Raw genomic sequence first — 144179 nt, forward strand, 5'->3', positions numbered from 1 at the left:
TTCCCCCTTTAATCCCGGCCATCTCAGGTTTTTCTGGGCTGCCAGAGGAGCCTTCCAGTGGTGTTTAAGGAGGCTTTGGCAGTCCAGAGTGAACAGAACATTTTCCTTTCTCTGGGCGCTTGGAGAGGGAATAAACCACTTCACTGTAGTGACTCCCTCGCGCTGCCTCCCATACACCCAAGGTTTTGGATTTTTTTTTATTCACCACACCTCACTTTCTTCCTTCGGCAGTGACTGTCCTCCTCCTCCTCTTCCTACCCCTACTCCCACCCAAATTTCGAGCTTTTATTTCTTTCCTAATGGGTTTGCACGCATTATTTGCTTTTACATTGATTCCTATGGGAAAAATTGCTTCTACTTACAAACTTTTCTACCTAAGAACCTGGTCACAGAACGAATTAAGTTCTTAAGTAGAGGTACCACTGTACTTTCTCTTCACATCACACTGGCTCCAAAATTACAGATTAATTCCAGGACTATCACTAGAGCAAACCTAATGAAATCGGTGGCAAGAGTTTATTTACAGGTACCAAACTCAGAGCATGTCTCTGAGCACTGGGTGGGTGAACTCTGCACTTTCCACCATATTCCCACACAGATATTGGGTTTGGATGGAAAATAAGAACTAGCCATTGAACTTAACATTTTCAACTAAACGTCATATCTTACAATTCAAAAGAGATATATTTTCACAAGCAGGTAATAGGACAGTGTAAAGTATGAAGAACTCTATCTAAATTCGTGCTAAATTCATTGCTATTATATTTTCTGTAATAGAAGAGCCAATCTCTCCTTATTGTAATCTCTCTGCCTTTTTTCATACAAGACTCCACCAAAATGATTTGCAACAGATGCCCTGTCATTGCTCTGCTATTCCACAGGATGTCCTCATTTACTCACTCCAGAAATGGTAGAAAGGCTTCACAGTGTTAAAGTACAGTACTGTTTTTAACCATTCTTTTTATAAAGTAATATTATGCGTGTCTCCATAGACATCAGTACCATTGTTTGCAGTGGACTGTCTTCTAAATTAAGAGAATTCAAGATTCTCTTAACTCACCACGAGCATGAAATAGATTTAAACTAAATCGCAACAACACAAGAGCATACAACAAATTCAAACTTAATATTAATCGCTCCAAGCTTGACTGTAAAAAATATGACTTTAGCAATCGAGTTGTCGAAGCGTGCAACTCATTACCGGACTCAGTAGTGTCAACCCCTAACCCCCAACATTTCTCCCTTAGACTATCCACGATTGACCTCTCCAGGTTCCTAAGAGGTCAGTAAGGGGCGTACATAAGTGCACTAGCCTTTCATCCCCTGTCCAATTGCCTCTCCTTATCTCATATATCATATCTTTTCTTCCTTTCATATATCTTCTCCTCTATTTTTATATCTTTTCTTTATGTATAATACTTCATGTCTATTCTCTTCAATATGTATTGCGTATTGGACAAAATAAATAAATAAAAATAAAATAAAATAAATAAATGACAACTGCTCCAAACTAGATTGCAAAAATATGACTTCGGCAATAGAGTAATCAGTGCCTGGAATGCATTACCTGACTCTGTGGTTTCTACTCCTAACCCCAAAACCTTTAACCTTAGACTATCTACAATTGACCTCTCCCACTTTCTAAGAGGTCTGTAAGGGGCATGCGTAAGTGCACTATTGTGCCTACCATCCCTGTCCTACTGTTCTATTGTCTTCTATCATTACTTTTTATCATTACTTCTCTAATGTTTTATTTTTACAAATTACCATCCTATAATTGTTTGACAAATATATAAATTAAAATAAATAAAATAAATAAATAAAAGCCATAACTTCTTTTGTTTGTTTTAATTTTTTTTTAATAATATGTTTATTGAATATATACATTAAAAAGGGGTACAGAAAAGTAAAGGGAATATATATAATGTACATTCTAGCAATTATAATTTACTTATATAGTACGCATAAGTGGGTAAAGAGAGAAGGGAGGGGGTTTGGGAAAAAGGGGAAGAGATACGAGGGGAAGTGGGATAGGAAATTGGAGCAAAAAAGAGTAGTAAGAAGAGTGTAGAGGGCCAGCGTTAGAGCTGGGGCTTCAATGTTTAGCATCCTGTGGTTTGAACATATAGGTGATGTAGATTTCTCTAAAGTTTTGTCCATATGCGTTTGACGTAGTTGCTAGTGCCAACACGTATCAGTGATTTAAGGGTTTGTTCATTCGGTTTCTTTGTAGTTCAAAATTTGTGTTGATCAATGTTTACAGTTTGTCGTTTCAATTTGATATTATGATTTGTGTCGTAGATTGCTGGTTTTTCACATTGTTTTTGTTGGATATTTTTCTTGATTAATAATTTTTAAGTAATTTCTTTTTTTTAACCAATGGTACCATTTGTCCCAGGCCTTGTAGAAATCTGTCTCATCCTTATTTTGCAGTTCCATTGTTAACCTGGACATTTCTGCACATTCCATTATTCAAAAGAGATAAAATGGTTGGATTTTTTTCCTGTTTCCAGTATTGTGCATATAGAATCCTCGCAGCTATAATAATGTGAATTATAATACAGTATATCTGTTTTCTTTATTAATATTTTGTCTTATGATTCCTAATAAAAATAGTTCGGGTTTTACTTGGATGGTCTGGGAGGTGATCTGTTCTAGTATAGTTTTAATTTTATACCAATATTTTTGGGTGGTTTCACATGTCCACCAGATGTGGTAATATGTGCCTGTTTTAATATGTGTTTGTTTTAATTCATTTATTTCTTATTTACCACCTATCTCATCATGGTGACTTACAATGATAAAAAAGAAGAAATGAAAAGACTGTAAGCAGAACAGGAGTAAAGTAATTAGAACAATAACATAAGCAATGAAAAAGAACACCACGAGAATATATCACTATGGTATAATAACATTCTTGTTGCACATATTTAAAACATTCTTTAGCAATATATAATCAAGTCACAAAATATCTTTTGTTCTCAAAAGGAATAGTTAAGGAGTCCCAAATGCTACCTAATTAACAAGAGCACATATGTGGATTTTTCTAAAGAAAGAAGCATTCGTAGGAGGGAGAAAAATAAAATATGTGGAGCTATTTTTTCCTTATCAAGACAATATACATTATTGTACAAGTTGGCTAAAGCTAATTGGATTGCAGTTCAATGAAGTTGGTCCCATGAGATTTGTCCATTGGGGGTATTTAGGTTTAATCAGCACAATCTTGCAGTAATTAAATTAATGCTTCAACTCACTTCTTCCATCTTAATGGTAAAAGACTTCAGGCATCTTAAGTAAATGTGACCAAATGGAAGTGAGGAAACATCATATACTGGGACATTAATTGCCTTTTTCTTCATGGGTCTGAAAACTGAAGATGAATGCTAATGTATCAGTGCCCCTGGATAGGGATGGAAGATCATCAAAAGCTGAGAAAGATGGCATCAAGATCATCAAAAGCTGAGAAAGATGGCATCAAGATACAAGGCTTGCCCCATTGGAATATGTATTGGTGCACATACAAAAGAGACAACTCTGGCATCATGACACTCAATTAACCATTTTTGCTGATTTTACTCCCCTTACAACACTCCGGAGTTTCTGAGTTACAAAAACCTGTGCAGGTAGTCCTCGATTTATGACTGTACTTGAGCCAGGAATTATGATCATAAGTCATTGTGGTCACTAGGGGTTTCTAGAAGTTCAAATTCCCACATCTTCAAGCTGCTGAAGTTAGGAAGCATTAGTATAAACAGACAGAAACTTTTATTTCAGACACCAGCCATTCAGTGTATACGTTTATTAGTAAATAAATACCCATAATGGTCTAAATACTTTTAGCAGATATCAGGCCTGCTTTGCCATTGTTCTTCTTATTTAAAAAAATCACATTACCATGGAAACTGTTGAAGATGTGTGTAGTTTATTAATATTAATATGGTATCAGCATACCACTTTATTTGATTGCCAAATCCAAAGTTAGAACAGACCATCTGTCAAGGCAAAATTGTTGTAGCTTTATTGGATGGTGTATTTCTGCCATGGAAATATAATCTTTGGTAGAAAGGTGCCAGTAGTTGATAAACACAGTGCCTCTGCTGTGGATATTACACAGAACTGAAGAAAAGACTCATATATTAAATTTTGCATAGCTAATATAATTATTTTGAAAGCTCTGTGAAGAGGGATGTCAAAATCCTGTTTATGTATCAAGGGTAGTTTTTTTATTATTCAGCTCACAAACACTATTAACTCCTTCAATATCAATTGTACTGACTCCGCAATCAAAGAAGTTCTTATATAGAAGGAAGGAAGGAAGGAAAGAAGGAAGGAAGGAAGGAAGGAAGGAAGGAGGGAGGGAGGAAGGAGGAGGGAGGGAGGAACAAAGGAAAGAAGGAAAGAAGGAAGGAGGAGGGAGGGAGAGGGGAGGGGGGAGGAGGGGGGAGGGAGGGAGGGAGGAAGGGAGGAAGCAAGGAAGGAAGCAAGGAAGGAAGCAAGGAAGGAAGGAACTCAGTGCATACTTGTCTTAAAACTGTTTGCATCAAGATGCTCGGGTCAGGAAATTTAGATAGATCATTTTTTTTTTCAATTTAAGTGATAGAATATTGTATTATTAGTTGTGCAATAAAATATAAAATTAAAAAAGAAAGACTGCTGTAATGTCCAAGGAAAAGGAAAACAACAGATGGCTGTAAAAAGTTTGCTCTTCTATGGAAGATGGGGGTAGTAGATTCTCCTGTTTGAGGTATCCTCAGATTTCTTAAACGGATGAAGACAACTGGCCAGTGCAGCAGGGCAAAGCAATGAACAAACTGGGCAGTTCCTACCCATTTTTGGCTCTTTACAATTGAATCTACAGCTTCAAATGGTGAATATTTTTCACAGGCCATGTGTTCAGGTCCAATTTAGGGAAGGATTAAAAGTGGCAGCCATTAAATAAACTGTAAGCTGTCTCTCTGATGAAATCCAATTCTCTTCCATTACATTTTTTCAAATTCTGACAATTCATTGCATGGTATATCAATTTTGTTGTTATTTCCTTTTTTCTGATGTTGGAAAAAATATCAAAGTCCAGTTCTAAGCTGGGAGAAAGGCCCTGGAGACCAAATAGAGGCTGGAAGCTTGATTGGAAAAAGGGTCCATTTACTGATGAACACGACCGCATGTTTGTATTCTGTTGCAGCTGACCACTTGGAGTTTATACCTTCTCTTGGGCTTTACACTTGAGCTTCCTGTTGCTGTGCAGGAACATGTATTCTATTGGCTGTTGTTAAACTCCCATAGAGCCATGTACAAATCCTAGCAGTTTGATTGAGGTTTGCTGGGTAATTGTGCAACTGAGATGATGTAATGAAGGGGCTTGTGTTCTGAAAGAGTATTGGGCAATTCCTATTATGGCTGAGAGCTAATCCTATATTTGTTTGAGGGTATTTGCTTATGAATAGATCTAGTTCTCTCTTCATCTCTTAAGTGCTTACCTCTGCTGAGGGCTATTAAGAAAAGTGGGGGCTGCTTTCCAAGAACATGCTTTTTCCTTTCCCATCTAGTGAAATATAATATTTTGCCTTTCTAATATTTCTCAAAATATTTCTTCTAGTGAAATAGTGGGTGCAAACCTTCTACATTGACATATACAATGAAGTAGGGAAGAAGGAGAGAGAAACAAGCAGGTTCCTTGAAATGACTTTACCCAAGGAGTTACTGTTTAACAATAGAGAAAAGAGTGATAATATAAAAGTTTAAAATCTGAATAAGCAGTACTTAAGACAGCAAATAGGATGGTATGTTATAGGAGGTTATAGACAAAATGGGCTTCTGCTGCCCACAATCAGGTTCTAAATATTTTGCCTTTACAAAATGCAATTTTGTACATTTGAATCCTGGAATGTGATCCATTTTGTATTTGCTACTTGCAAACGGTGTTATTGCAAAAAATTATTATAATTATATACTTTATTCATTAAACATGAAACTCAGTCAACTGAACTTTCAAAAATGCATCACAAATACCACTGACTGGTGCTAATGGTTGATACAGGTTGCTGCCAGCATTCTAGGTGTCAACCAAATTCCTTCTTAAGATGTTTGATGTTCCGATTAGCATAGTTTTGCAGTACAGCTGATGTAATTGCAAGACGCTGCAATTTTTTGATGTATTTAATAAAATCCTTGGACATGGTACCAAGTGCCCCGATGACAACGAGTATCACTGTTACATGTTTTATCCATAATCGATGGCCAGATTGCAATATTTAATTGTTGTTGTCGTCGTCATTGTTGTCATTGTCATTATTTTAATTAGTTAACTGTATATTTTATATGTGGCCAATACAATTTCTCTTCACTCAATGAAGCCCAAGCAAGCCAAAAGGTTGCCAATCTATGGTGTAATGGTTAGGGAGGGAGGCTACAAACCAAGAGACTGTGAGTTCCAGTGCTGTCTCAGGCACAAAGCCAGCTGAGTGGCTTTGTCAATCTGTCTCAGCCTGGGAAGCAGACAAGAGAAACCACTTCTGAAATCTTGCCAACAAAACTGCAGGAACTTATCACCATAAGTCAAATGTGACTTGAATACACACACACACACACAAAAGCCATAAAATATGTGGTGTTCTTAAAATAGGATAAAGGCATTTCTGAATTTATTTATTTTATTTTTTATTTATTTATTTTGTCCAATACATAATACACATTGAAGAGAATAAATATGTAATAATATAAATAAAGAAAAGAATAGAAGAAAAGATAAAAAAGTATAGGTGAACATATTTGAAAGGAAGAAAAGATAAATGAGATAAGGAGAGACAATTGGACAGGGGACGGAAGGCACACTGGTGCACTTATGCACGCCCCTTACTGACCTCTAAGGAACCTGGAGAGGTCAATCGTGGATAGTCTAAGGGGAAAATGTTGGGGGTTAGGGGTTGACACTACTGAGTCAGGTAATGAGTTCCACCCTTCGACAACTCGGTTGCTGAAGTCATATTTTTTACAGTCAAGTTTGGAGCAGTTAATATTAAGTTTGAATCTGTTGCGTGCTCTTGTGTTGTTGCGATTGAAGCTGAAGTAGTAATTGACAGGTAGAACGTTGCAGCATGTGATCTTGTGGGCAATACTTAGATCATGTTTTAGGCAACGTAGTTCTAAGCTTTCTAGACCTAGGATTGATAGTCTGCTTTCGTAGGGTATTCTGTTTCGAGTGGAGGAGTGAAGGGCTCTTCTGGTGAAGTATCTTTGGACATGTCCGAGATGTGGTATGGGTTCCAGACAGATGAACTGTATTCAAGGATGGAGTACGATTTCTGATTACTGAGCCTATGTTGTTTGTTGTAAACACTGCAGAAGCAGTTAGCAATTCTCTTAATAATATGAGCTTTGGATGTCTCAAAAGCAGTTGCCTAATTGCTTTTTACTCTGACAGGCAAAAGGTAACAGTCAAAATAGCAGAAATTGTGACAATCCATTTAACATAGTTTTTGACTCAAGCATTTGTCATACGTATGAAGAGACAAGAACAAGAAGTTTGTGTGACAAGGCCAATGCTTTCACTTGAACTGTGAGAAATAAAGAATTTGTCTGTTGGATTACAGCTGAAAATGTCAGAACGGAGATGTAAATTAATGCGTTGTTTTCCTGACTTTATCATGTCATTCATTTCATTTCACCCTTTCCATGAACCCCATTACTGCTTCAAAGTGTGTGTGTCATTTGAATATCCATCTTTATTCTTGTTTGTTGTTATTTGAGAAGTCATGTCCGACCCATCGTGACCCCCTGGACAATGTTCCTCCAAGCCTTTCTGGCCTCTACCATTCCCCAGAGTCCATTTATTCTCACGGCAACTGCTTCAGTGACTCCATCCAGCCATGTCATTCTCTGTTGCCCACTTCTTCCTTTGCCCTCAATCATTTCCAGCATTAGGCTCTTCTCCATCTTTATTCTACAATTCACTTACTGATGATCAGGGCTAAAATGGGGAAGAGATGGGGCCTATACTTAAAACAATACCCTAAAGTCTTGCACCCATGTATAAATTTCTGCATACTATATTTCTATGATGCTTGTATAAAGGTATGGAAATATCAGATAGGAGGCTGTGAACCAGTTGATTTGATCATTATGATAAACCTACCTACAGTTACAGACTTTGGTAGCCTAGGATTTTCATGTTATGGCCCTCTCCCAGATTACTTGCAAAGATTGCTAACAACCACATGGATTCACAAAAAACTGAAAGTATCATTTGCATTCAACTTTCATCAATTGCAGCCACATATACAGTAAGTACAGATAAACAATTCAATCTGCTGTTCCATCATTTAGAAGAGGGATCTACAAACTTGGCAACTTTTAAGACTTGTGCACTTTAACTCACAGAATTCCTCAGGCAGCCATGCTGGGAGTTGAAGTCCACAAGTCTTAAAATTGCCAAGTTTATAGTAAAAATGGCAATAGCTCTTAGACATAGTATTTCACAGTGCCTTTGCAGCCACCCTCAAAGCAGTTTACAGAGTCAGCATATTTCCCACAATAATCTGTGTCCTCATTTTACCCACCTCAGAAGAATGGAAGGCTGAGTCAACCTTGAGCCTGGTGAGATTCGAACTGGCAAATTGCAGACAGGCAGCACATAGCAGAAATAGCCTGCAGTACTGCATTCTAACCACTGCGCCACCACGGCTGTTTGCTCTAGTAGCAAAGATACAGGAGTAAGTAGCAGGGCAGGGCAAAGAAAGTGTAATGACACACAGCCCCTAATAATTTCATAGACCATAAGAAACAATTGAGTCTTTGGTAACTCAGAAGAAGGATGCCAATATCTCTCTCCATTTACCCCACAACTATATAGTTTTTGCAGTTGTGTTAGGCATACCCAAACTTCTGAATGAACTCAAAAGAGAAATGTTTTATCCACTGCATCCTGGCTTTTTAGCTTGATATCTACTGTATATTTAAGGCATCTATCTAAGCCATCCCAAAGGCATGGAAGACTCTTACACTCAATGAGTTAGCTTGAGCAGTATCGGGGTATCAAACGAAGTCTATCTTCAATTTAATTTTAAGCAAGGAGAATTTGGTCCCCACTTTTAGCAAGGCAAAAAAAAAGCCCTAAGACATGAAGCCTCCCTGCAGATTTCAAAGATCAATTTCAAAGAGCAGAAAGTGGGAAAACAGTTTGCAGTTCAGAGAATAGAGACACATCCTGACAAGCTTATGCCCAGAAGGGCAATGTACTTGCTGTTCTTCTGCTTTCACACACTTGGGTAATAAGCATGCCAGCATCAAGGTGAGGTGAGAGAAGCCATGCCATCTGCCTTCTCTTCCAAGGTTTCACATTTCTCCCTAGCTCTCTCTCCATTGATCAAAGATTAATAGTGGTTTTGTTCCTACTCTAGAGAAGCTGTTAAGTGAGCAATTTCCTTCCTCGTCCAGAAAATTAAGGCTCTGCGTTCCCTATCTGGAGCCAGTGGCAACAGCCAATGAAAGATTCATAATAGACTGTAAAAGCCAGGAGTGCAAAACCACTGTAATCAGTTAGCTTAGCTCGACTGGTAATATTCCACATTCTGTAAAATGATAGTTAAGTATTCACACTCTGTGCCAGTAATATTCCTGAACAAGCATCCAATTAATTGCTCCAGAGATGAACAGACCTGGTATCTACAAGCTATGAGGAACATAATTCAAATAAATACTTGCTTTTTATATATATATATATATGTAGTTGTAAAAAACTAAGAATTGGCTGGGAAAACCTAAAATTCTCAAGAGAGATCTCCATTTTGAATTGATCATCACTCTTTCCTTGCTCACTGGAAAGATAAAAGAGAGGGAAGAAGATTGCTGGAAGCCATGATAAAATCTAATAAGATTTGATGGAGTAAAACTCTTACTGGGATTGTTATCTGAGAATTACCTTTTTCCCCCCTAATGACTGTTCTGATCTCTGGTAAGGCTACTGTTAATTGGAATAAAGGATTGCTAAATGCATAGATTTGTAAAACAACACATCATCTTTATTTTTCTTTCCTCTGCTCCACACTGGATCATCCCAGCACGCAGCGCTCTCTTATCTTAAAACTTCGGTAGGCAAAGCAACATTGAAATCATTAAAGCATTCCACAAGTCATTCTAAGATTTATGGCTAGTCAGAGTTAGCCCAGAGTAATAATAACTGCAATTAAAAGCACACAAGGCAAAGCTTACTTTCGGAGCCGTTTGAAGAAACCTCACTATTTCTTAATAGCAGATTGACAACTCAACCCTTCTCTTCCACTGACACCTGGACATGACGAATTAATTACTTAATTAATTAACCCGTTCCTCTCCTTAATATTTCTTTCCTGACACTTGCTCTCATCGCCTCTGCAAGCGTCTGAAATTAGGATTTACCCATCTAGCATCTGTTTCTCCTTCACTTGAATCTGAACTCATAGAAACGTCCTGTGGTTGGTCTCCTACTTCTTCTGCCTGTAAATCAGGCCCTACCACTCATTCATAAACACTTTCCAAATCAGAATCTGAAAAATCCCCAAACTGAACAGGAGTATACACAACAATGACTATCACAAGTAATTGGTAAGAAAAAAAAATATGACCCATAGGAATCTGCTCACCCTTTGGATGGCAGAAAAGAGGCATCCCATTTGTCTCTGACTTCAGCTTGAGTCTATTAGCTGAGCAACAGAAGCAGCTGCACACATTCACTTTCACATTGTTTACACACTTTTGAAGACCTACATGGCTAGGTGCTGAGATGTTGCTCTATCTGATGGTATTCTCCAGCTCAATACATACATGCTGAGCATACTTCCTAGTGGCTTCCGTTATCATAAAGTGAGAAATCCTAGAGAAGTTGCACCTACACTTTGAAATATGCTTTACACAAACAACCAAACACACACTCCTAAATTTAGTCATTCATTGCACTTCTGTCTTTCTGCAATCTGTTAAAAATTGAGCCTTTGAGGGACAACTTGACCTTGATTGTTGTAGATTTCTGCTCACGAAGTGGTTTGTGTTATGTTGTTTATGGGGAGAAATCCAACAAATAAATAAATAAGAGTTCAAGGCTTTTTTCCCTTGTATTCCTAGAACTGGCTCTCTTCTTTCAGTTTTAGGAACCCCATTAATCCTTCCCTGCAAGAAATCACAAGATGGATCAGAGCCTAATGGGAGAGACTGTCTTGTAAAAATCCAGTTCCAAAGTCAATGTGACAATCAATGCTTTGAAGTATAGTTGGAAACAAACCAGGAATCAGTGCAATGACCATATATAGCAGTGGTGTATCATTTTCCAATATAAATTTCATATGCTTTCTTGAACAAGAAGAAAGAAATAACAGCAAAAAGGCAGTTTCACTTTTTACTACCAGGAGTTGTCTGTCTTCATCACTCCTGAGAAATTTCCTAAAGGTAAGTAACATGCCTGAGGTTTGCAAATATAATGTAGTTGAAAAAAAAATGTTCATCACATTGAGTTCAGTGCTTATTGGGTGTCATTCACCAGTGTTGTTATTGAATTTCTTTTCCATCTTAGATTTATCCAAATTTGTCTCTTCCCAATAACCAATAACTCCAATGAGAGAGTTTTTTACTAGGGTATGTGAAATGATGATATCCATCACTTGTACCAGGATACAGATTTAATGGGTCAAATCATCTTCTTCTAGAATCTAGATGAATTTCTTCTGCTGACCTTTTCAGACTTGTAACAAGAGGAGGACTGAGGAATAGTCCCTGATCTCACCAGACTTTTACCATCCACCTTCCTTTCATCCATAAATGAGAGTGATGATAGCTGAATGATGTTTCTCAAAGACCCTCTCAACTGGGTTGTAATCATTTTATCTCATCACTTGAAAAGACTGTGATCACAAACCTGTTTTACTTCATTAGCGTTAACCTTAAATCAGTAATGGGCAGCCAAAATTTTTACTGCCGCACTGTGTGTGTGGCTTATTTTGTGGGTGTGGCTTAATGGTCATGTGACTGGGTAGGAGTGTCTTGCCGACCATGTGATCAGGTGGGAGTGGCTTGAATGATCATCATCATTCAAGTGAACTGTTAAGTCCCTGATTTACAATCTTACCAGTGCTGCTCTCTGGGCTGACAATTTGCTTTGTGTTCCCCAAGCTCTCCTTCCTGAGTTGCTAGGTGAACAGGTGCTGCCAGAAGCATAAATGTTGCCAGCACCGCTTCCACCCACGCCTTCTGCTTGCACCTCAGGCAGGAGGTGGCCACGTGAGGCTGGAGAGGAGCCAGGCAGGAGCGAGGGAAGCTCATCTGAGGCTAGGAATGAGGAAAGAGGAAAAAAGCAAGGAGCGCAGATGCAGGAGCAGCAGCAGGGAAAAAATGGAGAGCCGAGCTGAGACCAGTAATCCAGGAATTGACAGCCGCCGATCAGCTGGAGCTGCGCGCGCATCTTCATTTCCACCAGTGGAACTGCATTCCACCCTGTCCTGCCTGCTGCCCACCCCTGCCTTAAATTTTATATTTGAAGTTTTGTGTATTCTTTGAAACTAGGCCAGTTAGTTAACTTATGGTAAGTAACAGAAATTACCACCTTGTTTGTAAGAAGATACATTCCTTTTTTTATGACCAGAACACTCAACACAATTTGAGTTTTGCTCTATAGGGAATCCAGAATGCCCAAGTCATGTTCAACTTTGTTCCAACAGTCAACTTTAAATGATTGGAGAGAACATTCAAGAGGGTTGTTTGTTCTGAGCTCAAAACAAAAATATTTTCCCATTTTCATGTAGACTCCTAAATAGCTACTTCATTTTTGGAACTTTCTTAACATTTTCTGAAGCAAATCAGTGTGTGTAATTTTTGCGTATATCCTTGGACCTGCTCCAAATATGCATCATACTCTTTCACTCTTGCATAAAATTATTTCTGAGCTCATGAGGTTTACTGAGTAGTGTGCAAGGAAATCTCTTGGAAATATAATTGCTGTGCTACATCAAACTTCAGTCTGCACTTTCTCTCTCATTAATTTCCACATCATTTTTGTCTTGCTATTCACATCATCATCTAATGTGATTCTCCTAACATGACAAACTCTGTTCTAGTCCAGCTAAGGCTTTCAGACTTTAAATGGAAGAAGATTGAAGCAAATCATTTTTGCTTAATTGCAATTATTATTGCAATTAAGAATCTCTTGGGATATTTCTCATGTTTTCTTCTTCTCTCAATGTTCAATGTGCTTAGCTGGAAAAATGAAGCTTATCTTGTAGAGAAAGGACTAGAATCAGAACTGGTTCACATATTATTTTCTGATGGGTTTTTTTTTTTTGTACATGTAGCTTACATATAAAATATACATTTAATATGTCAGCCCTACTATTAGACAGCAAGACAGCTGTATCAGGCTGCCTATTTGAGCTGTCCTGAAAGAAGAGTGAAATATGAGTTACATGATTTATTATAGTTATATTTTAGAGAGAGGAAATGGTGTCATATCTGCATTAAGGCCAAATTATGTGGCATGCTTTAGCTACTATGTTTTACTTTGGATGTTTTATTTCATTTATTTTATTTATTTTATTTATTGGATTTGTATGCCGCCCCTCTCCGCAGACTCCTGTGTACGTAGGATCTTGGGTCACAGAATTCATGGAAACATAGAAACATAGAAGTCTGACAGCAGAAAAAGACCTCATGGTCCATCTAGTCTGCCCTTATGCTATTTCCTGTATTTTATCTTACAATGGATATATGTTTATCCCAGGAATGTCTAAATTCAGTTACTGTGGATTTACCAACCACGTCTGCTGGAAGTTTGTTCCAAGGATCTACTACTCTTTCAGTGAAATAATATTTTCTCATGTTGCTTTTGATCTTTCTCCCAACTAACTTCAGATTGGAAGTTACCTAATGGAACATGGAAAGCAAAATGTTGAAGTTTCCAAGTACCTCTCCATCTATTAGGTTTATGTCAACCAGAAGCAAATGATTTTACCATTAAGAACTCCAACATTTCACAGTTTAAATCAGGAAAATATTTTTGTGCACTCTACTTGAAACACTCCCATCATTATCTGGTAAGACTCTGCTCTTATCAACTGCCACAATATCCTCTTCCGTCAAATAATGAAATCTATTTTCTTTATTATGCAAGATAATAACATACCGTAATATTATATTATTAATTTGGGAGGGGTGTATATTTTGCTGCTCTGTTATAAAAGCATTATAAAATTAGTTCCTCTTTTTTCCTCGGGTGCTTAAAAATAATATTATATAAATTATATACTTCATAATTCATGGGCGAAGAGTTGGACGCTTGGGAAATGTTCGACTTGTGATATTGTAATACAAAATCCAGCATATACACTATCTCATTTGCTATATATTATTGTTTTTTGTTAATAAAATAATAATAACGAATTGAAGGGACCTTGGAGGTCTTCTAGTCCAACCTTCTGCTTAGGCAGGAAACAATGCACTACTTCAGACAGATGGCTATCCAATACCTTCTTTAAAACTTCCAATATTGGAACATTCACAACTTCTGGAGGCAAGCTGTTCCACTGATTAATTGTTCTAACTGTCAGAAAATGTCTCCTTAGTTCTAAGTTGCTTCTCTCCTTGTTTAGTTTCCACCCATTACTTTTTGTTCTATCCTCGGGTGCTTTGGAGAATAGATAGACTCCCTCTTCTTTTTGGCAACCTTGAAATTGTTAAATTGTCAGGCTTCTCAATTAATTTTAACTGGAAAACACTAAATGCCAATTATTATTATTGCTGCTGCTGCTGCTCCTTCTCTTCTTCTTCTCCTTCTTCCTTCTCATCATCTTCTTCTCCTCCTTCCTTTGAATGTATTTATTTAATCCATTTTAACCTGCTTTCCATTAAAATCTGAAGCTGAACTAAATTTGTGCTAATTACAGCTTCTTATAAGAGGGTGACCTGTGCCAAATTGAAGACAAAACATTTTTTCCCCTTTGAGAACTGCCAATATAATTTTTATTTCTTGCCAGAATTGGAAATAGTTTTCAAGCATTGCTGCGTCTTCCGAGGAGACAAATTCTGCCAAGTTTCAGATGATTAAGTTCAAAGGTTTTATGTTGCTATTCCACAACAATCAAACCAAATATTGGTGTTCTCGTGAAATGAGAAATGCTGCCCTATTAGTTCTCTGCCACAAGGGAAAGGACAAAAACATAGTTCTGTTTTATAATAAAATGTGTTTTATTTCATAAATGTTATGCTTAGTTGCATAATTTAACACTCTTCAATTTCAATTCACCACAGCAGGGGTGTCAAACTCAATTTCATTGAGGGCCGCATCAGGATTGTGCTTGACCTTCAGTGGGGGAACCTGGCCAGGGGTGTGGCCACCATGATATCACTCATGTTGGGGGCACAAGTACTCTGCCAGCAAAAACAGGCTCCTCATCCCCGTTTTCAACTACAACAGCCTCCTGGAGCTCTCTGCCAGTGAAAACGGAGCTCGAGGAGGGGGGGCTCCATTTTCATTGGCAGAAGGATGCAGGAAGCTGTCACAGCTGAAAACAAAGCCTGGGGTGACTGCACACAGTCCTCCTGAGCTCCATTTTTTCTGGCAGAGGCACCACTGGCTGATCCTTCGCTGTTTGCAAGGCAGTCCTATGGGCCAAATCCAGTAGCGGGTTCCTACCGGTACAGATGAGGATGCTGCACTGGTAGTAAAACTGGAGCTGTGTGTGCAGCTTCGAGTCTCTGGTGTGGGTGCATGCATGTCCCAGTGAGATTTTGCATGCACAGGAAGCAAAATCTTGCAAGGGGATGTGTGTGTGTGAGAGAGAGATTTCAATGGGTTTTTTTGCTACTGCGCATGTATGGAAGCAAAAAAATCACCAAAATCTCTCACATACATGCGTCCCCTTGCAATATTTTTCTTCCTGCACATGCGCAGAAGGAAAATCTCCCTGGGACATGCACGCACATTCCAGAGAACCAAAGCTGCAAGCGCAGTGCACCAATAGTGGCAGTAATGGCAACCTATGCCCAGGCATGGGCAGCAGCCAGAACACCCAGAACCGTCATTCCATTGTGGAAGGCGGAGTGCATAGGCCCGCTCCGATTGCAACTGGGCATGCACATGCGTGCATGAGCAACCGGAGTGATTCCTGTAAAAAAATTACCATTTTTTTGCTTCTACGCTTGCATGGAAGCAAAGAAACCAGCAATTTTTGCTGCCAGAAAGACGTCTGTGCATGAGATTTCGGCTGCTGCACATGTACAGCAGCCGGAATCTCACTCCGGCACCTAGAGCAGCAGCTGCCAACAACAGCCTGCCCATTCTGGCTGCTGCCCATCTCAGTGGGAGCGGTGGAGGGGGGAAGCCGGCATGAGAGAAACATGAGCAGGGGTGGGCTTCTAGCTGAAATAGTAAATTGGGCTCATGACTGCTTGAGGGGCCAGTGCGATTTTGCTTCTGCATCTGTGGAGGTAGCAAATCACGCACCTGCGGCTCCATGCGCAATTTTGCTACCTCCGCAAGTTGAGAAGCAAAAACATGCTGGCCCTGCGCGCACTCATGAGCCACTGCGGTGAGCCTAGAAGCCCACTGCTGTGGGGCGGCGAGGGGGTGGCGCAGCGGCAGAGTGGGCATTGGGGACAAGCCTCTGCATGGGGTGAACAGCGGCAAATGGGCAGTGGAGGGCCAAACAGTGGTGGGCAACAGCGAGCGGGCACTTACCTTTTTGCCCATTTCTGGATTCTTTTCACTTCTGCGCGTGTGGAGAAGTGAAAAAAACTCAGAAATCTCACGTGCTTGTGGGGGGGCGGGGGGGCGCGCTCTTGGCCTGTTTTGGTAGGGCCAGGATTGGTGGCCCTCCCCTACCTACGCCTGGCCAGATCTAAGCACCCCATGAGCCAGAGTTGGCTCTCAGGCCTTGAGTTTGACACCCCTGCATTAGAGGTCACTTTTTGATCAATGGAATGAAAAGGTATCAGTGTTTCAGCCTTTGGACTAATGAACTAGTGACATGCTGAGTTAAGACCCTGATCTAAAAATGCAAAGGTAGTCAGACATGAGATCAAGTTCTCTAAAGTATAATGTCATAAAAGCCAAGCAGCAATATTTTTAAAAAAAAATTCTTGTGCCACACTCCATCAAGTATAGGAGAAGAAGGGGCAGAGTCAAGAGAGGACTAAGCCTAGAATAGTTAGGTTCCCACAAGTGTTCCAAGTTCAGCCCCCTTGAATTCAGTTGACTCTTATTTAATGGCCAGCCAATTTAGTACTTTTACTTGACTACATTCTTGTGTACAGGCTTAAGCAATACATCTTCTTAACTGGGACTTAACATATAGTCCTGATTCTCTGCACATGACATCAAAGGGTTTTTAATTCTGTATTTCACTTAGAGGTTTTTAGTTCTGTATTTCACTTAGATTGACTATAACAACCACAGAAAGCCTAGAAATTTTATTTGGAAGCATTCATAAGCTCTGACATTACTGTGTTTAATAAGCCACAGTCAGCTCATACTAATCTGTCCATTATCATACCATTATTTTAAAACACAATATATTAACCCAAACCCAACATACCATGTAATCGATTTAGCATGATGGCTTCCCATCTAATAGATAGGATAAGATTAGGCCTTAAGTCAAGGTCAGTTCTTTCATACATTATACTAAGATGATTTCTTGCCAACAGTGTAATTGCTATCTCCATTCTTCAATGTTTTTTCAACTTCCCAGTCTAGTCTATATTTCAGAGATCTAATGTTCTCACATTTTTTTAATAAATGGGTTGCTTCCACTTGTTTATAAGTTTATGAGGAGTAGCTACAGAATAGCTACTGATAATTAGCCTCACAGTTAGACCATTAGCATTATTCTCACATGATGGGGAATGAGGTGAATATTATTGACATATCTAAGGCCATTTCATAAGATCATGGTTAGGATATCATTTAAGTTAGGTACTTAAAGGAACATTAAATGGATAATCCCAGTGCCTTAAACCAAATAAAATTTTATGATAACCCCATTGCTTCTTCCTCATTAGTACGTAGCTTCATAGTAAGAAACTGGGGGGAAAATCTCTCTTTTGTTTCCTGGAAAGGAGAAAAGTACCCAGATTTCAGTTTCAACAGTTCCCAGTCTTTTATAATACTGGTAGTCATCAACTTACAACAGTTCACTTAGTGGCCATTTGAAGTTACAACAGGACTGAAAAAAGTGACTTACTGACAATTTTTCACACTTATGACTGTTGCGCAATCCCTGTGGTCAAGTGTTTTACATTTGGGGGGGCAGAACCAGATTAGTTTAACAACCATGTTACTAATCTAACAACTGAAGTGATTCGCTTAACCAATGTGGCAAACAAAACAAAACAAAAAAGTTGTAAAATGGGGCAACGCCCACTGAATAATTTTCTCACTTAGCATCATAAATTTGGGGTGCCATTGTGTGGCCTTCTGATGAGAGCTACCTGTACAAAAGAAATTCAGGATGCTAGATTCCTGGCCAGAAATAAACCCTGGATTTGAACAAACCCCCGCCAACTTCACTGGAACATAAACTGGAAATATTTGGCCATAGGCTTCCCTGTTACTCTTTGGCCTTCATTTGCATCCTTCCTGATCATTAAGACAGGATGGCCAGGTGATCACCCACTTGGCGGGACCCAGAGGAAGAGCCTTCTCTGTGGCAGCCCCGACCCTCTAGAACCAACTCCCCCCTGAGATTAGGATTGCCCCCACCCTCCTTGCCTTTCATAAGCTGCTTAAAACCCACCTCTGCCGCCAGGCATGGGGGAACTAAGATACACTTTCCCCCTAGGCCTTCACAATTTTATGTATGATATGTTTGTTGTATGATTGGTTTTTATATAATGGGTTTTTAACTGTTTTTTAGTATTGGATTTTGTTGTACTGTTTTACTGCTGTTGTTAACCGCCCGAGTCTGCGGAGAGGGGCGGCATACAAATCCAATAAATAAATAAATAAATAAATAAATAAATAAATAAGTAAGTAAGTAAGTAAGTAAGTAAGTAAGTAAGTAAGTAAGTAAGTAAGTAGGTAGGTGGGTTGGGTGGGTAGGTAGGTAGGTATGTAGGTAGGTAAGTAGGTAAGTAAGTAAGTAAGTAAAAAATAAATAAATAAATAAATAAATAAAAATAATCTTACAAATGCAAAAGGTTGTGCATTGCCTCAGAAGAAAAACAGACCTCCCTCACTTTACAAAGCCCGCTTTGACAAAGGCCTTCAAGCCAGCCCACCTACCAACCACCAAAGAGAGGGCTCTCCTTTGAACAAAAGAACCCAAATCGCCTCCAAAGCGGCAAAGCTCGTGAAATCCCTCTTAACATCGGGCAGGACTGAACCATTTTTCTTCTTGTGGGTCCCTCTTGTGGGATGGAGGGAAGGGAGGGAAGGAAGGAAGGACCCTTTCGTTCTCATATCATTCACTAAGGACAAAAGCACCATCGCCCCCTTTTTTACAATAAGCCTCCTCGGTTAAGAAAACCAATATATCCCCCCCTCCCTTACCCCGTTCTTGGGGCGGGGGGGGGGGGGGAAGAGAGAGGCGGTGTTATGGATAAACAGCCTTGAGCTACTATTTGCAAGAGCCCTTCTCGTAGCTCGGCTGAGGATGCTGCGGCTTTAAGAGAAGCGAGCAAGGCTGATTGGACCTAAAGGAGAGGAGGAGGAGGAGGAGGGAGGGAGGGGGAGAGAAGGGGGAGGAGTGAGCGTCGCCCGCGGGGGAAGAGAAAATGGGCATCTTTTCTGGGCTCCTCCGCAGGGATGGATGCGATTTAGAAGGAAGAGGCGCCCGCTGGAGCTAGGCTTTGGTCAAAGCGAGGGTGAGTAACCCGCGCGGTGACAATGAGAGAACTTCGCTGGCGTCCGTCCTGCTGATGTGTAAACTGCCCTTTTCTGCTTCGTTCCCCTTGCACTTTCTTTCTTTCTTTCTCTTCCACCCCGCACCCCAACTCTGTTATGGTCTTCTATGGTTGAGAAATCTTAAGAAAACCTACCTTTCGCAACTCTTCCGCAACTTCTTTCGCTAATAGTCTTAGCTCGGGCTTGTGAGTTGATCCTCTCTCTCTCTCTCTCTCTCTCTCTCTCTCTCTCTCTCTCTCTCTCTCTCTCTCTCTCTCTCTCTCTCTCTCTCTCTCTCTCTCTCCCCCTCCCTCCCTCCCTCTCTCTCTCTCTCCTCAACCCCCTTTTCTTCACGTGAACTAATCATTACTCTCTTACTCTCCCGTAAACGCGATGCCTTGGGCGATTATTCTCAAAGCAATCCATTGCAACCCAAACGGTGCTGGGCAATGCTGATCTTTCGAGCTGCACATTTTCGAGAAAAGGCTTTTATTATTATTATTTTTTTTTTTAAAGACACCGATGCAATACCGCCTCGGAGGACAAAGCCTCGGAGGGGAGCGCGCCGGCTGTAAAAGATGCCAATATGTATATTAAATCGATCGTGGTTCGTGTAGCTAGTTTGGAAAGTTGGGGGAAGGAAGGAGGTTGAGAACCTGAATCTGCTCAGGTGTGAAGCGAGAAGAATAGACTTTGGGGGACAAATAATAACAACGCCTAAAAAGTGGCAAACTGATGACATAAAATGGACAAATCCTTGCAAATTTATTCAAATGGAGGGATTGGGATTTATGCAGGCGATTTGTTGTGAGGGTTAGGGATAGAAGATCAAGCCATTCGATTCCTTACTGTAAACTTAAGAGGGAAAGTGAATGCTGATAACAAACAATTGAAAAAAACTAGATATATTTAGCTACTTCTATGGTTAATGATATATAAAGAAGCACAACTAATCCTCTGAAGATCCTCTGACATAGCCCTAATCCTTAGCGGATTATGCCACTTTATCTGTCATTCCTAAAGGTACCGGCATGGATTCTTGTGCATTGGTGGTGGACCAGTTGTGAACCTAACGGGAACCTTTTAAGAAATGAAAGCAAATCTTCTCGTCTGGTCTGGGGATGAACTTTGCTTCCCCAGGAGGTTGCATGCAACTTGGCTCTTGAACGTGATCATGTGATACCTTTGCCACATAGCTAGCTTGCAACACTGGTGTGTGTGTGTGTGTGTGTTTGCTTGCTTGCTTTACATGCGACAACTTTCCAGCACCAAGACAAACTTTCATGTCACAAGGGAGACAAATCCGTGTGCTTTCGTCACCTTTTGGAAGTGTTGATCCAGAGCTTAGAAGTTGTCATCAGACTGTTAACTGTATTTTTAGCTTGTTTTTGATCCTGCAGTACAGTACAGTGTGAAGGGTGCTGCAACTGGAAAGTGTGGTTAAAAGAAAAAGAAAAAAGAAAAAAACCATGTAATTGCCATACACCATGTAATGAATTATGCAGGGATTGACACCCTCCAAATTCTCAGCAGATGTGTTCAGCTTGCAAACTGTCACTGAATCCTTGTTGACATAATACTAAAAGAACGCTGGAAATGTTGTTTTCTTTCTTCCTTGGCTCTTAGTGTGCAAAATATTGGGAACTGGGGGAAAAAGGAGATTAATTCTGTGCTTCTTTTAGGAAGAGATAAGATTTGGTGTATTTTTCACGCGTCTCTATTAAATCATGCTGAATACATCTCTATATGAATCTCTGAGTTGGAAGAAGGAAAGTTATTGATGCTACTGTGGTGTGTATTGTGTTGCACACTTCCAAAATGTAAAATATTGAATGTTATTCCAAGAGACAGAAAATAACAGTGGATATTGTAATTTTACAGTTGCATATTGTAAAATGGCTTGATTCATTCTACTGTAGTTTCTGCAAACCCAGGCATTGTGATCAAGAAACCAGGTTTGCGTCTTACTGTGTTTCAGACTAGCAAGCTGGTTTTATTAATAACAATAATTTAAATACACATTGTTTAATAAAATGTGCAAAACCAGTCCTTGTGGGGCTCCAAGAATATAAATTACTGCTTTTATAACAATAACAGATTACTGGTAAGCATGTATTAAAGAATTCAAAAGGAGGGGGTCCAAAATGAAATTGTGGATTCCCAAGACCTCTCTAAATAGATTTAGAGAATGACTTCTGAAATATCATAGTTACAGTAAGACTGCATATAAGCCCTTTTCTATGCAATTATTCTATAATTGATTTAATGATTCCAAAATTTATTTATTATAATAATTCTATACTTATTCATTCCTATTCATTATTTATATGTAAATGGATAGAATTTTGGTTATGTTCTATGATAGTTTTTAAACAGGGTGGATTAGCCCCAAAGGGGTAATTTGAGCATATCTTAGCTAATGGACTAATGTTTAATTGCTTGTCTGTGAGTTGAGGATCCAGTTTGGGACTGCTATGCTTGAACACTTTTTTTGGGCTGGGGGGGGTGATATTAGGTATTTGAGACTGAGGACAGGAATAATGGAGTCAAACAGTTTAAGAACCATTGTTCTAAATTAAACTTTGACTTTCCTTAACTGCACATTCAACTCCTAGTTCCTGTTCTATGCATTACTTTGTTGAGATGCAAGCCTTTGTCAGAGGAATTCATGTTTCATTCAGACATGATTGGTTGCTGATCAGTTTTCAGTCACAATTCAAAGTGTAGGTTATGACCTATAAAGCCCTCCATGGCATCGGGCCAGAATATCTCTGGGACCGTCTTCTGCCGCACGAATCCCAGCGACCAGTTAGGTCCCACAGAGTTGGCCTTCTCCGGGTCCCGTTGACTAAACAATGTCGTCTGGCGGGACCCAGGGGAAGAGCCTTCTCTGTGGTGGCCCCGACCCTCTGGAACCAGCTCCCCCCTGAGATTAGGATTGCCTCCACCCTCCTTGCCTTTCGTAGGCTCCTTAATAAGATCCACCTCTGTCATCAGGCATGGGAGAATTGAGACATCTTCCCCAGGCCTATATAATTTATGTATGGTATGTTGTGTGTATGTTTTTTAAATTATGGGTTTTTAGCTCTTTGAAATATTAGATTTGTATTTTACATTGTTCTTTGTTATTGCTGTGAGCCGCCCCGAGTCTACGGAGAGGGGCGGCATACAAATTTAATAAATAAATAATAAATAAATAAATAAATGATTATTGCCATCTTTGGGGCCATCTGACCCAGAAAGAGTCTTCCCCCTATTCCAGAGAAGCCAAGAAGGTGGAGTGAGAATCTCTCCTCTAGGAGAGTTTAAGGGAGAATTTTGAATCAAAATTCAAAGTTCAGAAAGCATGTTCTTTTCAAGGGATGTTGGGGCTGCGAGTGCAATTTAGCAGCCAATCCATGAAAAAGTATTTACAACTATGTGGTTGGTGTTAACTTTGTTGATTTTTAATGTTTAACAGTTTATTGTTATGGTATGTGATTTTTACCCTATTGTAAACACTCTAGATTCTAGAGTCATTCACTGGAGGTAGCATATATGTTCTGGTATGTATAAATAACATTTATGCCTAAATCCAATCCAGCGTGAAAACCAGTATGTTTTAGGTAGCAATTGAGGTGGGAGGCTTGGATCAGGGTCACTCAGATTCAAGCCTCTACTCAACCACAGAGTCCACTGGATAATTTGGGCAGTTATTTCCTCCAACCTTCAGTTTCAAACATCATTAGTACTCCAATCATAAATAGCCAAAATAGTCAAGGCATGTCCAAATCTGAATTCCCTCCCATTCAAAAATGAGGGACTTGTTGTTTGAGCTCCCGTTGAATTCTGTTACTGTATAATCTCTGTTTTAATTATGGTCTGCTACATATCATTAGCTGGTTTCACTCATAATGCTTAAGGTGTAAACTATGGTTTTCCAAATTACAGTGTCTCGGATCCCGCTAAACCAAACCCAAAGAGACCTACAGTAGAACTTACCAAGATATGTCATTATCAAGTGTGCAATATACTAGAAATTATTTAGAAGTACATTTCAATTCCATACCAGTATTATGGGTATTTCCTTAAAGAAGGAACATTTTGTCTTTTTCCTTTCTTTTCTTTTCTTTCTTCTTGGCTGTAGGAGACAGGTGTTGTTTTTTTACCCTATCTCCTTCCTTGGTTCTTATCCCCAAAAATAGAAGCCAGGTAGCATAAGCGATTCACCCTCTTTCCAAACAGAGATCCCTATCTCTATTTTAACTATAATCATTCCCAAAGTCTAAAATGATAAATCAATCTCAGTGATCATAGTTTCAGTGATTATTAGTATAGTACTTGAGCTTTGGGTTTCTGAAGAAGTCTTCTGTGGCTCTTGAAATCTTTTTATTTTTTAAGTGAGTCATATTTTTAGGAAGTCTCACCCATCTGTGTCTTAGTAAAATAGAGCTTTAATTTGGCATAATGGGACTCTGCATTAATGTCCCAAATAAACAAGCTATGTCCTAGACAGTACAAACAACAACTATAAGGTCCTGACCCCGAAATTGTACTTGTCTGTACTGCCTTGAAATCAACAAGATTTTTGCAGGGTGTAAAGGACCAACATATGCATAATTGGGACCTCAGTTGAATGCTATTTAGAGAAACTGGCAAAAGGATTAAATTAGATATTGAGTTAAAATGTTAAGATGTTTATGTTTTATTATAAATAGAAATAAGGGACTAGATTTTATAATATTGTTATTTGTAGATGAAATATATCTCATGTGTGGTTAATTTTAATTAACTTAGCAAAGAAGAGGATAAAAAGTACATATTGAAAGTATAATTAGTGCTTTTTTTTCTTTCTCTGAATGTTTAACGTATTTAAGAAATATTATTATTATTTTAAGCATCGATTCTTTGTTTTTTATTGCTCCTGTTGTTTTATTGTATGTTGAAAGAAAAATAAAGAAAAATTTTATACACAGGAAAAAAATAGAGAAACTGGCCAGAGGGGAGAATGAAAATGTGTGTGTATCAGCTTTGCTTTGCTCACTATCTTGATGCTCACTTTCAAAATCAAATTGAAAAGCAATCCTCTGTGTCAATTAAATTGTGCCTTTCACAACTGTGTCTCTTGCCTGAGGTCAGTGGGGTCAAATATTCACAATACTGGTGAGTAGGCACAGTTTGCATTAAGTGTAGGCGGGGGGGGGAAGACAACCCTATTGAACAATGGGGTTGTAAACTTTACACTGGACACATAACTAATTTATAATGTAACTAGAGGCCAAGACTCTGGAGAATAAAATCTGGAATGCAAATCAGGTTTGGAAGAGGCATACAGTACTTTATTTTGCAGTTCTTGGTTGCATATTGCCTTGTCACCCCAGTACTAATTTGGGGGTAGGCCATCTATGCTTTGCTCTGGCTATTTTGATACATTGTCTTAAATCAAGGAATGGATGTGTCACGACAATTATAATGCACACATGTCAAATGATGCTGCAGTGGAGAAATGAGCTGGACTGTTGGTGCACTTTTCTGTGATTAAAAATATTTGTCCCAAATCATGGGTTAACATTTCAGCAGTACAGTGATACCTCGTCTTACAAACGCCTCGTCATACAAACTTTTCGAGATACAAACCCGGGGTTTAGGATTTTTTTGCCTCTTCTTACAAACTATTTTCACCTTACAAACCCGCCGCCGCCACTGGGATGCCCTGCCTCTGGACTTCTGTTGCCAGCGAAGCACCTGTTTTTGTGCTGCTGGAATTCCCCTGAGGCTTCCATCCATGGGAAACCCCACCTCCAGACTTCCGTGTTTTTGTGATGCTGCAGTGCAAAAACGGGTGCTTCGCTGGCAACGGAAGTCCGGAGGTGGGGTTTCCCAGTGAGGGGAGCCTCAGTGAAATCGCAGCATCACAAAAACACAGAGGACTTCAGTGTTTTTGCAATGCTGCGATTTCACTGATGCTCCCTTCGCTGGGAAACCCCACCTCCGGACTTCCGTTGCCAATGAAGCGCTCGTTTTTGCGATGCTGGGATTCCCCTGCTGGGATTCCCTTGCAGCATCGCAAAAACACAGAAATCTGGAGGTGGGGTTTCCCATGGAGGGGAGCTTCAGGGGAATCCCAGCAGCCCAAAAACGGGCGCTTCGGCTGGCAAAAGGGGTGAATTTTGGGTTTGCACACATTAATCATTTTTTCCATTGATTCCTATGGGAAACATTGTTTCGTCTTACAAACTTTTCACCTTAAGAACCTCATCCCGGAACCAATTAAGTTTGTAAGACAAGGTTTCACTGTATAAGACTTTCTTCAATAAACAGATTTAGGATCACCTGCATGTAGCCCTCTTGCATCAAAGTTATGTATGCATATTGATGCTGCAAACCTCTCCCTTTTACACATAACATTGCAACAAATGTAGAACATACGTGGGTTTTGCATTGCGTTCTGTCCATCAACTAGCCCCCATCTCCTGTGCATGCAACTCAATCTCTTTTCCTGAGAAATCAGCACTGGAAATTTGGATTCCTCCCCGGGGGGGGGGGGAATGAGCAATATAAATAGGATAAGAGGATTCCAAAGCTATGTGAATAATGCTGAAACCATGGAATTCTTCTACTTAATCATATTTCTTTATACAATGATCTATGGAGAAAGACTACTTCATCAAAGCTGATCCTCCTCACCCCCTCAAATATCTGGCAACTAAATAGTTTGCCAACTGTTCTTAAACCTTAATCTCTCCAATATGAGTAGGAGATTATGAAATTCCAAGATCTGAAGGCTTTCCAAACAGTAAATTCTTTACATGTTTCCTTGTTTCTCAGCCTTCTGAACATTGGCTCTTTTATTTATGTGTATTAATTCTAAGAAAATAGATGAAGCTGTTACTTTTCCATGTATAAAGAAGAGATTACTTAGGGATGGTTTGAGTAAAGGATGGGTCAAAGACCAACCCAGACAAGAATATTCAGACAGGAATGCCTGATAAAGCTTAAAGTCCCATGTGCACATGTTTGAAGACTGAATGTTGACATGCACACCTGTGTGACCTGCATGTTAATCAGCTCCTTTGGATGCAGGTATTAAGTTTGATAAATCCAACAGGCAGAGTCTACAGAGTGGGCATTCAGTATGCAACTCTCACAATACCAAGTTGGTATTCTCATAACATCTCATATGACTGGCTGCCAACCTGGCTAGGACAGCTGGCAACTGAGGTGTCCGCAATATTGGAAGTATCGCACATTGTGCATTTCTTCCTAGAAATCCATGTCTCATATTTGAGAATCCACTCTGATTCCATAATCAACACTTTGCATTTTCCAACTGGTCATGATTTTATTCTGTATATTTTGTTAATACTTAAAACAGGAATCACATACAGAAATTGTCAGTGATGGGCAGCAGTTGGTGTGCCCACTTGCGCAGCTCTGGTAGGAAATTCTGGGATGCCTGTGCAACTCGTGCCTCCGACACACCCCTGTGTGAGATTTGGCATCTGAGCATGTGCAGAAAGCAAAATCTCATGCAAGGATGTGTCCGAGAGTGAGATTTCAGTGATTTTTGCCAATATTTTTGCTTATGCTCATGCGCGGAAGCAAAAATATCGGCAAAAATCACCAAAATCTCACTCTCACGTGCATCCTCGCATGAAATTTTGCTTGCTGCACATGCGCAGGAGCCAAATTTCATACCGACAGGCATGCATGTGACCAATGGGCGCCCCGGTAAGAGGGCGCTCCAGTAGGAGGTAAGAAGAGCAGCCCTTCACTGAAAACAGTAACCTACTAGATCAACAGTGGCTCTAATTCAGGAGCGGGCTACAATTCCTGGCCCTTCCAGAATGGGCTGGGAATGTGCCCCTGCTTTCCACCCCTTGCGTGCGTGCACACACAGACATGCAAGCACAATTTCCGGGGTTTCTTTGCTTCTTTGCATGCGCAGAAGCGAAAAAACCCGGAAATGGGCAAACAAGTAAGTGCCCACTCGCTGTTTCCCGCCACCATTTTCCCCCTCCCACCACCCGCTTGCCACCATTCGCCTCGCTCACCTCTCACTCTTGGGGTGAACGGCGGCAGCACAGGCGGTGGGGAGAGCTGATGCAAGAGGTGAGCAAGGGGCAAAAGGCGGGGGAAGGCAGTGCTCGTGGTGGGGCAGGGCAGGCATAGGTCCAGGGAAACGCCAGTGGTGCATGGACGCATGTCCACACCCGGCATCACCACCGGTGCTACCCTACGTGCTACATGGCTGCCACTGGAACCGCGTTCCCCACCGTTGAGGCTGGCACCCACCATTCCTCTAATTATTCTCTACACATTATGAAGGAGGGTGAGGGAGGGAGGCAGGGAGAGAGAGAGAGAGAATTATGACATTTAAGATTCTTCCCAACAAATAGATATTGCATAAAGTTCTTTTTTTAAATTTGTAACAGGATTAGAAATTCAGAACTGCCTCTTTTCTCCCAATCTGCTCATGCACACCAAAAGACGTTGCCTTCTGACAGTCTCAACCTAACAATGTTAACAATGCAAGGGTGGGGCTGCCAGAAAGGCACAACATAGACATTAGAAAATCAAAGCTGATGAGTTCCGTCTGCCCAAGCAGTTGGATGCCTGCCCCGTCACATGTAGACTTGCACTTTTATTTGGCAGTGAACCTTACTGATGTAAGTGGATAGCATGATATCATGAATAATCATCTCAACTGGCACTGGGCCTTGTGGATTTCCCTGCAGAAGATATGGCAAGAAGAGGTTGGAGGGGGTGCTGTGGGACACAAATTGTTGTCAGTTTCTTTAGACCTTTCTAACATTCTCTGGGATATAAGCCACAAGTGTGGGTACTCGGATCACCCAATCTGTTTTTGAGGCTCAATCCAGAACTAGGAAAATAGACTGATTTGACATCGATTATTCTTGGGCAGTATGATCCCAGATTTATTTTGAGGCTTAGAATTTTTTTTAAAAAAGAATGAAATTTCTCACATTTCAGCAATCTTTATCTTTGTTTTATTTTCCATCAGAACAGGAAGAGATTTACTGTTAAACTAGAGCAGGGGTGTTAAACTCAAGGCCCGGGGGCTGAATCCAGCCTGTGGGGGACTTAGATCTGGCCTGTGGGACTGCCCTAGAAACAGCAAAGGACCAGCCCATGGTGCCTCTGGCAGAGAAAATGGAGGGCCGCGGGTGGCCTTCCTGAGCTCCATTTTTGCTGGCAGAGGATTGCAAGAGGTGACCACAGCTGAAAACTGAGCTCGGGAGCCCATTTTCACTGGCCGAGTACTCAGGCCACCACAAGCACCCCAACACAAGTGACATTGAGCTAGCCCTGCCCACCCTGGCCACCATCACCCTGCCCCCTGAGGTCAAACACAACCCTAATGTGGCGAAATTGGGTGTGACACCCCTGAACTAGTGCATTTATTGGGGACGCTGCAATAAAAGTCACTTTCTATATTCTGGCATAAATTTAATGGGTGAGCTGCCACAAAACCACCATCATCAAATCCAGTAAAACTTCCAACTACATTTGAAAATCTCCAATGATAATCAGTCCACTCTCCTTGGCCAACTATGTCTTGTCCAATGATGGGTTCCTATAGGTAAGGCCAAGTACGCAGAACTGGTAGAAAAATTTTGGTCAGGTACACAGAACCGGTGAAAAATTTTGATTTTTTTCCCCTTTTTTGTATTGTATATTGTATTGTACTTATTAGATTTGTATGCCGCCCTTCTCCGAAGACTCGGGGCAGCTGACAACAATAAAAAAGACAATGTGAACAAATCTAATATTAAAAATAATCTAAAAAACCCCAATTTAAAGAACCAATCATACATACAAGCATACCATGTATAAATTCTATAAGCCTAGGGGGAAGGGAAAATTTCAATTCCCCCATGCCTGACGACAGAGGTGGGTTTTAAGGAGCTTGCGAAAGGCAAGGAGGGTGGAGGCAATCCTAATCTCAGGGGGCAGCTGGTTCCAGAGGGTCGGGGCCACCACAGAGAAGGCTCTTCCCCTGGGTCCCGCCAGACGACATTGTTTAGTCGACGGGACCCGGAGAAGGCCAACTCTGTGGGACCTAACTGGTCGCTGGGATTCGTGCGGCAGAAGGCGGTCCCGGAGATATTCTTTTTTCCCTTCTGGGCTCTGGGTATGTATTTCCTATCACAGTAAATGAGGCTGAATGTGTATAATTTTACAAGAGCTGTGCATGCGTGTGTGTATATATGCTTTATATAGTAGATAATGTACATTTTTGTGTGCCTGTGTGTAATATGTATGTACACATATGACATATATACATAGAATTAAATAGTATATTTTGGATGTTCAGTAATAGTAAATAGGGAAATTGTATCTCTTTGAGGCAAGAAGAGGCCAGGCACCCTAACCCAAACCTTTAACATGAGTGATGTCAAGTTGGGCACCTTTAAGTCAGTTACATAACCTTTAAGCCACCCCTGGTCACATGATCATCAAGCTACTCCCACCTGGTCACATGGCTGGCAAGCCACACCCACAAAATAATCCAGACCCTTAGCGTGGTAGTAAAAAAATTTGCAGCCCTTCACTTGTCTTGTCTTTCTTTTAGTTGGGATATTTTTGTTCCACTATTCAATCTTAATTTCTCTTAATTTCCCATCTCCCCCCTTTTTATTTCAACCCATGGGTCTTCATTCCACTTTTGCTTCTGCAAAAAACAGATTTTTCTACTCAGTTGTATAGATTATTTATAAATATATCAAATAGCATTGGGCCAATGATGAAGCTCTTGGGAGCCCTCCAGCTTAGAACACAACCTTTTACTAGCATTCTTTGGAATATTTGAGCTACAGAACCCCCCAACACCAGTGGCTTGCCAGCCATGTGACCAGGTGGGAGTGGCTTGATGATCATGTGACCAGGGGTTGCTAAAAGGTCATGTCTTGCAGTATTTTTATGAGGTGCTTGGTCAAATACCATGCTAAGATTAAGATATGCTACATCCAATAGCATTCCCTTGCTCTACCAAATTAGTTACTTTGATGTATTAGGGCCATGTTTGCTTTCCTCCAGTCTTCTAGCCCATCATCCATTCTTCAGGAGTTTTAGGCAATTACAGTCAGCAGATCGGAGATCACTTCTGCCAGCTCTTAAGACTTGTAGTAGTGGTGAATATCTATAGCTCGAATGTAGGATGAAGATGAAGGTTCATTCTCCGAGCTTGTGGGTTGGTTTCCGAATGTTTCATTACCAGGCTAGATAACATCTTCAACAGAATTTAAGGGTGTCAGTGTTATTCTGTTTTTAAGGGCTCCAAGTATGGGTGTGTCAAGTATAGTTCTTGTGATGGATCTTGTGATGGACCTGAAGCCCTTATTTTTATTTATTTATTTTATTTTATCAAGTACATATTGGTAATTTACATAGATATAATGTTTATATACATGAGATGGGTACTGATAAGAGGGAACATTAGGACAGGGATGGTAGGCACGATGGTGCACTTTTATGCACGCCCCTTAATAAACAGAAGAACACTGATGCTGACATCTTGTAAACTCCACCAAAGATGTTATGTAACTAACCCACAAGCTCAGAGAATGAACCTTCATCCTCTTCTTAACACTTGGCTATGAGGACCTGTATTTATTTAAGATAGCAAGGTGGGTTCTTTTTCAAGTCTAAGCTATCAGACATATTAGGAGGGGCCTTCTTCTGAGAGAAGAGAGACATAGGTCCTAAGCAATTCCATTTTCTCCCTATTTCCCATTATTATTTCCCTAAGCAACAGATCAATGGCATCTTTGATTTTTGTTTTGAACATAACTTATTATTATTATTATTTATTAGATTTGTATGCCTCTCTCAACCCCTTCCCAATTCCTTGATCATCTTAATTTCATTCTGGTCTATTATATTATCCCTGTGTGGTCCACCTTTCATCTGCATTCTTTTTTAAAAAAATGCCTTCCTGAAGTCCAGGATACAGTCAGATTTCTCTTTAAGCATCATCTTCCTCTAGTTACCTTGTCCATCTACCAGTTCCAGAATAGCTGATCACTTTGATCTTTCACATTACCTTCTGAAAAATGAAATTGTAAAAACGAAAGATGAGTAATCTGTTAAGACTACTGGCTGAGGTAGTTTTCCAGGAGATATTGGGGTCAGTTGATGTCTTCACTTTGCTGCTATTATCTGCTGCTTGAGCACTTGGTGATTTGATTTAGAAAGGCATTGTCTGCATCTTCTTACTGAGCGAGTGGCTTACGGTAAACTCCCACAATAATACCACTTTTGTTTCTAGCCTCTTTTAATCTTACTCTAATGCTTCCAACATAACTGTGGTATTTAGAGAAATTGTTTCAGAGGCGCATAGATTCTTTACATGCAAAGCCACATTAGATCCCTTAAGTGTTATAACCTTCATTCTCAACGCATCAGATTTATGCGGTACAAAGACCTTTGGCCTCCTCCTGTTTATTATCCATGTTCTGGGCACAAATGGACCCTAAGGATGTCACACTTGATCTCCATGCTACATACACAGGACTTTTCCATGTTCCCTTTCCTGCCTTAAAGGTTCCTTGACTGTCCTACCATGTTTCTAATGGCCAAGGTTTTTCTATTTGAGTCTAGGTCTCTTTTCATCTCTTCTTTCTGGGTTAGGTTAAAGCTCCCTTGATTAGATTTCTTTTTAAAAAAAAACACTGCCAAACCTATTTTTCTAGCAGTGTTGTTTATGCCTGGTTAAGCAGGAATGGAGAACAGTCAGTCCATTTGATGTGCCTGATAATCTTTTCATTACAGCCTGGATACATGCATTAGGGAGAGAGCACACATCTAGCTTATCTGTTCTTTCTGTCAATGAGCTGCTCACCATTGCCTTTCTTATTTTGCATCTCAGAGGAGAACAGTTTTTGTTGGTCCTTGCAGAATTTGAGAGTCTTCTCCATTGCTTTGGAAAGGTTGAGTTGATGGTTATTTTTCTGGATGGTCTGAGTCAATGAAGGGCTGCAAAAAAAATGTGGGTGTGGCTTATTTTGTGGGTGTGGCTTGCCAGCCATGTGACCAGGTGGGAGTGGCTTGACAATCATATGCCCAGGGGGTGGCTTAAAGGTCACGTGACTGACTTAAAGGTGGCCAACTTGACGTCACTCATGTCAAGGGTTTGGGTTAGGGTTTGGGTGCCTGGCCTCTCTTCGCCTCAAAGAGATACAATTTCCCTATTTACTATTACTGAACATCCAAAATATACTATTTAATTCTATGTATATATGTCATATGTGTATATACACACAGTCACACAAAAATATTATTATTATTATTATTATTATTATTATTATTATTATTATTATTAATTAGGTTTGTATCCGAATATACATTATCTATTATACTACTACTGTATATACAGTGGTACCTCTTCTTAAGAACTTAATTCATTCCATGACCAGGTTCTTAAGTAGAAATGTTTATAAGTAGAAGCAATTTTTCTCCTAGGAATCAAAGTAAAAGCAAAGAATGCATGAAAACCCATTAGGAAAGAAATAAAAGCTTGGAATTTGAGTGGGAGGAGGAGGAGGAAGAACAGTCGCTGCCAAAGGAAGAAAGTGAGGTGAGGGGAATCAAAAAAATCCAAAACTTTAAGGTTTAAAAAATAGGGACTCTGAGGCAGCGAGGAGGAGCATGCAACTCCCATACACTCGGTGTGAGGTCCCCTTTTGCCTTTCCGCACCCAGACACTCCTAGAGGCAACCTCGTGCCCGGTGTATGGGAGGCAGCATGAGGGAGTCACCACATCAAACTTATTTATTCCCTCTCCAAGCACCCAGAGAAAGGAAAACGCTCTGTTCGTTCTGGGCTGCCCAGAGTGAAGGGAGCATTTCTTTTCTCTGGGTGCTGGCAGAGGTTTAGTCCCTCTCCAAGCACCCAGAGAAAGGAAAATGCTTTGTTTGCTCTGGACTGTCAAGCCTCCTTAAGCGCCACCGAAAGGCTCCTCTGGCAGCCCAGAAAAGCCCGAGATGGCCAAGATTAAAGGAGAAATGGCAGGAAACTGTCTGGGCCTTCAGGCCACTCTCAAATTTCCTGGGAAATTTTTCTGGGCTCAGGTTCTTAAGTAGAAAATGGTTCTTAAGAAGAGGCAAAAACATCTTAAACACCTGGTTCTTATCTAGAAAAGTTCTTAAGTAGAGGCGTTTTTGGTAAAGATACCACTGTACTACTGTATGTGTATGTACAGACACACACACGCACGCACAGCTCTTCTAAAATTATACACATTCAACCTCATTTACTGTGATAGGAAAACATACCCAGAACCCAGAAGGGGGGGAAAGAAAAAAAATCATTTTTTTTCCTACTGGTTCTGCGTACTTGACCAAATTTTTTCTACCGGTTCTGCATACCTGACCGTACCCATAGGAGCCCATCACTGGCCTGAGCTTGCTTTGCTCGTTAGTTTTCCAAAACCTCATATCAGTGGTTCAATTCAGCAAGACTTCATCTTGATTTGTATGCTTTCTTGCCACTTATCTCTCACTTCTCCCTTCCAGGTGTTTTTCTTACAGAACCGCCACCTCTATTCCTATATAGCTTCTTACATCCTACCCTTGATTTATGTTAGCCTTAATTGTGTGTCCGCTGTGCTTCACTTTCACGTCTTCACTTTCTGCAGATGTGTCCTCAAAAAAGATTGGCTGACTCTCACTCCTGTCCCCCTTTCCTCCCACAAAGCCACATTCTTAATGCTTTGAGGGTAATTAGTATACTTAGATACATGCTTAATCTTTCTTTCCCCTCAAAGGTGCTGTCAGAAAATGACTTGCGAGTTGAGGGATATAGTTCCATCTGTTCCCTGATCATCAGATCGGTCAGGTGCAACATAACTGTCTCCTCTTCAGACCGTGCATTTTAGACCATTTGCTCAGCAAGTAAGAAAATGAATGCATGCTTTTGAGGGGTGGGGGGTGGAAACGGGTACAATCATTTCAACAAACCTTTCTCCAAATTCTGCAGTTTATCTCCACAATTCACCAACTCCCTCTCAAAGCTCTCCTGTCCCTATTTGCTTTCCTACTCACATATTCCCAGCTTGCCTGCCCTATTCTAAAATCAAAATGTTTTGATTCAAGTAGAGTAAGGGTGTCAAACTCAAGGCCTGGGCTGAGGGTTGCTTAGATTTTTTTTTTTATTCATTTGTCCAAAACACAGATACATAGGAAGAAAAATAGACATGTGATAATATGAAAGAGGGTGAAAGTGAACTTAGAGGAGAGGATATATGAAAGGAAGAGAATATATAAGATAGGTGAAAGAAAGGAAAGACAATTGGACAGGGGACGAAAGGCACACCAGTGCACTTATGTATGCCCCTTACTGGCCTCTTAGGAACCTGGAGAGGTCAATCGTGGAGAGTCTAAGGGAGAAATGTTGGGGGTTAGGGGTTGACACAATTGAGTCCGGTAATGAGTTCCACGCTTCGATAACTCGATTGTTGAAATCATATTTTTTACAGTCAAGTTTGGCGCTGTTCGTAGTAAGTTTGAATCTGTTGCATGCTCTTGTGCTATTGCGGTTGAAGCTGAAGTAGTCATTGACTGGTAGGACATTGCAGCATATGATCTTGTGGGCAATACTCAAATCGTGTTTTAGGCGCCGTAGTTCTAGGCTTTCAGTAAGGCTTCCCAGGGCTTCCCAGTGAAGGACTGGCCCATGGTGCCTCTGCAAAAAAAACAGAGCATGTGTTCCTCTCAACCCCATTTTTAATCCACATTAGTGATTTGCCCCATGCATATTAGCTAGTATTCTATAATAATGATTAATACGACATATTACTATGTATAATCCACATTGGTGATTTGCCCCATGCATATAAGCCAGTATCCTATTGTTAGATCCTTACTGGATGAAGGACTGCAATCAATGGTTAAGAACGATTCTTTATTGAACAAGAGGTAACGGGTTACAGAACAGAAACAAGACCAACATGGCCGTGCCTGGCAGCTATATATATGCCGGGCTGCCAGGCTGAGCCAACCAATCACCTTGCAGTATTTTCCCGCCCAAGGAATGTGGGGCGTGTACAAGGCCTAACTGTCCTCTGGACACAACACCTATAATAATGGTTACTAAGACATTCCGGTTCAACCAGCACACCTACCTATCTGCCTCATGTGAGCCGCCCCGAGTCTTCGGAGAGGGGCGGCATACAAATCTAATAAGCTATAAACTATAAACTATTTTTGCTGTGCGAGGGTTGCAGGACTGAAAATTGAGTTCAGAAGCCCATTTTCTCTGGCAGAGTGCTCAGGCCACCACAGGAACCCCCAGCATGAGTGACCTTGAGCTGGCCAGACCTAGCCCAGCCCCCTGAGGTCAAACACAACCCTGATGCGGCCCTCAATGAAATTGAGTTTGACACCCCTGAGATAAAAGTATCGAATAACGTAGGACACAAAGTCCACAAACATGAGGCCAAGTTCATGCTACCAAACTGAATTTAGTGGAGTCACCTCCCTGGAAAAGCACCTTAAAAGGTACCATGGCATGTACACAAACATAGAGATTTAGCACAGGGAGCCCTTGACTTACAACAGTTCATTTAGTGATTGTTCAAAGTTACAAAGACACTGAAAAAAGGTTATTCATGGCTTATTTTCTTTTCTTTTTTAAAAATCTTTGTTACGTTTTTACATACAAAAGTAGAAAGGAAAGAAAAAAAATTAAACAATCAGAACCTACAAAAAAAGAAACAAAAAACCCAAGAAAAACAGACAAATGAACATATAAACTTAAACAACATATAAAACATATTCAGTTGCAACAGCCCCATGGTCACATGATAAAAATTTGAATGCTTGGCAACTGGCATGTATTTATGATGGTTGCAATGTCCAGGGATCACCTGATCCCCTTTTGCAGCCTTCTCACAAGCAAAGTCAACGCGGAAGCCAGATTCACTTAACAACTGTGTCACTGACTTGACAACTGCACTGATTCACTTAGCAGCTGTGGCAAGAAAGGTCCTAAAATGGGGCAAAATTCACTTCAAAAATGTCTCACTTAGCAAAAGAAACATTGGGCACAAAGGTGGTTGTAATTCGAGGACTGCCTGTACTTAAAGCTACTTGAAAAAAGTGTAACTTTCTTTTTTAATGCAAATGCTCATGAATAGTTCTTATGTGAGATGCAACTACTAGCAAACCTTGAATGTAGAAGGGCACTTATAGCTCCCTTCTTCACCAATTGGTGCAATCCATTGCATTTTGTACTTTATTTTGACAAATTTATTTGAACTTGGTGGAGGGAGTGATGGTAATGGAGGTGGGAGAGTCTGAAGTGTTTTTCCAGTCTTCCCTATAACAACAAATGAGCAAGCCCAGCAGGAAAACAAATGTGATGATGAATTCGGGTTCCAAGGCTGAAGGAGGAGTATATTATTAGCAAGAGCAATAACTTAAAAGGTTAAGGAAACACCCCTCAAAGTATTGCTTCAAAGATCAAAGAGGCTAGACTCAGCATGGTGGTGGCTAAAGTGAGGGATTGTGTTTCAGTTTGAAATAGAAGTGGTGTCAACTCATGAGACGGGAGAAAAGCAGATGGCATATCTGGGCCATGGCTTTGCTGCTGAGCTTCTTTCAGTGAGTGGCTCTACTTTCAAGGTTTGAGGCTCGTGGGAGATGGATGTGGATAGGCACAGCCCTCTTCTCTAGAGCAGGGGTCTCCAACCTTGGCAACTTTAAGACTTGTGGACTGGGAGCTGAAGACCGCAAGTCTTAAAGTTGCCAAGGTTGGAGATAGATAGATAGATAGATAGATAGATAGATAGATAGATAGATAGATAGATAGATAGATAGATAGATAGATGATAGGTAGGTAGGTAGGTAGGTAGGTAGGTAGATAGATAGATAGATAGATAGATAGATAGATAGATAGATAGATAGATAGATAGATAGATAGATAGATGCTTGTGTGACATTCTCTTGAGAGTAGGAAGAGATGGGAGGTCAATAAGCTGGAGGTTTTTTTAAAAAGGACAAAGCACCCCTCCCTTTGTATTCTGTAGCAAATTGCCCACCTCAGCCACAGTTCATGAAGTATGCATATACAGTGTAATTTCTGTTACATTTGTAATATTGGATGAATTCTGGAGCTGGGGAAGAAAGGAATTATGTGAAAAATGGAAATGATCTCTTCTGATCCATAAAATAGGTGGACCTGATCATTCTCCTGAACATTTAAAACATTCAAGCATTATTTAAAAATAATGCTGTTTTGCAGGCATAGATGAAAAGCTAAACCATTAGGAGGAGGTGAAGTACCCAAATTTCACCAAACTTAATCCAGGAAATTTCAGATCACGTGGACCTTTGATGGCAACAACCACATGCTTCAGCTGTTTCTGCAACGTTCCCTCGAAAGCAGTTTGCAGCTCTCAAGAGTACTTATTTATTTATAGCAATTTATATGACTGTGCAATTCACAGGTGAGGATGCCAGATCCAATAGAGCCTGAGATCCCTTCAGGTTCCTGGACAATAGGGTATTATTGAAGCCAAAACCACCCTGAGTCTTATGGGATTGGGCAGCATAGCAGTCGAATAAATTAAAGCCATATACCATCTTGCTCGCCACACAAAACACTAGCCCTGGACATCTGATTATGTTGGATCATTCTGATTGGGGCATGGCTTTGTCAATCCCTACATCCGCTACTTTTCCCACGCACACCCACTCCCACTCCCAAAACAATCTCTGCAGTGAGCATTTGTTGCTTTTGGTTTGGTTAAACAACATACACCTGACTGGGAGAAATTGTCCCAAACCAATATTGCTCTATCTTATTGTACAAAATGCCATGTTCAGTGTAAATCTTGGTAACATATTATAGGAATTTCTCAAATAACATTCCAACTGCAAAGGGGCACAACTACATTTTTTGCTTAGAGAGAAGACTGGTTTATACAGCACTTTTAATCATCTGAAATATTTAGATTTCCCCCCCTTATGTTTTGACATCGCTCTGTGTATGAGGGCAGTGATAAATGGCTATTAATCTGAATACTTCATTATTAATTATGACAAAAAAACAGATTATAAATGTTGGAGAAAACCAGGAAAATGAAAGAGGAGAATTATAATTGAGAGTCCAGTTGTCTAATTATTCATTTTGTGCTTTTTAAAGCTAGATGAAAATGTTGGCCAAACATGAAATTGGTTTATTTTTGTTTTGGCAAACAAAGTATGTTGATTCTGCCTGCACTTAATGATTTACAAGCAAAACCAACAGGAAAGTTATCCCTTGCAGTATAAGCATAACCCTAACTTGGAACAGTGAGATATTTTATTTTATTTAAGTTAACATCTGATGGTGGTATTTTAGATTTCACATGAACTACTTTCCTTGTTAGGAGCTGAAGCCAGTTTGTTGACGTCTTTAGTATGTGGTGGGCTGAGTTAGCTCTTATATGGAGTTAGCTATTATATGGAAATAGTCAAAATCTTACAAAGCCTTTATATCCCACACAATGAGTGGGTTTAATTATTCACCAAGGTGATAGCCTTGATAGAGTTTTTGTCTGATTATCTTCTCTTTTTTCTCAAGTCAGGGAAGAAATTAAATCACCATGGATGAATAAGTGTATTGTGGATTTAAATTTTCATGAATTGTTGTGAGACATCATTAGATGAGCATTGTCTCCTTTTCTACTGAGTCTCAAAAGCTTCCTTCTGTAATGACCCTTCCCCTATGTGATTACTTTTGGATTGTTCAGAATTACTTCCTGGCAGAGTAATGTGTGTTTGTGGAATATAGTTAGGGAATAAAAAAGTCTGAATTGGAAAAAATAATGTTGGTCTTTCCTCTGATGAATCAGATCCACATAATAAGTTAGTCACTTATGCCCAGGTTACCTTAACGGCTTGACTACTGCAATATCCTCTAAATGGGACTGACCTTGAAAACCACCAGAAGGTTCAGCTGGACCAGAATGCAGTGGTACAGGAAATGATAGGTATGCCTATATAAACACTTCTGTTTTGCCAGTTTGCTTCCATGTACAATTCAAAGTGTAGCTTTCATCTACAAAACTATATTGTATAGATTAGAACCTGGTTCTAATGGGTGAACAGTGCGGTCAGGCGGGAGGGAAAGCAAGTACAATGCTTGGCTGCATAGCTAGAGGTATAACAAGCAGGAAGAGGGAGATTGTGATCCTGCTTTATAGAATGCTGGTGAGACCACTTTTGGAATACTGTGTTCAGTTCTGGAGATCTCACCTACAAAAAGATATTGACAAAATTGAACGGGTCAAAAGACAGGCTACAAAAAATGGTGGAAGGTCTTAAGCATCAAACTTATCAGGAAAGAGTTAATGAACTCAATCTGTATAGTCTGGAGGACAGAAGGTGGGGGGACATGATTGAAACATTTAAACATGTAAAAGGGTTGAATAAGGTTCAGGAGGGAAGTGTTTTTAATAGGAAAGTGAACAAGGGGGCACAATCTGAGGTTAGTTGGGGGAAAGATCAGAAGCAACGTGAGAAAGTATTATTTTATTGAAAGAGTAGTAGATGCTTGGAACAAACTTCCAGCAGACGTGGTTGGTAAATCCACAGTAACTGAATTTAAACATGCCTGGGATAAAAATATATCCACCCTAAGATAAAATACAGGAAATGGTATAGGGGCAGACTAGATGGACCATGAGGTCTTTTTCTGCCGTCAATCTTCTATGTTTCTATGGTTCCTTGTGAGACCTCCAGTCTCCTATAATAGCTGTTTGGCTGATTTGATCCGGCAGGATTTGTACAATCTGGTTCCTTCAGTTTTGATGATGCCATTTATCAGAGCCCTGGAAGCATGTCTTTTGAATAGCAGCACCTGTCCTCTGGAATGAGATGCCCTGCAAGAGCCCAATGACCTGCTAATGTTTTAGCCCAATTACTTGAACCTACTGTCCTTCATCCAGATCTTTGCAATGGAGAACAAAGCCTTGTTTGGATTATGTGGTTTGTTCCATTTCATTCTTGTCCATTTTTATTTGTTAAACTTGCCTTTGGACTCTTCTTTTTGCCCACTACTCTATTTTATTTCTGTTTTTAACATTTTTACTTTACTTCTTATATCCAGGTTCATTGGGAATCAGAGGGCATATATTATTTAATCAACAATGTTAATAATCCACCACAATTTCTAGCTGGCTTTTTGATTACGAAATCTGGCCTGTTGCCCTATCAATATGATTGAAGATAGTGAATGAGGGTGGAGAATACTGTCAAGTTATAAATTGATATAATTATTTATAATTAAACAATATTTAATTATTTTATATTAATATAAATCATCTTGGATAATTTACATTACAAATGTTTGAGTTAAATTCCAAATAGCACATTTTTCTTCATTTGCTCTTTTCCCTTACTTGCCTGGTCTTTGCTAAAACAGAACAGATGTGAAGATTTAATTTGCATTAGATGAAGATGACAGCTAAATACCTTTTTTATTTTAGAAATTGGTAGCATTCTTTTTTCTCGTTATTTTTGAGGAAAGTAATGGGCCTGGAGGTGATTGAATTAAGATTGCTGCCCTAATGTGAACAATATGTGGCAAAGTGATATCCATTTAGATTATCTCTTTGGGAGAAAAATAATGCTTTTAAGATGCAATATTTTATTAATGAACTTGTCTTGAATTTCTAGAAAAAACTCAATGTGTAAAAAGGAGAGATGGAGAGGCAGATAAGGTGAAGCATATTGATTGAAGAAAAAAAGAAAATAAGACCTAAAGGCAAGGTGGTGCTAAATGTAATGCTTGGATTCCATTGACTTCTCTTCAATTGCTGATAATCTAGAGTCAGAAAAAGAAAGCAATTTCCATTAAGGTTGAGACTTAATTCTACTGGTTCCCACTATGATCCCAAAGAAAAACTCTTCTCCCAGGGCCCTAATTCATATTAACAAGACTTTAAAATGATAAACTTCAAGAGACGGATTTAGTATGCCACGGATGTTGCTGCTAAAAAAATTTTCACTGATTAAAATTTACTTTATGATCAGGCAACATGTTTAGGATTATAATTGCGATAAAATTAAACATACTTTGTAACTAGCAGCATCTACTCCTTGAGGCAGCATTATTGGCAATTTTAAGATGTATGGATTTCAACTCTGCCTTGCTCTGTTGGCTTGCCTGTTGCTCCATTCTACAAGTATTTGTTTTATCTTCAAAACACTCCCAGGAATTAAATTATGCTAACAGAATAAGCATGATGGTTCAAAATTCATAGCTGCAGAAGAGTTTGTACGGGTTTACCTTTTGCAGACACTGAGACAGGTAGACCACAATGGCAAATAGTCCTACTTTGTTCCACCAGATCTTCTTTCTTGTCACTACAGTAACAATCTCCTTGATTGTCTATTCCTTGATTTTTCATTCCTCTTTTTCTTCTTTCTTATTGATTGTCATGTCCTTTGAAGGACCAGAAAGCCCCTTGCTTTCTATGGAAATACCAGAGACCATTAATTGGGTTGGAGTTGCCTTTTAGGGCACAGTCCTACCCATAGCATTTTCAAGAGGACATGCAACTACCCCTTTAAGTAGCTCTTTTTAATCATGAGAATGATTGTCTTCATTCAAACACCAATTCCCCTGTACTTGAGCACCCCATACATTTTGAAAAAAGCTAAAGGTGAAGATTTATCCTGTTCAATTATGTCTGACTCTGGGACATATTTCCGTTTCTTAGCCAAGGGAGCCAGCATTGGCCAGACACTTCCATAGTCATGTGGTCAGCATGAGAATATGCCGAGTTGCACACAATGTTTCTCTACTAGCATTTGCATGCTTTCAAGCTGGTAGGTGGGCAGGAGGTCAGGTGGGTAACAGGAGCTCATCCCATTTATTGATTGATTGATTGATTTTGTCCAATACACAATAATACACAATGAAGGTAATAGAGGACACCTTTGCGGAAATAGAGAGAAAGAATAGAAGAGAGAATATAGGATAAAATAAATCGATGAAAAAATAGAAGGAAGATATAGGGATAGAAGAGAAGATATATGGGATATATGAGAGACAATAGGACAGGGGTCGGAAGGCACACTAGTGCACTTATGCATGTCACCATCTCTAATATAGGTTGCCAGCTTTCCAACTGACAAGCTCAAGGTCTTTAAACACTAAGCCATCACACCCCCTTCCCATAAATAAAAGCAACTTCATTACAACGAGGAGCAGAAAAATAGCTGTGTGCCAATTACAATTAGTATATACACCTCTCACTTTCTGGTTAAATTAGTTCCATAGGAAGAATGATAGTTCTTCATTCTGGAATTAGCAAGCATTTATTCTCAAGAGTGGCTGCATTGATACCCCCAATTTTAACTGTTCACCATTTATATCTTTACAATGGTTTAAGTTCTTTGCCTGCTTCGGGTACTCAGCAGCTGTAGAATTATTTTCTTCCATGCAGCTCTTAAGATAATTAAACCCTTACTTCTACACCAAATTTCATTCCTGAAAGTCTGAAAAGTTGGTTCTGAAAATTCTTTCCTAATAGTTGAGGTGTAATTCAATACAACACTGTCATATCTATTTTTTTTCCTTCATGGAACTAGCGGGGTTTGCTGTAAATTTTGCACAGATGGCCGTATGTGGGAGGACATGCATTTCCAAATATGTTCATGTTCATGCTGGTTTTCATTTAAAAAAAAAAAAAAGAACTAGCAAAAATGTTTAATTCTTCTTAAAAAATAGATCTTGGAAAAAGAACCCACAGCTGTTTCTCTTTTTCTCCCATATTACAATTAAAGGCCTGCATCTCTTTTTTTTCTCTTTGTTCAGCAATTATATGTAATATATACGCTGCAACTCCTCCTACAGTTTTGCATGAGATCTGATTCCTAGATTGACTCAAAATGATAATCTGGACAATTCAGTTTCCAACAAACCAGTCCTTCTTTCAGATATCTAAGTAGTTCACAAATGTCACGTTTTAGTGAGAGAAAAATCTGTGACTACCAACCCAGAGTCACTGGGAGTTAGGCTGCATATAAATTTAAATGTTAAATAAATTGTTATTATCTTCCATCTACTTCTCTGTATAATTTGCCAAAACAAAGAATTTAAAGGGGTATTCTCTACTGTGTGAATAACCATTAGAAAAAGCACGAATCCCAGCGACCAGTTAGGTCCCACAGAGTTGGCCTTCTCCGGGTCCCGTCGACAAAACAATGTCGATTGGCGGGACCCAAGGGAAAAGCGTTCTCTGTGGCGGCCCCGGCCCTCTGGAACCAGCTTCCCCCAAAGATCAGAATTGCCCCCACCCTCCTCACCTTTCGTAAGCTCCTTAAAACCCACCTCTGTCGTCAGGCATGGGGGAACTGAGATATCCTTTCCCCCTAGGCCTATACAATTTATACATGGTATGTTTGTGTGTGTGTGCTTGTTTGGTTTTTAATAAGTTTTTTTTAGTTATTTTAAATATTAGATTTGTTATATGCTGTTTTTATTGTTGTTGTTAGCCGCCCCGAGTCTACAGAGAGGGGCGGCATACAAATCTAATAAATAAATGAATGAATGAATGAATGAATGAATAAATAAATAAATAATCAAGTTTCCTTCTTCCCTACAAAACAATTTGTATTTCCCCATGGCTACTGAGTTTTTCAGAACTATGGTGGTCAAACCCATGAAAGTAAACAACTGGATATTGGTATATGGCAGTGGTGAAATCCAATATTTTTTACTACTGGTTCTGTGGACGTGGCTTGGTAGGCATAGCAGGGAAAGGATACTGCAAAATCTCCATTCCCACCCCACTCTGGGGCCAGCCAGAGGTGGTATTTGCTAGTTCTGCAAACTGCTCAAAATTTCTGCTACCGGTTCTCCAGAACCTGTCAGAACCTGCTGGATTTCACCCCTGGTATATGGGTAGGAGCTGTATTTTCTTCATTGTGGAACGAATGTGGAATGGAATCACTTTAGTGTAAAGAAATTATATGGAGAACGAGCTGAGAGGGACTTGAAACAAGACTGTATAATTTCACTTTAGTCTTAGAAGCAGGGGGCCTTCAAGATTTCATGAAACAGCTTCAGGGTGTGTGTGTGCTTTGTTTCAGTTTTCATTAATGTGACACACTACCTTCACAGCTTTACACAGCTCTGGTGTGCATGGTGAGTTTTATCTCCAAAAGCAAAGGATCAGTATATATTGCCTAGATTTCATTCTTCCTGTTTCTTCTTTGAGAAACCCAGAGGAAAGTATGAATTTCTTTGTGAGAAAGGGTAGGTTCCTTGTTGCACAGCATGTTCCTTGGTATTGCAGAGCTCTGTATTAAGAGATTCCAGGGTGTTTTGCTTCTGTTGAGATCAGTTGATTAGTTTTGCTGTGGCTTAATCAGTGAAAAAAATAATTAGCTTGCCGTGTGTCTTCAGCTAAAGAGCCCCATGGTGCAGACAGTCAACAATGTGGAGTGTTCTGTGGAAAGTTTCTTTCTCCCTAACTGCAGGTGTTCTTCTCCAGTGACCATCTAGACTCCATCTAGGTGATTTCCAACTGGGTATACAGTATCTCAACTCCCAGGCAGAGGTTGCCCTCAATGTGAATCTAGTCCTTTGTTGATTCCTCTTCTGGTAAGAGATATGAGTCCAGGAAACAAGTGGGTTGCTCCCAGTTTGAACCAGTTCTATAGAATTGGTAGTGGGAATCCCCCCCCCCCCCATTTGCCAAACTGGGAGCAATCGCTGGCTGGCCACCCCCCCCCCCCAAAGCAGTCTCTTGTTCTTTGCTTCTGCACATGCACAGAAGTCATGTTTTTGGCACTGCACATGTGCACATGCCATTGGAAACACCTACACACCCATGCAGCACAGCCATGCAGTATGCAATGTGCATGCAGCCACGCAGCATGGGAGGAAGCAAACCAATGGCAAGGTAAGTTAGAAAAACCCCCCCCCTGTTCCAGGAGTACCCCAAAATTATACACCAAGTCTGCCTGGGGCAATGTCACTTCACCTAGGACCAGAGGTAGAGGAACCTTGACACTGGAAAGCCCAAATTCTATTCAGCCACGCAAGCCACTCAGGCTTGCTTGGGTTGAGTCAAAGCCCATTGCACCCTATCAAGGCTCCTTCAGCCTCCAGGCACTCCGACAGGACATCCATGGCATCAGTCAGGTGGCTGAGAGTAGAGACATAAAGATGAGTATCACCAACATATTGAGGATGTCACTTGAAATCATTGGATTACCTAATCCAGCGGCTTTATGTAGGTGTTAAATAGGAAAGGAGAGAGAATTGAATCCTGGGCACCTTATAACGTAGGTGATTAATGAAATAAAGATGTGTTAAGAGAGAACAGCAAATACAGTGATACCTCATCTTACAAATGCTTCATCATACAAACTTTTCGAGATACAAACCCGGGGTTTAAGATTTTTTTGCCTCTTCTTACAAACTATTTTCACCTTAAAAACCTTCCGACGCCGCTGGGATGCCCCGCCTCTGGACTTCCATTGCCAGCGAAGCACCTGTTTTTGCACTGCTGGGATTCCCCTGAGGCTCCCCTCCATGGGAAACCCCACCTCCAGACTTCCGTTGCCAGCGAAGCACTCGTTTTTGCGATGCTGGGATTTCCCTGCGGGGATTCCCCTGCAGCCTCGCAAAAACACAGAAGTCCAGAGGTGGGGTTTCTCATGGAGGGGAGCCTCAGGGGAATCCCAGCAGCACAAAAATGGGCGCTTTGGCTGGCAAAAGGGTTGAATTTTGGGCTTGCACGCATTAATCATTTTTCCATTGATTCCTATGGGAAACATTGTTTTGTCTTACAATCTTTTCACCTTAAAAACCTCGTCCTGGAACCAATTAAGTTTGTAAGACAAGGTATCACTGTATTATGATTATTATGTTTAATATTATTTTAATATTACATAATTAATGTAATGAGTACTGCTGTAAATTTTTATTATTATTTCACAAAAATATTGGTACCCAGATAACACACTGTTTAATGGAAGATAAAATTACTACATTAATTTTTTTTAAAAGTAGAGCTTGTGGGCCAGATATTCACTCTATCAATACTGACTGGAACCAACCTCAAAAAAGGAGAACTAGAACAAAACAGTTCTATCCACTACCAACTTGGTAGTGGTCCATAAAGATATCATGATCAATACTATTAAAGGTCACTGAGAGGTGATAAAAAGCATGGATTATACATCCCCCAACCTGCTGCTACCAGAGGTCATTCAAAAGTGTAATCAGTGCCATCCCAGTTCCATAATCCACCCTTGAATCCTGATTAAAAGAAGTCCAGATAATCGATCTACTTCACCCGGGGTCCTTTGAAGCTGCCACAGGACCATTTTCTTCCTTCAAAAATGGAAGCTTGGAGAGTGGATTAAAATTGTCCAAACTAGTTGGGTCAAGCAATAACTCTTTGAGGAAAGGGCCTATTTAAGAAACAGCAAAACTACCTCATTCCTCAAGGAAGAATTAACTAAAACCCAGAAGACCCAATCAAGGCTCCTCTCCTGTGTAACCTTTAATCAGTCAGCAGGGACTGAGATCTAATGCAAAACTGGCCAAGCTAGCAGCTGTAACGACCTTGGTTCACCTCCTCAGGTTTGATAAAACTCAACCCTCTGTAACCTCCATTAATCCTGCTCCAAGACTACAGTTGAAGGCAGAGCAAATATGAGTGACTTTATTTACTGATGTGCAGTATATTCCTCAGAGTATCCCCATAGGTAAATCTCAATATTACTCCTTTCAAGGACAGACCAAGTCACCCAAAGCAAGGCTGCTGGGCAACTATTATGGATGCAATCAGGGTGAAGAAATTGTTGTTTTGTTGCCCTTACTACCACAACGCAGGCTCTAAGAGAGACTCTAGCTCACCTTCGATCACCTTCACTCCCTGTTTTTTGCCAGTGGTACTCTTGGCACCTATCATAGTATGTATTTCAGAGATCTTTAACTTCACTGACTGTGCTATGACAACATATTGGCTTTCTGACTATGAGTCATATTGGTACAATCTGCCCTCCATTCCATAGGAAATGTTTCAGAAATGTCACTTTTTTCATAGTAAAGACAGTTTTCTATTCTTAAGCGATGCTTATTATTTCTATACTTTTTTTTTCAAGATAAAAATGCATGGTACATGTTCTGTCTGGGTCCCCCCAGACGCCAACACCAACCAAAAAGAGTAGCCAGACACACTGGTAAAAAGCAAAGGCAGTTTATATACTGGAAAGCAAACATAGGTAACAAAAACTGTTCTTACAGACAGGAACACGATGAAGCTTCACAGAGGTTTCACAAAGGCCAGGCAATAAAACAGGCTTCTTGCTGGCAAAAACAACACTGGAGATAATAAAACCCACGCCTCCCCCAAGTCTTTCAGCCTTCTAGGCCACAAGCCAAGATCAGAGACGCCAAGAATCGAAGCAAGGTCACAGGACTCCCAGTTGATAACTCTCCACAAGACTGTAAGGGCGGGCCTGCCTTTTCAACCCTGCTGAGGAGAACCACACCCAAACCCAGCTGTTGCCAATTCAGGGATGGAAATACCTTTCTAATTGGCCCCTTCGTTGAGCTGCACGTCTCTGCCTCATGTCTATTATAGCCTGTGCGTCTTCATCCAATGAATCCAGGCTACTAGCTGGGGAGAGGCCCCCCCCACGGGGGTCTCAGGCTGCTCTCCCTCCTCCTCTTCCTGACGTTCCTCTCCCCCGTCTGCCTGGTCCTCCCACTCCTGTTCACTGTCCTCCTCCTCTGGGAATGGATCCGGCAGAGCTCCAGCCAGTCCCTGAGGAGCCTCAGGCTGAATCACAACAGTACATATACATAATTAGCAATTACATAGAGATCTACACTCACCATAAAATAAACATGAAGTAGAAATAAAAGAGCAAAATAATGTTTTTCATTATCACCAGCCCAGAATTAGTCCTTTGTGGAAGAAGGTTAACTGAGGCATTTGAACTATAAATATCTCACTATCTTGTTTGCTGAAATATAAATTAAAGCCACAAGAATACTGAAGCAGTGTAGACTAACCTATTTTGCACCCAATTTACTCAGAGAGCTTTTATTTTCCCTCAGTCAAGTTCCACATTGAGGAGGGTGAGAAGCCAAACACGGCTGCCAATCTTTGGAAGCTGTAAAGCAAAGATGTGATTTGTTTACTCTTTCTTTTTGCTCCAATTTACAAAGCTGTTTCTAATTAAGCATTTGGGGTTAGAATGCCAAAATTATAGCACTGTTTCTGTCCATTGCTGATCTCCTACTAATGTGCCTGTCAGGCCATTCTGACCTGTTTTTAAGAGAATCAATACCGCAATCGAAATGGAGATTAATTTCAGTTATGGGGCAGGGAGCTTACAGATCCTAAAATAGCGCATAGGATAGTGACTCCAATCAGTCTTCTCCAATTATCTCATTTCTCAATGGAAAACTTATAATGAAGTTCCAGTTGTGGGAATTGTTTGTCATTTCAACTATTGGTAAGTTGTGTTTAATTACTATTCTTCATTTAGATTTGTGAGCTGGAAGTTTATTATCTCTGTGACAAAGTTTCACAGAATTAATATTGCCGCATCAATGTTATTGCTGTCTGTTCTGTTAATGTGGAAGACAATTGTTAGGACAGCGCATTGTACCGTACTGGTACAAACCCACCATTGGGCTTATATTGGCACAAATAAAAACATGCTAGGGCTTATTTTGGGGGTAGGTCTAGTTTTCAGGGAAACAAGGTAGGTACCAGTTTGGCAGGAAGATAACATTGTTCTATGTGCTTATGTGTATAGACATGCTGGTCATATGACAATGGAAATACAGTGTCTTTGGACAATGCTGGCTACTTTGGCTAAGAAACAGAGATGAGCACTGCCTTCTAGAGTTGGGCATGACTGAGCAGGGGAAAACTTTACCTTTACCTGATTTGGTTCAGCCTGAGGCAGATCAAAGGCCAGCTGTGTCTCTGCTGGCTCCATGCCCGGAGGAGGCTGACAGCGAAGAGGAGGGGGCTGAGCAGTCAGACGGGGGAGGGTCCAGTCAGGAATGTGATGAGGAAAAACAGCATGGGAGCCCTGGGGAGGGGCTCTCCCCTGCCAGTAGCTTGGAGTCATTAGGTGACGAGGCACAAGCTGTCATTGACATGCGACAGAGATGGTTAGATCAAAGGAAGGAGCAATTAAGGAAATATTATCAGCATTGAATAAGGACCAACAGGGCTTGGGTGTGGTCCTCATTAGCAGGGAAGGGTTTATAAGGCAGGCAAGCTATTGAAGCCATGTGGAGTGTTATCAGTTTGGAGTTCCTGTAACCTGCATTGTTTCTCGGCGTCTCTGTTCCTGGCTTGTGGCCCAGCAGTCTTGAAGAACCATGGGAGGTGTAGGTCTGTTATCTACAGCCTTGTCTTGGCAGCAAGAATCCTATATTGATGCATGGACAATTACCTTCGTGTATATATTTGGAGTTCCAGTGTTTTCCTGCTTTGTAAGGACATTTTCTGTTAGCTTCATTTTCCTTGAACATTATAAAACTGTATTTGAATTTTACGGTGTGTCTGGCTTATCTTTTTGGGTTGGTTATAGCTTCCAGAGTGACCCAGACAGAACATTACCTGTATTTGTAAAACTGAAAAAATGCAAAGATCCTACTTGTTTGGAGAGTCAGTACAGACTCAAAAGTCAGTACAGAGTAATAATAATAATAATAATAATAATAATAATAATAATAATAATAATAATAATAATTTATTAGATTTGTATGCCGCTTCTCTCCGAAGACTCGGGGCGGCTCACAACAAGCGATAAAACAATATTGTACAGGCACAAATCTAATATTAAGAAAAAACTAAAAACCCTATCAATTAAAAAAAAAAAAAACCAAACAGCACATACATACCAAACATAAATTATAATAAGCCTGGGGGAAAGGTGTCTCAAATCCCCCATGCCTGGTGGTATAGATGGGTCTTAAGTAGTTTACGGAAGACAAGGAGGGTGGGAGCAGTTCTAATCTCCGGGGGGAGTACGGACTTTCCAGCGAGTATCTTGGAAAGGTGCTGTAGACCGGAGGGAACATCCATAGACTTTTGTTGAGGATGGAGGCTTTCAGTCACTGAAAAGAAATGAAGTTCTGTCTTGTATTTAGCCTCCATTACTGAGAATTGGTGTGGCTTGTTTTATGGCTTTATCCCAATATTTCACACATGATGTTCATTCCAATAAAGGGGACTTTCACGGCTTTTGATTGAAGAGAAAGGGATATTAAACATTACGTTAATATGTATTAGCACAGGGGTGTCAAACTCAAGTCAAAGTTGCAGCATCACGTGACATATCGGGACTTTCCCCCCCTTCACTAAACTGGCTGTGGGTGTGTCCAATGCATGACGCTTCCGGCCCATGGACCGTAAGTTTGACAGCAGTGTTCCCTCTAATTTTTTTTCGGGGTGAGCGGAAAAGTATAGTGTCTGAGCGGCAGTCCCTTTGGGACTGGGTGGCATATAAGTATAAATAAATAAATAAATAAATAAATAAATAAATAAAGTAAGTAAGTAAGTAAGTAAGTAAGTAAGTAAGTAAGTAAGTAAGTAAGTAAGTAAGTGTGGGCGTGCGCTATCACACATGAGCGAGTTCTTGCATCCATAATTCTATCCTTTCTATGTCTCCCTCCCTCTTTCCTCCCTCCCTCTTTCCTTTCTATCTTTCCCTCCCTCTTTCCTTTCTATCTCTCCCTCTCTCCCTTTCCTCCCTCCCTCTTTTCTTTCTATCTCTCCCTCCCTCTTTCCTTTCTATCTTTCTCTCCCCCTGCCTTTCTCCAAGCCCTTCCTTTGCCCTCTCCCTATCCTACTACCCCCTCTCCCTCCTTTCTATGTCTCCCTCCCTCTTTCCTTTCTATGTCTCCCTCCCTCTTTCCTCCCTCCCTCTTTCCTTTGTATCTCTCCCTCCCTCTTTCCTTAGTATCTCTCCCTCCCTCTTTCCTTTCTATCTCTCCCTCCCTCTTTCCTTTCTATCTTTCTCTCCCCCTGCCTTTCTCCAAGCCCTTCCTTTTCCCTCTCCCTATCTAACTACCCCCCTCTTCTACCTTTCTATCTCTCCCTCCCCCTTTCTCTCTCCCTTCCTTCATCTTTCCCTCTCTCTCTCCATCCCTCTTCCTTTCTCTCTTCCTTCCTTCCTCTCTTTTTTGTTCTTTCTCTCTCCCTCCTTCCCTCCCTCTATGTCTTTCCCTCTCCCTCCTTCCCCCCTCTCTTTCTCTCTCTCTTGCTTTCTTTTTCTCTCATTCTCTCTCCCCTCCTTTTTCTCTCTCTCTCTTTCTCTCTCGTTCACCACGCCGGCAACAGCAAGAAAAAGAAAGAGAGAGAGCCTGAGAGAGAGTGAGGGCGCCGTTGTCTTCGCCTCTGCCCGCCGGCTCTGCAGCTAAGAGGCAGCAGCAGCCCCCTCACCCTCCCAGGCGTCCCCAGCGCCCGGCCACGCGCTGCCTCCCATTAGCCCAGCCGACTTTTCCCTGCTGCCAGAGCCATTTTCTCTTCATGGTGCAAAGCCACACAGTCCCGGACTCCAGGATCGCTCGCTTCTCTGGCCAGTAAGCCGGCTGCACGGAAAATCATCGGGCTTTTTCAATGCTTGGCACTTTCCTCGGCAGATGGCTTTGCTCACCAGAGAAGCGAGTGATCCGTGAGTCCAGGACTGTGTGGCTTTGCGCCATGAAGAGAAAACGGCTCCGGCAGCAGGGAAAAGTCGGCCGTTTTCTCTTCATGGCGCAAAGCCACACAGTCCCAGACTCCCAGATTGCTCGCCCCAAGGCAGGAGGCGGCGGCGGCGGAGAGGGGGCGGATCGCGCCCCAAGGCAGAAGGCGGCGGCAGAGGAGAGAGGGTAGATCGCGCCCCAAGTCAGGAGGCGGCGGCAGAGGAGAGGGGGCAGATCGCGCCCCAAGGCAGGAGGCGGCGGAGGAGGAGAGGGGGCAGATCAGGCGGGCAATGGGGCAGGGCAGAGGAGCCAGGGGCGCGTTTGGCCGGAGGCACCGTGGGGAGGTAGGGGCGGCCGCAGCTCCCTTTACTCCTACTGCCGCACCTCCCCGCCCCCCCCCCCCCCCGCGGGCTGGCAGGGGGATGGGGAGCGCGCACCCGTGGAAAAGGGCACGCGTGGGGGTATTTGGGGGTGCGCGCCTGCTCATGGGCGCAGCTTACGGGGAACGGTGTTTGACAGCCTATATTAGAAAAAAGAAACCCTCCCCAGGTTGCAAATATCTCAATTATATTGAAATTGACATTTATTGCAATGAGAAATATCAGTGCAAATATGTTGAAAATGTAGTACATCTCTGTGCATCCACTAAAAAGGCATATTTAGGTTCTACATAAAGTTATGAGAATAATTTCTTTTATTTTTCAGTGTTGTTGGTACACTGGAAATATGCACTGTGGCTTTTCTGTTTATTTCAAAGAAGTTGGCACCATGTTTTTCAATGGATCATTCACAGCTTTTGTCCTTGGATACTTTATCTAATGTTTCTCCTCCTCCTCCTCCTTCTTCCTAGAAATCCATATATGGATTAAGGTTGACATATTATAATTTACCTTCAAAGATCAATTACCCCTAGCATGATTTCAGAGATATTATGGCTCATTTCTGGGAATCCCTTCCTTGTTTGCACTGTTGTCTGTGTAAATTTTACAAAGGCACCAAAAACAGAGGTCCATCTTGAGATTAGAGTATGTGAGACAGGGAGAATGTTTATTTTACTCCCAGGATATAGTGGCATTGAACTATAAGCAAATGAATGCATATATACTGTAGGCTGTGTATTGAATTTTGTCAATGAACGCTTGAAGCACAGCAGTTTAATCCAAAAATGTAAACTCAAGTGTGCTTCAATGGGATTTGGCTGGGATACACCAAGCAATCCTTTCTTGACATTCCCCCAAGATTTATTTAATTTCATGCATTTTGTTTAAGTATGTCGTTTCAAAATCAAGGCAGGCTTATTTGCAGCAGAGAGCGTTTTCTACCCACAAACTTAGATTAGATTATTAGAGTTGGGAGAGACCATGTAGGTCATCTAGTCCAACCCCCTGCTCAAGCAGGAGTCCGTGCACCATTTCAGACAAAAGGCAGTGCAATCTCCTCTTGAAAGTCTCAAGTGCTGGAGCTCCCATGTCTCTGCAGGCAAGCCGTTCCACTGGTTGATCGCTCTCACTGTCAGAACGTTTCTCCTTTTTTCCAGGTTGAATCTCTCCTTGGTCAGTTTCCATCCATTATTCATTGTCTGGCCTTCTGGTGCTTTGGAAAATAGCCTGATCCCCTCCTCTCTGTGGCAGCCCCTCAAGTATTGAAACACTGTTATCATATCTCCCCTGGTCCTTCTCTTCGCCAGACTGGCCGTGCTCATTTTCTGCAACCACCTTTCATATGTTATAGTTTCCAGTCCACTAATCATCCTGTTTGCTCTCTTCTGCACTTTCTCCAGAGTTTCAATGTCTTTTTGTAGTGTGGTGACCAAACCTGGATGGGGTACTAAAGGTGTGGTCTAACTAAGGCTTTATAGAGTGGTATTAGTACCTCCCTAGTCCTAGATTGTGTTGTGGTTCAGCCTGGGACCCCTCCGGGAATGGCTGATTTGCTGTCGGTGTCCGGCTCAGAGGCTGAGGACCAGGAGGGGCAGACTGATGAAGAAGCTGAATCCCAGGCTGAAGATGAAGGACAGCCAGAGTTCCACCAGGGGGAGCTCTCCCCAGCAAGCAGCCTGGATTCCCTGGGGGAAGATGCTAGTGACTTCATAGATATGCGACAGAGGAGAGCTAACGAGAGAAGAACGCAATTGGCTAGATATTTCCAGCATTAGAGGTCACAGCTGGGTTTGGGTGTGGTGCTTGGGAAAGGATAAAAGGCGGCCCCACCCTTCCTGGCTTGTGGAGTTTTATCTTGGAGATTCGTGAGACCTGTCTGTGAACTTTGGTGGCTACAATCCTGGTTTGTGCCTTGGACTCTTGAAACCTTGGGGGGGGGGGGTGCCAGCAAGAAGCTTTTGGAATTGACTGGACATCAGGACCCTGTTGTAAAGTATTGTAACCTGTCTGCTGTGAAGACAGGTTTTCCTTTGTGCTTATTTTTTCCTGCTATAAATTACTTTTGGATTTTACCAGAGTGTCTGGCTGTTTGTTCAGTGGGTGTGGAGGTCTGGGAAAACCCAGACAGAACAAGATTGTATCCCTCTGTTAATGCAATTTAGGATTGCATGGGCTTTTTTTGGCTGATGCTGTGCTCTGCTGGCTCATGTTTAGCTGGTTGATCACTTGGACTGCAAGATTCCTCTCACAGTGGTGTTATTGAGTTTGGTTTCACCCAGTTTACACATATATACTGCTCAAAAAAATAAAGGGAACACTTAACACAATATAACTCCAAGTAAATTAAACTTCTGTGAAATCAAACTGTCCACTTAGGAAGCAACAATGATTGACAATCAATTTCACATGCTGTTCTGCACATTCAACTTTGTACAGAACAAAGTATTCAATGAGAATGTTTCACTCATTCAGACCTAGGATGTGTTATTTGAGTGTTCCCTTTATTTTTTTGAGCAGTGTATATATTTGTTTTTCTTACCTAGGTATAGGACTTTACTTTTCTCAGCATTGAATTTCATTCTGTTAGATAGAAACATAGAAACATAGAAGTCTGACGGCAGAAAAAGACCTCATGGTCCATCTAGTCTTCCCTTATACTATTTTCTGTATTTTATCTTAGGATGGATATATGTTTATCCCAGGCATGTTTAAATTCAGTTACTGTGGATTTACCAACCACGTCTGCTGGAAGTTTGTTCCAAGGATCTACTACTCTTTCAGTAAAATAATATTTTCTCATGTTGCTTTTGATCTTTCCCCCAACTAACTTCAGATTGTGTCCCCTTGTTCTTGTGTTCACTTTCCTATTAAAAATACTTCCCTCCTGGACCTTAACCCTTTAACATATTTAAATGTTTCGATCATGTCCCCTCTTTTCCTTCTGTCCTCCAGAGGTTCACTTGTCAAGAATATGAGCAATCCTGCTTGGATTGGTGGTCAAGCTAAATTATGAAATAGGTAATACTGTCTACATCCTTTATAGGCAAAGAAATCTCCAGCGGCAAAGCTTTGCTGCCTTCTGGAAACTTAGAAAGCTTGGTTGATATGGGAATTTCTTGGAGGGGGGATGTTAATAAGTAGGATGAAATAAATGATACAGCACTGCACACTATTAGAGCTACTAATCTTGAATAAAAAATTGTATCTAAATCTAAAAAGGAATGAAAATGTTCAACCTTTAATGAAATAATTAGACAATATAAATATAAATCATCCTATAAATTTTTTTAACACTCTAGTATTAATCATGGAGAACCAAAAGTAATCATTACAAACCAAACAGCAAAAGAATTGCTAATGTAAGCTTGAGGACAATTGTTAACTCACATTCATCATCTTAATATGGATTTTTAAAAAAATTTATAGTCAATTTGAATTTTTGTTAACAAATTTAGAAAACATGGTCTTTAGAACTTCAGAGCAAGATTTCCCATCCACCCACCCTTCTAAGAAATAAGATTTTAAAGTCCTTGAATCTAGGATATTATTTTTATTTGGATACTTCCACACAATGCCTATCCCTTATTTGTACAACAGTTTCAAGACACTTCTGGCATTTCATCCGGCTGAACAGAAGGAAAAATTTCAAGAGAACTTTTGTTTGTTTGTGGGTATCCTGCCTTTATTATTTTTACAAATAACCCAAGGCGGCAAACTTATCCCGCACACTTTCCTCCTATTTTACCCACAACGCCCCTGCAAGTTGAGTTGGGCTGTGAATGAAAATGACTGGCCAAAAGTCAACTAGCTGGGTAAGGTTATGACTAAAACCAGGGGTGGGTTCCACTTACCTTCGCCACCAGTTCTCATCACGATGTTTTGCGCCCGTATGTTCGCTCTGCTCATACGTGCAAATTCACTTCCATGCATGCTCAAAAGATGGATTCAGCTTGAAACACAACTAAGGAGATGCTCAGCTGTGTTTCAGGTGAAGAAATAAATGTCAGTATTAACCCGCGCGTGTGTGGGTGGGCTTTTTTCACAGTAGAGGATGAGGAGAAGCCATCCAAGCACCAAAAAAAATCACCAAAAATTAGGGAAAAAATGGTGACGTGCATGGACCTGCACAGACAGAACCAGATCCGTGATGCCATCTTCATGTCACCAGATGGTCACTAACTGTTCAGGCAATCTGGTCCAAACTGGGAGGAACCCACCCCTGACTAGTACTCATGGTGTCCCACTTTCTAGAGTGGTGCCTTACCCACTGGACCAAATGCAGGGGTGGTCTACTGCCCAGACAGAGGGGGATGCAGTGGGATAGCAAAAATGGAGCACCCAATTTGCACCAAAAGATGTTGAAAGAAAATGCAGGGTGTCCTCTTTGGGCAGCCTCTGCATTCTTCCCGAAAGTGTTTAGAAACCCCAAAGCCGGTGATTCTGCTACAAACAAAAGTGTTTAGGAAAAGTATAAGGAGATAAGATCTGGAATTAATTCTATGTGATCTGGGTTTCTGCCTCCCCCCTCCTTTCCGAATGGATATAGTATTCTCTAGAAAAGAGGTCTTCATAGCTGGCTGGAGAATTCTGGGAATTGAAATTCACAAGTCTTATAGTTGTCAAGTTTGGGGACCCCTACTCTAGAAAATAAAATGAATAATGCTTGAAACCTAATGCAAGCCACTCCTACCCAGTCACATGATCATCAAGCCACACCCACAAAATAAGCCACGCCCACAGTGTGGTAGTAAAAAAATTGGTAGCCCTTCACTGCCCAAATGATACATAAATCACTCAAGGCAGCAAACATATATAATACAGTTCTTCCTCCTGCTATTTTCCCTGTGACATCAAACCTGTGATATGAGAGAGAAGGACTGGTCCAAGGACTTAGGTATAAATCTGTCGATTTACACATATGGCATTTCAATTTGTAAGGCCAAGGTCATCTCTGTCTAAAGACTATGCTGTCAACTTGGATTCCACAACAGACCTGATCTTTATCTCTTTCTTATCCAAAATAAACATGAAAGGAGAGTTGTAACACCAATCAAAGGAAATAAAGAATTTCCCCTTTGATTTGCCATGCCTTGAATCATTTGATCTGTGGTGATCTGATTAATAATCTGAAGGTTTTATTAATTATGGTATCAGAGGGTTGTGATTTCTAGGAGGGACTTGCCCATTTCCAGGGATTGTGTTAATCGGGAGGGACACATTTTGAGAATTCCAAATCATTTCCTCTTCAATAGGATGAGAGTCATTTTTCTATTATATCTACATGGGAAGGCATCTGAATTTATGGAATATCTGATTCCTTTTTGCTGAATAGTTAATTCAGATTCATTATTTCTCTGTTACTGTACAATAAGGAAAGCATTCCTCTCTTAAGAGGTAAAAAAATTAAAGCAATGCTCATAGATTAAAAAAAATGCTGAAAGAAATCATCCGGGAATACTGTACTATCTTCTATTTAAAAACAGGATTCTCAACTAATGGTGAGCAATTTGTATACAACTTATTGCAGCTGGAAAAATGGAAACCTAAGTATATTTTTGATGAAATTTAAAGGGGCTTAATTAGAGATCCAATATTGTGTAATAACTAGGGAGCACGTGCACCATTATTTTAATAGGTGGGTGACTGTATTGGCCATTTGAGTGGCATATTTGCACTTTTAATTAGAAGTAAATTCAAATTTAAATTCATTAAACATTACAAATTAATGCAACATTTGGAGACTGGAAGAAGTACCAATAAAGGAGAATGTTTGTAGTTCAGGGTTGATTAGCACTGATGATGTTACCTAATTTGGGTAATGAAACATCTGCAAGAAGACAACTAAGTTAAGAAAGCACCAAGGACCTCACAGTGGAAGAAATACCATATTCATTCTGTGACACCTTCAAGATTAACTAAATTTATTGGGACAGAGGCTTTTTATCAGCAGCAAATTTCTTCGCCAGATGCAACATTTGGCTAAATTTTGGAAAGTATCTGGAGGCTGCACCATAGACTTTGAAGGCTGCAGATTTTATAGTCTTGAGCCACACCATTCAACAGGCATTAGAGAGGCATCAGGTGGAATTAAGTAAGTCATTGTTTTATCAGTGTAACAGGCCTCACAGATAATTTATAAGAATAGAATAGGAAGTCCTTAAGTGAAATAAATGTGATAGAGTGGCAGAAACAGCACAGGTAACATAAATTTGTTCAACATTGTTGCACCAAGCTAAAGAAACCCAACAGTGGAAAGAGAGCTGTGTTTCTCCCAGTTGGCTGCATGTGATGATGTGCAATGAATCTTTTGTGCTAATCACTTCCTTTCCAACATGCATCTCAGAGAAAGGCATTAAACCTGTTGCCTTACACTGCATCATTACGTTTAAGTATCAGTGGAATTGAAGTATAAAGACAGTGTTTAAGGATTACTGCAGAAATAGTCCTCCCCAGTAGTGGGTTTCACTTACGTTCCCTACCAGTTTGGAACTGTGAATGTGCATGCGGACATGTGCACTTCGCTCTCGCGCAGCATTTCTGCACATGTTCAGATCATCTGTGATGACGTCCAAGCAGAAGGGTGGAGCCTCCCGCCATCGCCGCTACCAGTTCGCCTGAACCGGGGCAAATCGGTAGCAGCCCACCACTGGTCCTTACACTACAACAGTTAATTTAGTGACCATTCAGAGTTACAACAGCCACTGAAAAAGTGACTTAAGACTGTGACTTACAACCATTTCAGCATCCCTGGGGGTCCCGTGATCAAAATTCAGACACTCGGCATAATGGGGTCATATTGGTGATGGTTGCAGTGCCCTGGGATCATGGGGTCGCTTTTTGTGAAAATCCATGGGAAAGCCAGATTCACTTAACAACCATGGTGCTAACTTTAACAGCTGCAGTGATTCACTTCACAACTGTGGGAAGAAAGGGGTAAATTCACTTAACCAATGTCTCTTTTAACAATAGAAATGTTCAGCTCAGTTGTGGTTGTAAGTCGAGGCTCACCCAGTAATGGGCAGCCAAAAATTTTACTGCCACACTGTGGGTGTGGCTTATTTTGTGGGTATGGCTTAATGGTCATGTGACTGGGTAGGAGTGGCTTGCTGGCCATGTGACCAGGTGACAGTGGCTTGAACAATCATCATCGTTCAAGTGAACTGTTAAGTCCTCGACTTACAACCTTACCAGTGTCACTCGCTGGGGTGACAATTGGCTTCGTGTTTCCTGTGCTCTCCCTCCTGGGTCGCCCCCCGTCTCAGGCTGGGTAGCTAGGTGAATGGGTGCTGCCGGAAGCATAAATGCTGCCAGCGCTGCTTCCACCCATGTCTTCTGCTTGCACCTCAGGTGGGAGATGGCCGCGTGAGGCTGGAGGGGAGCTGGGCAGGAGAGAGGGAAGCTCGTCTGAGGCCAGGAAGGAGGAAAGAGGAAAAAAGCAAGGAGCGCAGCAGCAGCAGCAGCAGGGGAAGAAAGGAGAGCCGAGCCGAGACCAATAATCCAGGAATTGTCAGCCACCAATCAGCTGGAGCTGTGCTCACATCTTCATTTCTGCTGGCGGGACTGCGTTCCACCCTGTCCTGCCTGCTGCCCACCCCTGGGCTCACCTATATACATCTTAGAGCCAGGCGGGGTTCATACTTACCGCCAATACTGGAACATGCCCCGGGTGACCAGCAGGCACGAGTGTGCATCTGAGCAAGATTTAGCTTCTGTGCATGCGCAGGAAGCAAAATCTCACAAGAGGACATGTGGGCATAAAAGATTTTGTTGGGGTTTTTTGCTTCTGCGCACGTATGAAAGCAAAAAATCACCGAGCATTGCCCAACCTCCTCCTTAAAAGATTTTGCTTCCTGAGCAAATTTTGCTCGGATGTGCCTGCGCGCCTGCCAGTCACCCAGAAATTCATGCTCAGCTCCATTCTCGGTACTGGAAAGCAGTATGACCCATTTCAGTAAGCAACCCATTACTGCTCAGACAGTGTAAAGATATTGGAGCCTTAGAGGGATGTTTTGTTTTTCCTTTTTGCTTTTCTTTCTGTAGTTCTTTCCTCCCCAAGGATCAATTCTCTAATTCTGCCTTCTTGCTATGGGCCCTGAAATGTACTAATGGTTGTTAAATCTTTCCAAAGAACTTCAGATCGTGAGTGAAAAGAGAAAGACAGACGGTCTCTCCTCATCCTTTTAGCTTCAGGATTGCTGAACACATTCTGCTTCTGCCTACCTGAGTAATTGACAGTGATGTGAGTTTTATTTGCTGAGGTTATAATTTTGAGACTCCTGACAGCTCAGTGTTCATCAAGAAGAAATGCTCCTGGCTTCCTTTTTTTGTGCAATTCAAGTGCTTTAAGTACATAATGTGAATCATATGGCTTCTCTTTCAGCAGAGATTGAGATGAGCGGGTTTGTAGCTTCGCTGTCTTCCCTTGAGGTGGAAATACCTGGCAAGCATCAAATGAAGCTCAGAATTAGAGGGATAGAATCAAGGTCACGTGAAGTGTTAATACCACTTTATAATGCCTTGGTAAGGCCACACTTGGGAATACTGCATTCAGTTTTTGTCGCCAGTATGTAAAAAAGGAGGTTGAGACTTTAGAAAGAGTGCAGAGAAGAGCAACAAAGATGATTAGGAGACTGGAGGCTAAAACATATGAAGAACGGTTGCCGGAACTGGGCATGGCTCGTTTAATGAAAAGAAGGACTGGGGGAGACAGGATAACCGCCTTCCAGTATCTCAGGGGTTGCCACAAAGAAGAAGGAGTCAACCTATTCTCCAAAGCACTTGAGGGTAGAACAAGAACCAATGGGTGGAAACTAAACAAGGAGAGAAGCAACTTAGAACTAAGGAGAAAATTCCTGACAGTTACAACAATTGATCAGTGGAACAGTTTGCCTCCAGAAGTTATGAATGCTCCAACACTGGAAATTTTTAAGATGTCGGATAACCATTTGTCTGAAGTAGTGTAGAGTTTCCTGCCTGAGCAGGCAGTTGGACTAAAGACCTCCAAGGTCCCTTTCAACTCTGTTGTTGTTGTTACTATTACTACATCATCATCATTATTATTATTATTATTATTATTATTATTATAGAAAGTGTTAGATTTGCACGAGAATGAAGAGTCAAGACGTAGGAACAGTTCAGCACCTTTATTGTCTATTGTCCCCATTGCCTTTGCTTGTTAGAAGTTTGCAAAAATGGTTCACAAGATCCCGCAACACAACAACAGTGATAAATATGAGTCAGTTGCCAAGCATCTGAATTTTTAGTACATGAGGAAGCTGCAGTGATAGTAAGTGTGAAAAATGGTCATAAGTTACTTTTTTTCAATGCCATTGTAACTTTGAACAGTCATTAAATCAGGTGGGTTCCTCCTGGTTAGGACCAGATCTCCCGAACTGTTAGCAACCCATTGGTGATGTAATTTTGGCATCACAGATTTTGTCTGTGCTGGTCCATGCACACTGCCATCTTTTGGGGGGAATTTTTGGCAATATTTTTGGTTGGTTGCATGGTTTCTCCTCATCCTCTGCTATGTAAAAAGTTATCCCACCCACCCCCAGGTTAATACTGACCTTTATTTCTTCAACCAAGCAACCAAAGTGTTTGGGCCTGAAACCACCTCTGAGCATGCACGGAAGTGGAATTGCAGGAAGGGACGTGAAACATTGTGATGTGCGCCGTTTGCGAAGGTAAATGGAGCCAACCCTTGCACTGAATGAACGGTTGTAAGGTGAGGCCTACCAGTATTGCTGTTCCATGGGTTTTTTGTGGGGCAAATTAAGAGCAAGGTCAGACTTCATTCAGTATAAGCTAAATGGTAAAATGATGGCTAAACCTGCGATTCTAGCAATTAATCTTTGCTTCTTTCCCTACCTCATGTTTGGGGATGCAGTTGGTGGATGGTTGTACCCCTTAGCTACTAGGGGTTTTTATGTATGGTCTGTTAGGTTGTGTGATGGTTTTTTATAATAAGGGTTTTAAATTGTTTTTAACATTAGATTTGTACATTGTGTATTGTTGTGAACCGCTCCGAGTCCTCAGAGAGACGTGGCATACAAATCCAATAAATTGTTGTTGTTGTTGTTGTTGTTGTTGTTGTTGTTATTATTATTATTATTATGTCAATACAACACAGCAAACGAGATCACTATGCTGGATTTCGTATTTCATCACCAGTCGGGCGCTTCCCAAGCACCTAGGACTGCGTGATGTAGCGGCGAATTATGTTTGCCAATCCCAGTAAAGCGGCCTTTTGCAATTGACAGATGGAGATTTTGTCAATTCCGATGGTTTACAAATGTCCGCTGAGATCCTTTGGCACTGCGCCCAGCGTGCCAAGTACTACTGGGATCTATAGCTCTGGAACATGAGTGCGGGATCAAGTCCGCAGGAAGCAAAAAACTTCGCTGTGTGTACAATTTTGCTACCTGCATAGATGCAGGGAGCATAATTGCGCTCAATCCTATACTCGCATTCCAGAGCCTCGGAGCTGCATGCAATTAGGAATTCTGGCAAAAGCCCACCTCTGCTCACAGACTGCAGTAAATCACCTTATAAATAGGTTCTCTGAATGTGTCCAGTATTTAAGTCCTCAGAAAAGCCATAAGCAGAGAAGGCACAGCCACTGCAGGAATTAGTATATCATATGCAATTTTAACTGCTGTAATGGTCTATCAAAATGACCTTGAGGGATGAGAAAAGGAGATACTGCCTAGGAGACAATCAGGCGAGAGGGAGAAGCCCTCATGCCAGGGATTTAATAGCCAAAGGAAGAAATTTAGGAAGGACCTGTCCTAATTGACCGGGCAGTTAAAAGTGGTTGTGGGAGATTTGTTCCTTCAGACTTGCAAGATTCTTTTAATGTGTGATGGTATGATAGTATTGATTGGATTAGGAGTTTTATTGTTTATTAATTATTAAGGGTTTTTAATGTTTATAAAGGAGTTATTTTAAGGATTTTTTATTATTATTAGTGCTCAAATTTGACTTTTTACTGTATTGTTTTTGTTGTTGTGAGTCCTGTGGGATTTGGAATAAATAATAAATAATAAATAATAAATAATAAATAATAAATAATAAATAATAAATAATAAATAATAAATAATAAATAATAAATAATAAATAATAAATAATAAATAATAAATAATAAATAATAAATAATAAATAATAAATAATAAATAATAAATAATAAATAATAAATAATAAATAATAAATAATAAATAATAAATAATAAATAATAAATAATAAATAATAAATAATAAATAATAAATAATAAATAATAAATAATAAATAATAAATAATAAATAATAAATAAATATTTGTTGAATCCCAGCGACCAGTTAGGTCCCACAGAGTTGGCCTTCTCTGGGTCCCATCAGCTAGACAATGTCGTCTGGTGGTGCCCAGGGGAAGAGCCTCCTGTGTGGCGGCCCCGGCACTCTGGAACCAGCTCCCTCCCAGAGATTCTCACTGCCCCCAGCCTCCTCGCCTTCCGCAAGAGCCTCAAAACTCATTTATGTTGCCAGGCATCAAGCCCCCTTCCCCTGTTTACAAGATGTAATGTGTGGTTGTGACTGAATAGGTTGACTGATTTTAATTTATATGGGATTTTAGTAGTAATTTTTAATTAATTAGATTTGTTGTTGTGTTGTTTTTGTATCCTGTGAGCTGCCCCAAATCTTTGGAGAAGGGCGGCATACAAATCTAATAAATCATAAATCATAAATCATAAATCATATCTTACAATAAATTAGATTTTGCTCGTCTTGTTGCTTTTCCTACCTGGGTTACCAGGAAGGGTTGACAGCTGCAATTCTGAGTACTCTTCAAGGGTGGCTTATTGTAAAATTTAGTACAGGGGAATTTGGTGTAAATGCACTTACATTTGCACTGTTAAGGCTTTTTCTAAGCCGTCAATTAATGAGATGAATGCAGACCCAGTATTATATATAAGAGACAGAAGAGAACTACTACAGATATACTAAGACCATTATGGCAAACCTATGGCATGCTTGCCACAGGTGGCATGCAGACCCACATCTGAGGGCACATGAGGTGTTGCCCTATGTCAGGTCCAGCGCACATGTGCCTGCTGGCCATCTGATTTTTGGCCTTCTGGATGGTAGGGGAGGCCATTTTTACCCTCCCCAGGCTTCAGGAAAGCCTCCAGAGCCTGTGGGTGATGAAAAACAGATCCAACGGGCTAGCCGGAAGTCCCGGCCCTTCAGTGATGCCTGTGTGCATGTTCAGGGGGGCAGTGTGATGTGTATGTGTGCATGTGTGGGGGAGAGAGCATTGCATTATGGATGTGGGCACACACATGCATGCTATCATTCGTGTGTGTGCCCTTTTGGCACCCGAGCAAAAAAAGAGGTTTGCCATCACTGTATTAAGACAACCCAGCATCTGTTGTTGTGCATGAGTTGTGTTTTTTCTGAAGGTTTCATAACAGGATTAAGCCATTTGAACGTCACACATGTTACCATGGCTACAGTAAATCATTATCACGCACAGCTTCTGAGTCAGGAAGTTTCTCTCCAAAAAGTCTTCTTATTTCCATAAAACTTTCCCTCTGTTTTTTTTCCATGGCTGGATTCTGAACTTCATAATCCCTTTCAAACTGTTGCTGCTCAGAATGGGAAGCAAAATCATACAACTTTTCCCTCCTTTCCTCCTTCCTTCCTTCCTTCCTTCCTTCCTTCCTTCCTTCCTTCCTTCCTTCCTTTTGAATGAATCTAGTGTTTGGAAGTGCAGCCAGAAAGAACTGGAATAGTTCTTTCTGGCTGAACTAGTAGTAATGGTCGCTTTTAGGAAATGTAATGCTCTCAGAAAATAAAACTGATACTTTTAGTGAGTAGTCTGAGTGAATGCCTCTATATTCTTGAAGACCATGCCTGAGTTTAGGAAGGCCTGTATAATGGGGGGCAATAATTAATTTTAACCCAAGCTTTGAAAGTTATATTTGGTATAGCATGACTACAGTTGAATTAATATAATTAAAATTTTGGAATTATAAAAATAAGTATTTATTTTTCAGTATATATTTAGAGTGATGTTTTGTAGGACTTTAAATATTGTATATATATAATTAACATAAGGTGGTAGAAATAATAATGGATTTATATATAGAAATTTTAAACCGAAATAAATAACTTGGATGCCGATTGTATTTGCCAGAATTTAAATGAACAGAAAGGAGCAATAGAATGAGTCTTATAATTACTTATACTGTATATGAATATATACTGTACTTTCTCTCCTTCCGCGATATAAGTTTACTTTTAGTGTTATTCATAACTGCGTTTTTTGTTGTTGTCTTTAGTTGTCTGATTTTGTTTTGCTTTTGTATTTTTCATTTTGTAAATATGTTAATTTATGTTTTGTTATTGTTTTTAAAATTTCAATAAAAATCTTTTTTTTAAAAAAAAAAGAAAGAAAGTTATATTTGAATGATTGACTTCAGCTAAGGAAACATTATTGTTTGTGTCTGTGTTGCGAATCCAAGCCACATATTCCTGGCCCTCGGACCTTTGCAGATCTTGTGAACAAACCCACACTCACAAATCTGCAGGTTTTGGCAAAGTGGCATATATGTATTACTTCCTGATCAAATCATTCCTACCTTTATATTTTAATTAATACAACACAAACAAAGAAGACAGTAGAACAAATTTCCCAATAACAGAATAGCTAACAGATGGAGATATTTTTAACTCTTCTTTGTGCCTGACTGGTTATTTTGGGGAGCTCCTTGTTACTTCTTTTGACTTCTCCTTGACGCATGAGGGAGAAAATGCTAAGCAAAATGAAATGACACCCAGAGAAGATCATGAGGCTGTTGGTCAGAAGGAAATTGGACTTTGGGGCTTAATGTTAAGTCTGTTCAGGAACGGCTGTGTCTTCCTGAAACGTTAAGTGTAGATAATACTTGATTATCCAGAGGGAACAAAAAGTACATTTGCACAACTTGGTCTGCCAACCATAACCATTAATGAGCTGGTAGCAGAGCGTGCAACAGTTGTTCAAATCCTGACTGCAGCCAGCTAAGCTGCAGAAATCTAATGTGCTCCAGGAGAGAGAAGAGCAGAGCTTCTCCTGTTTTACTCCCAAGCATAGTTCCCTCTAAGCTGAGCAGTGAGCAATCACTCACTTAAAAATCATCATCAACTCAGAGTTTTCCAAACCTGCTCAGAAGCCGAGAGGGAAAGAGTGAGAGGGAAGGAGAGAGAGAGGAAGAGAGGAAGAGAAAGAAACAGATAGAAAAAAGAGAGGAAGGAAAAGAGAAAGAAAAAGAATGGGAGTAAGGAAGAGAGAAAGAAAATCAAAATCTAGTTTGAAACTAGCTCAACTATTTAAGTGGCATTTTGATATTGATAGAGTTGCCCTATTATGAGCTCACTGTTATAGACACACAGTACACTATTTTATTTTGAAATTCTCTGAGGCAAAACAGGGTGGGGTTTTTATTTGTTTGTTTGTTTGTTTATTTATTTATTATTTCTGTGCCGCCCAGTCCCAAAGGGACTGCCGCTCAGACACTATACTTTTCCGCCCACCCCTCCAAAAAATTAGAGGGAACACTGCTCCCAAGTGACAAAATTTGCATTGCATGATCTCTGTTCTTCCCATTTTAAGTTGGACTTGTGAAGTATTTTTGAAATAATGTGTCTATATATTTTTAAAGTTGGCATTGATAGTTTATTTCAATTGCATTTGAACGGATGATGGGTTATACCTCTTATAATAACAGTCAACATGCTGTTGCCTATCAACACTGTTTCAAACATGCTGTTTCTGTTCTAGATTTGGCCCAGCGGATACCATGGCTACCAGTGCTGTGCCAAGTGAGAACCTGCCCACTTACAAATTAGTGGTGGTTGGAGATGGGGGTGTCGGGAAAAGTGCCCTCACCATTCAATTTTTCCAGAAAATCTTCGTGCCAGATTATGACCCAACGATCGAAGATTCCTATTTGAAGCACACAGAGATAGATGGGCAATGGGCAATTCTGGATGGTAAGTTACCTTTTCTGGATTTGACTGACTTTTCAATTAAAATCTCCAGTGTATTCAGATATAAATTTGTGCCTATAGCTTAATATCAAGGAAGCTAAGATAACTTAACTAGCTCCGTTCAGATTGTACTTATTTTATCCAAAGCAACCTTTTAAGTAAGTCTGCAAATAATTTACCAGCAAATACTAGTATAACTGCAGGAGTGGAAGTGGGATGGGGTGGGGTGGGGTGGGGTGGGGTGGAATGGAATGGAATGGAGTAGGGTAGGGTAGGGTAGAATAGAATAGAATTCTTTATTGGCCAGGTGTGATTGGATAGATAAGGAATTTGACATTGGTGCATATGTTCTCAGTATACAGAAAAGAAAAGATAAGTTCATCAGGAATTATAAAGTACAATACTTAATGATAGTCCGGGTACAAATAAGCAATCAAATCATATAAGAAACTAGTCAATATCAATCTTTTTTTTAATATAATATAATTTTTATTGATTTTTTTTGAAAATTTTACAAAAAACAAAACAAAAAGCATAAAGTGTACCATCACCAAACAGAAAGAAAATCCCTTCACCAGGGAAGATTCAATTTTGTATCCTTCATTTGCTTTGTCTCTGGGTTACATTGTTCATTCTTTATAGAGTGATTGAATTTTATTTCTTACGTTTGCATCGCTTACTGATGTTGTTAATATATAATTTTTAACCTTCTCCCACCGCCTCATTGTTGCTGCTAATTTCTCTTCATTATAATTATGTAGTCTAATTTCCATAATTTCATAGTGAATGTGATCCGCCATGTATTTGCACCAATTTTTTATCGTCCATTTATTGTCATCTTTCCACCCAAGCACTATAGTTGCCTGGGCACTTTCTATCGCTGCAATTTTGATTTCTTCATATTCTTTTACCTCACTATTTTTTATCAATAATGCTGCTTCCTTAGTTATTTTCCAATTACCATTCGTAATTTTATTCACCTCCATTTGTATTTGTTTCCAAAATTTTTGAACTTTATTACATTCCCAAAACATATGCATAAATACTCCTTTTTCCTTACACCCATGCCAACAATTTCCTTTCTTCATTGTTTGAAAACATGCTAATTGTACTGGTGTATAATTATGTAATATTTTTCTTCTCATCTCTCTTATTCTTGTGTTTTTAATTCTTTTAATATTTTCAATTATACCTTCCATATCCCATTCATCAATTTCTAATTCGTCCTGCCAATATCTCGTCAGTCCTTTTACTACTTGTTCTTCTGCTTGTAATAATTCTCTATATATGTTACCTGTTTGTGCTTTTATATTCTTACACTTTTCCCTTAGTATCTTTTCTAAATTTATTTCTTGTCTCATGAATATTTCTTTATTTTCCCTTTTACTTAAATATGTGCTTATCACATTGATTTGTAACCAGTTTTGTTGTCCCAGGCACCTCTCTATTTCATTTCTATTAATTCTTCCGTCCCTTTCATATAACTGTTCAATTCTCTGTATACCTTTCCTCCTTAGTTCCCATATTATCTTTGTGAGGTTACTTTCTTTCTTTGTATTTATCACATGCAGCGCTGCCAATTTAGAGTTTGTCATTTTCAATTTATCTTGCCATTTCATCCAACTCTCTATTGTCGCTTTAGTAGGGTCAAATAATCTATTTATTTCTACCTTATTCCATTTCCTAAATAATAATTCCTAGTCAATATCAATCGTAAGGATATAAGCTACAAAGTTACAGTCATTCAGTCATAAGAGGGAGGAGATGGGTGATAAGAACGATGAGAAGATTAATAGTAGTAAATAGTTTGACAATGTTGAGAGAATGATTTGTTTAGCAGAGTGATAGCATTCGGGGGGGAAACTGTTCTTATATCTAGTTGTTCTGGTGTGCAGTGCTCTATAGCATCATTTTGAGGGTAGGAGTTGAAGCAGTTTGTGTCCAGGATGTGATGGGTCTAAATATTTTCACAGCCCTCTTTTTGACTTGTGCAGTATACAGGTCCTCATGGAAAGCAGGTTGGCAGTAATTGGGGACTTTTTCTGCAGTTCTGATTATGCTCTGAAGTCTGTGTCTGTCTTTTGGGTTGCAAAATCAAACCAGACAGTTATAGAGGTGCAGATGACAGACAAACTGTGGCTAGTTCAGGGAGGATGGTACATTTTGATGTTCTGCTGTGTCAGGAGCAGAGCAAGTGAGACTTTTACTCTTCTCACAATTCACTTATACAAGTAGTCCTCAACTTACAATAATTCATTTACTGACTGTTTGAAAATACAACAGCACTGAAAAAAGTGACTTATAACTGTTTTTTGCACTTAACAACAATTGCACTAACCTCAGGTGATCAAAATCCAGTTAATTGACCATTGAGTTATATTTATGACAGTTGCAGTATTTCAGGGATCATGGCAAACCAAATTTACTTAACACTTAGTAAGACTTCACAACTACATTAGTAACTTAACAATTGCAGTGATTCATTTAACAGTTGTGGCCAGAAAGGTTGTAAAATGCGTAAAATTCACTTAACAATTAGCCTTGCCTAGCAACAGAAATTTTTTGGGCTCAGTTATGGTTGCAAATTGAGGAGATCAAAATGCTCCTCAACTATCAGCTATCCTGTGCACTGTTTCTTACATGAGAAACTGAAAGGATCGGGTGCATATGGTAGGAACTTAACAATTTTGGAACGTTTTGGCCAGAAACTGCACAACTTCAATGGACAAAACTGATAATTGGGTATAGAAAAGAAATGGAATGTATGATCAGTTTGGGTCTGTTTGTTTGTTTGTTTGTTTGTTTGTTTGTTTGTTTGCTTGCTTGCTTGCTTGCTTGCTTGCTTGCTTGCTTGCTTGCTTGCTTGCTTGCTTGCTTGCTTGCTTGCTTGCTTGCTTGCTTGCTTGCTTGCTTGTTTGTCTAGCTACCATCTTTCAACCATCTCTGGGCTATTTTCAATTATCATATTTTTTGGAGGATAAGACGCACATTTTTACCTCCTAAAAGAGGGTGACAATCTGGGTGCGTCTTATACACAAAATGTAGCTCCACCCAGCTTCTCAAATGAAGCTTTGCAAAACTGAAAAAAACAGCCTCTGAAATGGAGCTTTGCAAGGTTAATATACCTGTTCCAAGCTGTTTGCTAAGGACGCTAGCCAGCTGGATGCTGGTAGGCAGATATTTTTTTTCTTATTTTCCTCTCCTAAAACTAAGGTGTGTCTTATAGTCTGAAAAATTGGTTATTTCCAGCATAAATGGAATGATGCAGAAACTTTCTCCTTAAGATGTTCCTGGGAGCCTACACACAGTAATATTAAGAAATGTTCTTATGCTAGTTATGGGGATTCAAGATGACACAGAGAGATGAAGAATTTTCCTTTACTTGCAATATTATTTACTTTATTGGCAGTGTGTCAGTTCTAGCCAATATCCCAGGATGATTGGGAGATATGAGTTTCCTTTTCATTAGAACTGGTGAGAGAGAGAGAGAGTATGAAACCTTTTAAATGATCTCACAACTATTAAGGCTAAGCAGGCAGACGTAGGCCTTATTCAAGATTGAATAAGACAGAACTTGCAATTTGCTGCCCACTTCCAACAAGCAAAATCACTGAGGAAGCTGGTAGGATGTCACAAGTCAAGCACATGGCAAGCTTTCCTTTTTAGGAAATTGAAACATCTCCCCCTTGCCCATGTTGTTTTGGCGTATGATTGATTGTGTGCTTGTTTTTTATATATATTGGGGTTGCTTTTATGGACTTTTTAACCTAAAAAATGTAATTTAGATTGCTAAATATTAGATTTGTTACTGTGTACTGTTTTTGCCATTGTTGTGAGCCGCCCCAAGTCTGCGGAGAGGGACGGCAAATAAATCCAACAAATCTAATCTAAACTAATCTAATCTAATCTTTACATTGAAGTGTAATCTCATGGAGTCTGATTAGATGAGGAAAAAAAGCATATTTCCCAAGCTTCATCCCATGCTCAGTGGCCTGAAAGGCTTGGAAAGCTGGTGCTCAGGAGGAGAAATAGGAAAGGAACAACCTGAGGAAGTTCAGTCCCCACCACCTTCTTGAAGTATCAGGGACTGTTTTTCTTCAGGAAGAGCACGGATGGGCCTGGCCTGGAACAGGGGGGAACGTCGCTCCAATAGCAGAAATGGAGCGTGTGTGGAAGCAAAGAAATCAGCAATTTTTGCCCAAATCTCGCTGCCGGAATGACATCCGCACAGCAGTCGAATCTCGCCGCAGTGCCTAGAGTGGCAGTTGGGGCCACCAGAAGCCTGCCCAAGCTCCGGCTGTGTGGCCTGCTCTCTGCTCTCCCATGCTGCAGGCATCTCTTGTCGCATGCGGTGATGGCACCCCAAGCAAGTCATGGCCTTTGTGAGCAGCGCTGTAGTCCCAAAGACTCCGACTGGCTCGGGGCACCATCACCGTGCTAAGAAATTCCTGTGGTGCAGGAGAGCACAGAGCAGGCCATGTGGCCAGAGCTCGGGGCCACCCAGCATGCTCCCCGTGCCATGGGCCATCTTCTCAGTGCCCCTGCAGATGATCGTGCAAGCACACTCTGCACAAGGTAAGGGCTGGGTGGGGCGTGGTGGGCGGCGGCACAGTGGAGCGGTGGCCGGTGGGCCGATCGTAGTGGAGCTGCTGCAAGCTGTGCGGCGGCGTGGTGGGACAGGTGAGAGGACAGGGTGCTTGTGCTGGAGCTGATGCTTGCGGTGCGGCAAAGTTGCCGCTCACGGCGGAGTTGCCACGAGTAGCATGGCGAAGCGGCGAGGAGGGCGAGTGGACAGGCCACTCGTGGCAGTGCAGTGAAGATTGCAAATGATTCCCATAAAGGACTGGTGGACATTGCAACCATCATAATTGCAAGCTAGTTGCCAAATGCCCAAATTGTGATCATGTGATCATGGAGATGATATGTTGGCCACCCGTTTACAACTTGATTGTAAGTCCCCTTCGCTGTTCTATGGTTGCTAAATGAGAGGTTACTAAGCCAGGACTATTTTCATTGTCTCCTTCCTCCAACATGTTGAGGGCTAGCCACAAGGGAGTGGAATCCACATACTTGCATTCTTGTTTTTTCAGAAGCAACATCCATTTTCTTCAGTGGCAAGCAGCTGTATTTCAAGTTTTATCTTAAAATCTTCCCACAAGTTTTATTGGCCATTGCTTGCAATGTTTTGTTTGGACCACTACTAAATGCATTATTACTTCATTTTTTAAAAAAGCATATTTTTTCAGCTGGCTGCTTTTGCATAAAGAGCAAAGGCAAGCTTGAGAGTCAATTGAACAGATGCAAGTGTCAATGGTAATTTTGAAAAGTACAGCAAGTCCTCAAATTACGATCACAGTTGAGCTCAAAATTTATATGGCTATTGATGAGGCATTTGTTAAGTGAATTTTATCCCATTGAACAACCTTCCTTGCTGCAGTTGTTAAGTGCATCATTGCAGTTTATTTATTTATTTTATTTATTAATTAGATTTGTATGCTGCCCCTCTCCAAAGACTCGTTACTGAGTTAACTTAGTAACACAGTTGTTAAGCAGATCTGGCTTCCCCAGTGACATTGCTTGTCAGATGGTTTCAAAACTTGATCACAGGACCTCAGAACCTGAAACCCTTATAAATAGGAACCAAGTGCCAAGTATCTGAATTTTGATCACGTGACCATGGGGATGCTACAATGGTCATATAAAAAGTGGTCATAAGCAGTGGTGGGCTATGAGCCGGATCGCTAAATAGCGCTCACCACCACAGCTCGTAAATTCTTGCGGAGCAACTACGGATGTAGCAAAATTTCACACGGAGCCGCAGATCTGCCCATGTTTTGGCAAGGGTTTTTTGCTTCCATGCATGCCGAAACACAGGTGCACCTGCAGCTCTGTGTGCAAATTTGTGTTCCGGCTCATAGTCCACCGCTGGTCATAAGTCACTTTTTTCAATACCTTTGTAACTTTGAATGGTCACTAAACAAACTGTTGTAGGACTATCTGTATTCAGTCTTGTGTGGTTGGTTAAGGCGCTTATTATTTTCTTTAAATAATAAGGATTATTTTTTTTAGTAAACATTATTTCCAGTTACCATTATGTTACAGGACATTTTAAAGATTATCACCAGATGGTTGTGAAAAGTAACTATCCTTTTTTTAAAAAAAAAAAGTACAAAGGGGAATGGAACAAATATCAAAGCAAGATTAAAGTGGGATAGCTGTAAATGCCAGTGCTACCTCAGGCCTAATATTCATGAAGCAAAATGGAGTGTAATGAATTTGAATTTGTACCGTAGGGGTTAGAGTAAGGATAACCAATGCTGAAGGAAACTCCTGTTCAGCAAGACTCAGGAAAACTCATTCTGATTTATTTTATTTTATTTTATTTGTTTGTTTGTTTGTTTATTCATTTGTCCAATACACAAATACATAGGAAGAAAATAGACATGTGGTAATATATATAAGGGTAAAAGTTAACTTAGAGGAGAGGATATATGAAAGGAAGAGAATACAGTCATACCTCGTCTTACAAACCTAATTGGTTCCAGGGGGAGGTTCGTAAGACGAAAGGTTCGTAAGACGAAACATTGTTTCCCATAGGAAATGTAAAGTCAATTAATCCGTGCAACCAAAAAAAACCCCCGCAAAAAAACGGCGTTCGGCGACTGCTGGGAAGCCGTGCGGCTATTTTAAAAGGTGACAGCTGGGCTGGGGAGCTTCCCAGCAACCTCCCGAACCCCGAACCCAGAAGTTCGGCAAAAGTTCGGGGTTCGGGGGGGTGCTGGGAAGCCCCCCAGCCCGGCTCTCACCTTTTAAAACAGCCGCGCGGCTTCCCAGCTGTCTCCCGAAGCCGAACGCCAAACCCGAACTTCCGCGTTCGGCATTCGGCGACTGCTGGGAAGCCGCGCGGCTGTTTTAAAAGGTGACAGCCGGCCTGGGGGGCTTCCCAGCAACCTCCCAAACCCGGAAGTTTGGCAAAAGTTCGGGGTTCGGGGGGGTGCTGGGAAGCCCCCCAGCCCGGCTGTCACCTTTTAAAACAGCCGCGCGGCTTCCCAGCTGTCTCCCGAAGCCGAACGCCAAACCCGAACTTCCGCGTTCGGCGTTCGGAGACAGCTGGGAAGCCGCGCGGCTGTTTTAAAAGCCAGGCTGGGGGGCTTCCCAGCAACCTCCCGAACCGAACCCGGGGTTCAGAAAAATTTTGCCTCTTCTTACGAACTTTTTTCGAGTTACGAACCGGCGTTCGAGAGGCTGCTGGGAAGCCCCGCCACCCGGCTGTCACCTTTTAAAACAGCTGTGCGGCTTCCCAGCAGTCTCCAAACGCCGGTTCATAACTCGAAAAAAGTTCGTAAGAAGAGGCAAAATTTTTCTGAACCCCGGGTTCGTATCACGAGTTGTTCGTAAAACAAGGGGTTCGTATCTTGAGGTACCACTGTATATATGATAGGTGAAAGAGAGGAAAGACAATTGGACAGGGGACGAAAGGCACACCAGTGCAGTTATGTACGCCCCTTACTGGCCTCTTAGGAACCTGGAGAGGTCAATCGTGGAAAGTCTAAGGGAGAAATGTTGGGGGTTAGAGGTTGACACAATTGAGTCTGGTAATGAGTTCCATGCTTCGATAACTCGATTGTTGAAATCATATTTTTTACAGTCAAGTTTGGAGCGGTTTGTATTAAGTTTGAATCTGTTGCGTGCTCTTGTGTTGCTGCGGTTGAAACTGAAGTAGTCATTGACCAGTAGGACGTTGCAGCATATGATGTTGTGGGCAATACTCAAATCGTGTTTTAGGCACCGAAAAGCCTTTGGAAGGAGATTACCCCATTGACTTTCAGATTGGCTGATGCTGAACTTGAGCCCGTCTTTAAACGTTTCTGTCTCCTCATAGAACAAGAGGGACTGTTTTGAATCCCGACTTTTACTGTGGTAGAAGGACAGATATTCTTTCCACCCTTCAAAACAGAGGGTGGTTTCTCTCTTTGTATTTCTTTCCCAAATCTTCCGTTAAAGCTACAAGCCTTTCATTCAGGACCTTAACCCCAGTTTGTTTCCTATGAAGGAAAGATTACAGAATATTTATTTACACACGCAAATGTCATGCCAGAGAATGCTATAATGTACCACAATGTATTAATATAGTTTCATGAAAAGAAGAGGTGACATAATAGCAGTGGTCCAATATCTCAAAGCACCGGAGGGTAGGACAAGAAGCAATGGGTGGAAACGAATCAAGGAGAGAAGTAACTTAGAACGAGGAGAAATTTCCTGAAACAATTAATCAGTGGTACAACTTGTCTCCAGAAGTTGTAAATGTTCCAACACTGGAAGTTTTTAAGAAGATGTTGGATAACCATTTGTCTGAAGTAGTGTAGGGTCTCATCTCCTGCCCAAGCAGGGCGTTGGACTAGAAGACCTCCAAGGTCCTTCAAACTCTATTGTTGTTATTATTATTAATATAATAGTATATGACAAGAGAGAGAGAGAATGTTTGTGTGTGTGTGTTACATATATTTTACTATAATCAGATAACAGGTAGCCCTCAAGGTATGATCACAGTTGAGTCCAAAATTTACGTTGCTAAGTGAAACATTTGCTAAATGAGCTTTGTCCCGTTTGGGGGGGGGGTTGGTAGCAGTTTTCTCGTACCAGTTTTCAAGGGTGTCATTGCAGCTGTTAAGTTAGTAACACAGTTGTTAAATGAATCTTGCTTCCCCCATTAACGTTGCTTATCAGAAGGACACAAAAAGGAATCATGTGATCCCGGGACACTGCAACCATTATAAATATGAACCAGTTGTCAAACATCCGAATGTAAATCACGTGACCATGGGGATGCTTCCTCATTGGCTTTGCTTGTTAGAAGATTGCAAAAGGGGATTACATGACCCTGAGTTGGTTGCCAAGCCTCTGAATTTTGATCACATGACCATGGAGACACTGTAACAGTCTTAAGTGTGAAAGACAGTGATTGGTCACTTTTTCAGTGCTGCCATAACTTTGAATGGTCACTAAATGAATTGTCGTAAGTTGAGGACTGCCTGTACATTATGAGCCAATATGGTGGGGTGGCTAAGGAGCTGAGCTAGAAAGTGGGAGATTGTGAGCTTCAGACCTGACTTAGCAGGAAGCCAGCAGGGAGATTTTGGCCTCATCTGTTTCTTTTCAACCCAACTCAAAGAGATGTTGTTGTGTGGGGAAAATAGATATAGGGAGCCTTGAAAGGAACCTTGAACCTGTAAACAGTATTGGTGAATGACATAATTATCCCCATCCCTGTACAGTACTGTATTAGGAGCATGCTACTGTTTGCTAAGCAAAGCTTGTTTGTTTGTTTGTCTGTCTGTCTGTCTGTCTGTCTGTCTGTCTGTCTGTCTGTCTGTCTGTCTGTCTTATATGCCGCCCAACTCCCGAAAGACTCAGGGAGGCTTCCAACAAGTAAAGAACAATTTATAAAAACAGCATAAAAACTTTTAATAAAAACCTACTAACAACATACATACTTTCACTTTTATTCATGGCTGGATCTAGGTGGTCTCTCTTTCAATCATCGGTCCTAGGTCTGCCGGAAGAGCCAGGTCTTAATGACTTTGTGGAAGGCTGTTAGAATGGGGAGGATATGAATCTTTGGGGGCAGTTGATTCTACAGAGCCGGAGCTGCCACAGAGCAGGCCCTCCCCCACAGACCCATCAGCCGACATTGTTTGGCTGATGGGACCCAGAGAAGGCCGACTCTGTGGGTTATTATCGGCTGCTGGGAGATATGTGGCAGTTCCCAATGATAGTCTGGTCCTGAGCCATATAGGGCTTTATAGGTGATAACCAACATCTTGAATTGCTTTCAGAGGCTGATTTGGAAGCCAGTGCAGCTCACGGAGCATCTGTGTTGTGTGAGTGTACCTAGGTACACCCACTATGGCTCACACGGTTGTGTTCTGTACCAATTGAAGTCTCCGAACATTTTTCAGGGATAGCCCCATGTAGAGCGCATTGCAGTAGTCAAGTAGGAGAGCAAGTAGGAGAAGTTCTTTTATGATATTGTTCTTTCTGGATGTAATGAGTCATGTGTTGTGAGTCACGTAATTTTGGGGTACCTACCTTAGCGGTTGATGCTTTCTATCTATTATTGCCATCGGTGAATGCACAAATGACATAAGATACGTGATAGTTACAGGTATTGCATGTTTTTTCCCTCTTTCTGTCACTGTTATGTGACTGAATTGCTGCTTTTTAGATGTTCTAAATGCTTCTGTTGCTTTTGTCATTGGGAGCAACCTTCAAGCAGCCATGATTCCCAAGGGCACCGTAATGGTTACACTGCTATGTAGTTGAGTGATGTCAGAAGAGAGTAATTGCAGCTTTTTGTGGTAGCTGCCCTGCCACATGCTGGTTTTCGTACTTCCCACTATTCCCAGTAAGAGGATATTCAGTGGTTTTAGATGCTGTATACAGAAATGCTGGCAGAGGAGAGAATAGGAATTAACTTTTAAAAACAGAGGTGTGTCCTTGCCACAATTTTTGATCAGGCTGGTTGTGGCTTTCCACTGGAGAAGGTTATTTTTTCTGTAAATGCTTTGAGACATTCCTGTCTTTATTTGTCACATCTTTAAGCCAAGTCCTACTCTTGCAGACAAAACTTGGGGTGGGTTGGAAGACCAGCCTTCATTTATATTGAAAACACTCTCATCTTAGACTCCAAGTGGTGAGTCGTTCATTTGAAACCATAAGTCACATCATATATAAATTTCAGTGATGGAACAAGATTTGGACTAGCCTTTTCTAAGCAGTCATCCTCATGTAGCCGTGCTTTGATGTGAGACACTATCCAGAATGGTCAATGTTCCATGAGATCCTGAGAGGGGTGTGGTCAACGCCACGGTGAGACAGCTTCTCCCACGCTCTTGCGAGGGGATACCGAATCCCCACTGTTTGGGGGAGATGATTTCTGTTGGAACGGCCCGGAACCTCCCTGAAGGGGTATGTGTGAAAAAGGGGTCTTGGTCTCCTGCCATTTTTGGGGTCAGCATACCATGTGGCAGGAGGACTTTTGATCTTGATCGGCAGTGGGTGAAACGACCTTGGTAGCCATAGCCGCGGCAAATACCTACTGGAAAGATAGGATTTAAAGCGTTGGAAGTCATCTGGAAGGAGAAGAAACATAAGCTTTTTTGCTGGAGGTTGAGTAGAAGAAAGTTTGGAAGAAAGGGAGAGCTACTATGCCAGAGGGAGACTTTGATACAGATTTTTTAAAAATCATTTGTTTTTGAAGTTGAGCTAAAGTGGAAGTGGCCATACTATTAGTGGACTCTTTAATTAGCATTAAATGAAATTTTTAAAATGTTCCATGAAATCCTGTGGCTTTGTTTATTCCCCTTCCATTCAATTGTGTCCAAATCTCAGAGACAACCTGGACAAGTCCTTGCAGCTTTCCTGAAAAGGTTTTCAGAAATGGTTTCCCATGGTTGCAGTAGTGGGTTGCTACCAGTGCAGTAGAGGACTGTGCACTACTAGCGGCCCCCAGATTGCACAATTTGTGTGTGACAAATTTGTGCAAGGATGCGAGATAAATTTTGCCAATTTTCAGTGGTTTTTTGCTTCCGTGCATGCGCGGAGGCAAAGAAATTGCCAATAATCAGTGAAATCTCATGCAAAGAGGCATCCTCACATGATATTTTGCTTCCTACATATGTGCAGAAGCCAAAACTCATGCCAGTGTGCATGCACACACGCGCACCAGATATGCGCACGCGCACGCCCGTTATCAGGAATGCACTGGGAGCACACCGGGAGAATTGGTGACAGGCAGCCCTTCACTGCTTACATACAACCATTGCAGCCTTCCAACAATCACGAGATCAAAATTTGGACATTTGGCGACTGACATATTTTTATTATTTTTATGATATTTTTATGATTTGTATGCAACCTTCTGAGAAGCAAAGTCAATGGAGAAGTCATAGTCACTTAATAATTGTGTTGCTTACTTAACAACTGTAGCAATTCACTTAATAGCTCTGGCAAGAAAAGTTGTAAAATGGGGCACAATTCACTTAACAATTGTCTTAACCTAGCAGCATAAATTTTGGGCTCAGTTGTGGTCGTAGATTTGAGGACTACCTATACTAAAAGGGGGGGGGGAATAACCGTACCACCAATATCTCTGCTTACATAGAACAGTATGTCTCTTTTTCTCAGATCTTTCTTTTCTTAATGGCCTTAAAATAATTGTATAAGAATGGCTGTGAGGTTGAGCTTCCCCTATCAGGTACTGAAAAGGTATGAAAAATAATTTCCTTTATAATACAAGAGAAAGGCTCTTTCTGCGAAGAAAAGTACAAGCCTAAAAAGGCCATGATTACACAGCAGGCTTTTATCTCGACACATGGAAACTACAAAACACATGGAGATTAAGGATAAGGACAGCCTTCTTTAGAGCAGATTGCTGGCTAGGAATTTTTGAACAAGCAACCCAAATGCATCTGGAGTCACCAAACCCAAACCACTTGCAGTCTGAATCACCAAATTATAGGTGCTTGCATCTGAAATGCTTATTCTTCCAATGAGCATTTGAAGGCAGGATAGGAGAAAACATTACATGAAGGATACAAGGGCATTGCATCAATCCACTGAATGCATACCTATACACATATAATAAACACCTGAGGCAAGGGGGAGACCTGCTTCCAAGGAACTCTTTTGGAAAGTTTACTACTACTTTACTCATTTCATATAAATCCTCCTTCATGCCTGCAGGGCACCATTTATGCCATTTACTAGGCAGAAGAATGGGAATGTTTTGCCCTTGCCTTGTTATGGGATTATTACTTCATTTTTTAAATTTGCTTTGTTACAGGACCATATAGCAATAGCACTTATATTGTTTGTTTGTTTGTTTGTTTGTTTGATTGTTTGATTGTTTGATTGTTTGTTTGTTTGTTTGATTGATTGATTGATTGATTGATTGATTTATATGCCACCCCTCTCCGGGGACTCGGGGCATCTTACAACATATAAAAAAAGAAACAATAGAGTACAGCAGCCTAAATCCAATTAATTTAAAACTAAATTAACTAATCTAAATAAACTAAAAATAAAAGATGCAAGCACCTATAATGAGCCGGGGTGGTGCAGCAGGTAGAGTGCTGTACTGCAGGCCACTGAAGCTGACTGTAGATCTGTAGATCAGCAGTTCAAATCTCATCACCGGCTCAAAGGCTGACTCAGCCTTCCATCCTTACGAGGTGGGTAAAATGAGGACCCGGATTGTGGGGGCAATAGGCTGGCTCTGTTAAAAAGTGCTATTGCTAGCATGTTGTAAGCCGGCCTGAGTCTAAGGAGAAGGGCAGCATAAAAAATGAATGAATGAATGAATGAATGAATGAATGAATGAATGAATGAATGAATGAATGAATCTAAAATCCCCAATTGTATTAAAAATCAATCATACCTACTCAGACAATCATACATAACATTAGTTGGCCAGGGGGCTAAGGTCTAATCACCCCAAGCCTGGTGGCATAAATGAGATTCAAGACTCTTACAGAAGACAAGAAGGGTGGGAACAGTGTGAATCTCTGTGGGGAGCTGATTCCAGAGGGCCGGGATCCTCACAGAGAAGGCTCTTCCCCTAGGCTCTGTCAAGTGACACTGTCTAGTTGACGGGACCTGGAGAAGGCCGACTCTGTGGGACCTAACCAGTTGCTGGGACTCCTATGGAAGAAGGCAGTCCTGCAAGTAGTCTGGCCCGATGGAATATACTGCTTCATACTGCTTTACAGCCCTCTCTAAGCAGTTTATAGAGTCAGTCTATTGCCCTCCCACCCACACACACAAAATTTGGGCCTCATTTTACCCAACTTGGAAGCAGGGGTGGGCTCCACTTTCCATCGCCACCAGTTCACATCAAGACGTTTTGCACACATCCTCTCATGCAATTTTATATCCACACATGCTTAGTAGCTAGGATCAGCCCAAAACACAACTGAGGAGCTATGATCAGCTATGCTTCAGACAATGGAATAAAGATCAGTATAGACCCAAGAGCAGGTGGAAGGGCCCTTTTACAAGCAGCAGAACAAGAAAATAATTCAAACAGTTAAAAAATCACCAAAAAAAATCATCAAAAAAAGATGATGGCACCCAAGGACTGACACTGGTTGTTCCAGTTCATTAATGCCACCAGCAGGTTGCTACCGGTTCAGTTGATCCAGTCCGAACCAGGAGGAACCCACCCCTATTCGGAAGGATGGAAGACTGAGTTAACCTTGAGCCTGATGAGATTTGAACTGCCAAATTGCAGTCAGCAGAAGTAGACTGCAGTACTACACTCTCACCACTGTGCCACCACAGCTCAGTGGGCTAATCCAGCAGGTTAACATTTGCTAAAACAAATGAGACCCATAGCCTATCTACCATCGTGTTTAGGCTGCCCTTTGCATGTATCTTCCTCTAAATGTGAACAGTGGGGAAAGAGTTACTGTAGAAAATGGCCCATTCCCTTTTACATATTTACTATCTACATAGTGCTGCATCTTTGGATGTAACAGATCTGATGTAGTTTGGAGAAGTGACTTAAGTGGGCGAGTGATTTCTTTCAATCATTTTCTTTTCCCCCTCTCTCTCTTTTCACTAGTCCTGGACACTGCTGGCCAAGAAGAATTCAGTGCAATGAGAGAGCAGTACATGAGGACGGGAGATGGCTTTCTTATAGTCTATTCGGTCACAGATAAAGCCAGCTTTGAACATGTGGATAGGTTCCATCAACTCATTCTCCGAGTTAAGGATAGGTAGGTGCCCTCTAGCTTCTAGATAAAATTTTCTTTGGTGTGGCCAGTTCATGGAGTCAACTGGCAGTCAGTCTATAGAAAACCACAGTTGTAAAATGTTGTTGAAGTACATTACCTACTACACTGGAATGATGTTATTTGAGCAAACAGCTATGGTTTTATGGAAGGATTTAAAATTGATAATTCCTCTACCAACTGCAAAAATAGATTGTATTGATATTTCTCATTCTTCTGTTTGTCTTTCAGAGAATCTTTTCCAATGATTTTAGTGGCCAACAAAGTTGATCTAATGCATTTGAGAAAAATCACCCAGGACCAAGGGAAGGAAATGGCAGCCAAGCACAATGTACGTCCTCTTGGTTTCTTCCCATCCTGTTTTGTGGCTGTGAGTTGGAAATGGTCCAAGGGTGTTCACAAGATGGAATTTTAAAAAATAGTCAGGATGGTGACCACCAAATTACTTAAATTATATGTCACAGCTGCCATCTTGATTTTTTTCACAATACCCTGCATAAATGGTGGGATTAAAAAAAAATTACTACCAGTTCTGTGGCCGTGGCTTAGTGGGTGTGATGTGGTTTGGTAGGCGTGGCTTGGTGGGCATAGTAGGGGAAGGATACTGTAAAATTTCCATTCCTTTCCCACTTCAGGGGAAGATTACTGCAAAATCCCGATTTCTTCCCGATCAACTGGGACTTGGGAGGCAGAGAATAGATGGTGGTGGTGGGGGCAGTCAGAAGGGGTATTTACCAGTTCTCCAACCTACTCAAAATTTTCGCTACCTATTCTCCAGAACTGTTCAACACCTGCTGAATCACACCTCTGCCTTGCATATATCCCTAATCTAATCCCTGGCTCAAAATTTGTCTCCAGGATAGGACATCCTTTTAGAATAAAATTGTCCTCAGAGCTGCTCAATTGGGAGATGCCATCAGTTGAATTAGAAAACAAATTGTGAATTGGATTTGGGATAAGTAAGATCAGCGGTGGGCTAGTACCCAGACCGGGGGGGGGGAAACGCAGTGGGGTAGCGAAAATGGAGCTCCACCCCAGAGCACCCAATTTACACTGAAAGATGTTGAAAGAAAATGCAGGGTGTCCTGCATAAGCCACGCCCACAGTGTGGTAGTGAAAAATTTGGTAGCCCTTCACTGAGTAAGATGGCAGACAGTTATGGCAGACAGACTGGGTGTCTTTTTTCCTTTTCAAAATTGTAAATTTGTTTTACTTCCACTGCAAAGAAAAATTCCTCAGGGGTTGCATGTCATGGAGTAAATCTGGAACAGGAACTACTGAGAATAATTCTGGGTCCTAATCTTCTTTGATGCCCCTCTTCCATTACTACCTTTAGCCTGGGGTAGATTTAAAATCCAGAAATTCCTCATGCTAATACTCTGTAGGCGGGTTGTTGATGTCATATCTGTCAACCCCATGAAGAAAAGGATCAGAGACCAGTGGATAAGGAGGAGGATTTGATGTTGGATTCTCCTTCTAATATCAAATGTCTTACTTGGCTCTTTTCCTATATCCATCAGTCCTCTGATCCCTGGGATCATACGGTGATGCTAAATTCCATTGCTCGCCTGGAATCATATTTGTTTTAAAAACTAGTCAACAAAGCATTTAATGTCAATGTTTAAATGTCATTTTGAATATGTTAAATTTGTTAGCTTTTCTAACTGCATTGCTTTACGAAAACCCCTCAGACATTCATATGCAGTGGTACCTCTACTTAAGAATGCCTCTACTTAAGAACTTTTCTAGATAAGAATCGGATGTTCAAGATTTTTTTGCCTCTTCTTAAGAACCATTTTCTACTTAAGAACCCAAGCCCAGAAAAATCCCAGGAAATTTGAGAGCAGCATGAAGGCCCGGCCAGTTTCCTGCCATTCCCCCTTTAATCCCGGCCATCTTGGGCTTTTCTGGGCTGCCAGAGGAGCCTTTTGGTGGCGCTTAATGAGGCTTTGGCAGCCCAGAGCAAATGAAGCATTTTCGTTTCCTGGCAGAGGTTTATTCCTGATAGGGAATAAACCTCTGCCAGCGCCCAGAGAAAAGAAACACTCCCTTCAGTCTGGGCAGCCGAGGAGTCACCACAGCGAAAAAAATACAAAGCAAGCAAGTGAGAGGAGAGGGGAGCCCTTCAGCATGGGAAGGAAGAGGCAGCAGGTAGCAGCAGCAGCAGCCAGTGTATGGGAGGCAGTGTATGGGAGGCAGCCTCGCGCTGGATGTATTGGAGGCGTGTGCTCCTCCTCGCCGCCTCAGAGTCCTTCTTTTTTTCTTTTTTTCTAAGCCTTAAAGTTTTGGATTTTTTTGATTCCCCTCACCTCACCTTCTTCCTTCAGCAGCGACTTTCCTCCTCCTCCTCTTCTTCCTCCTCCTCCCACCCAAATTCCGAGCTTTTATTTCTTTCCTAATGAGTTTGCGCACGATTTGCTTTTACATTTATTCCTATGGGAAAAATTGCTTCTTCTTAAGAACATTTCTACTTAAGAACCTGATCATGGAATGAATTAAGTTCTTAAGTAGAGGTACCACTGTACTTAGTTCATTACTTAAAAAGCAATTTATGAACTGACTATCTAGATGTTGGGCAATTGCAATACTTCCCACTCACGTTTGAAGCTAGCTTAACAATGCTGCAAGTTTTCAGTGTGCAGTTATTGTGTAGAAAGTCTGAGATTTATTAGGCTCTAAAGAACCATTTGAAGGGAGGGGAAGGTGGGCGACATTTCAATCAGACAGAAAGGCTCCATTTTAACAGTACTGTCTCTTAGCGTTTGCTATCTTAGTGCCAATACGCAGGGTCATAAAACCTCATTTAGAACACCATATATAGTTATGCCTGTCCCTTCTTCATCCCCTCCACCAATCAGAAGGGGAGAAAAACTAAGCAGGACTGGATACAGTACACATAAGTATCCTTATAAATGGCCAACCAAAAACATCATATTTAAAATGAGACATTTTAGCTTGGAAAAGACGATTGAGAGCATATACCCACTGCATCCTTAAACTGGTGCCTTTTTGTGAGGAGACAGGCTTAACTGTAAACCAGTTCAAGAAAATCCTGTCTGGACACTTTGTCAGAGGCTGGCAAGAAATTCAGTCTGGATTGGAAGCTAGCAATGAGCGCCCATTGGTCAATTCTATTGCAGCTGCACCTTCCCTTTTTCTGTTCCAGGAAAGTAATGGCTAGTTGATTTCCTTCCCATGGGCTTTGTTTTACTGGAAATATATGTTTTTCTATGCTTGTGTTTGTAAATACATCAACCTGCTCATACAAAAATATACTGTATGTTTGCAAAATTAAATAGACCCACTCCCATCCAAGTTTAAAGTATGAAAAGCATAATTTTAACATTTAAAAGTCCTGTTTCGCATTTCCCCAAGAAAGTTTGCTATAGGGTGCAAGTCTTTCTCAGTGTCCGAGTGGTTATTATACTTTTTTGGCGGAATGGGTGTATAGAATTCTACGGTTCAGCTCCTAGTAAAAACATATTTTTAATCATCACTGTTCTTCCCCTGAGCAAACTACTTTTCTTATGGTGATATATATTTTTTTGTAAATACTCCCCCTTCCTTTTAGAGGGTACACCATTTGGTCATATCCCCCCCCCCAGCCCACCCCAGACATTTAAAGTAGAAATGGAAAAACTTTACTCCAGCTCTCCGTATTCAAATAGCCCAATGCCTGTTATTCCAATTCTCAAATCTGGGTATAAAGAGGCAGTGGGTAGACATTAACTGCTTCCATTCAACTTCTATTTTTGTATTGTAATTTTGAAGGGAAATCCATGAAAGTGAGAACATTATGAAAACTTGCAATGTAACACTAAAAACCACTCCTGCTCTATGAGAGTGCATACAAGACTGTAAAAAACTTTTGAAAAATTGTCCATACTTCTTTCTTTATTAACTTTTATATAGATGTAAAAATCATGACCTCGCTGAATAATTTTATTTTTCTACATTCCAGGAATTCAGAATTAGGGGAGAGAAAAATAATGCCCTAACTTAGCACATGAAAAAAATCTCTCTTCCTATTTTAATGGACTTTGCATTTTGCTTTCCCATATTTCTTATAATCTAAATTTGGATAGTATATATGTAAACATTACTGATTTTTTGTTTTCCAGATTCCATATATAGAAACTAGTGCTAAGGATCCTCCACTGAATGTTGACAAAGCCTTCCACGATCTTGTTCGAGTAATCAGGTGAGCCATCCCACTATGAAATCGGTCCGCAATTGATTTGGCTTCCACTCACATATCACGAATCAAACTTACTTTAGAAAAAAAAAGCTTATTAATCATTCACTAAGCAGTAGTTTTCAGTCTCAGCCATGGATCCTTTTATTTTAATATTTGTTCATATATTTTTGGCTTACCGGGAAATCTTTATTTTGGACTGGACTGGATATGAGAACTCCAGGTTCATGTTTCTGGCCACAGTAAGCCCAACCTACACCCACACCTGAAAAAATGAAGGAATAGTATTACAGATGAATGTGGGGTATAAACGAAGCCTGGGAGAATCTGTGTTTGTTTTCAAAATATTTGATATTTCTAGGAAGCAAGCAACCATTCTGAAAAACAAGCAAACCAACATAGAAAGCCCAGCCAGATTATGAAATGAGACTGACTAGGATTTTTTAAAAAAAGAAAAAAGAGAAGAGAAGAGGTGAATATAAGCACTTCCCCCAAGAGGAGTATTTTTCACCAGGGTTTTTAAAACCTGTCCACTGCTGACCTTAGCAGTAAAGGGTAACATTCCCTCTCTGGTCATGACAGCTAGCAATTTCATTTGGTAGATCTCAAGCCACCTCTGTTGATCAGCTAGCAAAGAACACATATCTTCTGAAGCATAACGCTTCATTGTTCTAAGTAGTTTTGCAGCAACCTCCACCTTGAAATACCAATGGGACAGGTTGCCCCAGAAATCATATCCTGACCAGTAATGGGTTCTAAAACCCGTTGCTACCCTGTTTCCCCGAAAATAAGTCACCCCCGAAAGTAAGACATAGGAGAGGTTTCGTTTCGCAGCACTCCCGAACAGAACGTATTATAACATATATTTGGAGAAAATATAATTGTTGTACATGGAAATAATGGTACAGTAGTAGTAAGAAATTCTTGATACCGTGTTTCCCCGAAAGTAAGACAGCATCTTACTTTCTTTTTACCCCCAAAAGCCCTCCTACGTCTTACTTTCGGGGTATGTCTTATATTGGAGCTTCCCTAGCGGTGACGGCGTGAGCTTTTGGGGCCCCGGTGGGAGGGCACCGGCCACTGTTGCTTCTAAGCGGCGCCGTTGTTGTCCTCATGGCGCAAAGCCATGCAGTCCTGAATCGCTCCCTTCTCCGGCCAGCAAAGTCTGCTGCCTAGGAAAGCAGCGCATTTGAAAAACGCTTTCCCGGAGGAAGGGACTGGAAATCCCCAGTAGATGCATCGCTATTTAAGGAAACGTATGCCAGTTGACCCCATCGGAAGGGAACAGGAATGGTGGCCGGGAGAAAGCGGCCGAAGATGGTCAAATCCCGCCCCGCTTAACGTTACGAACCAGGGGGAGAAGGGGAGGGGGCTTTCCTCATCCGCAGGTGCGGCGGGGCGGGAAGCCAAGTGAAGCCAGGGGAACCCACAAATCGCCGTCTCGAACTCCCACGTTCAAACTGCGAGAGCGCCCCGCTTCCTCTGCCCACCTGTGACACCACCCAAGAGCCCGGCTGCGTGGGGCGCACTTAAAAGGTTCACAACCGAACTCGAGAAAAAGCCGGTATATAAATCACAGGAAGCTCCCATAGGCGATTGCAGAAACCCACCAGGCTAGCAGCGAACGAAAGGGCAGCTTTCCAGGCCCTGGTTCGCAAGGAATCCCTCCGCACGGTGCTCCAGACTTTCAGAAGCGCTGCATAACAGAACCGGCTCCTCAGATTCGGGCTCCGTCTGGAGGGGAGATACGCCTCTGACCAGCCTCCACCCGGGAGCGGTTTTTATCCCCCCCAAACGCCGCCCGCGCTCTCCGCCAGAAGCGCTGCTCGGCGCTCCGCAAAAGTTCCCGCTTTCTGGCACGACTTGGGATTCCGTGCCAGCGCCGTCGAATTGAAAGCGAGCCGAGGTCTCCGGCTTAAAAAAAGTCGAGGGCCAAAAAGCGGGACTGAACGCCGAGCTCGCACTGCCCCCTGCGCCTCAGGGAGCCCCGCAGACGATGCGAGAGCCCTCGACGGCGGGAAAGCAGCGCTCGGCCTCCAGGTTAAGCGGCCGGAGTGAGGGAGAAAAAAAGAGAGAGAGGGAGGTGCAGCTTCGGCAGCCGGAGCGAGCTGCTGGGCTGTGCGTGCCGGGAGAAGCCCGGACAACGCCGGAGCGCTGGGCAGCACTACCACCGCCGCCGCCGCCACGGGGAGAGGCGGGCATGTGGGCTGGCGGCATTGGGCTTGGTGGAAAGTCCGGGGGCAGCTCCCGCGACTCCCCTCCCGTGGCTGCTGTTGAGGCGGCAGCGGCATCCGCCTCCGGCGCGTGGCTCTCTCTCCATTCTTCTCTTTCCCCCTCTCAGGCTCCGAATGCGGCAGCAGGAAGAGGAAACGAGGCGCAAGGCAGCGGCGCATACGTCGCCGCGTCTGCAGGAACGGGTGGTGGGGCGCCATGAAGCGCGGCGCTTGAAAGCCACCACAGCGCCGTTGTTGTCCTCATGGCGCAAAGCCACACAGTCCCAGATCGCTTGCTTCCCCGGCCAGCAAGCCGGCTGCCTGGGAAAGCATTTTTCAAATGTGCTGCTTTCCTAGGCAGCCGGCTTGCTGGCCGGGGAAGCAAGCGATCCGGGACTGTGTGGCTTTGCGCTGTGAGGACAACAATGGCGCCGTGGTGGCTTTCAAGTGCCGCCCTTCGTGGCGCCCCACCACCCGTTCCTGCAGACGCAGCGACGTATGCGCCGCTGCCTTGCGCCTCGTTTCCTCTTCCCGCCGCCGCATTCGGAGCCTGAGAGGGGGAAAGAGAAGAATGGAGAGAGAGCCGCGTGCTGGAGGCGAATGCCGCTGCCGCCTCAACAGCAGCCACGGGAGGGGAGTCACGGGAGCTGCCCCCGGACTTTCCATTGGGCACTAAAAAGGGGGGTGAGTGAGCACGGGAAACCCCCGTCCCTGCTTAATGCAAAGGCTGAGGAGGGGTGGGGCCAGGGTTTCCCCCCTCGTCCTTTGCAGCTTTCTTTGAACGACCAAGGTGGGCACCGTTCTGGAATAGGGAGGGGCGGGGTAATTTGCCCCCCCCCCGGGAGTTTCTTCGTTTCTGGTGCAAAAATTATTCTGCGAATTGCTTTGGGTGGGCAGAAGAGTCGGGGAGCTCGGCCCAAAGGCAGCCCCGTTGCCTTCTTGGAAGTTGGACGTGTTTCCCCGAAAGTAAGACATACGTCTTACTTTCGGGGTACGGCTTATATTAGCCGACCCCCCTGAAACCCCCGATACGTCTTACAATCGGGGGTGTCTTACTATCAGGGAAACACGGTAGGATTCACGGTTTGTCCGGTTATGCTGGTTTGTGATGACAACTACTGTACAGTATATAATAAAAGTTCTTCTTTTTTTTGTTCAGCAATAAATGTGAATTCTTCTTCACTGAAAAAAAGTAAGACATCCCCTGAAAATAAGATGTAGCACATCTTTGGGAGCAAAAATTAATATAAGACGCTGTCTTATTTTCGGGGAAACAGGGTACCATGTGCAGAAGTGTCACAGGCAGGTTGGTGGAGACTTCTACCACCAGCACTACCAGTTCAGAGAACTGAGCCGAACCAGGAGCAACCCACCGCAGGTCCTGACCCATTAGTCTTATATATAGAAGAAACTAGTTACCTTTTCCCAAAGGATCACTGTACTGCTTTTCAAACTTCATTAATCAAAGACTTTTAGCTGTAATGGGACATCTGGCACTAGATGCTGTACATATATACAATCTTATTTTTTGAAAAATGGGCTGGTGGGGAAGGGAAACATGCTAAGTGTTTGAGCCAGGAAAGTTGCATACCCTTGCCTTGCAGTTATGTTCTCAGCAAGCTTTCCTAGAATAGAAGCGCTCTGACGGCCCCATTAGCTATACAAAATACGGTAGTGTAGCCTTGATTTCTGCAGGATACAAGTTTTTCAGTCGTTGCACATTCTTCTGTCTGTTCCTGGTTGGCAGTGAAGGAATGCAAGAGAAGATAGATTTAGAGGTCAAGAAAGCTTAATAAATGCTGCTTGGTTTAGCCTGATGCTTAATTGTGGTTAAGAGGGGGGGGGGATCAGTATTGCAGTTGCATTTTACCGCTGTAAAGTTTTGTTTTTGTTTCAAGAAAAATAATGCACAGTAAAGTTTCTACATGCCTCTTGAATGGAATGGAATGGAGTAGAGTAGAGTAGAATAGAATAGAATAGAATAGAATAGAATAGAATTTTATTGGCCAAGCGTGATTGGACACACAAGGAATTTGTCTTGGTGCATATGCTCTTAATGTACACAAAAGAAAAGATATGTTCATCAAGAATTGTAAAGTACAATACTTAATGTTAGTCTGGGTACAAATAAGCAATCAAATCATATTAGGAACCAGTCGATATAAATTGTAAGGATACAAGCAACAAAGTTACAGTCATACAGTCATTTGTGGAAGGCAGAGGTGGGCTGCTAAATGTGGAATGGTGACGTGTGCCCACCTCCGTGGCTCTGAGTGCTAGTGGAGTCCAGTGCAATTCTGATACTGCACCTGTGCAGGTAGCAGAATTGTGTGCGGAGATGCAGGTGTGCCCGTGTTTTGGCACAGTTTTTTGCTTTTGCTCCCAAATGAAGGACTTAAGAAAATTCATGTTTTAGGCTTTAAAATCCATACAGAAACTTTAGCTCAAACGAGATAGGACATTCAGTCTCTTGGGACTAAGTAGAATTATGAGATTCATATTGCACTAAGCCATGTTTACTATTCTCTTCGTATGATATGAACCTTAGATCAGTAAAAAAAAAATGGTTTATTTTAAGGCAAAGAACCATAATGTGAATAATGGATCTGCATTGGTTTATTGGTTCTAACTTCTAATTATTAGCATGACGCATAAAGAACAGCAAAATTAGTATTAGGGGAAAACAAGGAGTGCTAATCAAACCATGATAACTTTGACTTAGCTTGATGTGTGAATACAGAGTTTTCCTTCAGTCTTTCATCTCCAATTCTTTTGGGGATGAATAACTTTTCCTCACAGCTCCTCTTAATTTTCTGCACGCAAAGCCTGCCACAATTACTGCTTTAACATTGAAATCAAAATAGTTAATGTAGCAACAGTAAGGTCCTTGATTCAGCTAGCATCTCGGTTCTCTATTACTCTGAACAGTTAATCTGTTCCCTCTGCAGAGCCCAAGAATGCCATCTGCTTTGTTGTGTAATACTGTGTTTTATTCTGTTTTCTATCTGATTTTATGAACTGCCCAGTCTCTTTTTGGAGTCAGGCGGCGCCTAAATCCAATAAATAAATAATAAAAAATAACTCATGTGCAAGATGTTTAGGATAGTAGTTCATTCCACTTCAAAGGCTTTTTCATGCTGAAGACAGAAATCTTGAGGACAGAGCTTGCAATTTGCCTGCAGAGTCAAGACTCCTAGGGTAGAGAGACCACGGGTGTTAAACTCAATTGTGTCACATGGCGTATTGTGTGTCAACCCTGAAGCTGGCTAGATAGTGGCCATCTTTCTATTCTGCTGGTGGGGTGGGGTGGGGTGTCTTCAGAGCTTCAGTGCTGACACAGACTGGAGACGAGGTGTAGGGGACAAGGGTGTACAGGTAGCTGAGTTGTTATAGCCAAAACAGCATTCTTTCCCCTGGGAACCAAGATCATGTGTGCAGGTATTTGGGGAGTGGAGAATGACGTTCCCCCAACACCTGGACTGTATGCTGATTGGACCCATGTGACCAATGATGTTGGGGAAGTGACAAACTTTTACTTTTAATTAAGGGAAAACAAACCGGAACTAATCAGTTTTCACCAGCTTTGTGTCAATATGACATATTTATTTATTTATTATTATTAAATTTGTATGCTGCCCCTCTCCGCAGACATATCCAAGTAAAATGTTCTATGAGGAATTTCCAGGTCTCTGAGTTCTTTCGTTCATAGATGTTTTAGTTGGAACTCTGACATTGTGATGTATTGTGACATCTTTTGCCTTTGCAGAGCCAGGGTGGGTGTGGCCTGCATGTGACACATCTGGCCCACAGGCTGCCATTATGACAGGTGTGAGATAAACCATTGGACTCCATACTGGGGAATAAATATAGCTGACGGCTGAGTTGTTGGGGTGGGGGTTGTGTTCCTTGCTTCTCTTCTTGCAGATATTTGATTACTAGTCTGGAAATGAAAAGTCTGCAAGAAGAGAGCAAGCTCAGGAACATGAAAAACCCAGGAGCCTAACGGTCTGGCTCTGTAGATGGCAATTCTCAATGTAGCTAACGTTTATATTTCTAGCTTAGTAGCAACCTTAAAACAAACCTCTTTGAGTCTCTTTGGGTTCCCTTATTGGATCCACTGCTGTATATTGAGCATAGTTTGTTGAATAAGGATACAGTTGGAAGGTTCACATACCCTGCTGTTTTGTAAACTTTAATTGACAAACCATTGTTAACACAAAAGCAAACAAAGCACATTTTGGTTCCATATGCAAAATTAGTCTAAATCATCAGACAAACATGATGTGATTAAAACTTTTCTCACGGGAGAAAAAAGGCTCCTTCAAAGAGGGAGGGAGACTGTTTGATTCATTCACCTCTTTTGTAATGGAAATTGCCCACCATCACAACTATTGTGTGAGTTCTATGCCCAGGAATTCTTAGCTCCTAATTCTAGTTCCGGGTACAGCTAGAACCAAAAACTAAGATGTCCTGGGCAGATCTCTAATTCTGCTTTATAAGATAATAATGTATAATGTATTATATGTTTTAGTATACCAGTATATGATATTATACATTATAATGTATTATAATATACAGTGTTCCCTCGATTTTTGCGGGTTCGAACTTCACGAAAAGTCTATACCACGGTTTTTCAAAAATATTAATTAAAAAAATACTTTGTGGTTTTTTTTCCCCTATACCACGTTTTTTCCCGCCCGATGACATTATATGTCATCGCCAAACTTTCATCCGCCTTTAATTAATATTTTTTTAAATAAACTTTAATAAATAAACTTTAAAATAAACTTTAATAAATAAACATGGTGAGTAAATGGTTGCTAATGGGAAATTGCAATTTAGGGGTTTAAAGTGTTAAGGGATACTGTTCATAGCCAAAAATAGTGCATTTACTTCCGCATCTCTACTTCGCGGAAATTCGACTTTCACGGGCAGTGTTGGAATTCATCCCCCACGGAAATTGAGGGAACACTGTATAAATGTCATGGTGGCACAGTGGTTAGAATGCAGTATTGCAGGCTAACTCACTGCCAAGAGTTTGGTTCTGATTGGTTCAAGGTTGACTCAGCCTTCCATGCTTCCGAGGTTGATAAAATGAGGACCCAGATTGTTTGGTGCAATATTCTGACTTTGTAAAGCATTTAGAGAGGACTGTAAAACAGTATATAAGTCCTACTGATATATATAATTAATAAGATGACTACTGGTAGTTCTGGTTCTAGAAATGGAGTTCTGGTTCTAAGTAGTCCTTTAAGCAATACTGACATTTCTTCTATGTTCCCAAACAGACAACAAGTTCCAGAAAAGAACCAGAAGAGGAAAAAGACCAAGTGGCGAGGAGACAGAGCAACTGGTTCCCACAAACTGCATTGTGTGATTTTGTGACTGTCTCTTCCTGTGTTTATCATTTTTCCCCCATTCCAACTTGAACCAATTGTACAACCTAACTGCAACTTGACTTTTCAAGAAAACAGTTCCTGCCCAAAAGAACTCAAAGGGAAAACGTCTGGGCGTTCTTGAGATTCAGCCACATGATTATTTGGCAAATGGTGCAGAATTGGTTTACCTTAAAGAAAGAAAGAAAAAGAAACAAGTTACTCCAAAGCAGGGGCAAGTTTTATGACTGTCGGCCATCTCAATACTCTTCATTTTAAAATTACTTGGGTGACTAAAAATGTTTTATCTGCAAGCGTTCCCAGGGGGAGCTTACTTCTAAACAGTCATTAATGGCTTTACTTAGTATTGAGCGTGTTGTCAATCAGGGTCAATATTTCCTTTCTTGGCAGAATTTCCTTTTGCACTGGATCCCCTGATATGTCTTCAGAGATGCGAATCGTGTGTGTGCGTGTTTGTGTCTGTGCGCACAAAAGAAACTGGTGTGTAACCAGATCTTTATAAGGCAGTGCCAGCAAAAAGGATGAAGGAACATGAGGGGTGGAATTATCAGTCCCTACCTGAGTGGTTCATCCTATGTGTCAGATTGTGTTTTGTCAGTAAAAGGCTACTCTGGAAGAGTGGGAGGGTAGCCATTTTGCTAGTCTCCGAAATATTTAAATTAAATGGTTATTTACAAATAACTACTTTTCCTTTGCATTTGTCATTTTGAAGAAAAGAAACATGGATAAATGTTGGTGTGGATGTAAACTGAACCCATATGATGTCTGGCTATGAACAATATCAGAAAATGTGCTGATTGTGTGCCGGTTGATAACTTTTGGCTTTTTTGTCTAAGCCTCATAATGTAACGCCAGTTTTCCCATTATAGTACATCTAGGTAGCTTGGATTTCTATTTGGAAACAGAAAATGTCTTCTTCAGTAAAGCAGTTACTGTTCTCATGCCATTACAATCCTATATTCGGAGGTTCTTGCCTCTACTTCTAAAATTCAAGGATTACTGTATTTAATGCTCAGGGTTTATGTGTATGTGCAATACAACTGCATGTACACTGCTCAAAAAATAATGGGAACACTTAAACAACACAATATAACTCCAAGTAAATCAAACTTCTGTAAAAATCAAACTGTCCACTTAGGAAGCAACACTGATTGACAATCAATTTCACCTGCTGTTGTGCACATTCAACTTTGTACAGAACAAAGTATTCAATCAGAATATTTTATTCATTCAGATCTAGGATGTGTTGTTTGAGTGTTCCCTTTATTTTTTTGAGCAGTATATTTTTCATGTAGGTTCCATCTGAGTCCATAATCTTTTTAAAATGGAAAGAATTACATGTTAATCTATATTAAGAAAGATGTTTCATAAACATACTGTGAGGTGCTGGAGGATAATGGAATTATGAATATCAATCCATATCAAAAGGCAAATAGCTTTCAGTAGATCTGATTTTTTTTTTTTTGAGTTTTCAAGTCTTTGTTGATTCCTAACAACTGTCTGAAGAAATCCCTACAGTTTTCTTGCCAAGAGTTTTTGGAAATGATTGGTGTTGAATATTGTGACTGCCTGGTTAGACCAAGGTTCACTATTCAAGCGGGAATAGTAATTGGTTGAGCCATCTGACAGCTCCCTATAAAAAGAGAAGCTGTCACCCTGGCTCTCTGCTGGATCGTGTACGTAGTTAATAAAAAGTTGTCTTGAAGCCTGTCTCAAGCCTCTTCAATCCCCGGATTTAACAACTGGCAATGAAGGTGGGATTTTGAAGAAGGCTGAACAAAAAGAGCTGACAGAAGACAACAAAGCTCCAGCCTGATTGCAAAAGGAACAGCGGCCATCTTGCGTGGCAAATTTGAACTGCGTAGGCCAAAATGTCAGCGCTCCACCCGCCAACACCTTTTGACCTGGCAAAGGAGAACTGGGGGTCTTACATGACCCAGTTCAAGTGCTTCTTAGGGGTCAATGATCTCCTCGGCCTGTTGGACAACTGGAAAAGGGTGGTTTTCCTCAGCCACTGTGGCCATGAGATTTTCAACCTGGCCGAATCCCTTAATAGCCAATGCCAGTGGAAAGGGTCCTATGGAGGTGCTGCAGACCCACTATGCTCCATTACCCTCTAAGGTGGTAAGGCAGCATGAATTCCACCAACAATTGCAGAAGGGTGGAGAGTCCATCAATCAGTTTCTGGCAACACTGCAAAGGCCCGCAACACACTGTGATTTTAGAGACTTGGATGACATGCTGTTTGATCAGCTAATTCGTGGGGTTCAAGACTTCAACCTGCAACGGTGACTACTTGTCAAGCCCAACTTGACTTGCTGATGAGGCAAGAGCAACCAAATTGTCAAATAAGGTAGCTGAATCATTCTACCAGCAAAATGTGCCTGCACCCCAGAAAGCAATACCTACAGTCCACTAGAATAGATGAACCTTTGGATGATGGCAAGGAGGAAGTCTACTGGATTGATCAGTGGCAGGGAGCTTAAAGCCAGAGACTGCAACCTTGCTATAGCTGTGGGGGCCAGCACCCACCATCTACCTATAGGTTCTGAGGTGCCATTATTATTATTATTATTATTATTATTATTATTATTATTATTATTATGTCAGTACAACACAGCAAACGAGATCACTATGCTGGATTTCGTATTTTATCACCAGTCAGGCGCTTCCCAAGCACCTAGGACTGCGTGATGTAGCGGCGAATTATGTTTGCCGATCCCAGTAAAGCGGCCTTTTGCAATTGACAGGGATCAGCAAACATAATTTGCCGCTACATCACGCAGTCCTAGGTGCTTGGGAAGCGCCCGACTGGTGATGAAATACGAAATCCAGCATAGTGATCTCGTTTGCTGTGTTGTACTGACATAATAATAATAATAATAATAATAATAATAATAATAATAATAATAATAATAATAATAATAATAATAATATTACAGTGTTCCCTCAATTTTTGCGGGTTCGATCTTCGCGAAAAGTCTATACCATGGTTTTTCAAAAATATTAATTAAACAATACTTTGTGGGTTTTTTCACAGTTCCATCTTTAATAAATATTTTTTTAATAAACTTTAATAAATAAACATAGTGAATAATAATCTAAATGGTTGCTAAGGGAATGGGAAATTGTAATTTAGGAGTTTAAAGTGTTAAGGGAAGGCTTGTGATACTGTTTATAGCCAAAAATAATGTATTTACTTCCACATCTCTACTTCGCAGAAATTCAACTTTTGTGGGTGGTCTTGGAACGCATCCCCCGTGAAAACTGAGGGAACACTGTATTATTATTATTATTATTATTATTATTATTATTATTATTATTATTATTATTATTATTATTATTTAGATTTGTATGCCACCCTTCTCTGAAGACTTGGGGCGGCATACAAATTTACTGGTGCTATGAGAGACCTGGGCACCTCACTAAAGTCTCCTGAGCAAACCAGCCATCCAGAAAATGTGCCACACCAGACGCCAACAAAGCTGAGGCAAGACAAGGCCCGAGGTGAGATCCACCAAAGCCCAAGCCCTGCGCCAAGTACAGCAGAGCACAGAGAACAAACAAACCAGGATCAGACAAGCAAGTACCCCTAGCCACAAGAAAATCGAGGTGACTGTGCTACTGGAGGAGATTCCCTGGGAAATGGAGGTTGACACAGGCTCTCCCATTTCAAACATGTCCTTAGCCATTGTCAAAAAGGCCATTCCGGCACTCCACCAGAAATCAAAGTGCAGAACCTCAAGCTCAGTGACTATCAAGGTATTGCATTCCCGTGCTGGGCTGGAGCAACTTCCATGTTCATTTTGGTAAATTTGAGGAGAATCTGCCCCTGATTGTGGGGTGTGGCTGCTTTCCTAACCTGTTGGGCCTGGACTGTCTCTCTAATATGTGGAGCCTCCCATTGACACTCTTGGAATGGAATCAATGCTGTATCCAGTGGCTGTGCAGACAACTTGCTGTGAGAGTTCCATGATGTGTTTGGCCATTCCTTGGCCAAACATTTCTGGTAGTAGTTGACGCACATTCCAAATGGCTGGAGATCATATTAATGGGGTCAACCACTGCTGACTGGTAATCCGAATGGTCTGAAAGCTCTTTGCCACTCACAAGTTACCAGAAATGGTAGTTTCAGACAACGGGCCTCAGTTTAGGGCCACACAATTTGTGGGCTTCTTAGCTGAACAAGACATTGGCCGCTCCTTTCCATCTGCCCAGGTAAGGCTGAACATATGGTTAGATCAGCCAAGAAGGCACTTGGGCATCTAGGCCCAAGAGTCTGGGAAGCTAGAGTACATAAATTTCTAGGTGCTGTGAGGAGGCTACTTTAAAACTGCTTGCACAATTTTGATTTATTTAGTTAGTTAGTTAGTTAGTTTATTTTATTTTATTTTTTCAAGTATGAATTGGTAGTATACAAAGATGTAATAATATTTATAGACATGATGCTAATAAAAGAGAAACATTAGAACAACGGGTGGAGGGCACGCTGGTGCACTGATGCAGGACCCTTACTGACCTCTTAGGAAGTGGATAGTCCAAGGGTAAATTTTGGGGGGTTAGGTGATGATACTACAGAGTCAGGTAGTGAGTTCCAGGCATTAACTACTCGGTTACTAATGTCGTAATATAATACAGCTCTAGGGAGCCAACTGCTGCAGTAATAACGTGTGAATTATACCCGTACATATATAGACTTTGGATAAAGTGCATAAGAGCAGAGGGAAAATTCCCAATCTATGCAATGAGATCCATGCAATACAAATATAAGCAGAATTCAGAGTAGAGTTGACTGTCCAGAGAGGACAATTGTTTCTATAAACCAGCCGAAGCTGTACTATTATGAAGGGAGCCTTCAGTGTACATCCGAGGGAGCTTCACCCATTCCATGCTGGTTTTTCCTCCTTTAAAACAACCGTTCTGCCAGCCGAGAGTAATGAATATGCAGCAGTTCATGGGAATAGCCTCTCTGGCACTTAGGACAAGGGCTGATATGGAAAGAGGGCAGGCAGACAGACCCTCTTTGCATCTCAATAACCAGAATTACCTCTGCTGTTGTTCCGGCCCCAGGAGCTGAGTGGTGGAAACCAGCCAGGATATCTGGCACACATTTCTGGTACAAACAGACTCTTGTATGCCCCGTGAAAGCTGGTGTGGGTGTGGGCATGTGTGTAAAATACAAATGCAAAGCCAACGAAACAACTGCAGGAAATTCAGGAGGAGGAACTGGTACCCCAACCCTTCTCACGCCATTGTGGAGAAGGAACAAAACACAATGAGGTGATTTGGAGGACCAGCAGCCTTTCTTGCTTGCTTTCTTTTTGACCTTCCTGTTCTTGGTCACTTGGATTGAGCTGAGTTCCCATCACTTCTACATGTTCAAGAGGCATAGGGTGGTTGTTTTTGCTTCCATTTTCTCATAATTTCAGCTATTGCCTATGCAACTAGACAGTGTTCTCTCTAAATTTTTTTTGGGGTGGGCGGAAAAGTATAGTGTCTGAGCGGCAGTCCCTTCGGGACTGGGCGGCACAGAAATAATAATAAAATTTCCCTCTCGGCTTCTGGGCAGGTTTGGAAAACTCTGAGCTGATGATGATTTTTAAGTGAGCGATTGCTCACTGCTCAGCTTAGAGGGAACTATGCAACTAGACTTACAATCCTAGGTTTGGAAAGCTTACAACTACGTCGCCTTAAACACGATCTAAGCATAGCCCACAAAATCATCTGCTACAACGTCCTTCCTGTCAACGACTACTTCAGCTTCAACCACAACAACATACGAGCACACAACAGATACAAACTTCATGTAAGCCGCTCTAAACTCGACTGCAGGAAATACAACTTTAGTAACCGAGTAGTTGATGCATGGAACTCACTTCCAGACTCTGTAGTATCATCATCTAACCACCAAAACTTTACCCTTAGACTATCCACTGTTGACCTCTCCCAATTCCTAAGAGGTCAGTAAGGGGCATGCATAAGTGCACTAGCGCGCCTTCCGTCCCCTGTTCTAATGTTTCTTTTTTACTAGAATCAGGATTTCCAGAAGTAAACCTTGTTTGCAACCTACAGTCGCAGCTATCACATTGAGAATAAAACCCAATTTAATGTTTAGAAAGGTTTAGAGAGCCGGCAATTTAAATAAAATTACTAAAAGGAATGAAATGAGAACCAAATAAAAAGAAGAAGAAGGGGGAGTGAATGAAAGGAAAAGTCCCTTCTCTTTTCCATGTCTGGAAAATTATTGGGAAATTATTGGGAAATAATGGGGTAGGAAATGGAAAAAGAAGTAGTATGTATGCTAACTTAAGCTTCTGGAGGAAAGGTAGAGTGTCCATTTAGGATAAAATATATTTTCCTGCTAACGCAAGACTCAGGATTTAGAAAACCTTGTGTTGTTCCTAAAAAAAAAAAAAGCATGTGGGGAAAGTTTAATGAGAAATCCCCTTATAAAACCAAGAAAATCAACATAAGTATAAGCAGAATTCAGAGTAGAGCTGGTATCCTGGAGAGAATAATCTGCATCAGTAAAGTGGAGTTTATTGGGGGGAGGGGAAGAAACAAGGAAAAGTGGCAATCACCTGTACAGATTTACAAATAATTTAGCACAGCTCATCTAATTTGTTTGTTGATCTTGGGTTTCAGGGCATCCTCAGTTCCTTTGTTTGAGAGAGGATGTTGGAATTCCTATAAACGGAGGTGGGCTGCTTAGGTGGAGGGGTGATGTGTGCTCACCCCAGTGGCTCTGAGTACTAGCGGAGTCCAGTGCAATTCTACTACTACACCTGGGCAGGTGGCAAAATTGTGCACTATTTCATAGGCACCCCTGCATGTCTGTACGTGATTTCACTACCTGCCCAGGTGCAGTAGCAAAATTGCGCTGCACTCTGCTAGCACTCAGAACCACGGGGGCGAGCACACGTCACTTCCACCTTAGCCTATAAATGTAAATTAATCAGGATCTTACCCCTGCTGCTTCTTCCCAATATTCTACTTATTGAAAATGGGTTATACATAAAGAAGCAGCTTTTTCCAAAAACAAAAACTGAATTCTGTATATTCAGGCTTCTCGGTCTGCAGGCAACCAATCAGATATTTCAGGAGATGGTGCCCAAAAACCAGAGATTGTCATCTCATCTTCCGATATCAGGGTGGTTTGCTGCAAAGCATGAATTATGTTTTCTGCCCAAAATGACCTTTAAACAAGCCATCATCCACCAAACACAGTCCCTTCGTGCCCTGACCTCTGCTGTGCCAAGACTCTATGGACCAGGGTACTCTCCAAATCTTCAGAGAGTGGCGGCATACAAATCTAAATAATAATAATAATAATATTATTATTATTACTATTATTATTATTATTATTATTATTATTATTATTATTATTATTATTATTATTATTATACAGAGAAGGCTGAGAAAGGATAGGCTCCATCTCCATTGGGTTCCTAGAAATGGAATTTGTGAAGCCATCAAAAGGTAGCACTGTTGCTGCTCACTCAAGTTTATTCATTGCTATTCACAAATTAGCATGCTTTTTTGTGTTTTCTTTGTCCCTCAATACATATTAAGAGAAGCCACAAGACATTATCAAGCTTGTTTTTAGTTTAATATGCATCACGGATGGATGTCTTTATATAGGCTCCACTAATTTTATTCCTTTCTAAAATGCTTTAAGCACCTTATTCTTAAAAGGAGTATGAAAACAAAAACAACCCAATGCAAAAAATAAATATGTAGACATGGCAGATATGCTCATGCCCCCGAACCTGTCCCCCATTCACTGCTCATTCGTTCACCCTGACCTGCCCAGTCTCAGCTCTGCAACCTGCCTGCCCTGAAGCCCTGTGCACCTGATCTGCCTGCCAGGTAAGCATGCAAATTCTCAGCCTACTTAGATGCCCCTGCCCGCCCCAACCATCCCAACCTGCCTTGCCTACTCCATTCCCCACAGCCCCAACATGCTTTCCTGCCTTCTACAATGTCTTTCCGGTGTCTCCGTGGCCAGCTTGCAGGCAAGTGGAAGGCAGGAAAGCAGGTTGGGGCAGCAGGGAAGGGAGGTAGCAGCCTACTCCCTTCCCCACAGCCCTGATATGCTTTCCTGTCTTCCATGCCCGCTTGCCTTTTGAGGTCAGCATCTAGCCCAACCCTGTCAGCAAGTGAGCAGGCAGCCCTTGGTGGAAATGCAGATGCTGAGAGGGGTGGCGGAATGGCAAGTGGATATCCCAGGGCTGCTGCATATGCACCCACCCCATTTCTGCAAAGGCCAAGGCTCCTCCTTGCAGGGTGGTCCAAAGTGGGGAGGGGGATGCTGCAGAAAAGGTCATGTTCCATCCATGCTGGCTCAGCAGTGCCAGCTTGAGCCCCAAGCATTCTCTCCCAGCCGCCTGCCTGCTCACTTTGTGGATCAGCCCGTCTGACCACTGGAACTACTCTGGGAACTCAGCCCGCAGTGCCTTTGCTCTGCCTTTGCAGAAATGGGGCAGACGGTTTGTATGGAGGATTGGCAGGGGGGATGCATGGCCCTCTGGGATGAAGAATGCAGCAAGAGAAGGCACAATAGACTGCCCTGATCCCGCTCAACCACTCTTCGTCTATCCCATCCACCTCACTTTTTTCCTTCTCCCACTGCCAAGAAGAAAAAAAGAGGAAGAAACAAAGAAGAATGGAAAAGGCATGGATGTTTCTCATGTGCATTCACACTCTCAGGGACGCCCTCACTTTCTCTCATCCAGATGTACTTGCACACATGGAACCATTTTATCAGCCATAAACTCTGTGTTAGGAATCCCCAGTCTTGGGAATTGGTGAGTAATTTGGAATTTTAGGCGCACTCATAGCTGCTGTCAATAGGTATTTGCTTTGGAGGAAGTTCCTTTCTACTGGGGAAGAGAGAGAATAAATAAATAAGGAAGGAAGGAAGGAAGGAAGGAAGGAAGGAAGGAAGGAAGGACAGACATGACTACAATTGAGCTCAAAATTTTGGTTGCTAAGCAAGAGCATTGTTAAATGAGTAGTGTTGGGCGAACCGAACCCGCATAATTTGGGTCTGTACCGAATTTTGTGGTATTCGGCATGCCGGACCCAAACCAGAATTTTTTTAAGAATTCGGGCTTTAGTTCAGTGTTCATGCCGAACACCACGAAAGCCACCGCCCGGCTGTCATCTGCTGAGAAGAGGAGGAGGAGCCAGGCGCCGGTGGCGGTGGAGGAAGGCCACCATGGAATCCAGGAAGTGATAACTTTGGCATCCTTAGCAACCTGCCGGTATACGTGACGTCAAAGCTCCGCCCCCGGAATCTCTTTGTGGGAGGGATTCCCCAGCTCCTTCAAAGGGAGGTCTTTTCGTGTAATTTTTTTTTTTATTTTTACAAAAAAGGATGCCACAGCAGTGCCGCAAGCAAAGGGAGGTCTTTTCATGTAATTTTTTTTTTTTTTTACAAAAAAGGACGCCGCAGCAGTGCCGCAAGCAAAGGGAGGTCTTTTCATGTAAAAATAAAAGTTTTTATTTTCATGTGAAAGGACCTCACTTTGCTTGCGGCGCCACTGCGGCATCCTTTTTCGTAAAAATAAAAATAAATAAAAATTAAAAATCCGTAAAAATAAAAAATGATGGGATTCCAGGGGCGGAGCTTTGGCGCCACGAACCATTCGGGTTCGGGTTCAGCCGAATTTTGCGCAAAGTTCTTCCGAACTTGCCGAACCTGAACACCGTTGGGTTCGCCCATCACTATAAGTGAGTTTTACCACATTTTACAAGTTGTCTACCTCCACCTGGTCACCCGACCACCAATCACGCCCACCCAGTCACATGACCATTAAGCATGCCCAACGAGTTACCTGACCACCAAGCCATGCCCATCTGAGCTACAAGCCACGCCCACAAAATAAGCCACACCCACAGAACCAGCAGGAAAAATATTTTCTTTAATCACTGGATAGCTACCTTATAGAAAAGTTGTGAAGACTGCATTAGTATGCATGGAGACACTGCTAAAACTGAACTGGAACAGGATGTTTTATTTTGCTTTGTTGTTTACTGGTGTATTTTTTTTTTTACTTCCAATTTGTTACCAACCTCCTCTATTGAATGAGTTTCCTTCCAGGTTTTCCTGGAGAGAAATCTGCAGCCATGTAAAGCACAAGAGAGCTACAGTATACCATAAAACCACCAGGGAAACAGATTATTAGCTTGACCTTATGTCATAATAAATCCTGTATGACTATATGCAGAGTCATATCTTCCCATTGCTGCTACGTATGCATTCATTTGGATCTTAGAGGATTAGTCACTGGCAATAAATACATAGCCTGGCATGCTCACCAAATGCATGAAATGTGAGGCATGCATCAGCTTGATTTTTAAGTCAAGATTAGAAAAGAAAGAAAGAGGTTTTGTAAATGTAGGGCAGGAAGGAATCTATGAACCTAGTTTCAAAAACCTTCTCATTTGCATATGCCAAATAATTATGTTTTTATATACATCAAAAGGAAATGCACTCTGATGTGCTCTTAGCTCTTGGGAAGGAGGACACTTGTGACAACGTAATTGTTTTTATCCTGGAAATAGTGATTACAATGGTATTAAAAAGGTCAGGTGAGGTAGCTGCCTGCCATTAAAAGCCTATCTATTGGGAGGAGATGTTTTATCCAGCCAAAGAGCAAGAAGAGATGTGCATTTCTTCTTTTTTTTTAATTCCTTAAACAAATTTGAGCTCAATCTTTAAAGCACATCCTGTCCTGGGATAAGCCAGTATGAAAGAACACACTTATAACTCTTGGTGCTCCCTGTGTTTGGTAATTTTTTTGCAGACATTATTACTACTACTATTATTATTATTATTATTATTATTATTACTACTATTATTACTATTATTATTATTACTATTTATTATTATTACTATTATTACTATTTTATTATTATTATTATTATTATTATTATTATTATTATTATTATTATTATTATTATTATGCCAATACAACACAGCAAACGAGATCACTATGCTGGATTTCGTATTTCATCACCAGTCGAGCGCTTCCCAAGCATCTAAGACTGAGTGATGTAGCGGCGAATTATGTTTGCCGATCCCAGTAAAGCGGCCTTTTGCAATTGACAGATGGAGATTTTGTCAATTCCGATGGTTTTCAAATGTCCACTGAGATCCTTTGGCACTGCGCCCAGCATGCCAAGTACCACTGGGACCACTTTCACTGGCTTATGCCAGAGTCTATTATTATTATTATTATTATTATTATTATTATTATAATATTAGACTCACTGAAAGAAGGCAATAATCTTGGTGATTTCTATGAGTTATTATCAAATAAAAACTCATTATTCAGTAGTAGTTATAAGCAATTATTAATATCTTATTGGAGTCTAGTTCTTACCCTTTATCTAAAAGTCACCTCTCAAGTAATTCCTCATTTCACGTTGCCTCAAGAGGTGGCATTCTGCCAGTTCAGTAGCGCTGATTGTGGGTGGGCCTGTCCGGACATAATGCCATCCTATTTAGCCATGTTTTCTTGGCTGGGCACATGCAGCGAAGGCATGGGCATGAGTAAAGAGCAAGAGTAAAGACCGACTTTTGCCTCAAACATCCCAACGGCCAATCAGATCCACAGAATCAGCCTCCTCCGAGTTCCGTCAGCCAAACAAAGCTGACTGGCGGGGCCATGGGGAAGGGCCTTCTCTATGGTGGCTCTGGCACTCTGGAACCAGCTTCTCCTGGAGATTTGCACAGCCCCCACTCTCCTGGCCTTCCGAAAGGCCCTAAAACACGGCTTTGGTGGCATGTCTGGGAAGGTCATTAAGTTCTCGGAGAGGGGCGGCATACAAATCTAGTAAATTATTATTAATTATTATTATTATTTTCAACATCTTTGTTCCAACCTACTGATGAATGAATGATGGATGAATGCTTTTCTTGTGGGGCTTTTTAAGTTTGTATCCATTTTATTGTTGTTCGCTGCCCTGAGTCCTTGCGGAGAAGGGCGGCATATAAATGTGAACAAATTACTATATAAATAAATAAATGTGAGGGAGGCTGTCGCATTTGCAGAGGTTGCACATGTGGAATGTAGTGACACCTCTCATTTGCAAACCAGTAGGGAAGGTAAATGAAACCCATCCCTGGCTGCCTCCAACTGTAATCAGAGCATTACAGGCCTACATCTGGCCTATTAATTTTGCTACAGTATCAGACTTCTCCATCAATGCTGTGGATTCACCATCCCTTACTCTCCAAAGCCAGACAAATGCCATGCATAATTCATCAACCCATAGAACAAATTCAGCAGAATATCTTCCCCTTTCATAGGGTCTGTTCTTGCTGCCACAAGCTAATAATACTAAAGGGTTCAAAATAAAAAGCAGGGATTGACGTGTAAATCAAAGAGGCCATTACAAGTATCGTATATCTTCTTGAGATTAAGTGGTCCCTTGGTTCCCAAAGGGCTGAAGAAAACGGGGCCCCTGGATAGCAGCAGATAATTCTCTTGGATGTTATCCAGCAATTAAAACATTACTCAAGATAAAACAGATGTGCAGATTTTAGGAGTGGAGCCATAAATCCACTTTTGTAAACGAACTCTGGGCAATGACGTATATTTACAGAAATGATTGATGAGCTGTAGTCTAAAAAATCTATCTGCAGAATATCAGAATGAGGCAAGACTCCTTATGAAGGCAGGAAGACTTAAAATAAGTACAGTACAGCTAGTTGGGCAATGCCCAGTCCCCCAATAACTCAAATGGTGTTAGCTTTCCTCTGCTTCATTGTCTACGCCAAATAAGAGGAGGGAAACCATTGACATTAATGCTCAGTAAAAGGGGATTTCCCTGTGCCTTAATGAGATATCGGTAATAATATTCAAGTTCCACTATTCCTTAAATTTATTCTACCACGTGCGTGCCAAATATGCATCCAGAAGTGCTCTTGTTTGGTCTTGGGTATGTTTACTGCTTATTAACAGGTTGACAAGAGCTCTCCGGGGCACTACTGGATCTAAAAATGATGTTAAGGAAACATCAAATCCAATCTTCAAAGGATGAAATTGCAAACAAAGCGTAAAGCAATACAGCAACACTATAACTGCCCACTTGAAACTGATGGTTTCTTATGATGAGTCTACAGATATGCTAATGCATGCATGCGTTAATTTGGAAACTGTTGTCAGCTCCTAGCACTATCAATAGAACATGATTTTGTGCAGTGATGTCAACTTTTCTTTCTGGATTCTTTGTTTCTTTGTCATTAACCATGAGCATTAATACAGGTAGGTCTCATCCAGTGATGGTCAAGGATGTGAATCAACAAGGCCTTCCTTATTCACCAGGATAACGCAAAGTCCATCACAAAATTGGAAATCCACAGGTCAACATGGAAAACAGCTCTTAACTTCTTTCCAATTTAGAAAGGAATGGTCTATGGCAGGGGTCCCCAAACTTTTGGACCTCAGGGACCACCGAGGTCATAATTTTAAATCCCACAGACCCTAATTCATAAATCATAATTTTAAGTCCTGCAGACCATTAATATGATTTTTTAAAAAGATAAATACCTTTGTAAAATAATGATCAGAGAACTTCCATTTCATTAATATGAAATGCACCTATTTAACATACCGGTAACAACATTATAAATGCTTATTTAATTATAACAAAGTCATAAATGCTTATTTAATCATAACAAAATCTTTAAAAGGTCGCTTAATTGTAATAAAATTATTAAAGGTAGTGTAATTATTACAAAATAATTGAAGCTTATTTGACAGTGGCTTGTTGATGTCAGAAAGTCCATATTCCAGAGCTGTAGCTATAGTCTCTTTCCTCCCCTCCCCTCCCCTTCCCTCCCTTCCTTTCCTCTCCTTTCCCCTCCTTTCCTCCCCCACTTTCCTTTCCTCTTCTTCCTTTTCTTTCTATTCCTTTCCTTTCTCCTTCCAGGACTGGATTAATTGCTCTTGGCCATGTCTGACCCAGGGGCCAAAGTTTTCTCACGGACCACCAGTGGTCCCTGGTCTGGCCATTAGAGATCCTTTTACCACACCATCTGGTTTTAACCTGTCTATCACTGTCTGGTTGAAATTGAACAGAATTAGATATGATACTGCCCTGTATCAGTGGGGATGGATAGATTCCCCCTGTTGTGATTGTGTTGCTGGTATGCAAACTATCAAACTATTGTGAGTTGCCCCGAGACCTCGGAGAGGGGAGACATACAAATCTAATAAATTATTATTGTTGTTGTTGTTGTTGTTGTTGTTTTGTTGTTGTTGTTTACTGTTGTTATATTATTATTATTATTATTATTATTATTATTTATTATTTATTTATTATTTAGATTTGTATGCCGCCCCTTTCCGTGAACTCAGGGCGGCTCACAACAAAAAATATAAACAATCGTACAAATCCAAATAAATTCAATAAATTTAAGTATTTAAAATAGTTTTAAAAAGAACCCCACTATATTAACAAGCACACACACAAACATACCATACATAAATTGTACGTGGCCGGGGGAGGTGTTTCAGTTCCCCCATGCCTGACGACAAAGGTGGGTTTTAAGAGCTTTACGGAAGGCAGGGAGAGTAGGGGCAGTTCTAATCTCCGGGGGGAGTTGGTTCCAGAGGGCCGGGGCCGCCACAGAGAAGGCTCTTCCCCTGGGGCCCGCCAACCGACATTGTTTAGTTGACGGGACCCGGAGAAGGCCCACTCTGTGGGACCTAATCGGTCGCTGGGATTCGTGCGGCAGAAGGCGGTCTCGGAGATATTCTGGTCTGATGCCATGAAGGGCTTTAAAGGTCATAACCAACACCTTTGAATTGTGACCGGAAATTGATCGGCAGCCAATGCAGACTGCGGAGTGATGGTGAAACATGGGCATACCTAGGTAAGCCCATGACTGCTCTCGCAGCTGCATTCTGCACGGTCTGAAGTTTCCGAACACTTTTCAAAGGTAGCCCCATGTAGAGAGCGTTACAGTAGTCGAATCTCGAGGTGATGAGGGCGTGAGTGACTGTGAGCAATGAATCCCGGTCCAGATAGGGCCGCAACTGGTGCACCAGGCGAACCTGGGCAAACGCCCCCCTCGCCACAGCTGAGAGATGGTTTTCTAATGTGAGCTGTGGATCGAGGAGGACGCCCAAGTTGCGGACCCTCTCTGAGGGGGTCAATAATCCCCCCCAGGGTAATGGACGGACAGATGGAATTGTCCTTGGGAGGCAAAACCCACAGCCACTCCGTCTTATCCGGGTTGAGCTTGAGTCTGTTGACACCCATCCAGGTCCCAACAGCCTCCAGGCACCGGCACATCACTTCCACCACTTCGTTGACTGGGCATGGGGTGGAGATGTAAAGCTGGGTATCATCGGCATATTGGTGATACCTCACCCCATGTCCTTGGATGATCTCACCCAGCGGTTTCATGTAGATGTTAAATAGCAAGGGGGAGAGGACCGACCGCTGAGGCACCCCACTAGGAAGAGACCTCGGAGCCGACCTCTGACCCCCCACTAACACCGACTGCGACCGGCCAGAGAGGTAGGAGGAGAATCACTGAAGAACAGTGCCTCCCACCCCCAGCCCCTCCAACCGGTGCAGAAGGATACCATGGTCGATGGTATCGAAAGCCGCTGAGAGATCGAGGAGCACCAGGACAGAGGATAAACCCCTGTCCCGGGCCCGCCAGAGATCATCCATCAACGCGACCAAAGCGGTTTCCGTGCTGTAACCGGGCCTGAAACCCGACTGCTGGGGACCTAGATTATTATTATTATTATTATTATTATTATTATTATTATTATTATTATTATACATACTGTGCAAGATGTGCCCATAATGTGCATTCTCTGGTTCCATAGAAGACCTGCACAAAGCAAATTGCCAGAGGTGATCAACCAAATACCATATTTTTCGGAGTATAAGACGCACCTTAGTTTTGGGGGAGGAAAATGGGGGGGGGATCTACTTACCAGGTATTCATCTGGATAGAGTCCTTAGTCTGGTCAAAGTCCCAAACACCAAGCAAACCATAACAATGCATGATGTAAATTGGATAATCCCACAGAATATCTTGAACAAAGTACAGTGGTACGAATGCCTCTACTAACGAACCTTTTAAGATTTGTTTGCCTCTTCTTAAGAACCATTTTCACCTTATGAACCAGAGGGGACAAAATTACGATGACTGGAAGTGCTTTATGGGCCATACCCTTTCCAAGTCTGTTGTATCTTTAAACAGTTGTTTAATCACAAGTTGTATATTAAGGGCTACAAGCAGAGGTGGGCTACTGCCTGGATGGGGGGGGGAGATGCAGTGGGGTAGCGAAAATGGAGCTCCACCCTAGAGCACCCAATTTGCACTGAAAGATATTGAAAGAAAATGCAGGGCGTCCTGCATAAGCCACACCCACAGTGTGGTAGTAAAAATGTTGGGCGTGCATGCCCAATCACCGGTCAACTGGAGCTGCACACACAGCTCCATTTTTACTACCGGAGTGGTATTCCCCTCCCGCTTCTGGGACCTGCCCTTTTCTGTTGGTGGGTGTGGCTTGGTGAGCATGGCAGAGGAAGGATACTGCAAAAACTCCATTCCCACTGCACTCTTGGGCCAGCCAGAAGTGGTATTTGCCAGTTCCCTGAACTATTCAAAATTTCCACTAGAGGTTCTCCAGGACCTGTCAGAACCTGCTGAATTTCACCCCTGCTCCTGCCCCCCCTTTTTTTGACATAGACAATATATGTTTCTTGGCAGAATTATTCTCCTAAAGAAATCATGATATATATTACAAATGTGTCATCCAAACGCCATAGTGAATAGAGACTTTCAGCCAAATTATCTCTTCAAAGCAAGCATGACTAAACTCTGCACTGCAATTCTGCCATCAGTAGCATACATGGCGGAGGGGCTTAAAAGCAGCAAAATGGCAGTTACAGCATTATGACAGGAGCCCTTTTGTACATGAGCCTGTAACTGCCATCCTGCCTGAAAAATACTGAGACAGTCGGTTCTTAAAGCTCTTTTTATTTGGAAAGACAGGACAGCTCTTTTTGTAAGTGACTTCAAGAACGCGACTGGAATAAACAGTGCCAGTGCGCTCCTTTTATACTTTATTTTTCCCGCTAAAATCCTACTGTCAAACTCTTAGCCAATCAGAACGCACCAGCCATTTCAACTATTTACATTTACCTCAGCGCATATTTAACACTGTCCTTTTGCCCTTCCCCTACAGATTCTGCTGTTTGGTGCCAATACGGAACTTACTGCCAAGTTTCTTTTACTTAGCATTTTACTCTTATTACTTTTCAAACCTTATTTTGTGTCTGCGTTATGTAAATTAAAATGGCTTCTTTATGACACAAACACATGGAGGCAGGAATGTAACCTTTTATCAGCTATCTGCATATTGGCCAAATAGCAATCACGCTTCCTCTTTTAGCGCAGCGCCAACATGAAAGTTAACTTTGCCATATTGCAAATAAATTAACAAGAATGTACAAATGCAATCAACTTGGCCCTTATAAATAATGGCCAAGCCTTCCCTTCAAACTCTTTAGACCTGCCTGGGAGAATGTGAAGTCTCAAATTTCCTGTGATGCCAAATTTGAGGGGAAAATTGGCAATCTTTATACAGCATTAGAGGGCCCAGCAGGTTCCTGATATAAGAATTGAACATGAGTTGCAACCAGCAAGAAGTAGCTGGGGGATTTTTATAGCTCTGTCTTTGCCCTTCCTATGCAGCTTCTTACACACACATTGTTGGCATTAAGACATACTTTCAACTTCATTATTACAGTAAAACAGGCATCTGCTTTATTGACAAAGAACAGACTCATGTTCATTCAGTTCCATACCCAGGCAAGCATATCATGCAAAGACTGAAAGTAGAAAGAGTGAAAACTAGTTAGGGATCCTGGACATTATTTTTTAAAGAAACCAGAGCTCAAATTTTATTCACTCTCTTTTTTTCTCACTGGATATTTCAGAATGTTTGTTCCACAGAGGAATCTGCCCCAGGCTTCTACGAAGGAAAAGCATAGGAAAACAGTCTTTTTCTCTCCTCCTGCTTTTTTTTTAAAATTAACTGATTGATTAATTAATTAATTAATTACTTAATTTATTTATTTATTTCTCAGATTTTTATGCCACCCCTCTCCGTAGACTCGGGGCGGCTAACAGCAATAATAATACAATGTAAACAAATCTAATATTTAAATTAATTTTAAAAACCCCAATTTAAGAAACCAATCATACATACTGACATACCATGCATAAATTTTATAAGCCTAGGGGGAGGGAAAGTCTCAATTCCCCCATGGCTGACGACAGAGGTGGGATTTAAGGAGCTTACGAAAGGCAAGGAGGGTGGGGGCAACTCTGATATCTGGGGGGAGTTGGTTCCAAAGGGTCGGGGCCACCACAGAGAAGGCTCTTCCCCTGGGTCCCGCCAAACGACATTGTTTAGTTCAGTGTTTCCCAACCTTTTTTGAGCCGTGGCACATTATTCATATTTTCAAAATCCTGGGGAACACTGAACTGAAAGAAACGTTTTGACAAAAAAAAAAATCTTCCTCCATTTCGCTCTATTTCTCCCTCACTCTTTCTCGCTCTTCCTTCCTTCCCTTCTTTCTCTCTCTCCATCCCTCTTTCTTTCTTCCTCTCTTTTTTGCTCTCTTTCTCTCTCCCTCTTTCCCTCCCTATATGTCTTTCTCTCTCCCTTGCTCTCTCTCTCTCTTGCTATCTCTCTTTCATTCTCTCTCTTTCTTTCTCTCTCTTTCTCTCTTGCTATCTCTTTCTCTCTCTCTGTCTCTCTTTCTCTCTCTCTTGCTAGCTCTCTTTCTTTCTCTCTCTTTCTCTTTCTCTGTCTCTCTTTCTCTCTCTCTCTCTCTTTTGCTATGTCTCTCTTTCTTTCTTTCTCTCTCTCTCTCTGCCTCTCTTTCTCTGTCTCTCTTTCTCTCCCTTCCTTTCTTCTCTGCGGAGGCCGGCGAAGGTTTTTCTTATTTTAAAAGTTCCGGGTGGCAGGGGGATGCGGAGCCCGCACGCACACACACCCGACATTCCAAATCCTGCCTCAGCTGTGAGAAGAACGCCTGCCCCGCCTGTCCTGTAGCCCTTTCGCTGACAGCCTGGGACAAAAGCGCTCGGTGAAGGGACTGCAAGAGGGACCGGGTGGGCGTTAGCAGCCGGATGAGGAGGACGAGAAGCCGCTGCAGCCACCCCCAATCCCCCCCCTTCCCTGGGTACCTTCCAAAGGCCCCTGGAAAAAGGCAGGAGGTAGCAACGAGGCGCAAGGACAAGCAGGCAGCTTGGCGGAGGGGAAGCGCTGAGGGGCTCTCCTCCTTCCCCACCCCCGCGCTTTTCTCCCGCCCTGGCTTTTGCTTCGCCCGCAGATTTTCCCGCAGTTCAAAAGGAGGCAAGAGGTGGCCTGGATGAAATTGCGGGGAAATCATGGGGCGAAGCGAAAGCCAGGGCGGACTCGCAAAGGCGGGCTCAGGCTGCATGAGGAGAAAGAGGCGGAGGGAAAGAAGGCGACGGCAGCGGGACCTGCAGCTTGGTGGGCATCTCCTCGTGGGATGGAATCCTCTCTTTCTCACGCTACTCCCACCATGGCTGCGTGCAGTCCAGGCGCCCCTGGCTGAAGGTCGTCCTGTGGCTGGTCTTGGGCTTTACGGTTGCTTCCTGGGGTTCCCTCTCCTCCCACCGCCTGTGTCTACCGCCAGCGCCTCATTCCTCGGGCCGGAGCTGCCGCTTCCTTCCAGGCAGCCCAGCCACGCTGCCGTAGAAAGTGCAGAGGTTATTGCCGCCGCCTCTGCCTCCACTCAGGGAGCCATCGTGGTTGAGCTGAGCGAGAGGAAAAGGCGCGGTGACCACGGTGGATCCCTGAGTGGAGGCAGAAGCGGTGGCAATAACCTCTGTACTTTCTACGGCAGCGTGGCTGGGCTGGCCAGAGGGAAGCGGCAGCTCCCACTCGAGGAACCCACGGCAACGGCCGCCGGCTTGGTGGGAGGCGACGGCGGGAGACACAGGCGGTGGGAGGAGAGGGAACCAGGAAGCGACTGTGAAGCCCAAGACCATCCACAGGACGACACTCAGGCAGGGGCGCCGGCAACGCCCCGCCCAGCTGGAGCTTCCCTAGGAGCTCTGCGGCACACCTGGCCGTGTCTCACGGCACACTAGTGTCTCGCGGCACACCGGTTGGGAAATTCTGGTTTAGTTGACGGGACCCGGAGAAGGCCAACTCTGTGAGACCTAACTGGTCGCTGGGATTCCTGCGGCAGAAGGCGGTCCCAGAGATATTCTGGTCCGGTGGAAGACTATCATTTCTCCACCTTTTAATATTCCAGAGCTATTTTGGATTTTATAAAATTGAACTGAGACTTGGATGTAGCCTATAGAATGAAGGTGAATATATTTTATAATAAAATTTAATGAACATTTCTTTTTTTAAAAAAATTGTTTTCAAATGTCTGGGAGTTATGTTCCTTGCCAATGGGTTTACTGGAAGCAGGCACAGATTTCATAGGTTGCTATGTCCCAAAAAATCTTAGGTAAATTAAAATTGTTCTACACAAAAGGCAGGACGTGGATTCCTGTAGTCTTGAAATTATTTGTCAGTTCAGCTGCTCTATAGCTGTCATACCAGCCTCTACTCAAACTACAAGTGGCTGCAAATAGTTCAATCAAAATTCATAATATTACTGCGTCAATCATTTAATTGGCCATCCAAACCAGCTTTCACACTACTATAGAGATTGCACTGATGAAAATGATGTTATAAGTGTGGTTGTTAATACTTACTGGTAATTATTACTTAAGATGACGTTAGTTCCCTTCCGACTTACTCCTCTTGACCTTTGACTATGACCAATTTCAATCATCATGATCCCAGGCAGGTATGGAAACCCTTTATCACGCACTCTTTGTTAGATTTCATATATGCAGTATTTTAGAATTTACTCAGGCTAAGGAACTAATCAGAAAAAGATTTATAGGTATCAAACAGTGAATTGAGACTAGTCTAATCTCAGAGCCCTTTAATATATGAACAGAACATGGTTATTTATTTATTTATTAAATTTATATGTGGTCCATCTCATTTTGAGAACGATTTAACATTGGACTTTTGCTATCCCTTCAAAGATCCTTTGTTAAAGCCAAGTTCACTGCTGTGCTTTCAGCAATTCCATATAAGAAATGTAATGGCATTCTTATGACCTTTTTGTCTCAAGGCCTGTTGAATTTCTTCTTGTATTCTCAACTGTCTCTTTTACAATGACAGGTGAGGGTGTTGAATATAAGAAAATTCAAAAATAAAACAGTATTCAGACATTTATATAAATGTGGGAGATTTAATTCTGCTTGGGCAGGGGTTGGATTGGATGACCTTTCAGCTCAAACTTTTTAAATATTAGTTGCTTTAAGATAGTTGGAGAAAATATGCTGTCGTATATCTTTTTGTTAATTAAGGAAAGAGGCCCAACTAAGGGACATTCCTTAATGCTAAGGCAAAATGTATAAGAACATATTGTATATACAAAATATGTTATTGGAGAGGTATTGAAAGAGATGTTGTGGTCTCTGAGGTGTTACGGACTAGATGTGATCGATGACTAGATCCAATAGGAGGGACATGGGGAGCGTCCAGATAGAAACAATAAAATGTAATGCTGTGGAAATCTTAAGTGTGGCTTTTGGCTCAAACCTCACTTTAAGGTCATGCTGAATGATCCACCACATCTTGCAAACTGCTATTATTATTGTTGTTGTTATTGTTATTATTGTTGTTATTCTGCCGCACGAATCCCAGCGACCAGTTATGTCCCACAGAGTTGGCCTTCTCCGGGTCCCGTTGACTAAACAATGTCGTTTGGCAGGACCTAGGGGTCTTCTCTGTGGTGGCCCCGACCCTATGGAACCAACTCCCCCCAGATATCAGAGTGGCCCCCACCCTCCTTGCCTTTCGTAAGCTCTTAAAAACCCACCTCTGTCATCAGGCATGGGGGGAATTGAAATATTCCCTTCCCCTAGGCTTATAAAATGTATGTATGGTATGACTGTATGTATGACTGATCTCTTAAATTGGGGTTTTTAGATTTTTTTAATATTAGATTTGTTTACGTTGTCTTTTTATTGTTGTTAGTCGCCCCGAGTCTGCGGAGAGGGGCGGCATACAAATCTATTAAATAGATAGATAGATAGATAGATAGATAGATAGATAGATGGATGGATGGATGGATGGATGGATGGATGGATGGATGGATGGATAGATAGATAGATAGATAGATAGATAGATAGATAGATAGATAGATAGATAGATAGATAGATAGATAGATATTGTTATTATTGTTGTTATTATTGTTGCCTTTCGAATAAATACTCTGGTTTTTTAATTGATCCAAGTTTCTCTGGCTATTTCTAACAAGGAGAGAAATATCCCTCACTTGTCTATTCTTACTACACAATCTGGGTTGCTCTTTTTATGTCACCCTTCTCCTCTCAAAATAAGCTAAGCTCACTCATACACAATGTTGACAAGAGCTATACGACAGTAGTTAACCTCCATAAGCACAATATCAATATTTTGTATGGTATTTTAGATTTATACTGTTGGCATTCAATTATCACTCTATTTCATTTTAGCTTGTTTGCTGTTTATGATCTTTGATTACATTAAATTCGAACTGCACGGAATGTGCTGCACCTGAGCTCTGATTCATATTAAGTTCTGGCAAAATCCATTTAGAGTCATGTATAATTCTTGCATTTGCTTTAGGACTGAAGGTGCAAAGCAGCTCAATCTTATCAGCATGCAGAACGCATCAGAAAGTCCTACATTCATTTTACTGGTACTGTTCTCTAGCGCTAGGAAGATAAAAGGCATAATATTTGGCTCCAGTTCTCTCTTTCCCATTCCCATCCACCCTTTTCTGCATGACCTAAAAGTTAATCTCCTTCTGGAATTCTTTGACTTGCACCACTAACCATAGAACATTTCTCTATGTTAAAATTAAAGTCAGTAAGAATGCATTTTTAAAAAAATACTTTAAAAAAAATCACAGTTATTGTAACCTGGCTAGAAAAATGTCAATTTTACATTTGACTATATCTGTCTGCATTTATAGGCTACAGAATACTTGTAGTGTAGTGTTATAAAAAGGCTATAGGCAAAACAAAACAAATTTGATATAGTAGCTCTTCCCCTTTTCTCTGAATAGATCTGAAATATATTCAGATGCTAGAGGTCAGTAGCAAGCACACAAGGACAGAGTTGCATAAATAGGCATTTCATAAGCAGATTAGAATACCTGTGGCAAGGGTGTCTAACCCAGTGCTTCTCAATTATTTTCTGTTACGCCTCCCCCCGGAAGAAGTAAACATTTTGCTCCCCCCCCCCCTTCGCCGGGACGATTGTTTGCAATATTCAGCACATTTTAGCTGGAAAAAACCAAACGGCTTATCAGCCTGATTGGTGTGCAATGTGTTTAATTTATTTGGCTTCATTCTGTCCACTGCCAACTCCGAGTCTCCAGAGAGGGGCAGCATATAAATCTAATAAATTGTTATTGTTATTGCTATTGCTATTGCTATCGCTATCGCTATCATTATCATTATCGTTATCGTTAGATACAGTAAACATACAGGTCTTTCCTTATCTTCCACCGTGGTCACAGGTGAAGCTGAGCAATACATCCACTTCACCATATTTCCTCATCTTAGCTTTCAGGAGGCTTACGTTTGTCTCATGATCTCCATCTCCCTCCTCCTTTCTTTTCATCTCTGTTAAACATTTTTCCATGGTGTCTCTTAAAGGTTTGTTACCTGCACTACATATCTTCTGTTCTGTGTTGGATGCTATTGTTCTATGCAAACAAATCTTACTCCCTGCAGCAAACCCCCCCCCCCCCCCATATTTCCCAGGGTCATGCGCCTCCCCTGGCATCACTCTTCAGCCCCCCAGGGGGAACCACCCCACTATTTGAGAAGGACTGGTCTAACCCCAGAGTTGCAGGATCCAACAGAAATTCATTCATTTATTCATTCACTCACTCACTCACTCACTCACTCACTCAATTTATATGAATGCCTATTTCACCAAACAATTCTGGATGTCTAGCAACATTAAAACTGCACAAAATATACAAATGAGAAAATAGAACACAAGAAAACTATATTTATCTCACACATATTGGCTATGTTATTATCACTCATATTGGCTATGTTATTATAAAATCTAATGCAGATTTTGTGTTATTTATTTATTTATTTATTTATTTATTTATTTATTTATTTATTTATTGTTAATTTGTTTTGTCAAGTACATATTGGTGATATGCAAACATATAGTAATATTTATATATATGATACTAGTAAAAAAAGAAACATTAGGATAGGGGATGGAAGGCACGCTGGTGCACTTATGCACGCCCCTTATTGACCTCTTAGGAATCGGAAGAGGTCAACAGTAGATAGTCTAAGGGTAAAGTTTTGGGGGTTAGGTGATGATACTACATCATGGAACTGGTAGTGAGTTCCATGCATCAAGTACTCGGTTATGTCCTAACATTTCAGATAAGACCAACCTATTTCATTATATTGATATCACAAATTCAGGACTTTGTTCTAAATAGTTCAAATTAGTAAAAGTTAAAGTTTAACTGGAATCCTGATTTAGGAAATCTAAGCCTGACAGGAAAGATATATTTCACATATAGAATTTCTTCTTAATAACAAAAGGTTGGTTTTCTTTGGTCAGAGAACTCAAGGTGAACACAGAAATGCTTTGATATCCCTCTTGAGTATAGATATTGAGTCTATGACTGTTTAGAATTTTCTTTTCTGTTACAAGTCCTTGTTTAGTGACTGTTCAAAGTTACAATGGCATTTAAAAATGTAATTTATGACTGTTTTTCACAGTTATGATCTTTGCGGCATCCCCATGATGATGTGATCAAAATTCATATGCTTGGCAACTGATTCATATTTATGACCTTTTGTGACTTTCTGACAAGCAAAATCAATGGGGAAGCCAGGTTTATTTAACAACCAGGTTACTAACATATCAATTGCAGTGATTCACTTAACAACCGTGGCAAGCAAGGTCATAAAATGGGACAAAACTCACTTAACAAATGCCTCACTTAACAACAGAAATTTTGGACTCAATTGTGGTCATAAGCTGAGGGCTACCTGCATTCGGCTTTTCCTGTGTTCTTTTTAATATCGCGGATACAGTAGATCAGGGGTGTCAAACTATCATCACGCAGGCTGGATGCACTGGCCATGCCCAGCCCCTGTTTAGCGAAGGCGGGAAAGTTGCGATATGTCACGTGATGATGCAATATTGCGAGTTTGGCACACATGCAGTAGATACTAAATAAATAATAAATAATACTAAAAATACATTAATTAAGAAGCATCAACTGCTTTTCTAAATTCACTAAATACATGTATACTGCTCCTTAGATCTGGGTTGAAATATTACAGTTTTGTGACCAGAGTCCTCCTCAATGAAGTACATATATACATATAATTATATACATCAAGTTAGATAGATATAGATATTTATTAGAGTTGGAAGAACCTTGTAGGCAGTGGAGGACTGTCCAGTGCCCACCGCTGGCACTCCCAGTGCGTTCCCGGCGCGCACCTGGTGGTGGGCACAGGCACATCCACCCATGCAAGATTCAGCTTCTGCACATGCGCCCGAAGCCAAATTTCATGCGAGGACCCTCGCACACGTGAGTTTTTAGCAATTTTCCCCTATTTCTTTGCTTCTGCGCATTTTCTTTGTTACTTGGTTTTGTTAAGTTGTTGATTTAATCACTAGCATGCATTCAGGTTGCTGTTTCTTTCTTTATTGTATTATCACATTTCTGTTTTTCACTATTTTCACTTCATTTCTATGAAGTGCTACAGAAACTTTCTGGATTGAGAAATAGGTGGGGAAACAGCTCCCTAGCTTAGCTCAGAGCAATTTTTCATCTAAACTTTTCATCTAGAACAACAGATTTATTGTAGATGTGCCATTTAAGAAAGTCATGCAAGACATTATATTGCTATTGTCAACCACTGTGGGCCCTTTTTAACTCTCCAAATGTTCCTTTATGTGCATGTGACAGAGAGGGAGATGAAATATCACTCTTGGAATTATACAGCAATGCCCTTTAAGACTTGATAAAGGGGCAACCGGAAAATCTAATTGTGTTTCAATAGAGAGAAAGGTGGAAGGGATGGATTGAACTAAAAGATACATACAATTGAAGGCTTGAAAGAGGTGATATCTTACTTGATAAGACATCCTAGGATACTAAGAATATCTTACAAGGAAGAAATCCATTTCACTGTTAATTTTGTGATACTTAGTTTGCCTAAGCTGAGCTTGCACTGCAGAAATCGCATCAGTCTCCAGAGATTTTCTGCCAAAGAAATTAAACCTTAGGAATAGACTGACATAACCTTTCTTCCTTGGTGACCATATGAACAGCAGGAAATACTCTAGGGCAGGGCTGTCAAACTCAAGGCCTGGGGGCCAGATCTGCAGGGTGCTTAGATCTGGCCCGTGGAGCCGCCCTGGAAACAGCGAAGGACTGGCCACAGGCAGCCCTCCAGAACTCCATTTTTGCTGGCAGAGGCTTTCAAGAGGCTATCAAAGTCAAGATGGGGCTTGCGAAAGCCTCCTCCACAGCTGTTTTCTCTGGCAGAGGCTTGCATGTTACAGATTACAAATTAACACAGTTGGAAGGGACCTTGCAGTTCAACCCCCTTCCCACACTCAAGCAGAGGACCCTGCACCATTTCCATCAAATGGCACCATTTCTTCTTGAAATCTCAAGTGTTGAAGCTCCCACAACTTCCAAAGGCAAGCTGTTTCATTGGTTGATCGTTCTCACTGTCGGAAAATTCTGCCTTATTTCCAGGTTGAATCTCTCCTTGATCAGTTTCCAGCCACTATTCCTTATCTGGCCTTCAGGTGCTTTGGCAAATACTTTAACCCCCTCCTCTTTGTGGCAGCCCCTCAAATATTGGAACACCACTCTTGTGTCTCCCCTGGTCCTTCTCTTCACTAGACTAGCCATGCCCAATTCCTGTAATCATTCTTCATATGTTTTACTTTCCACATAGTTGGTATGGGGCCATGATACAGAAGCTGCAAGCTGGAGGTAATTGGTGCAGTGACATAGAATTCACCACGGCCACTCTGAACCTGTAGTGTTTAGTCTGTATTTAACCTTTTTAAATTTTAAATTGTTCTTATATTTATAATGTTTTATATATTTCTATTTTTACTATATTTAATTCCCTCAGAATCACTTTGAATAGTGAGGTAGACACCATAATAGATAGATAGATAGATAGATAGATAGATAGATAGATAGATAGATGGATGGATGGATGGATGGATGGATGGATGGATGGATGGATGGATGCATGCATGCATGCATGCATGCATGCATACATACATACATACAAACATACAAACATACATACATGCATATATAAATCCCTATGAGATGAGTTGGCTGAGAGAAACTGGATTCAAAGTCACCTAACCAGGACTTATGATCCTCTGGTTTTTAGTCAGGTGCCTTAATCATTAGATCAAACAAGTGTTCTGATTTTCATTCTTTAGGAAAGTAGGAGAATTAGTCTTTTAGTTTGCTTTCAATGTAGGTACCCACAATAAACTGCTAGCTTGGAATTTACTCAGAGTATGTCCTACAGCACCACCTAGCAGACTAATTGAAAAGTAAATTGTAACAATATTTTAAGGTACTTATTCCCAAACGGTAAAGCTTTTTGCAACTGGAAGTTGTCATTGCTACAAGTTGAGACAACTTTCGCAAGAAATTAGTTTTATTTATTTATTTATTTATTTATTTATTTATTTATTTATTTATTTATTTATTTATTTATTTATTTATTTCTAAATGTAATGGCTATACAATACCTACATGTTCAGAACTTGGGGCTACAGGTGAAGGGAAATAAATGGTGGGGAAGATTATCCTCTTGCGCAGAAATATCTGAAATTAAAATTCAGGTCTGTTTTTTCTCCAGTCCCCTCGTGGGGAGTCCTAAAGATTTTAGGTCCACTTATTTCATTGAGGAACAGTAAAAAACAAAAATATGTTTTAAACATGTTTGTCCAAACAGTTAAGCTACCAAAACTTAAGCGAACAAACTATCACATATTTATAGTACAACAGAATTTACGGTAGTTTTAAATGCTGTATTTTGGTAAGTAATAAAATAATTCATTTAAGCTACCAATCTTTCCATTCTTCTCCATTCAAATCTCTTTCTATAGGTGGCACCAGTCCCAATGATGTGACTTCCATGGGGTTTGGAACGCTGAGCTGATTATTATTAATTATTAACTGGCTTTCAGTCTCAGAAGAAACACTACAAAGGGTGTTTTGCAGAATTTCCTCTGGAGCTATGGTGGAGACAGTTTCCCATTGGCAGAAACTCCTGATTCATCCTACTTTCTTATTTATTCTAGGATTTTCCTCCTCCTCCCATTTCCACCTTTTCTGCTGGGATGGCATTACTGTTTCATCTGCCCAGGAACCAGTGGAAATTTTAATCTTTGTTGTGTATCCCCCCCACCCCACATACACACACTTTGAAAACTAATTGTGGAAAAGGTAGAACAAAAAAGAGGATAGAATGGTGACTGGCTGCCCTTTTTAATAATCCCCAGTGATTAGGTTCAAAAAGCAATGGTCAGATCAGGAAGGGGAAGGAAATGACCCTTGTCAAGCATTGAAGTGCTGCAAATGAGAGCAGAGGGGGAGAAACCAATGTAAACCCCTGCCATCTAAATCTCAAACCACAGCGCAACAGGTTCAATTTACTCTGATCTAATATAAAAAAATGAATGCATGCAATGATTTGTAAATGAAATCACCTTCATTTTTCCAATTGGTTAGTGAGCCTCTTTCACATTAGAATACTATACAACAATGCCAATAGACATTTAAAAACAAAGCAAAATATCAGCCATCATAAGGGAGCATCGCTTGACTCTTGGATTGCCATGAACAATATGCTATTGGTTAGATAAACTGATCAGTTCCATGTATATTTCTATAGTACTTGGGATTAGTGTTAAATATATGTGTGTGTTTTTGTAGATTTTCACAAGTACAGGTATGAAGGTCTTGGCATATTCGGGGTTCTTCCCGTGTAAGTTTCAGAGATTTCTGGTGGCTTTTTAATGAGGTTTCACTTGTCATCTTCAGGCTGGTGCTTTTGTCCTTTTGCCAAGGACAAAGGTACATAGATAGATAGATAGATAGATAGATAGATAGATAGATAGATAGATAGATAGATAGATAGATAGATAGATAGATCGATCTGAGTTTGGGTTTTACCCCGTGTAATATTTTGAGTGTCTATGCGATGTTTCGGTGAAATCACATTCACCATCGTCAGGCTGAATTTGTTAGCTTTGTGCTGCTTTGAATATAGTTTTATATATATGTACGTCACATGTTTTTGCTGAATTTAAAAATTAGGGGAGACTAGGATAAATCTATTTTGGCCTCACTGGGACTTGAACTTGCAACCTTTGCCTTTTAAGGTATAGGCTACAGTATCCAATCCCTTCAGCTCTGATATATATATATCACACCAGTAGTAGGTTCTGAATTAATTTACCATCAGTGCGCATGTGCAGAGGTGTCCTGGGTGGGTGGGTGGAGCCTCCTGCCGGCCCCATTACCAGTTCTAAGAACTGGTCCAAACCGGGTGCAATTCACCACTGGACCACACTAAAGCAAAATAATGTTTTAGCTCAATTAAAATAAATAAACTCAGGCAACACAGTTTATGTGTATGTGCATATGTTGTTCTGTCCCATCAACGAGCCCCCCAAAATAGACTGATTTTACAAGATTTAAGCATGCAATTTTAATATTTTAGGAGCAGGGAGGTTTGGATTTAGAAATCCAGCAATAAAGCAAAAAATAAGTCTGTTTGGTGCCAGCTACTAATTAGAGTCCAAACAGAAAATAAAACTCACAGATATTTTTCTTTGATCACACAGCTCTCATTAACTGACTCACTCTGAGTTGGCAGGAAGCCCGGAGATAATAAGCCCAACTGCCCAGTTTGTAATTCATCATTGAAATAATAATAACCCAAAAGAGAAATCCTAGCGGATATCTGAAACATAACAAAAGTTGACTTCTGCACTGGAGCGTCATGTGCCCCAATCTTAAATAGCCTAAGGGCGTAGCCAATTACTCTAGAGATCTGTTCATGCAGAGACCTCTGTCTGCTTAGCCACTCATGTCTTCTGGCAACTCTGCATACCCTAGCATCAAGAAGAGGCTCCTCCTTTTCTTCTGAGTCACTCACGTGCACCTCAGGAGATGCAGAAGGTCCTGGTTGACTTTCAGCCTCTGACACCACATCCTCTCTGACCTCCTTGCTATCAAACTTCAGTGCCAGCCAAGCCACAACCAATTTCGGGATCCGTGACCAGCTATGTGGGACGTGGACAAGCCACAATCTATTTTAAAGCATATTGATATATGTTTGAAAACAATACTTTAAAAGGGATAAGAAGTGAGGAGAAAGGATACATTTATCTTTCTGCTTTTGCCTTGATTAAAACATAGAAAAGATTAGGGTTCCATTGTTAGCTTTTGAATATTTAAAAAACACAGCAGTAGAACTTGTGTTTTAACAGCAAGCATGAGTAACTAAATCCACAGCTGTATTCCAGAGGAGCAGCATGCAGAAACACACATTCCAAAGTTTGATGACATGTATCTAGTGTAATACAGCAAGGACCCTAGATCATTCCTATTTTTTATTAAAAACACTAATCTCATAGCTAGTGAGGATACAAAACAAATGAGCCTGCTAAGGGCTCTTGAGGGGAACTTCTCTCAGGACTCCTCCAGGGAGGGAGTGTGGTTCCAACCTCTCAGTGCGAAAGAGCCCTTTACTCCCCCCAAGACATCTGGCCATTTCCACAGCTGTCCACAGTAGCCACAGGCAGGCCATTCCCCCCCCCCAAGCCGCATTCCCTGCCAACTTAACAGCTGCTTTTGCCTTCCCTCACCTCTAAGGCACAAGTTATATTAAATATGACATATGTTTGCAGCTTATTACAGATTTGCATACCGAGCAAATAGATACGACAGATGATGCTGTTAATATGGTTCTGCATTACATCCTACAACATCTTGAATCTCCAAAGACGTACGTAGGGCCCTTTTTGTAGACTTTAGTTCAGCATTCAATACCATCATACCGGACATTCTTTTAACTAAAGTAAATCAGCTAGCAGTACCTGAACACACTTGTAAGTGGATCACAAGCTTCCGAACAGACAGGAAGCAACAGGTGAAGCTAGGCAAAATCACATCAGATATCTGTACAATTAGCACAGCCGCGCCCCTCCCCAAGGCTGTATACTCTCACCACTTCTCTCTATACACCAATGACAGCATCTCAAACGATCCATCTATTAAACTACTGAAGTTTGCAGACGATACAACAGTGATTTCCTAAATGATATTTACAGGCGCAGTTTTCTTTTCTTTCTTCCTCCCATTCTCATTCTTTCTCCCCAGAAGATACCACCACTAGTACTAATAAAGGAGAATATTTGAAGCTCAGGATTGAAATAAGGCGTCCTTGGTGCTCTGAGCTTTCTTGTTTTCTTGCAGACGTTTCGTTACACTAAGTAGGTAGCACCAGTGCTTGCTGTCAGCAAACAACACTCCTTACGAGCACGGATGACGTTACCCACTTTGGGTAACGAAACGTCTGCAAGAAAATAAGCAAGCTCGGAGAGCACCAAGGACACCACTAATCTTACATCCGTCTTACTCCTCCTAAGTTTCCGAAGGGTTGGTATTAGGAGCCAGAAAAAGAGCTCTGAGTGAGGAAAGAAGGGGGCGGGGAGCTACGTAAATGTCCCGCTATAGCAGAGCTGAGGAACGATAGCTCCTTTATGATTTGTGGACTTCAACTCCCAGAATCCCTGCTGGCTCAGGAATACTGGGAGTTGAAGTCCACAAGAAGTCATAAAAGGGCCATCGTTTCCCCACTGCTGAACTTGCGACCTTGCGCTAGGATCGGAAGACTTCCTCGTCGCCATAGCAATTCCGACCTCCTCCGATGACGTCGTTCCCTCTCCGCGTCGCGGCACTCGGCTTTTGCAGCAGTTCACCTGCTTTATGGTTTCCACGTGGGTCCCCTTCCCCGTGTGGTGTCTGGCACCAGACCTATTGAAAAGGGTACAGTAAATGCGGGTTTTAGGGCAGTTCCTCTCTGTTCAATTGCGCGCTGGTGTAGAAACCTAGTATTTTCCGTGTGTACCTAGGTATATTTAATTTATTAAAATAATTAATTAATTTATTATTTTATTTAATTTATTAATATTATGCGCAGGTGCCTTGGTTTTCAGATTAAGCCGAAAAATAACCCAATTGGGAGGCGACGGGATAAACCCAAAGTGAAAGGCTTTTTCTAGGTTTTGCATATGTATAGTCGGATATTTAGAGAGGGAAGAGCTTGGTGAGTAATGACTAGAATAGAATAACAGAGCAAATGCTGGCTGGGGAATTCTGGGAGTTGAAGTCCAGATATCTTCAAGTTGTCAAGGTTGGGAAACACCGTTCTAGTTCAACCCATGTAGTTCTAGTCTGTAAGGGGCGTGCATATTTTATTTGTTTGTTTGCTTTGTCACGTACATATTAGTGATGTACAAAGATATAATATTTATATAAATGATACTAATAAAAGAGAAACATTAGGACAGAGGATGGAAGGCACTGGTGCACTGATGCATGGCGCACTCTGGTGCACTTACCATGGTGTCCACCGCCCCTGTCCTAATGTCCTATTGCCTAATTTACCTGTACCTAGTTTGCTAATGTTTATGTTTATACCAATTCCTACTATTTTGTACATGTTCGACAAAATAAAAAAATAAAATAAGCAGGAAACACTATAGCTCTGAAGGGGTCTCTTAATAGTGGTACAGTACTTTATACTGAGTTGAGGATAATAATCTTTATAATTTATGCTCCCCATTGATTCCCAGTGGAAAATTGTATGGTGACTTGCAAAGCCAAAGAAGGTGAAATGTGAATAATGTCCAAGACAATTCAGTGCAAAGTTTATTTAAATAAGGAGGTCTTTGAATTGTGCTGTCAGTCTGACTGATTTGTACAGCTGCCTTCAATCATCATTATACAAGTAGTCCTTGATTTACAATCATTCATTTAGCAACTTATTTGTATTTATTTATTTGTAAAATTTATATGCTGCCCAACTCCACTTGGATTCTGGGTAGCTTAGAGTAAAAAACAATTATTAAAAGACAATTTTAAAATACATTAATAACTCTTTAATAAAACCATATATATCTTTCAATCACTCATGGCCAAATCAAGATAATAACTTGACTGTTTGAAGTTACAACAGCATTGAAAAAAATGACTTATGACTATCTATGATCGCTTGCAGCATCTCTATGGTCCCTTGAATGCTTGGCAACCAGTGTGTATTTGATAGTGGCAACCTCCTGGGGTTATGTGATCACCATTTGTGAACTCCCTAATTGGCTTCTGACAACGAGCAAAACCAATGGGGGAAATTGGATGTGTTTATCCATGAGGTGATTCACTTAAGAATTGCAGTGATTCGCTTAAGAATTGTGGCAAAAAAGATTGTAAAGTTGAACACAATTCACTTCATCACCACCTGGCTGAGCAACATAAATTCTTGACCCAACTGTTGTCATAAGTCGAAGACTATCTGTGCAAGATTATAGTATAAATAGAAGATTAAGACTGTGCTTTCGGGCAATTATAAAACATGTCTTTTATTTATTTATTTTATTATTTTTTTAAATAAAGTTTATTAATTAACAAAGGGTAAATGGGGGGGAGGGAAAGGGGGTACATAAATTTGAAATGGGTAAGGGTATTCATCACATGATATATTTCATAATATATGTAACAAAATGTAACAAAATTTCAATATTCACATTTGTATCTTATTACTATAAATAATTCATTTATCTATCTTATCATATTAATTAAAGATCATAAGTCTTTTAGACCTTGCCTTTTTCTAGTCATGTTTTTTTCCAAGTTCTACTGCAAAAGCTGCTTATTTCCTTATGCATATATGTGCACACCCTTTTTGCTGTTGAAAAAGATGCTGTAACAGCATGAAAAAGTGTGCTTCATTACTATATTTCTGAATTTGCATTCCGGTTATTTGAATGCAGTGCTTAGTGCTTTTTCTCTATCAGTTTAAAGTAATTCCACCTACTCAGCTGAGATTTTTCTTTTTGTGCAGATAAATTCTTTCTTGAATAGAATCTGGCTGGAAGTCGAACATGGCATTTCATTCTCTATGGAAGGCAGTCGCTAAGATGGAGCAACACAAGACTGCTTTTTTGTCCATTTCTTGTGCTGGATTATTTGGTGCCAATTTGACTTTCCACGTCTTCTCCAAAGAGTTGTTCAAATCAATATATCAGGCCTGGGACCATGGAAAACCATTGGGGCTTTCGGAGGACTTGCAGAACCTGTTCTATAACATCCTCCGTGATGTCAAAGTGAAGTCAGAAGATCGTTATGATGCCATTAAGACCTGCAGCTTGCACCCCGTAAGCGCTGGTCTACCATGGAGAGCCAAAGGTTGTGTGGTGGGCATCCCGTATCATTTCAGTGATAGATCCAATAGCGAGCAGCAGATTGCCAAAATAGGTGTTCAGCTTAGAGGCAAGAAAGTGAACTGGACAAGCCCAGAGGGCCTGGCTTTGAAGGATGCCTTAACACTTTCTCCAGAGGCTCAGAAGTTTGCCATTGCAAGAGAGATCATTGACTTGCAACAAAATAGACCTTTAATATGTGCAACTGTTGCCCCCATTTGTCTGGCTGGGTCCTATATTTCTGGAGTAACTATAAAGCAGGTCTTGGGTTTATATTATGCTCCAGTACTACTCCGAAGTATTTACAACATGGCAGCTATGGCACTTGGGTTGATGGGCTATTGTCTATTATATGACACCATAAGCCAGGCATTCGATTATAGGGCAGACAGAAAGGCAGCCTCCATTTCTCCCAGTTTTGCTAGAGGTGGGGTGGAATTTTACAATAAAGTTCTATCACAGAATAAAGCTTTTCGGACTATCTTGGGTAAAGAAGGAGAGCAAATATATTCTCCAAATGGTAATATTCTCCCAAAATTCAGATTAAAGCATCCATCATACACTTCCAGAAGAAACTTCATTAGTAATATTTTAAACACACCCCAGGCACAGGAAAAACATGATTGAAATTTAAGCTAATAAATTATGGGTATTTTTTTTAAAGTTGCAGCCTGGCAACTTTTCTTAAAATGTCATTACTGTGTGTTTATATATGATTGGTTGGTGGTGATATCTGGTTCCATCTTTTCCATGGATTAAATTTTTTTTTTAAAGTAACCCTCACATCAAAGGTTGTAAATGTCTCTTTTAGCCATATTAACATCCAAGTATTGCCTACCAAATCATGAGGTAAAGAAAATAGCTTTTCCTTTTTCCACATATAGCTTTGAAAGTAAAATATTATTATTTTACTTTGTAAAATATTTTGAACAAGAACAAAAGATAATGTGCATAAGCTGTGGTAAACATTTTAATATTACAGGGTGATAATATGTAAGCTGCTATGTAAGTGCCAAAATGTTACCTACTGGTATTGGGGGAAAGCAAATATATAACCTCAAACTGAAAGGGGGGGGTTAATATTGCTCACTTAGCAGACTTCAGAAAGTTTTGTTTATTTATATCCTACCTTTCTTCTGGAATAACATAATAATAGATACCTCATTTTCTTTCTACAATCCTATAAGGTAACACACACTGATAGATAATGATTGACAGTTAATCATAATAATGGTTTCAAATTATGCAGGCATCCTGTCTTTATATCTAATGCATTATCATTTCCATGTCATTTGTTTCCCTGATCCTTCTCATATAATTTCAGAGTCTTTGGAAAATCCATAGAATATATCCCATAGAATAAATTTCTCTCAGCATGTGCCTGTCCCGTTCTTCTTTCATTAGTTCCTGTTTAAATTGTGTTGAGTATTCTGCAAAATATACTTTTGCTATGTTTATCTTTTGTATCTCATGTTGAAGAATGTGGAGGATTCTTCTAAAAACCCTGAGAAGCACTGCAATGTCCACGCTCAAAGATGGTGCAACACGACCCATTTCTGTGAATGCAGGTGCTCTAAGCTTGCAGTACTTTAGTAGAGCTCAAACGGATGATTAATTCTGTTTAACTCTATTTCATAGCTTAAGAAAAGATTTGTATGCAGTAGCTTAAACCCTTTGGTGAGAGACGAGACCATTTTTGACTGAGAGAAAAAATGTCTCTGTCATCTAATTATTTTTTATAAAGAAGCAGGAAGTTTTAGCTACAATCAAAGCAAAATGCCATGCCAACTTGATGTTCTACTTATAGGTAACCCAAGGTGGCTTATGGGAAATAAGAACATAAAAGAAATAAAAACAATAATCTCTACCCCCTTTTTTATATTATATAAACGTTGCTGGCACCCTGGAGCATTTCATGACTGTCACACATATAAGGAGTAGTTGGGGAATAACATTTAAATAATTAGATATTCATGGCAAGGTTTTATCCTAGGCAGTGTTACTGTGTAATAATCTATTTTACTATCAGTGCAAAACAGCGAAGTCGTAATGTTTTTGCCATATGCTAAATAAGTAAATAAATTTAATACTAATGTGTAAGAAATTCAAGGTATTTTTTTAGTCAGCTGATTAATTTGAATAACAGAATAACACAGTTTGAAGAGATCTTGGAGATCTTCTGATTCAATCCTCTGCAGAAAAAAAAATATAAAATACTATAAATGGTAATGATAAGAATTATTGAGGGAAATACAGTATATTATTTCTCCATTGCAAAAAAAGATTGTTCACAAATATCCAGGACAATGTGATTTAACTAACTGACCTTCAGGACTCAAAGGTTTTCAGAGGATACTAGCAACACATAATATTATCCCAACATTTATTTCTCTATTTAATAATCGTTTGCCCTTTCACAATAAATGAGTTCTTTCTGAAGATGTTCTAGAATCCATAACTAGTCCAACTAGCACTTAGACAGCCAGCATACAAGATTTAATGATACCTTCAGGACTCTAGTTTTATGTGATGACATCTGTGTGTGATGAAATAGATCGTCCATGACCACAGTTGAGCCCTAAATTTCTGTTGCTAACCAAGATGTTTACAGCGGTACCTCTACCTACAAACGCCTTTACTTACGAACTTTTCTAGATAAGAACGAGGTGTTCTTTTTGCCTCTTCTCAAGAATCATTTTCCACTTACAAAACTGAACCAACGAAACTAACCAGAAAAGGAAGGAGAAGCCTCCATGGGACCTGTCTAGGAATCTCCTGGGAGGAAACAGGGCTGGAAAAGGCAGGGAGAAGCCTCTGTGGGGCCTCTAGGGATCTCCTAGGAGGAAACAGGGCTGGAAAAGGCAAGGAGAAGTCTCCGTGGGGGCCTCTCTAGGAATCTCCTGGGAAGAAACAGGGCCTCCACCCTCCCTGTCATTTCCTCAATTGTACGCATTATTTGCTTTTACATTGATTCCGATGGGAAAATTGCTTCTTACAAACCTTTCTACTTAAGAACCTGGCCATGGAACGAATTAAGTTCATAAGTAGAGGTACCACTGTATTAAGTGACTTTTGCCCCATTTTGTGACCTTTGTTACAGTTGTTAAGGAAATCACTGCAGTTGTGGGTAACACCGTTGTTAAGTGAATCTGCTTTGCTTGTTAGAAGGTGGGGAAATGACCCCTGACATGAAACCCTGCCACTGTCATAAATATGAAATGGTTGCCAAGCATCTGAATTTTGATCACGTGACCATGGAGATGCTGCTACATCATAAGTTTGAAAACAGTCATAAGTCACTTTTTTCAGTGCTGTTGTAACTTTGAACAGTCACTAAACAAAGTATTGTAAGTCGAGGGCTATCTGGGTATAGTTTCTTCGTGTCAACCAAGTAACCTTTTTTTCCAAAGTGATTCTGTTTTCCTTTCTGCAAGATGTCTTTTGATCACATTTTCAAACATCTAGGATGCATTTCAGTGATACATGACAGCTGCGGTGGCACAGTGGTTAGAATGCAGTATTGCAGGTCACTTCTGCTGACTGCCAGCTGACTCCTTATGTGTGTGACAGTTTGCAAGTTCGAATCTCACCAGGCTCAAGGTTGACTCAGCTGTCCATCCTTCTGAGGTTGGTAAAATGACCCAGATTGTTGGGGGCAATATGCTGACTCTGTAAACCACTTAGAGAGGGCTGTAACGTACTGTGAGGTGGAATATATGTTTAAATGCTATTGTACATATCTTACAAATGTCAATACATATCTTCTGTTTATTTATTTTAAAAAAGGGAAGTGGAACAGAAAAGAGATGAGAAGGAAGTGACTGGCAATTTTTGAGATCCTTATTTGAGAAAATAAGTGAAAGCAAGTGACGAAAGAAGCTGGATTCAGTCCTGCATTTAAATGCACTTCTTGAATTATTTCATTATTTTCCTTAAAATGTGGAAGCAAAGGTCAGGTTGCATATCTTCCAAGGTGACAAGGTTATTGGGTGGAGGAGAAGGGCACCAAAAGAGGTTGTAAGGCATAGATTAATGCTCTAGCAGGTCCTGCTACTTTCATAAAGAAGAGGGAAATAGCCTAACAAGTAATTGAAAATCCATGCAAGGTCAAGAGCCTCTGTCATCTGATCTGTCCGCAAAGCAGGGGTGCAATTTGTTGCTTTCCCTTGGCCACAGTGGGAGTTAAGTGTGGTTGAAAAGAAGAGCGAGGGAATGAAAATTCAGCCGCAGGGGTTTTAAAAAGCAATTTCTGAACCTTGGCTTCAAAATTATCACCCATCCCTATCAATAGGGGATCTCTGTACATTGGCTGAATACAGTCCTTATTGAAATCTAAGAGAAAAAATAATAATCTTGGCTTATGTGAAGAGTAAAGAAAATCACCCTCAAAAGAGATATGCAGGAAGCATTGCCTAGGTAAAACAGACTGAAGCTCTTAACCAAAGAAACAATCAAGAAAAATCCCTGCTTGGATTTGCTTTTTTTTTTTAAAGCTCTCTGCAGATGCCATCTGTTCTGCTGAGTGGGTTTTTAATTTTTTTTTAAAAAAAGGAGGTCAAGAAGCATTAAATATAAGTGGCAACTGAGCCATTCATTTGGAACAATTAATGTGGCAAAGCAATTGGAGACATTTACAGTTATTTATATGAATACAAAATGATTGTGTTACTCTTGGCGAATGGATATAGAATGCATAAAATACAAATCCCTTTATTTGGATTTTAAAAAAAAAATTCTAATATTTTAGAATCGTTAAATATGGTGATAATTATTCCATGACTTGCACTTTAATGCTTTTATGTGGCTGGATTTCTGACCCAAATTTGGAACGTTGGCCCAGATTCATTCATAATGCATGGGGTCTTTTTTACCTTAGCTTACATTTAAGGTAGTGGTTTTCTATGATTTATAGTGATTTTCATAGAGTGTTGTAAGAATTATCCTTCTGGGTTTGGTTCCAAATGGGAGGAGAGACACTGGAAGCCTGGAGGCTATTTGTAAAGATGGTTTTAATGGTGGGCAGCAGGACCACATGGTTTGAGGTCCTGGAGAAAAGGGGCACACATGCCTCGATGTTGAATAAGAAGGGAAGGGGGGAGATGCTGAGAGTATCTGAGTTTTATACCTATGTTGGGCCCGACCTTAAGAGTTTCCTGTTCCTATGTAAGAAATGTATCCCATTGGCTGACAGATTCCCAGGGGTCAGGGGTCTTAGCTAACTTTGTAGGCTTTTGTCTGTGTCCCACCAGGCTGGGTGATGTAATCTTCTCAGGTAAGATGGCTTTAGGATTTCTATTATGGTTCTTCCTATAGATCCTTGTTATGTAGATACTTCCACACAACCTGCTTCCGTAGAATACTGAGGATCCGATGGCAGGATAAAGTGCCTGACACTGAGGTCCTTTCCAGAGCCAGCCTGCCATCAATTCCCACCCTGTTGTTGAAAGCCCAGACACGCTGGGCAGGCCATGTTGCTAGAATGCAAGACCATCCCATCCCTAATCAGTTCCTCTATGGTGAGCTATCTAAATGAAAGAGATTACATAGGGCAGTGTTTCCCAACCTTGGCAACTTGAAGATATCTGGACTTCAACTCCCAGAATTCCCCAGCCAGCATTCGCCAGCTGGGGAATTCTTGGAGTTGAAGTCCAAATATCTTCAAGTTGCCAAGGTTGGGAAACACTGGCATAGGGGACAAAGAAGCGATACAAAGACATGTTGAAAGCCTCCTTCAAGTCCCTAGATATCAACACCACCTCCTGGGAAATCCTGGCACAAGATCGACCAACATAGCGCATGCTGACCCACCAAGGCTGGCAGACATCTGAGGCCAGGAGAACATTCATAGCAGAAGAGAAGCGAGCACTCCGCAAAGCAAGAGCTGCAAATACTGTGACAATGGTGCCCACACGTCTGCCCAACATGTGGCAGAACATTTTGTGCCCATATAGGTGTTTCCTGCTACCTGTGGACACATCATAAACAGTCCACAAGATGTTAGGTCCTCATTGAACATAATGGACGAACATTATGTTATATAGAATAGACAAAGGTGGGAGAATGAGTGAGCTGGACCCAGTTCTTGATGAGGACTGCTATGAATGAATCTACATGTTTCTCCATTTCTTAGCCAGGGAAATATAACATTCTGCCTTTTTAATATTGTCTAAAATATTGTATCCATCTAGGAAGGGGGTAGGTACTAACTTGCTATAAGAAAAGAGGTAGAGATTGCTTATCTAGAAAATAGTGTTTAGAATGGTAAAATTTATCACAGTTAAAATGTAAATGATGTAACAACAACAACAGAGTTGGAAGGGACCTTAGAGGTCTTCTAGTCTAACTCACTATTTATTTATTTGTTTGTTTGTTTATTTATTTATTTTATTATTTTATTTTTTATTTATTTTATTTTATTTTATTTTATTTATTTTATTTATTTTATTGGATTTGTATGCCGCCTCTCTCTGAGGACTCGGAGCAGCTCACAGCATAATAATATAGGACAATAATATAAATCCAATTAATACTACATTAAAAACAACATTCAATTCAGTTAAAAAAGTAAAACCTATCAAACCAATCATTCAACACTTCATACTTAAAATATTCATTGATCAGGGAGAAGATCTAAAAGTCCCAAGCCTGGCGGCAAATATGAGTTTTTAAGCTCTTTCGGAAGGCGAGGATGGTGGGGGCAGTGCGAATCTCTGGGGGCAGCTTATTCCAGAGGGTTGAGGCTCCCACAGAGAAGGCTCTTCCCCTAGGTCCCACCAGCCGCCATTGTTCAGTCGACGGGACCCTAAGGAGGCCAACTCTGTGGGACTTCACCGGTCGCTGGGATTTGTGCAGCAGAAGGCGGTCTTGGAGATAAGTGATGGTAAACCTTTTTTTCCTCAGGTGCAGAAAAAGCGTGGGCATGTGCTATCATCCATGCGCAAGTGCCCACACCCATAATTCAATGCCTGGGGAGGACATAAACAGTTTCCCCCCCCTTCCCGGAGGTGCTATTGAGGCCGGAAATGGCCTGTTTCCCAACTTCTGGAGGGCCCAGTAGGCTTATGTTTCACCCTCCCCAGGCTCCAAAGGCTTCCCCGGTGACGGGGGTAAAAACACCCTACCCCATCCCTCCGGGAGGCTCTGGAAGCTAAAGCCGCCCTCTCAGAGCCTCTGTGCATGCCAAAATTCAGCTGGCTGGCACACACATGATGTTGGAGCTGAGCTAGGACAACAGCTCACGTGCCAGCAGATATGGCTCCGCATGCCACCTGTGCCATAGGTTTGCCATCACTGCACTACCTGATTCTGTAGTATCATCACCTAACCCCCAAAAAATTTCCCTTAGACTATCCACTTTTGACCTCTCCCAAGTCCTAAGAGGTCAGCAAGGGGTGTGCATAAGTGCATCAGCGTGCCTTCCATCCCCTGTCCTAATGTCTCTCACTCCCATTAGTATCATGTATAAACATTATTATATGTTTGTATACTACCAATATGTACTTGACAAAAATTAATGAATAAATAAAAATTAATCAGTGGAACAGCTTGCCTCCAGAAGTTGTGAATGCTCCAATCCTGGAAGTTTTTAAGAAGATGTTGGACAACCCTCTGTCTGAAGTGGTGTAGGGTTTCCTGCCTAAGCAGGGGGTTGGACTAGACCACCTCCAAGGTCCCTTCCAGCTCTGTGGTTATTATTTTTATTATTAAATTGTCTGATATATTTTTTTCTTCCATTCAGAGAGGAGGGGATCACTTTATTCTCCAGGGCACCGGAGGGCCAGACGAGGAACAACGACTGGAAGCTGACCAAGGATTCAACCTGGAAATAAGGAAGAACTTCCTGATGGTCAGAACGATCAACCAGTGGAACAACCTACCAGCGGACGTTGTGAACTCCAATACTCTGGACATTTTTAAGAGGAAATTGGACTGCCATTTGGCTGGGATGCTATAGGGTTCCTGCTTAGGCAGGGGATTGGACTTGATGACCTGCATGGTCCCTTCCAACTCTAACAATAAATAAATAAATAAATAAATACATACATACATACATACATACATACATACATACATACATACATATATGCATACATACGGTGGCCAATTCTAGGTGAAATAGTCCCTGCAGTTTTCCTGGCAAGGTTGTTCAGAAATATCATAGTTTGCCATTGCCTCTTTTCTAGGCCTGGGAGGAAGTGACTGGCCCAAGGAACTCAACTGGCTTTGTGCCCTAGGCAGAACTAGAACTTCTACTCTTCTGGTTTCTAGCCTGGTGCCTTTACCACTACACCAAACTGGTTCTTTGGCTGGTATTTACTAAAGGAGAGAAACGGAACAGAAGATACATTGATATTTGTAACAGAACATTTTAATAGGGAGGAAATTTAAAATCATCTGGCAGCAAGGGTAACAAACTAATTCCAATATTTTTGAGCCTTTTCTGCTTCCTTTCAGAATCCATTCCATGCTTTATTCCCTGTAGAGCTTCCACTGATTTCAATGGAACCTATTCAGGGCAGTAATCTTTTCTCAGCTCCTATTATTTCCTAAGGCTGTTCACAGAGCTCCCATTATTTCCTATGGTGATTCTGATCCTTTGTTTGAATATGACCCTTTGTAGGCAATTTCCCTTTCTGTAACCTTTAAAAGAAAAAAAAGCCAGATTAATCTGCATGGGTTCTGTGCTTCGGCAGAAGAGTAATGCAAGATGTTTTTTTTTTTTTTGGTGGGGGGGGGGGAGTTGTTCTGTTGTCTTAGGTCACAAAATGTTCCAAATATTAGGGAAGGCCATTCAATGATTGAAAACTTCTCTATTGACATTTTAAAACCCTATATAAATGTGACAGATGAGAATACTCTCCCAACCTTATAACGAAAAGGATATCTAGTCATCTGAGAAACCTTAGAGCTTAGTTTATCCTCAGTAAGAATTGTAAAGTATTAGCTTGCTTCTCCATAGAAGTGGAAATATCTAAAGCAGAATCAGTAAATGTCATCTTTTGGATTTTTGGAGCTCTGTCTCTATGTAAGCTATATCTGAATGTTTACAATGATAGGGCTGGGTGGCAATTATGTTTGAATCAAAGAGGAAGGGGCTGTTTCAATCATGGAGGAATTCTTGCTATTCCATGCAAGAATTCATTGCCAAACATGTCAGAGAGATGGTCGTCTAGGTAGGACAAGACAAGACAATTCAAGTCAAAATCAATATAAGACAAGACAAGACTAGACAGCCTTGGCCTTTTTCTGGATGACATTCCTTCGAGTATTCAAAATGTATTACCGGTATATGGTCCCTCCTCAATCTTTTCCTCTCTAATACTGGGACTTACTCATTCATCCCATATAGTGTCTCTTTAGAGGGCTTTCTATTTAATCCCCATTTATCCTTGTTGCCTCTTCCTAAACTTGTTCCAATTTTTTCCAATCTTTAAAATCTCAGGTTCAGAATTAAATAGAATACTTGAAATGGGCTGTCCAAGGAGGAGGAAGAAGGAAGAAGTGTTGAAAGAATTACTTCCCGTGACTTGGAAACTATACATATTTTTTTAATTATAAAATTTATTTATTAAATTATAAAAGGTAACAAAAAGGAAAAGGATAAGAACGAAGGGGGGGTACACAAAATCAAAAGGATATGGGAGCATACAAAAGTTATTGCATAGTAATACATTAAAATTTACATCTCAATATTATATTTCTTAAACTATACAAATAAAAGGTGTCATTGTCATTAGAGTATATATCTTAATGTTCTATATATAATTCATAACATTTAGATTCAAATACATATATATATATATTAGTTAATAAGAGGTAAATAAGAGTGATTTATTTAAAAAAACGGAAAATGAAAATATAATTAAAGATGGAGAAACTATATTTTTATTGACACAACTTACTGGATTTTTTGGAGTATAAGACACATTTTAGTTTTTGGGGAGGAAAATAGAGGGGGGAAATCTGCCTACCAGATATTTTAAAAAACCTTATTTGGAGAGAGTAACAGTGAAAGAGCTTGAAAGATGCTAAGAGCTGGAAACATCATCAGCATTTGGTTAGGGCTGGAAAGAAACATTCTGAGTAAGTAAAGAAATGAAAAAAAATCTGCACAGACTTAGGGTTTGGAACACATTCTTTGCAGGGAGTAACAATGAAAGAGCTTGCAGACTGCTAAGAGCTGGAAACAACATTAGCATCTGGTTAGGGCTGGAAGGAAACATTCTGAGTAAGTACAGCAATGGAAAAAAACCTGCACAGACTTAGGGCTTGGAAAGCATTATTTGCATAGAATAACAATGAAAGCTTGCAAGCCGCTAAGAGCTGGGACCATCGTTAGCACCTGGTTAGGGCTACAAAGAAACTTATTCAGAGCAAGTAGAGCAATGAAAAAAACCTTGCAAAGAGTTAGGGCTTGGAAAATATTATTTGCTGAGAGAAACAACGAATGAGCTTGCAAGGTAAGAGCTGGGGAGATCATTAGCAGCTAGTTAGAGCTTGGAAAAAAGGCTACATTCAGAGTATAAGAAGCACCTGAATTTTCAGCCTCTTTTAGGGAGTAAAAAGGTGCGTCTTATACTCTGAAAAATACGGTACAATGCTACATGGTTTCCCCCCCCCCCCCATAAATGCGATATTACTGATGTATAATTAGTGTCTGATTACAGTTCCATAAATAGTATTGGCAAGCTATGTGTTCTATATCTTTGCATTTGGTTTCTGTTTTCTAACGGAAGCACTTTGCATTTGTCTTTAAATGTTACATTATTATTTTCACCTCAATTATCATTTATACATCCTTACAAAAATGAGATTGAATATTATTTATTTATTTATTTATTCGACTTCTATGCCGCCCAATCCAGAAGGACTCAGGGCGGCTTACAAAATAATATAATACGATACAAAAAGATACAAGCAATAAAAAGTCGAATATAATATCTAAAACCGAGTCTGCGGAGAGGGGCGGCATACAAATCTAAATAATAAATAATAAATAAAACTAAACCCTGTAATAGAACCCATTTGTATCAAAACAATCGTAATCATACGCATACAAAACCATTCATGCAGCTTGGCCATGAAAGATGTACAATTCATGGCCCCCAGGCCTGCTGGCAAAGCAGGTCTTCGTGGCCTTACGGAAGGCCAGTAGGGTGAGAGCAGTACGGACATTGGGGGGTAGAGCCGGGGCAGCCAAAGCGAAGGCCCTCCCCCACAGTCCCGCCAACCTGCATTGCTTAGCCGACGGGACCTGGACTTTGTGTGCCCTTATTGGTCTCTGGGAGGTGTTCTGTCGGGCTCTCTGGTAGAATCCTCCCAAAAATTCACAGGTACAAATTTCAGACACACACATGTTTGAAAATTCAAAACAATGTTCTTTATAATGAAAATGCACTTAAACCAAGCCCTCTTTTGGTATAGCAAAGAGCACTCATCTCCAAACAAACTGGTAATTTGTACAAGTCCCTTATCAGTCCTGGGATACTTAGCTTGCAGCTGTGAGGCAATTCACAGTCCTTCTTCTTTCACAAAGTGAAACACACTTTGCTCTGGTTTAGGTTCAAAGCAGGGAAAAATCAGCACACAAAAGGTCAAAGTCAGTAACACAGTCATGAAACACAACAAATGATCAGATAATCCTCCACAATGGCCAAACCCACAGGCTGCTATTTATAGCAGCCTCACTAATTACCACAGCCCCACCCAACCACAGGTGGCCTCATTTTCTTTGATAATAATCTCTCAGTTGTTGCTGCCTATGCAACACTCTCTGCATGCGTGGCTGTATCATTAACTCTTGTTCTGAATCCAAGGAGGAGCTAGATAATTGATCTCCTTCTGAGCTGTCTGCCACACTCTCCTCCTCCCTGTCACTCATGTCTTCTTGGTCAGAGGAGCCTTCATCATCAGATTCCACCGGGGCAAAACAGACCTGCAGCATGTGGATGCCTCCCCCACACCCACAGTCCTTGGGGCAGGAGCTGGGCCAGAGCTAACCACAACAGGAGGTATGTGGCAAGAGGCAGTCCTGTAGATAGTCTGGCCCTGAACCATAAAGGGCTATATAGGTAATAATCAACACTTTGAATTGTGCCCAGAGAGTAATAGGAAGCCAGTGCAGTTAACGGAGCATAGGTGTTATATGGGTATACTGAGGTATACCCATAACAGTTCTCGCGGCTGCATTCTGGACTATTTGCAGCCTAAATAATTTATTGTTATTCATTGCCTGCTCTTTTTTACTCTCATTTTTGTATGGAAGTATAATTTTCTTTGTTCACCATATGATGCAAATAAAAACCGCTAGATTTTTTCTTTTTAATGATTTAAGATGATTAGTTAAAATGTGAGAAAACAAAACTAATCAATTCATCCTTTGAGTTTTTTAATCTCTCAAGATTTTTAGATTTTTACAACTTTTAAGATTTTTAACCTTCAACCTAGATCTGATTCCTCGTCATTGTCTTTGTTGCATTCATATTTGATCGGGCTAGGTTGTTTTTTTTTCCCCAGTGGCATAATTCCTACTAATATGACAGCACATCTTTAAAAGAAAGAAAAGGGAAAGGAAGAACAATGGAAATTAAGTCAAAAAGCCCATTTAACATAGTTTCCAATGCCTAGAGTTTATAAGTTATTCATATTTCCTTAGTTCCCCATATTATTTTTTAAAATCTGCTATTGACAGAGCCTACTCAGGTTTTCTTAAAATAGCAATAGCATTTTAGACTTATATCCTGCTTCATAGTGTTTTTACAGCCCTCTCTAAGCAGTTTATAGAATCAGCATATTGCTCCCAACCATCTGGGTCCTCATTTTACCCACCTCTGAAGGATGGAAGGCTGAGTTAACCTTGAGCCGTTGGTGAGATTTGAACTGCTGAACTACTGCTAGCAGTTAGCTGAAGTAGCCTGCAGTCCTGCACTCTAACCATTGCGCCACCTCGGAATATACAATGAGTAACAGAAACTTTCATAATGTTTGATAAAATACATATGACAGATTCATTACACTTGCTATAATGAAAGTAACAAGGTACAGTACTTAGAAATCTGTCTCTTCTCTGCAGCACTGATAAAAGAGTATGCATGATCATAAACATAGACTTGTTTCTGAAAGAAACACCAGCCATTCTCCATAGTGAGTTGAGTCAGATCTTTCCATTTCTGGATGATCAATAATCTTGCTACAATAATCATATATTGAAATAATCTTCCATGGCTTTTTATAACTGATTAACCATTAATCCTAAAAGGAAAAGTTCCAATTTCACTTTAATTTTTTTCTTTAAAATCCTCTGTATTAAAGTATGCACATGAATCCTTTATGTTGTTTCCATTTCCAACATGCACCTAAGCCTTTTTCATGCTCTTCATTTGATAGAGGCCTATTATTTTGGGATCTTGCTCAAATAGCTAATAATTGAAGTGGAAAATAAGAGCCAAATCAACTGGTATTTTTTATAGAAATACTGCTACTACAGACCAATATTTGATTCTAATTGACACTAATGTGTGAGTGTTGTTTAACAACACAGCTGTGGTCTTGTGCAATTTCTTTTCAGTGGGATTTATCTACGAGCCAATAACACATTGCCACTAGCTTTTCAAATCTGATCTAAACTGCAAAGATTCTAAAGCAATTAAGGCATAAACCATTAAAGCCCAGAAGATACACTGCAATTTTGTCCATTTGGTCTAATCCTGATGAATGCTAATTTGCACTTCTTATGCTGCGTATACAAGCCTTCCAATAGATTGTTTGAACTGGTTAAGGAAAGGCTAACCAATGGTTATCTTACCACCAGCTATCACCATTGTTTAGTGTGAGTCATGATTTTTGGAAACTTCCCATTGTCACAAATCCAGGATTGGCTCATAATGATTACACCGTCCTTATCATTTCCTGAACAATTCCCTAGCCTCAAAGTATAACCATTCTCTACTTTGAAACTGTGGTGATTTGCATGCTGGCTTTTTTTTTTTTTTTCATTTTTCATTCATTTTTCATTTCAATATGATAATTTTCACACTGAAAGCATCAAGTCTTACATGAATACATTGCAAAAAAAACCCCCAACACTGTTAAATCTAAGGAAAGTTTCTTGAGAAGGAGGTAGACCATAATCTCAGGTAGACCTGAGGGTAGGACAAGAAGCAATGGGTGGAAATTAATCAAGGAGAGAAGCAACTTAATTAAGGAGAAATTTCCTGACTGTTAGAACAATTAATCTGTGGAACAGCTTGCCTCCAGAAGTTGTGAATGTTCCAGTGGTGGAAGTTTTTAAGAAGAGTGTTGGATAACCATTTGTCTGAACTGGTGTAGGGTTTCCTGCCTAAGCAGGGGATTGGATTAGAACAGTGATTTTCAACCTTTTTTGAACCGCGGCACATTTTTTACATTTACAAAATCCTGGGGCACACCACCAACCAAAATGACACCCTAAGACACTCTCCTCTCTTTTTCCATCCCTGTCTCCTCCCCACCCTTGTGTGTGTGTGTGCGCGTGTGTGTATACACTTTTGAACCATTTCCAAGAACAGGTGAGGGCTGGGGTTTTTTTTTTCTCTTATTCTTTGGGTGCTTTTTATCATATGCTTTAAATCAAGAGTCACTTCTCTCTTTTGTTTCTCTCTCTTTCCTCTCATTCTCTGTCTCAATCATTTTCTCATTTCTCTTTTTTTTCCTCCCCTTTTTGCTCATTTCTCTCTCCCTCTCTCTCTCCCTTCCTCTCCTTCTTTCTCTCTCTTTCTCTCTCTCTTGCCTTCTTTCTCTCTCACTCTTGCTTTTTCTCTTTCTCTCTCTCTCTCTCTCTCACTCTTTCTCTCTTTCTTTCTTTCTCTCTCTCTTTCTCACTCTCACTCTCTCAACAAAAAGTTGCGAGACCGGAACCTGAGCTTCCTTCTTTGCGGCATGGCCATGTCTCGCGGCACACTAGTGTGCCACGGCACACTGGTTGAAAAACACTGGATTAGAAGACCTCCAAGGCCCCTT

General features: G+C 41.1%; 2 protein-coding genes across 3 annotated transcripts; both read left to right on the forward strand.

Moving 5' to 3' along the window:
• Positions 1-19646: 19646 nt before the first annotated feature.
• On the forward strand, positions 19647-95172 carry MRAS (muscle RAS oncogene homolog). Its single transcript, XM_070730060.1, has 6 exons — positions 19647-19815; positions 67687-67898; positions 82519-82672; positions 82919-83018; positions 86809-86888; positions 94384-95172. The coding sequence occupies exons 2-6, from the start codon at positions 67706-67708 to the stop codon at positions 94478-94480; spliced, it is 624 nt and encodes a 207-aa protein (XP_070586161.1). The 5' UTR covers positions 19647-19815; positions 67687-67705; the 3' UTR covers positions 94481-95172.
• Positions 95173-126582: 31410 nt separating this feature from the next.
• On the forward strand, positions 126583-130558 carry TMEM177 (transmembrane protein 177). 2 transcript variants are annotated; one of them, XM_070736878.1, is made up of 2 exons: positions 126583-126836; positions 128825-130558. In XM_070736878.1, the coding sequence occupies exon 2, from the start codon at positions 128865-128867 to the stop codon at positions 129807-129809; it is 945 nt and encodes a 314-aa protein (XP_070592979.1). In that variant the 5' UTR covers positions 126583-126836; positions 128825-128864; the 3' UTR covers positions 129810-130558. The 2 variants fall into 2 exon arrangements, with proteins under 2 accessions (XP_070592979.1, XP_070592986.1); XM_070736885.1 differs by having other exon boundaries at positions 126583-126750.
• The last annotated feature ends 13621 nt before the right edge of the window (positions 130559-144179 follow it).

This window comes from Erythrolamprus reginae, chromosome 1, assembly GCF_031021105.1.
Source record: "Erythrolamprus reginae isolate rEryReg1 chromosome 1, rEryReg1.hap1, whole genome shotgun sequence".
Lineage (NCBI taxonomy): Eukaryota > Metazoa > Chordata > Lepidosauria > Squamata > Dipsadidae > Erythrolamprus > Erythrolamprus reginae.

Coding starts and splice junctions, on each gene's coding strand:
- MRAS (XM_070730060.1), top strand. CDS start 67,706: ATGGCTACCAGTGCTGTGCCAAGTGAGAACCTGCCCACTTACAAATTA. Junction 82,673..82,918: donor ATTCTCCGAGTTAAGGATAG/GTAGGTGCCCTC, acceptor TTTGTCTTTCAG/AGAATCTTTTCCAATGATTT. Junction 83,019..86,808: donor AAATGGCAGCCAAGCACAAT/GTACGTCCTCTT, acceptor TTTGTTTTCCAG/ATTCCATATATAGAAACTAG.
- TMEM177 (XM_070736878.1), top strand. CDS start 128,865: ATGGCATTTCATTCTCTATGGAAGGCAGTCGCTAAGATGGAGCAACAC.